At 41.5% G+C, this 144,179-nt stretch overlaps 3 protein-coding genes across 6 annotated transcripts in view; 2 read left to right on the top strand and 1 right to left on the bottom strand.

Annotated features, from left to right (window-relative positions):
• slc35a5 (solute carrier family 35 member A5) overlaps positions 1 to 13,474 on the bottom strand; it is a 32,397-nt gene extending 18,923 nt beyond the window's left edge. The window contains exons 1-6 of one of the 2 annotated variants that reach the window (XM_080203820.1): positions 13,344 to 13,474; positions 9,075 to 9,137; positions 7,952 to 8,067; positions 5,168 to 5,266; positions 4,646 to 4,792; positions 154 to 252 (exon numbers count right to left, since the gene is read on the bottom strand). In XM_080203820.1, the coding sequence (XP_080059946.1) occupies positions 154 to 252; positions 4,646 to 4,769 (223 nt within the window). In that variant the 5' untranslated portion in view covers positions 4,770 to 4,792; positions 5,168 to 5,266; positions 7,952 to 8,067; positions 9,075 to 9,137; positions 13,344 to 13,474. The remainder of the gene's footprint in view (positions 1 to 153; positions 253 to 4,645; positions 4,793 to 5,167; positions 5,267 to 7,951; positions 8,068 to 9,074; positions 9,138 to 13,343) is intronic. The other variant, XM_080203821.1, reaches the window with a different exon arrangement.
• A 109-nt stretch (positions 13,475 to 13,583) lies between these two features.
• On the top strand, positions 13,584 to 49,397 carry atg3 (autophagy related 3). Of its 3 annotated transcripts, none has more exons than XM_080203823.1 (11): positions 13,584 to 13,779; positions 24,785 to 24,826; positions 26,379 to 26,428; positions 32,994 to 33,064; positions 33,339 to 33,446; positions 34,172 to 34,309; positions 35,482 to 35,519; positions 37,658 to 37,810; positions 38,043 to 38,170; positions 39,804 to 39,914; positions 48,521 to 49,397. In XM_080203823.1, the coding sequence occupies exons 1-11, from the start codon at positions 13,708 to 13,710 to the stop codon at positions 48,525 to 48,527; spliced, it is 918 nt and encodes a 305-aa protein (XP_080059949.1). In that variant the 5' UTR covers positions 13,584 to 13,707; the 3' UTR covers positions 48,528 to 49,397. The 3 variants fall into 3 exon arrangements, with proteins under 3 accessions (XP_080059949.1, XP_080059950.1, XP_080059948.1); XM_080203822.1 differs by lacking the exon at positions 48,521 to 49,397 and adding an exon at positions 47,424 to 47,887 and having other exon boundaries at positions 13,586 to 13,779; positions 39,804 to 39,872; XM_080203824.1 differs by lacking the exons at positions 37,658 to 37,810; positions 48,521 to 49,397 and adding an exon at positions 47,424 to 47,887 and having other exon boundaries at positions 39,804 to 39,872.
• An 8,817-nt stretch (positions 49,398 to 58,214) lies between these two features.
• Positions 58,215 to 143,891, top strand: f5 (coagulation factor V). Its single transcript, XM_080203266.1, has 25 exons — positions 58,215 to 58,342; positions 58,547 to 58,641; positions 58,800 to 58,922; positions 69,567 to 69,776; positions 71,934 to 72,092; positions 72,672 to 72,893; positions 77,572 to 77,728; positions 79,580 to 79,769; positions 81,640 to 81,742; positions 91,641 to 91,843; positions 95,626 to 95,773; positions 97,425 to 97,637; positions 100,340 to 102,473; positions 108,261 to 108,426; positions 109,720 to 109,956; positions 110,065 to 110,293; positions 111,409 to 111,591; positions 111,868 to 111,984; positions 120,269 to 120,340; positions 127,520 to 127,614; positions 130,285 to 130,440; positions 138,102 to 138,246; positions 139,623 to 139,771; positions 141,874 to 142,056; positions 143,549 to 143,891. The coding sequence occupies exons 1-25, from the start codon at positions 58,215 to 58,217 to the stop codon at positions 143,693 to 143,695; spliced, it is 5,964 nt and encodes a 1,987-aa protein (XP_080059392.1). The 3' UTR covers positions 143,696 to 143,891.
• Positions 143,892 to 144,179: the final 288 nt, after the last annotated feature.

Here is a 144,179-nt window from a genome sequence, read left to right as displayed (position 1 = left end):
AATATGAAAATTGAGTTTATTTAATATACAATAACCATTGAGACATGAAAAAGTATTAATTTAGACGTTAATGCTCAAAATATGGGATATATAACAAACAATACGAAAATTACTCAGAAATCCTACAACATAAGATCAATATTTTAAACTCACCTTGGATCAGAACCCTTATTGCTAGAATACTACAAACCACCAGTTTTACTGCCTCTGCACATACATTCACTGTGGCTGGAATATAGTTATATTTATTCTCTGTGAAGTATAAAAAATATTTTAGTTAGCTATCACTGAGTAAGAAAACAGCTTTAAACAAGCAGAATTCAACAAGGAACTGTTCAACATAAAACTCTTTAGGCTCATAAAATAATACAGTATAGCTGTTAAAAGTAAACAGCAGGGCAGGTACTTGCATTGTTTCATGGTAAATTCAAACACAGAACCATGAGCTTAACAAGTCACAGATGAAACATGTGAAAAGGCTGGACAAGCCTGGTGGAGGGGTTTCATTTTAAGTCAGCATCAGCATGGATATGAGGAAATCACTACTAACTCTGTTCATTAAGCTATACCATATTTCAGAGGGTTTTTGTTGTGAAGGTACAGAAATACTTAGCTCCATTTGCATTCCTGTTTCACCCATACAATGCATCATTTGCTAAATTGAACCTGCAACAAACTTCCTGGCCTCTGCAAATATTGCTTGAAGCTGCCAATAGCAGATAACTTTAACCATCAAAACAGGTGTGTTTGAATTGAGTGGGAAGTTAAAAGGTGTTCAGTCATTTAACATTTCTGAAGAGACTGCATAACTTAATTTTAATGTGCTTCTATTTATGACTAATGTTGACCAAGTTTCTGCCAACTTTGAAAACAAAATTCTTGCTGCAATAACAAGCAGCCCCATTTATTTTTGAAATAAGATGTCTGGGCACATTAAACATAATTAGAGCAAAAACAGTCACCCCTTCTTCAAGCTATTAAAACTATCAGTAAAGGGCTATTCAGACGTAAGTATTTCCCTTGTGTTAAGAACATAAGAACATAAGAACATAAGAAATAGGAGCAGGAGCAGGAGTAGGCCACCTAGCCCTTTGAGCCTGCCCCGCCATTCAATAAGATCATGGCTGATCTGTCGTGGCTCAGTTCCACATTCCCGCCCTCTCCCCATAACCCTTAATCCCCTCTCTTATCAAAAACCCATCAACCCGCGTCTTAAAAATATTTAGCGAGGTAGCCTCCACCACTTCAACGGGCAGAGAATTCCAGAGATTCACCACCCTTTGAGCGAAGAAGTTCTTCCTCAACTCTGTTCTAAACCGCCCCCCCCCTTTATCTTGAGGCTGTGCCCCCTATTACATCATGTTTCTGCTGTAAAAATAAAATTTGCATGAGCAATGCATATCCTACTGAACAGCCCCAAAATTGACTAAATCTTATGCTCAGAGAGGCATATAGGAGTTAATTATCAAGAAGTACAGGCTTCCCGTACTTATTACAAGCTTTAATGGAATGGTAGGTACAAGGTAGGAAGCAGCATTAAACCATAAGTACTAACCAATAGCAATACATCACAGTACTACTGGATCAAAAGTAATAACAGCATTCTCTTCAGGCCAAACAAGTGGCCTTGTAAACAATTTCAACGATCTGTTCAACTTCCCATCTTCATGATCCTTCCCCCACCGACCGATCATGAGCTCCCAAATAATCTCATCCCGTGCCACCATACTCCACCCTACTGCAACCATCATTTTGACTCCAATCATGTTCTACCTTTCCACAATCACCACCCCTCTCTGATTATGTTCTACCCACCCATCACAGGCGGCACAGTGGTTAGCACTGCTGCCATAATGCCAGAGAACTAGGTTCCATTCCGGACTTGGGTGACTGTGTGGAGTTTACTCTTCTCCGCCTGTCTGTGTGGGTTTCCTCTGGGTGCTCCAGTTTCCTCCATTAATCCAAAAATGTGCAGTTTAGGTGGATTTGCTATGGTAAATGTGTGGGTTACGGTGATGGGACGGGGCAATGGGCCCTGGATAAGATGGTCTTTCAAAGAGTCAGTGCTGACTCAATGGGCAAAGTGGCCTCTTTCGGCACTGTAAGGATTCTATCACCGACATCTTAGGGACTTTCTCTACAATTAGTCTGCATTCCTGCAATCGCAACCTTATTTCCCCAACCCAACCATGCTCTAACTCCCACAACAATCTCAGCCTCCTGATCATTTCTACCCCACACCACTATCTTCGCACCCACCATCATGTCCTTCATTCTGCAACATCCCACATGACAACCATTTCTCCCCAAACATGTTCCACCCTCATCCCATAACCACTATCTCGCAATCCTCGAACCAATGTTCTACACATACTTCCTGCACTTACTGTCTTGCCCCAATCTCTCACACCACACGTCACCTTTCTTGAAGCACGCTCTAACCTTGCTTCCCCCCTCTCCATTCTGTACCCTCCTGACTACCATCTAACCCAAACATGCTCTATCCTCCACGACCATCATTTCAGCAACCACCCCACTCCCCTTCTCCCACCACCAAGCTCTACCACAACTCCATTATAAAACACCATTTCATTAAAGCTTGTAATAAGTACGGGAAGCCTGTACTTCTTGATTCCCCATAATTAACTCCTACATGCCTCTCTGAGCATATGATTTAGTCAATTGTGGGGCTGTTCAGTAGGATATGCATTGCTCATGCAAATTTTATTTTTACAGCAGAAACATGATGTAACACAAGGAAAGTATTTACACCTGAACAGACCTGTTCTGATAGTTTTAATGGCTTGAAGAAAGGATGACTGTTGTTTTTGCTCTAGTTATGTTTAACATGCCCAGACATCTTATTTCAAAAATAAATGAGACTGCTTGTTATTGCAACAAGAATTTTGTTTTCAATCAGTTTTTCCTAAAATCCTAGGCAAGTAACAAGCTAATTTAGTTGGAGGAATTTTATTTTTGAACACGTTTCCACCTGAATACATTGTGCTGTTCAAATCAATAAGACGACTTTAGTATCTGTCACTGTAGTTTAATTCAGCTTCACTGCCTGACTCTGCCCTTTCATTTACTTAACCATCTGGAACTTTCCATCGGTTCCAGTAAATGTGTGCGAGTGTTAATGCCTCAAGGACTCTTAGTTGAGTTTCACAAACTCAAGCATTGAGAGGCACCAAACTGATCATTTTACCAAAACAGAAAATTACGTTTGATCTGAATTAGGTAAACATCATAGTTAATTGCAAAATGTAGAAATTGAATTATGTTGAATGATGTTACATTACTTTGGCAAAAAAACAGCTAATAACAAAAAGATTGCTATCAATAACAGGGTCACATCTGAGATCTTGAGGCAGCTAATATGTGAAAGCAGTTCCTTTGATGGCGTCGATATCATTTAACCACTGATTCATAATATTACGCCAGCCGCCAACCTACATTAAGTTTCTCAAGCAAGCTTACAAGAAACAATATTTCTTCAATGGGGCTTTGTGTTAATGATCAACAAATGAAAAAGTCTATACAATCATTAGTGTACACGTATTAATAATGTCCCAAAAATATATTTTTGTCATTTTTTAGAACATTTATCCTATAAGGCTTATTCCATTGGTCAAATAGATTTATGTCTGAATAGTGTGGCAATTGTTTTTCTTTGTTATCTGCAAGAAAATATGTTTTTGGACGTAAGAATTTAAATTATCCCTTCAATGTAACCAATTGTTATAGTTAGGGGTCAAGAGCAAACATCAGATTTATAAACTAAAATTATGCTCACAATTACGTGAAGCCACTGTAGTTGGCAATTCTATTTTTTAAGACAATTTTGTATTTGAATACGGGCAATAGTAAATATATTTAATTTTTTATTTAGTAAAGTAGAACAACACCAGGGTGTAGCTGAAGGAAGCTACTAGGACTGGCATCTCACGTATTTGTCACTGGTATGAGAAATTAAGGATCACAATTGTAATAAGCTGTCAAAGAATAAATCAGTGTGTAAATCTCAGAGCCACAATTGCCAATGGAAAGTAATATTTTTGGAAACACAAGCTTTCTACTTTCCTCCCAATTACTGGTCTGATCCCGTCCATCTGTCCTGCAATATCTGCCTCTCTTCAGGCACCAATATCCTCCTCACATTGCCCTGTTTTCCCCTTCCTTACTCATTGCTCCAGGTGACTCCCACTGTTTATGCCCCAATCACATCCTCCCTCCAATTCCAATCACACACCTCCCACCCTTTATGCCACCCCCACCCCTTGCCAACATGTTCTGATGTTTTTGAATTGCCAGGAACTGTCTCTGTGATCCTTGTTTACATGATTTGATCACTGGCTTTCTCAATTAGCAGCCAGCCACCCTCTCAATCCGGCTATCAGGTGAAGAACAAGAGCCAAAATAAACAATTTTTTTTTATATACAGGATCTCTGTCTATCCAGTTGTTCCAAGTCTGCACTCCTGCAAACCCCTGTTCCTGATTCTTCCCCGTAAAATATCAGGGTTCATGACATTTAAATGAGTATGTTGTTATTTATTTATAAATAAAACTCCCAAGGGTAACTTGCAGAATTTCCCTTTCTTGTGATTAAATGTTGAGCAAAGTTAACAGAATAACCCTGGCACCTTCATTAGCAGAAAACTTCATTAGAAGAATCCGACTGCAGCCAAGTGCGATGAACAGAGTACCCAACACCACCGTATGCACCAATGAACGGGAACAAAAGGAAGCACAGGATTTGGATACCATTTCCAACTCCAGTATCTGAGTACCTAACAACAACAAAATACAGAAGGATATTTAGAAACCAGATTATTTAAAGTGGTTGCCTAAAATAGTCCAATGCAAAATACAATTTAAACATTTTTCAAGCAGGTTTTGAAAATCATTTAACATTTAGTGAGTTGTTCAATGCACATCAAGTTTATTCTTAGAGTTATTTAACTCTGTTCATTCCCCAGCCCATACTGAGCAAACAAGAGTCAGCCAGGGTGAAGGCAGGGATAGTATATTTATTTTTTGTCCTGGCTCATGTAGAAATAAGGAATTTAAATAAAAATCAGAGTTCCTGACTCTGCCTGCTAAGCCCTGGTGATTGACGAAGGAAGCACATATGTCAACATCATTCAAAGAAAGATTGAGATCACCTGAAATGTCTCCTGGAATGATTGACAGGCACTGTCAAGGATTTTATACAACTGCGTATTTAGCACCTATGGAATCATATTCCAGCAACCTTGTGAAGTCTGCAGAAGGGGGAGAAAAAAATTAGTCAATATATTTTAATTATTTTACATTAATTAGAATCTTACTAGAATGAACTGGAATTTAGTTAACTTTCTAACATAAAATTAACATCCATAATTTAACACTGAAATCCTGTATCCTGGAAATCTATCAATAATGCCAAACCCTCACCCTTTAATTAAAATGATCCAGGTTACATAAACTCCAGAAACAAGTGGCTCTTTGAACTTTTCCATCTTCAAATTAACATTGGCAGAGCCAGGCACATCAGCACTAAAGAGAAGGCTGGAGCATTTGCAGTCGCCTTCAACCAGAAGTGCCAAGTAGATGTTCTATCTTGGCCTCCCACGGTTTCCAGCATTACACATTCCAGTCTTCAGCCAATTTGATTCACTCCATATGCTATCAAGAAATGACTTGAGTTCATGAGATGCAGCCAGGGAAATGAGCCTTGACAACAGCCTAGGGCTTCAGAATTGTCCTCTAGTGCTAGCTTTGCCTCTAACCAAGCTGCTCCAGTCCAGCACTGGCATCAATTTTTGAACTTGTGTCCACAGTAAACCAGATAAATCCAATCTGATAAGTCACTCACCTCATACGCCTACTCTTAACTTCAGCTAAGTGATGGAAGGTATGATCAATAGTGCTACAAAGTAATTACTCAGCAATAACTTGCTCAATGATATTCAGTTTGGGTTTCACTACACCATTCCGATCTAGTGCTCATTTACAACCTTTGGGCACGGTAGCACAGTGGTTAGCACTGCTGCTTCACAGCTCCAGGGACTGGGTTCGATTCCCGGCTCAGGTCACTGTCCGTGTGGAGTCTGCACATTCTCCTCGTGTCTGTGTGGGTTTCCTCCAGGTGCTCCAGTTTCCTTCCACAGTCCAAACATGTGCGAGTTAGGTTCGTCGGCCATGCTAAAGTTGCCCCTTAGTGTCCTGAGGTGCGTAGATTAGAGGGAGTAGTGGGTAAATATGTATGGATATGGGAGTAGGGCCTGGGTGGGATTGTAGTTGGTGCAGAATTGATGGGCCAAATTGCCTCTTTCTGCACTGTAGGTTTCTATGATTATAAACATTAGGAGCAGGAGTAGGTGACTTGGCCCTATGGGCCAGGTCCGCCATTCAATAAGATCAATTTTTATGATTTATGATCTGATTGTAACCTAAGCTCCACATTTCTCTTATCCTGATAGGTTCTTGATAAACAAGAAGCTGAAAGGGTATCTACCTCTGTTTTTAAAATATTCAAAGACTCTGCTTCCACCACCTTTTGAGGAAGAGAGTAACAGAGACTTCTGACCCTGGAAGAAATAAATTCTTCCAATCTCCATCCTAATTGGACAACCCCTTAATTTAAACAGTGACCTCCAATTACTAGATTCTACCACAAGAAAAATTTTCTCCGCATCTACCCTGTCAAGACCCCTCCAGGATGTTATGTTTCAATCAAGTCCCCTCTTACTCTTCTACACTCCAGCGAATAAGCCTAGCCTGTCCAAACTTTCCTTATAAGACATCCCATCCATTCCAGGTAGTTTAGTGAATTAAACCTTCTTTGAACTGCTTCTAATGAAATTACACCTTTCCTTAAATAAGACGACCAATACTGCACATAATACCCAGATGTCCAACCATCTTCGGCAACTTCATGAATGACCTTCCTTCTACCGTAAGGTAGAGATGTTTACTGATGACTGCACAGCTTTTAGCTGCATTTGCAAATCCCCAGAGAATGAAGCAGTCCATATGTTCATGCACCTGGACAACATTCAGGTTTGGGCTGATAAGTGGCAAGTAACCTTCACATCATACAAGAGCCAGGCAATAACCATGTCCAACAAGAGGAAGACTAATCACCACCCCTTGACACTCATCAGCACTACATCATAATTTCCATGCTAGTGGTCACTTCAAACCAGAACCTTAACTGAATCAGCCAGATAAATATGGTGAGTACAACAGCAGGTCAAAGGCTGGATATTTCGCAGGGACTGACTCACCTCCTGATTTCACAGAGCCTGTCTTCCGTCTCTAATCTTCAAGTCAGGAGTGTAATGGAATATCTCCACTAACCTGTACTGCAGCTCGAGGAACTCAACAACATCAAGGAAAAAGCAAGAAGCTTGAGTGACACCACATTTTCTAGTTAAAATATTCTCTCCCTTCATCACCAGCGCACTGTACTTATTATGATTTGGACCAATACTTTCAAGGATGTTTAATTAAGACAATTAAAAGGTTCTGGCTTCTTTGACAATTTAAGTAATTATCATATCTTCCAAAAGATTGATGATATTTTGGTTGATGTGTTGTTTATCAGGACAGAAGTGTTACATATCACGTAACATACTATCCTGCTGACATAGTGATGTTTTATCTTTGTACAGCCATAAAGTCTACTTTTTAAAACTTAAAGCTTTTTTTTGATCTTGGAACTTGCAAATTGGAATATCCTTGATGATTTTAAGCTCCAGCGAAGAAACACAAGGAATTAAACTGACCTTCAGCAAAGGCATAAAACAGGCGTTACTGAATCTGCAGACTGTTTTACTCCATGCCTGTTTTTTCTCCATCAAATTCACATTTGTGTACACTGAAGGTTAATATATTTGTCAAAAATATTCAGATTAACTGTTCCAACAAAATTAAATAAAATATTTAATTGATGCAGCACTCACTGTACAGATTGATGGCCCTTTGTGCAAACTTAATGGATGTATGGTGGTTGGCACACCTTGGTCATGTCAGAATTTCATTACTTTTTTGATTCTCTTGCTCAAAAGACACAAGTTACCTATGAAACAGAATTTAAAAATTGTGTTGTATAGACAAGGTTATTAAGAAATCATGTTTCAAAATAATCAAGATTTTTGAAATTGCTAAAAATGGAGACTTTTTGTTGAAGCTTTTCAACTTGCACTTAGAACAATTCACAAGAATATCAAACCTAAAGGGAACAACAATTTATACAGACAGTGCTAATAGTTAGCTAGTGGTCTTTGATTTGGAGCGTTGTTGCCTTAGAGAAACCACCAGTTGATGGTAACTGACAGTTAACTGTCAAGCATCATTTGAAATTTAAACCAAGCAGCTCGACTCTAATTGGTCAAAGTCCTGAGGTTTGAAATAGTGAGTGGTTGTCACTTATTTGTTAAATGTGCGCACATGTTCCTTTTGCTTGCAACGAACAGAACTCTGTGTACTAATATACACACCACATTGTGAATAATAATCTTCATTGAAGTGTATTAAATTTTGTATACCAGGCTTCCTGCTTTGAGGAAGTCAAGGGTTATGGGAAGCAGACAGGAAAGTGGAGTTAAAACCACAATCATACTATGACCCTAATGAATGGCTGAGAAGGCTTAACGGGCCAAATGGCCTGTTCCTGTGCATGTGTTCTTTGAATATGGTCTTGAACAGAAACATTAGTTTGGCCCGTGTTAAATGCAAGATGCTGCCTTGGTAAGGAGTTAAAGCTTGCACTCTAAATGGACATCTAGAGGCACATTAACAGGTTGACTGCCACTTTAATGGTCCACTAGTGCTCATTAAAGAGATTGCACAGTATTTTTGTATCTAGCATTTATCCTCTCCCAACAATGACAAGCCAAGAGTAAATACAGCATTGATGTAGGTTTCAAGTGCTACTAAAGGCCTGCTCAACATTTCATTCTCACTTCCTGCGAGAGCAGTGGAGAGGATCTCTGAGACAATTTGTCAAGGCATCTTGAGAAATATTTATTCGACAAATTCTGAAGACAATCTAACAAAAACAAGTTCTACGCTACTCCATCTTACCGGAGTCACCCAGGGGAAAGGGAGTGCTTGGTCATGGGCATCTTGATAGAGGTCCACCTTGGTCTGAATGAGAAATAGGAGGAGGACAAGAGGTCAGGAAAAGCATGTCAGAAACAGAGAGAAACACGAGGGCAAGATACCGTCCTTTACCCCAAGAGTACAAAATACCTCTCTTTCCCCAGACCAATTCCATCAATGTGACATGCGAGAACATATCGACCTTTCAATTGATTTCTGAGTCATCCAGAAATGTGCCATTGTGTGTCAGTCAGAACACTCCACACCTAAGGAAGTGAACAAAGAAGCCTATATACACTGTTGTGCAAAAATTGCACACAGTTAACACCTGAATGCTAACACTGCAGGTTTCTGGTTTAATATCTGCAAGCAAGTTCAAATGATGGGAATCAGCAATTACTACAAAATTGGATGTTACGTCCAGTCTTTCAAACTGGTATGTCTTATTAGCACTGCACCCATTTAATGCCTGTTTTCACCTGAGGCCAAAATAACCTTCGATGTCTCTAAATAACAGTACAAAATTTGTAAAGCAAGTCAAGAAGAATATAATTTTTGAATTGAGATCCATTATTTATTATACCTTCTACACATGGAAAATTAGCACTGGGAAACAGTAAACCCTCTCATTTCTGGCATTCATACTATCCTTACAGTGCAGAAGGAGGCCATTCAGCCCTTCAAGTCAGCACTGACTCTTCAACAGAGCATCTTAAGCAGCACCCCGCCCCCTCCCCAATCCTGGACAATTTTAGCATGATCAATTCACCTAACCTGCACATCTTTGGACTATGGGAGGAAATTGGAGCACCGGGACGAAAACACCTTTCCTCCCCTGGACCAATTCCACCAATGTGATATGGGAAGAATGTGCAAATTCCACACAGTTATCCAAGGCTGGAATTGAACCATGTTCTTTGGCGCTGAGAGGCAGCAGTGCTAATCACTGTCCCAGTAACATGGCCAATTGTCAATCAATACTCCTTTAATTAAGCCCCAATATCATGGGGATTGGGGTAGGTGTAAAATAAATGGATTTTGTCCCCCCGATTATTTTCATTACTGGTTATTCCTATCTTTCCCTGAGTTCTAAATTCCAGAACTGCTTAATGTCTGATACAGATCTGTAGACATAAAGATATATTGCAGCTTAAATCTCAGAAGGATGCCAGAATAGAAATGAGGACCAGCATTAAGATTGGGGAATTGCATAGGATTTTGAAAAGATGCATGACTTCTGATCAGTGGGGGCACTGAGTATATTCTGGAATACTGGTCTCACCAACCAGCAATTCTTTGTCTCTTCTCCATAAAATGTAAATACAATGCTTCGCGAGAAGGGCATGCTCCTCACATCCTGGCTCTGTGCTGCAGTCATGAAGGAGTGGGGTTATCATTACATTGCACCACTATCCTTTACCTCGTCACTAATCATAATTTAAAATCACTAATGGAAAGTAAGACTAAATTTCTGCAAGTATGAAGAGTTAGTAGCGGTTACATTGCTGGGGAATGCCTCCCTGCTTCCCATGAAGATGGGCAGTACTCAGGCCCCATTAATTTAAGAACTCTTTCTCAAATTGAAAAGTGAAACATAAAGGTTAATTAGAACTCAATTTTGCAGCTAAACTAACAAATGTTGGAAGTTATGCAATAGCTCGAACAGTATTTGAAGAGGCAGCTTAATTTTTGGGTGGAGGTCATTCTAGAGGATTCTTGGCTGCTGTTAGATAATGTTTCGGATTTAATACCAGGTTAAGTTGGTAATATTTTAAAAAGCAGCTCACCACCATCATTTCATGGGCAATAAATACTTTTAAAATGGACCTCTGCAAGGCACACATTGCCCAAGAATGGGATGTTCTGATTGTCCACATGAACTATCCTAATAGTCTGAGGGAGACAGAGGACCTCTGCTAAGCATCTTCTACTGTTGTGATAACTCAGCAGAATTTGATTTCCATACTTTGAGAACACACTTGCATAGTGCACAGTGTCAAAGCATCTCAAAACACTCTAGACAATGATTTATTTTGTCAGTTAGGCAAACTCAAGTAAGTCACAGAAAGCAGGGCTAAACAACTAATCTTTAATTCAGCTGTTTGGAAAGATATGCCTGGTACGATTTGTGTTCTTTAAAACAAACGTCATGGAAAATGCTCATATCATGTCAGTATTACAGGCTAGATGCCAATGCAAGTCAGAATAAACTGAATAATCAATGGATGGGTCAGATGGGCAGAAAAGTGGCAAAAAGAATTTAATCTGGAGACATAAAATAATGCATTTGGGGAGAACAAACAAGGAATGAGAATCACAATAAATGGTTGGATTCTGAAAAGTATGGAGGAAAGAGGAATCTTGGTCCACAAATTCCTGAAGTTAACCAGACAGGTAGAAAAGGTGGTTAAGATAGTGGTTATGGGAAACCTTCTTTTATTAACCAAGACATACGATCTACATACAGGGGGATTACGCTCAAACTGTATTAAGTACTAGTTGGACAGCAACTAGAGTACGGTGTATAGGTCTGGTCACCACATTATAGGAAGGGCGTGATCACGTTAGTGCAGGTACAGAACACTTATGTGAATGTTGCCAGGAATGAAGAATTTTAGATATGAGGCATGATTTGATAGGCTGGAATTGTTTTCTATGAAACAGAGGAAGCTGACAGGAGATTCAATTAAGTTGTATAAAATTGAGGGGCCTAGTGTTTTCAGGCACATGACATATTTCAATTGCAGAGAGATCAATAATCAGGAGGCTTACATTTAAAGTAAATCATGGTCACATATTCATTTCTTACTAAGATTGCCTATTTTCATTTTTGTAACATCGCCCAAATTTACTTCACCTTCGGTCAAAATCTCAGTTGTGCCTGTTACCTCTAGACTTGACTATTTCAATGCACTCATGGCTGGTCTCCCAAATTCTACCCATAATTGTTAAGACTGTATATTTTCATTTCCATAACTTCACCTGACTTCACCTCTGTTTCAGCTCATCTGCAGTCAAAACCTAATTTGTGCCATTACCTCTAGACTTGACTATTTCAGCTCTCCTGCCTGGTCTCCCACAGCCTACCACCATCACCATCACCCCCCCCAACCCCCGACCCCTGATAAACTTCTTCCAAACCTCTACTGACTGTGTCTTATCTGACATCAAATTCCATTCAACTATCAACCTACACTCACTTCCAGCCAAACAATGACTTTGGTTTAAAATTCATAGTCTTATTTTCAAATTCTTCCATGAACTCGCCCCTGCCTCTCTGACCTCTCTCATCCCCACAGCCCTGAGACATCAGCATTCATCCGATCTCTTTCACATCCATGATTTTAATTGCTCTGCCATGTATTTAACTACTGAAGCTCTAGAATTCCCTCCTTACATCTTTCCATCTCGCCTTTCCCCTTTTAAGCCACTCCTTAAAACCTATTTTGTGTTATAAATCTCTTGTGAAGCATCTTATAACAATTGATTTTGGAAGAAGTAGATTTTTTTTGGGTGGAGATGAAATTTTTGTACCTGGGGACGATGGGAGTCTGGAACTCAAGAGACCGAAACCCGAATCACATTGAAAAAGTACATAGAGATACCGTAATATCCAAAACCACAGCGCGAGAACTGTAAAAGGGCATTAGATGGGATAACCCATTGCAGCCAGCACAGACATAATGAGCTGAATAGCCTCCATCTCCACAATAAATTTTCTCATGTTTCACAGATCATTACATCATCTACACTTCAACCCATTGTGTAGACAGGTTGGTGAGGGGTTGTGTAGACAGCCTGGTGCGGGCTTGTGTGCAGGTTGGAACTGATCAGTGGCACAGTATCAAGCTTAAGGTGAGCACGGGAAATTCTGGAACAATAATACTGCCACATCTCATCAGCAACTGTGATTTTATCCGGCAGAAGACCCAGCATCATTCTGCAACCTGTCCCATTCCTTTACCGGTGGGTGGATGGATAATGTTTCAACTCCCCTGCACTCTGGGGCCAAACAAACAATCCTGCACCAACCTGTCTATACAACCTCTCATCAATCTGTACTCAATCCCACACCAACCTGTCTGCACTGCCCCGCGCCGGCCCCGCACCAGTCTGTACACAGGCCCGCACCGGCCCATACACAGCCCCGCACCGGCCCGTACACAATCCCTCACCAGCCGGTCCACACAATCCCTGCACGGCTAACGATCACTTATCAGTTCAACTATTCGGCGGCAGGGCACGGTTCACCTGAAAGTTGCTGGGCATCTGTTACTGTTGTTTCCACGGCCGGTATCCCATCCTGACCCGGCCTCTCCGCTCCCTGAGCACCAACACCAAAGAGACACTCCCTCTGCCCCAGGCCAGCGGCTCCGTCAGGCGCTGCGCATGTGCATCGTCCCTCAGTGACGCCATCGCGCGCGGCACGCGCTGAGCTTCTCGGCCAACGTCACTGTCACGCGCGGCGGGCGGTGGGAGGGGACGCGCATGCGTGAGTGTGGCTGCGGAACTTGTTGAGGAGGGAGCGGGGAGAAGCGGGGAGAGCTGCTGGCCGCAAACACACTGACGGCCGCTGATTGCCGCATGCTGCAGGCCGACCGGGGGGGCTGGCGACATGCAGAACGTCATTAACACTGTCAAAGGGACGGCGCTGGGAGTGGCAGAGTTCCTGACGCCGGTGCTGAAGGTGAGTGCTGCTGTTTGCTCAGGCCTGGGCTTCCCCAAAAAAAAACACCCAACCCCGAGTGACAACATTGAGCCAACACTCGGGAGAGAGGCACGGAGCGGCTGGCCCACCGAGCAACTCCACCAGATAACTGACTGGCTTTGGCAGGCGAGGTTTGACTGGCCTCACTGAGCCTCTCACTGGATGACAGGAGCTGCTCGTCCATTCTGTTACTCATCAGGTTATGTCCCCTCATTTTTGTCATGTAAACTGGCATTGCCCACTCTCAAACTCTTCAGTCCAAGTCTGGCTGATTGTTGGTGAATGCCACTGTTTGTTGGTGAATGCCACTGTTTGTTGGTGAATGCCACTTGTTTGTACTTCCTTTCTAAGCCACTGAACCAGTTTGTAACTTTATACTGCTTTAAAATTGAAAGCACTACTTAAACAAATCGAATAAGACACCGAGGCTGATCATTGTACCCAGCTTGGTCATTTTGGGAGTGACATTTCTTTTGGAAGTTGGTTCAAGGTGAAATTCTACTTTTTATAATCTTGGGTTGAAATGGGAGTCTTGGTATGTAGAACCCATACTGCATTAGGAAAGTTATAAGTGGATGGTGCAGGATTTGAGCTGGAATTTGCAAACCCAGTTAAGATATTTACTTTTAATTTCACTTGCTATTATAATAACAGTAGTAAAAGTTTACTGTTGATTTGTCTTTACTTGTGATCTATGGAGCAGCTGTTAAGAAGGGAATTATTATTAGTGGCATTGAATCATAGGATAATGTAGCACAGAGGAGGCCATTTGTGCCTGTGTTGACTGAGCTACAAGTTAGTCTCAATTCTGTTCTTTGCCCAAATCCTTGCAATCTTCCCAAGGTTCCATTTCTATTTATTTCTCAATTTTTAATCTTTTGAAAAAAAATGTCTTTTACCAGAATTTGCACCTGGGTGGCACAGTGGTTAGCACTGCTGCCTTATGACGCCAGGGACCAGGTTCGATTCCTGATTTGGGTCACCATCTGTGTGGTGTTTGCATGTTCCCCCTGTGTCAGTGTGGGTTTCCTCCAGATGCCCGGGTTTCCTCCCACAGTCCAAAGACATGCGGATTAGGATATGCTAAATTGCCCCTTATGTCAAGAGGGAACTAGCTAGGGTTAATGCATGGAGTTATGGGGATGGGGACTGGGTGGGATTGTGGTTGATGCGGACTCAATGGGCCAAATGGCGGCCTCCTGCACTGTAGGATTCAGTGATTCTATGAACTTGAGGTGTAAAATTTTGTTGTTTTTTTGTAAAGTTTACAGATTGTTGAAATGTAGGGAGGCATCGCAGGTTAAATGTTTGCTATGAAATCCTTTTTTCAAATCTTGTCACTCATAATGCAGGGTTGTAAGGCATATCTTTTGCAAACATCAGAATGTCTGTCATAAAGATGTGGCCTCAAATGATTTGAATTAAAAACGATTAAAATTATTCTTTTTGGTGGCATCCCATGAATAATGTGTTTCAAAATTCCAGCTCTTTAACCAAAATATTTATGTTTGGTTGAAATATTTTATCAGTTGGAAGGTTTGAACTAGTCATGAATATATTTGCCAAAAATTTTCTGTTTAAAATATTTTAAATCAACTACTTGTGGAAATATTTTCCATTGTGTGGTACGGGGTCACGGATAGGGCATGGGAGTGGACCTGGGTATGGTGCTCTATTAGAGTGTTAGTTTGGACACAATGGGCTGAATGGCCTCCTGCACTGTAAAGGTGCTATGGTTATCAAGAGAAGTTGCACGAAAAAAATCTACAAATTTTCACAGGAAGATAGATGTGATCGTCAAGATAAGACTGGACTCTAAATATGTAATTTACTTCCATAACAAAGTGTATCAAGAAAAATACAAGAAATAAAGGAAAGTTTTTTTAAGTTTATTTATTAGTCACAAGTACGCTTATACTCACACTGCAATGAAATTACTGTGAAAATCCTCTAATCGCCACACTCCGGCACCTATTCGGGTACACTGAGGGAGAATTTAGCATGGCCAGTGCACCTAACCTGCACATCTTTAGACTGTGGGAGGAAACCAGAGAATCCGGAGGAAACCTACACAGACACAGGGAGAACGTGCAAACTCCACAGAGACAATGACCTAAGCTGGGAATCGAACCTGGGTCCCTAGCACTGTGAGGCAGCAATGCTGTGTCACCATGCCTGTAGAAATCTGCTAGGAAAGCCATCTCAAAATTAGCCTCTGTGACATGATCAGGCTTGTTTTGGCAGTGATACTTATCTTTAGTTCACTTGTTTGAGCGACATATTCAAGTCACTGTTGCAAGGTGCAATTCCATGGACTTAGAATGATCATGTTACAATTAAAAGGACACTAGAAAGAAATTCTATAGGAATTTCAGAATTCTGTTATTTTGGTCTTTATACATTTAACTCTTTATCATTTCTGTTTTGCACCATACAATAAATTGGCTGGTATTATTTAGTACATGCATTTACAGTTGTAAGTAGTGAGGGTCGGTTTAGCTAAGTTGCCTGGATGGCTGGTTAGAGATGCAAGCGACACCAACTGTGCAGGTTCAATTCTTCTACCAGCTGAGATTATCCATGAAGGTCCTGCCTTCTCAACCTTGCCCTTTGTCTGAGTGTGGTGACCCTCAGGTTAAATCACCACATGGGAGTGATTCTCCCATCCTGCTGCACTAATTTTCAAAGTAAAAAGTCTGACAACACCAGGTTTTAGTCCAACCTATTTATTTGATAATATACTCGCAAGCTTTCGAGGGGTTACCCTCTTCGTCAGGTGAATGGAGAGTTCTGGCCTCAGACAGAGCATATAAAGCACAGACAGTTTAGAGATTACTGATTAAAATGCGAATCCCCACACCCAACCTGCTGTTCAAGACCTGAAGTGGCTGATAATGTGAGTGGTAGGAGCACTGATCACAGTTTAAAGAGATCAGTGCTCCTACCACTCACATTATCAGCCACTTCAGGTCTTGAACAGCAGGTTGGGTGTGGGGATTCGCATTTTAATCAGTAATCTCTAAACTGTCTGTGCTTTATATGCTCTGTCTGAGGCCAGAACTCTCCATTCACCTGACGAAGAGGGTAACCCCTCGAAAGCTTGCGAGTATATTATCAAATAAATAGGTTGGACTAAAACCTGGTGTTGTCAGACTTTTTACTGTGTTTACGCCAGTCCAACGCCGGCATACCCGCATCATGACTAATTTTCAAACACAGCGAGCCAGAAGAATTGCACGGGGTGCAGTTCACGGGGTTCCCTTGAGCATTTGTGCCTTGCTAGCATCTCTCAGTTCTGGATTTTCGGCATCATCTGCTCCATGCCAGAAATTGGTGGCTGGGTGGGGCTAGCATTTAAATGATGATTTAAATATCATTTATATGCTATTAGAGGGCCCGGGACTAAATTCTCCAGGCCTGCTAGCTTCTCCCACCCTGCCAGAGTGTTTCACTCCATGATTTAGAGCTGCTCCTACTTTCAGGGAGCTAGTGGCCTGACCCTGCTGGAGTGAAGGGAGGGCAATCAGGGTCCTGCAACGTGGTGGTGTCCTCTGGGCACGGCACCTTAGCAGTGCCAGCTTGTGCCCCCAGCACTGTCTAAGGGGCAAAATGCCCATGCCCAGGATGCACCTTGGCACTGTCTACTTTGGCATTTTTCCACATTGTGAAGATCACAAATGTTGTCGTCTGGTCCACCATGATTTTTTGTAAAAGGATTGAAGTGAGGTCCTGAAATGATAGAGCCATTTGTATAATCTACAAAAGCATGAACATGGAATCAATGCTTTCCCGGAGTCAATTTAGTAATGCTTCCTTTTATAGTCACATATATGCTCAAAATAGATAGTCCTGATCAATTCACTGGTCCTCTTCAACATGCAGATAATTTATGTTGCATTCTTCTTGAGATTATAAATGCTATAATACAGTAAATCTGATGGACAGTGTATCTTAGCCATGAAAAATAAACATCATGCATTTGATATGATTGAGATGAATGCAGGTGATTTTCAACCCATTTCATCTCAGTTTTTACAGAAGTTAAGTTTTCTCATTATGACATTTAGCCAGTTGAATGTCATAAATAGAGGAAACAATCCCAAGCTTTGCTGATGACGACAGTTTACATTAATGTAGTGCCTTGTAATATAGAAAAACATTCAGCAACGTTTCAAAAGAAGAGCAGACGGGGAAGTTTGTGAAATCAAGGAGCAATTGTGAGGAGAGGTAAAGGTGGTAATCAAAAGCAAGAAGGAAGAAGTGGGTTTTCAATGAGGCTTTATAAGACAGTGTTGGTGGGTGAAAGAGAAGGGAATGAACTAAAACAACAGTTTTGAAAGAAAGTTCCAGAGAGAAGAGGAAGGAAGAAGGTTGCTCAATTATAGGATCAAGAGCATGGGAAAATTGAGCAAGAATATGAGGAACTCCAGAAGGACTTTGGCTAAAATATTTTGAACAATAGACAAAAGTTTTTGCAAATATATTCATGACTAGTTCAAATCTTCCAACTGAAATCATTTCAACCAAACAAATAAATATTTTGGTTAAAGTTTTGGAATTTTGAAACACATTATTCATGGGATGCCACTAAAAAGAATTTTAATCATTTTTAATTCAAATCATTTGAGGCCAATTATGTGGGGGGAAAAAAGTCTTTATTTGTGAGGTACATTCTAAATAAAAAGAAGGGATATAGAAATACATTGTAAACATGAAAAATTCAATGGAGTTAGAAAGATTGGAGGTTCTGTTAAATGTATTTTCAAAGTTAGGATTGCAGGTGAAAAACAAGTCAAATAGGCATTAGTTGGCTTTGAATATAGGAAGTAATTTATTTAAATATAAAATGTATATATAAAAGGTATGGTTTGGGTATCTGACTTAGAGAGTGACTTTTTTTAAAAAATTACGCCATTCTTAAAGTTACAAAGCCAATGCTTAGTGTACCAGGCAGGCCCGAACCCAACTCTTTGCTTGCTCCAAAAATCAAATTTAAATTCAATCCAATTCAGTCAGACAAACACGATCTCAAACTGACAAGGCATTGCACCCAATCTTGGGCTTGAGCTGATGCTTCATCTTAGCCAAAAGGACAAGAGGCTATTACCAAAGGAAAAATTTAATAGCTTAATTATGGCAATACTAAGCATGAAAAGGTAAGCTAAGTATGGCTGTCCTTACTGGAATCTGTCCCAACACTCCTTTGTCTTGTTTCATTTCTCTCCACTATTCATGCCTCCTAAATCTTCTCAATCTCATCTTTGGCAAGAAAAAAATGAGCTAGGACTGTGTTTATTAAAATAGGCAAGGTAGAGAGAGAGTTTGATGTTCAAAATTCTGAAATGGTTGACAACATAAATAGTGAAAAATAAATTATACAACAGGCAAATAGACTAAAAAGGCAGCATAGGCATGAGAATGATAGTTGAAAGAAATGGAGAAATTAGAAGAATTTTGTTGATGGAAAGCATTATAGAAGTGGCTATTGAAACACAGGTAATCAAAGTTTTAATAAACTAATTAAAAAACAGGTAATATTAAAGGATATGGTCCTACTTTTGGTAGTACCATAAGATCCCACTGAATATTGTGCAATTTTGATGCTAGTTTTAGACACTGACTCTCTCAATTTTCTTCATACAGTAGATAAAACATTTAATTTAAAGCAAACTTTTTGCAACATCTCTACAATCATAAGAAGTATTTCAGTTTTAGTGGGCAGTGCCAAAGAGACAAGGCCAGAAGAAGGGCCTAATGGCTGGGGGGGGGTGGGGGTCCCGTTGCCAATCTGCACTCATGCTTGATGATAAAGGGGGGAGGCCAGTGATCAAGGCTGGGCATTGGTGGATTGGGCGGGAGGAAGAGAAGGAGGGCTGCGAGGTGCGGGTGGTGGGGGAGGAAGGAGGGCTGCGAGGTGCGGGGTGGGGGGGCGCTGAGGTTGGCCCAGCAGTGCAGAGCTATTGCTATTGCTCTGCACTGAACGGGCCACTCCACCTGTCAGATTGGAGTGGCCCGTTCAGCACTAGGCTGCTGGTCTGTGCAATGGGAATAGGCCCCACCCCCAGATTTTTAGTGAGATTTACATTAGTGTACTCTGCAGTGCACAGTGTGGGAAATTCATTTTGAAAATCCCACTGGGGGAAAAAAAAGCGATTTACCCTAGTTTTTACGCAATTTCAGCACACAGAATGTTATTACTTGTGCTCCAAAATCCAGGCCAATAGAACTGACCTGCCACAAAACCGATGATTTAATTCTCCTACTTTAATTGAACCTCAAGTTCATTGTGAACCAGCCAATTCAATCTTTCTGACGTATGATTGTCTCTCTGGTTTCAGACAGATGGGAACAGACACAGCTGCAAAATACTTTTAAAGAAGTTGATCAATACCATGGATATATAGGCTGGAATTCTCTGGTGTAACTTGTCCCATCACTGCTGCCAGCGAGAATGGTGAATTTGGCGCTCAGCCAAATCTCCATGCATAGCAGCGGGACTAGAGAATTCCCATCATAAATTTAAATGTTAAATTCAATTAACCTTCCTTTCATTGGTCATAGCCTCCGTTGACTGAAATGTACTTCCTCATTTTTAATTTGGAGAAGATCAGCTATGGTAGACTTTCATCCTGACTGCCTGCATCCTGGTGGCATCTTATGGCTCCCTTTTTGCATATCATCTGTTCTAGATCTTACCTTTGTACACTACATCTTTGTGAAGTGGTTTTGTTGTAGCTCCATGCAAAACTATTGCATCAGTTCAGAATTAGGACCAGCGATGGAACAATTCAAAGTGAGGTTATTTGGAGCCGAGAATTTTGTCCATTTCGTTTCCAAACTATTTTGTGCCATAGCACATTATATATACATATTTACCCTAAACAGCCCTTATCAACTTCCAGAAAATGATCTTTTAATATCATCTCCCAAGTTACTTCAAAAGATTTCTCATTGTCTCCCCAGTTTTCTAACATCATTCATATCTAGAGGGCATAGGTTTAAGGTGAGAGAGGAAAGATTTTAAAGGGACTTGAGGGGAATTTCATCACGCAGAGCATGGTGCGTATAGGGAATGAGCTGCCAGAAAAAGTGGTTGAAGCAGGTACAACAGTAACATTTTAAAAAGCATTTCTATGAGTACATGGGTGAGAATGGATTGGAGGGATATGGGCCAAACACGGGCAGTTGGGACTAGCTGGGAGGTCACCATGGTGGGCTTGGGCTGAAGGGCCTATTTCCATGCTGTATTGCTGTATGACTCTACATCTGTTGCCAGCTACTTGTAACTGTGATCCTGAGTTTTTGTAGTATTTTCAGTTTATGCGCACACACTTATGGTTCAAGATTAGGAACACTTTAGGATTGTGTGCTTCACAATATTATAGTTCACATGTAACCTGATATTAATCTGAAGGAATGCACTTGAGTATTTCCAACAGTGATGGTAGTGTGTTCCTGCCAAATTCTAAATGTCCATTCAAATTGACCAGCTGACTATAAAGGAGTCTTCAAAGCTGTCTGCCATTCTCTTTAATATTTAAGTTTCATTGTTATTTTGTGCTGTTCATGATTTCCTTCCTCCCCGTGCCTGAACTAAACTTCCTATTTCCTGGCTTGCACTACATTCCTCATTTTTGATCTTGCTTAAGCGCTTCTGAAAAGAGTTCCATTTGCTGTTCCCTAACCACTGCTGTCAGACTAGCAAATTATACTGTACATCCATATCTTTCTGGGCTCTTGCAGTCTAGGTAATTGCTATTTACTATTAATGATTAATTTTAAACTGTCTGATTTGTGACTGCTGTTCATCACACTTCCTACCAATTCTTTGGTCAGGGCACTTTTTTAATTTATAATTCCAGTTTTGCCTTTTTTAAATTTAGTACTTTTAGTTTGTGCTTATAGCAAGACAGCTTAGATCAACAGAATTGTGTTACCAAACTTTCTCCCTTTTATTTGTCAGGAACAAGGAACACCTGACATGATGCAGCTAACCTGTAATTCTGTTGAATCACACTAGAGGTCAGAAAAATGGTCCTTATGGTTCACCCATTTAAATTACAAATGTATATGTAAACTTTCATAATTTTGAAACTTGCAATTGAAATCATGAGCGCGATCTTACCAGCTCGTCATGTTGGTTGACCACCTACTGTCAGGAAAACAACGACTGGAATGGAACACTCCCATTTTCAGACTTTTGGGAAGATTCTCCCTCATATCTTTGAAGGATGAACAAGGACTGGCATTTGAATATTAATTAACACAAGACTGTCAAGGGATGACCAAATTGTTTCTGGAACCAGGCTGCTTCTTGGCTGCTTTACATACAAGCAACTTGATCAGTGCTGTTTGTTTTTGAATTTAGGAAGGCAAGATAGCTTCCACTTTCTTTTGAAATGTAAAAACATTAAATACATTTTGCATTTGCAAGATGCAAAGTTTTTTGTCACATGATTTTTTTTGCTGAAAGTTTTTTTATGTTGTTGATATATATGTTATGAGCATATATGCACAACTTAAAGTTAGATTTTGTCATCTAACATATAAGGAAGTAACAGCACTTTAAGAAGACAGCACTACAGTGCTGCATCTCTGGCATACATTGGATTTTGTGTCCAATAAACCATAAATCATAGGGTTCAAGGTTACTTATTTGTAACCAGAGGATTTGTGCTTTTAATAAGAGTTTGTGTAGAGATTACATGTCAGGATTAATCCTTTAGTCAGTATTACTAGATAGTTAGCATTATATCTCAGTCAACAGGCTTTGTGTGTACTGTTTTCAGGAAAGCTATGTAGCATTAACAAGATTTGTTAAAAAAGTCTATAAATTGGTAAAGAACTCTAGGCCACAATAGTGTCCTATTGAATTATTTTATTAGAGAATTCTCTTTCCTTCATCAGTTGGGATATCTAGATCTCCTTTGACTGTTCTGACAGCTTCAGACCCCAAGTCTTTGAAATGAAATCAAACTTTGTTGGACTGAGAAGTCCAATGTGATTGTAATAAATTACCATGTGAGTACTTTCCCAACACTGTTATACAATAATGTGACAAAGAAGATCAAAATTTAAGTTCATTTAAACAAAGAAGAAAGAGCTTTATTTAATTATTCAACGTCCTCATATTAACACAAAACAGTAAAAATGTATTTTTCAATGGAGTGTTCACAAAAACTGCATTGTTACACCCTTGTGTAACATTCATTTCTTGGTGTCTTCCAGTGACCTTAAAAACTTTCAAGTGATCACATCTTATAAAAGCCCTCTATACTAATAGAATGCCCTTTGGAAGCCAACATAACTTGTATAATCAATCTTTCCTTGATATAATCTGACCATGTTAAATGAATACCTGAAAAAGATACCATGACACACCTTACTCCAGTATTTACCTATTTTGTGGTTACTAGGTGGGAATCATCTTCATCTTTTAAATAAAATGAGGAAAACTGCTTGAAAAGAGCAGCATCACTATTTCTTTAAATACCTCAAAATCCAAACATCAACTTATACATGTCACCCTCGTCATAGAAACATTTGTGATATGTAGGACTCCATGCAAAAAAAATGAAATGAATGCATTAACCATGTCCAGTTGTAATCATCTGAAGGCAAATACAATGGAAAGGATGACTTAGTACTTTAAAAGGGAAATAAACAGGAGCAGTCAGGAATTCACTTTCACTGATAGCTGAACCTGATGATGTTTGTTACACACTAGCACACCAGCCACAACAACTGTAACCATGGTTTTGCTCCTTTTTGATCTTGCCATTCCTTTGTGACACATCACTATATTTTCTCAGGGTTATTGGCTACAGTCCAATCACGTTGTTTTCCTTTCAGATTTTGTTTCAACTGCTTTCTAATGAATTATCTGAATTGCACCAAAGTTCATTTTTTAAACCATGTATGGGTGGCCACCAGAACTAAAGCGTAATTGAAGCAACACAGAGAATATTTCTTTGTGCAGTGTTAGCTCAGAGAATATATGACAGAACTATCAATGGTAAAACCATTATATTATTCTTTACTGCAACATTCACATCAGGTCAATTTTAAACTTAATCACTAAAATGTTTCCAGTATTGGAAAATATTCATATTAGTGTGTCCTTTTGGTCATAGTGGTTGCATTTCCACACTCTGTCAAACAGGGCTCTTGCTGATACAGATTGGAGCAGTGAAATGTTTTGGGAGGAATAAAGATTGATACAAGTGCAAACTTATCTGAATCTACAGCTACCTTACCTTTTTTTTGGTACTTTATTGCAGTAATTTCACCAGAATATGCTTGGTTATTGTATTAGCCTAACCATAAAGTCATTCATTTATACTTAAGATTTTTTATGTTATAGTAACATTTATGGTTTATTATTTATGAGGGCAATGCATGCAATACATAGGCTGGGATATAGTTAGATGGATTGAAAGGCCATATAGCATTTTAACATCCAGACTGTTAAGACCATGTTCTTCAAGTCCATCTTTAGCTACTCGAGCTGTATAACTAACAATTAAATGCTAACATGATTTGTTTCTTCAGTTCTTTAGACTTTAGATAATCCTGCTGTCAAGTAAATTGAGGCGATGAAACTTTTAGCCATGAATTAAGGAATAGAATCCCTACAATGCAGAAGGAGGCTGTTGGGCCCATCAAACCTGCACCGACAACATTCCCACCCAGGCTCTATCCCTTTAACCAATGTATTTACCCGGCTAGTCCCCCGACACAAAGGGCCAACTTAGCATGGCTAAACAATCTAACCTGCGCATCTTTGGACTGTGGGAGGAAACCAGAACACCTAGGGGAAACCTGTACAGACACAGGGAGAATGCACACAGACAGTGACCCAAGGCTGGAATCGAATCTGGTCCCTGGCGCTGAGAGACAGCAGTTCTAACCACCGGGCCAGCATAACATACAAGGACTGTTTTTCCCATTATTGATGCATATTTTCCTCTGTTTTTCAATGCAGGAGTCAAAGTTTAAAGAGACTGGAGTAATTACCCCAGAGGAGGTGAGTGTGAGGATTTTGTTTAAATAAGTTGTTCAGATGTTAAAGGAGAAAGTAGTCTTTCCATTTGATTGAAGTAGATTATCCTGTCTACAATAACAATATCAATCCAAGAACACGGTGAATCTTGGCTTTCTCTGTTTCCCAGCAGAAACTCATCAAATTTTTATTGTGCTCAAAATTCAATGCTGTGATATTTGATTAGGATATCAAGTTTGTTGCCAGGAATTGACATCAGGAAAATGGGTCCTTTTTTCAACTAAAATTAGTTGATGAAACCTAGGATTAAACAAATTAATCTTTTGGTATAGATTTAATTGTGAAACTACATCAGGAAAGTTTGTTGTAATGAATTACTGCATATGTATAAAAATGTATTAGAAAAGCAAATAATGCAGAAGACAGGAGGATAGCTAAAATTATTCCTATACTTAAAGGGAGATGGAAAAAAATCCAGGGAACTTTGGACCAGTTATCTTAATGCTGGTGGTAAGAAAGATAATAGAATTTTTACTCAGAGATGTAGTAAGAAAACACATAAGCCCAGAGTATCCAATCTCCGGGATTGTATTTTGAAGATACAATGGGATTCCCCCACCCCACGCACAATGGAGCAGAGGGAGCACAGACTGGCACTCCCCTCTGAGAGCTGCTGGGGCTGAGGACTGTCCAATGAGTGTCTTGCAGGTGGGGTCCAACTGGCGGCAGCAGACTTTTCATAGGTCATGTGGCTGTAGAGACAGCCTCATGTATGAATCCAGACCCAAGTCTCTGCCACCTGCTTCCACAGTCTGAAGGTCTTGCTAGCACTACCACTCCACCCTCACTGCCAAGGCATTGCCAGCATACCTACACACACTCTGTCCCTATTCCCTTCAACATATGTTATTAGAGGAATATTTTTATGCTGAAGCTAGCTTTGGTTAAACTGAATCTTTCTTTGATAGATTGTGATGGATTGCTAAATTCCCATTTCATTGTTGCAAATCTTAATGCATTCAGAAAATGAACACTAAAGTTGGGGGGGGGATTTTCCTGTCCTGCCTGCCACGGGAATCGTAACGGGTGGGGAGTGGGGTGGATCATGCAAAGGACCATTGACCTCTGGTAAGATTGTCTGGTTTTGGGATGAGTGTGGCCAGAAAATCTTGTTAGAGCTACACAAAAAAAAATTATTTTCTACTTCAATAAACTGATTAAATCACCTGGTATATTTGAATTGAACCTTGAATGTTTTGTGAAATAATATGTTTTATTCACTGAATATTTGTTACAGACTCATTCTAAAAAACAAATTTACCTTGTTCTCAAAGTAGAATATGTTTGTAACTATTTATGTAATGTAGAATACTGTTCTAAGATCAAATCTCTCTTTAGCCAATGGTTCCAGCATTTCAAAACAATTTTAAATGATTGTTTTCAATTGGGCATGTTGCTCTATATTTAACCTCAAAACAGAATGAAAAATAGATGCATTCTTAGAATGTGGTCGTACAAAACATGATTCCAGTTTAATATACTTTAATTTTTCTTCAAAATACTTCTTTTTTTGCAGTTTGTGGTAGCAGGAGATCACCTGGTCCATCACTGTCCTACATGGCAATGGTAAGGGAATAATGGATTGTGAAAAGTTAGATTGATAATTGAAAACTGAAATTTAGATCCAGTATAAATGGAATTTGTTTAGGGCAGAGTATTTTTACACAATATTATAAACTGTCTACTGCACAGAAGTATCCAACAGATCCATACATAAGTTAGTGCTCCACATAAACCTCTTCCCACCCTTCATCTAACCCCATAAATACATTCCATTCTTCCATGTGCTTGTCCAACTTTTCCTTAAATGCACTTAGTCACCTCAACTATTCCTTGTGGAATAATTCCACATTCTAAGTATCCTTGGGCAAAGAAGTTTCTCCTGAGTTCACAATTGGATTAATTGGTGACTGTCTTGTATCTATGGCCCCTAGTTCTTGTCTCCCTGCAAGTGGAAATGTCCCTCCCTACATCTACCCCAGCAAACCTTTTGATAATTTTTAAATTTGTCATCCCTCAATCTTCTCTTTTCAAGAGAAAAGAGCCTAGCCTGTTTAAAATATTTTTGTTTTACTTCTGAGTTCTGATTTTTTTTAAGAATATCTTGTTTGCCTGAGTCTAATATCTTGAAATTTTTTTGTAATATGGAGAGCAGGCGTGTTTCAGTCCTCTAACTGTGGCCTAACTATGGTTCTCTACAAGTTTAACATAGCTTTGCCTTTTTACATAAAGCTTTATTGGCTTACATTACTACGTACAATGATTGCACACCTGTACTTCCAGATTTTTCTTTTGTCTCACTTAGACACTTATTTTGCCAAGGGGTATGTCACCTCTTTTACCAGGATGGATTACCTCACCCTTGTTAATACCAGAATTCACCTGCCAATTACATTCCAATTCTGCAAGTTTATTGGTCTTCCTTCTTTTGTTGAGGCTTTTTCAGTATTAACTGCAATCCCCAATTTGGTGTTGTCTGCTGATGTTGAAATTGTACTTTTACTTCCTGAATCCAAATTGTTTCTGTAAATACTGAACAGCAATGATTCTGGTACTGATCCTTGTGAAACGCACTTTCCACCTTTAGCCAATCTGTGCAACTGGCGGGATTCTTCCAAAACAAAACAAAGTGCCCAATGGGCAGAAAAACGGGAGAATATCCCACCAGTTTTTGGGTGTACTTACCTGAATGAATCTCCAATGCCATGCAATGCAGAATACCTCAGAGAGATTCACATCGGTAAGGGGGTTGGGGTAGGGGGGCGCTTATCTTGCTCAAGAGGCTGGCAACATAGTGCTGAGTGGGCCACTGCGCATGCGCCAATCTGTCAGTGCGGAGATTGACGTATGCACGTTGATTTCCACCAATTTTTGGCATGGAGCTGATTATGCTTAAAAAAAAAAGGGGCCTCAGTGACTAGCAACTGGCTGAACACTGGTTGCAAATCTCGCAAAAGGTCCGCTGCTGATGTCTCCCAATAGGCTGTCTTTAACCCCCCAATCTGTTTTCTATTTTGTAACCAGTTAGTTAGTCATTCTGCAACTTGTTCCCTGACTACACATGTTCTGACCTTCATTGAGTCTTCTGTGCAGTACCTTTTAAAAATCCAGATACATTACATCCTTGCCTATTATCCTTTTCTAATCTTCTTTAAAGTGTCAATAAAAGTGGTCAAGGATGGCCTTCCATTTTGGAATCCATGCTGATTTGCTCTTTTAAATTATATTTTCAGTTTCTAGATGTCTTTCTATTACATCTTCAAGTAAAGATTCCATTATCTTTCCCTGGAATGTTGTATTTTCTTTTTAAAATAATCAGAGTAGCTGTCCACCAATCTTCTGGCACTATTCCCTTTTTAATGAATGTGTGCATGTATACACACATGCTAGTGACTTTGCTATCCCTTTCCTCACTTATTTTTCAAATATATGGATACATTCCCGCCAGACCAGGACTTTGATCGTCTCAAAGTTTAATTAGTTTATCAATTATCTTTCCCGCAGCTCCACCCTCTTTCACCCCCACTATATTGTTAAGAGTATTCATTTTAACCAGCCTTATAGCAGCAACTTGTTTTTGGGAGAGCCTGCTTTCTGCAGCTGGGTGTGACAATGATTGTTGCTGGCCTTCTGGTCATCATAATGTAAAGATGCCAGTGTTGGATTGGAGTAAACACAGTAAGAAGTCTCAACAGTGAGAACCTTCCACACACCTGATGAAGGAACACCTTTTCCGAAAGCTTGTGGGATTACTATCAAATAAACTGGTTGGACTTAAACCTGATGTTGTGAGACTTCCTTCTGGTCATCTCCAGGCCAGCCCAGATGCCCACCCTCCCAGCCTGCCTCAATCTTCCCCACCTCCATCCCCCCCACTCTAGCCAGCCTGATCACTATCCTCCCTCCCTCTGCCTACAATCTCAAATGCAGAGTGGCAGTGGAACCCCCATCCTGACCAATCACCCCAGAAGCCCTGCCCACTTGGCACTGCCGGCTGCCTGTTATGCTGTCCCAAGGTGCCCCTTGGGCAGTGTCAGGGGGCCAAGTTGGCAATGCTGAGGGGACACCCCCCCCCCCGCCCCACCTTACCCCTGACCACCTGGGGGGCTTCCATGGCTCCCCTACAATTCAGTGGGGCTGGGGTGCCATTTCCCCAGTAGTGGGGAGCTGTTGTAAATCCTGTTGGAGTGAAACACTCCTGGCAGGGGGGGTGGGGGAGGCTTGCAGGCCTGGAGACCTCAATCCCAGGCCCATTAATAAAATGTAAATGAAGAATTAAATAATGTACTCAGCTCAGTGCCAATTTCTGGTGCTGAGCTGACAATGCCAGAAATCCAGCAACCAGAGATGCACAGAGGCCATGGTGTTCAGTAGGAAACCCATTACACAGCCTCTGCTGACGTTGGGCTGGGAGTATTGACCCTATCATTCTTCCTTTTGATGTTACCAACCTCTTATAGGTTAAATCCAGCAAAGTTATAACAAGTACAGAAGGCAATTGACTTTCCAAAGTAACATTAATGAAATGAGTTCTCGTGATTGGAGTTCACCTATTGTAAATGTGCCAAAACCTGATGGAACACAAATACTTTGTGGGCTACATGAAAGTGAATGTCGTCACCAAGAGGGTTGAGTTTCCTAATAAGTTTTTACTTTTATAGGTGCAAACTATCCCCTTATATTTCCAATTTGAAGTTACGTCTTTTATACATCGTTTTCCCCTAGTCACCTAGGTTGATACTTGTTTTCTTACTGCTGCACTAATTCATATCTTAAAACCATCCCTTCAGACAGCTATACTTATCAGTTCCTCTTTTCTACCATTATTTTGCTTTACCCTAATTTCATTTTTCAATCTTGATTTTCCTCAATTCTAACACCTTCCTCCTTTATTGAAATGAAGCGTCATAGTTTGAAAGGCAATTTCATTTCTCAACTGTTTAACAGTTTACCTTATCTAACATTACAAAGATTTAAAGGCATGCATTAACATAAAATATCCCCAAAGTATTTACAAATAAGGTTCCCACACTCATGATACTGCACCAGCAATTATGTTCTCTCTCAGCCACATGAATGATTTTCAAATTAAACAGTTGCAATTAAAAACTCCATCTGAATACCTGGTCTTCCAAATTCAAGACTCTCCAGAAAGTTGAGGGGATTATGGTCTATATAACTGTTTCTGCTGAATTCCTCAAAACATAATTCCCACAAATGTTCTAATGCCAATACCAAACTTTTGTCACTTTTTCCATGGTAGAATACTTCTGTTGATGGAGATTCCTTGAGAAATGCCCCACAGGCTCCTCAATTCAAAATTCATTTTCCTGTAACAGCACAGCTCCCATGCCAGTGTCGCTAGCATCCACGGCTAGTTAAAGTCTTTGTTAGCTTTACCAAATTATGACACTGGCACTGTCGTCAACACAGTTTTTAAATATTGGAATGCAGTTTGGCAGTCCGTCCAGTTAAATTTCTTATTCTTCAGTTGTTCTGTTAGTGCTACTAAGCTGTTAAAGTTTGGCACAAACTTACAAAATCCATTTCAAAAGAGAAAATGCTGGAAAATCTCAGCAGGTATGGCAGCATTTGTAAGGAGAGAAAAGAGCTATGTTTCGAGTCCCAATGACCCTTTGTCAAAGATCCAAAGGTCACCTGGACTTGAAACGTCAGCTCTTTTCTCTCCTTACACTTGCTGTCAGGCCTGCTGAGATTTTCCAACGTTTCCTCCTTTGGTTTCAGATTCCAGCATCTGCGGTAATTTGTTTTTATAAAATCCAGTCATTCTCAGAAATCTTAAAATCTCTTTTCTTGTTGTAGGCTCTGGAAAATCCTAAAACGGTCTGAATTTTCACATCTCGGGAAGCCATTTGACCATGTTCCACAATATGTCTTAAAAATGAAATTTGAGCTTTATCAAATTCACTTTTTGCTGAATTCATGACTAGATTAGTCTCTTTTAAACTTTTAGGTGTTGCAGATGTTCTTCCCAACTTTGACTAAACATTTTGAATCCCTACAATGTAGGAGGAGGCCATTTGGCCTATCGAACCTGCACCAACGACAATCCCGCCCAGGTCCTATCCCCTTAATCCCACGTTTTTACCCTGCTAATTCCCCGGACGCTAAGTGGCAATTTTGCATGGCCAATCAAACCTAACCCACGCATCCAAAAAGATGTACGGGTTAGGTTAAATTGCCCCTTTGTCAGAGGGAGTTATGGCAATAGGCCTGATAGTTGGGATTTTTTTTTCTTTGCAGGCTCAATGTTCTGAATGGCTTCCTTCTGCACAGTAGGGATTCTGTGATTCTATCTATGGAGTGTGGGCGGAAAACAGGGCATCATAAGAACATAAGAACATAAGAAATAGGAGCAGGAGTAGGCCATCCAGCCCTTCGAGCCTGCCCCGCCATTCAATAAGATCATGGCTGATCTGTCGCTGCTCAGTTCCACTTTCCCGCCCTCTCCCCATAACCCTTAATCCCCTCTCCTATCAAAAACCCATCAACCCGCGTCTTAAAAATATTTAGCGAGGCAGCCTCCACCACTTCAACGGGCAGAGAATTCCAGAGATTCACCACCCTTTGAGTGAAGAAGTTCCTCCTCAACTCCGTTCTAAACCGCCCCCCTTTTATCTTGAGGCTGTGCCCCCTAGTCCTATTGTCTTTTTTGAGCGGGAAGAGTCTTTCCACCTCTATCCTATCCATCCCATTCATCATCTTATACGTCTCAATGAGATCTCCTCTCATTCTTCTAAACTCTAATGAGTACAAGCCCAGTTTATTCAGCCTCTCCTCATAGCTCAACCCCCTCAACTCCGGTATCAGCCTAGTAAACCTCCTCTGCACTCCCTCCAAGGCCAAAATATCTTTGCGCAGGTGCGGCGCCCAAAAATGCACACAGTACTCCAGTTGCGGCCTCACCAATGCCCTATACAGCTGCAGCAAGACCTCCCTACTGTTCATCATAAACACCCCTTCGCACAGCTGTACTCACCAGTTCCACTTTTCTCCCATTTCTTTATTTTATCCTAATTTATTGTTTTAATCTTGATTTTCCTCAATTCTTAATATTTTAAATGTCCTTCTTTTAAAATTTCTTCTAATGTCAAAGATCCCAAGTTAATCTCCTTGGTAAATAGCGAGGCAGTGTACTTATAGCAAAATGGCAGCAATATTAAATGATTACCTGAAATTATCATGTGTATCCCTTATTGCTTCTACCTGCCCTAATTTCTTTTGTTTGTGATAGAGGAGTCTAACTTTTTATATTGTTCATCAATTTTAACTTTGTAGTTTTTCTTTGATTTCAATCCCAACCTTTCTGTATTCTCTTTTGTCAGCCTGTCATTTGTTGTCTCTATACAATCTACGTTAATAACTTACATGAAGGGACCAAGTGGCATATATCCAAGTCCGCTGAAACAAAATCTAGGTGCAATAATAAGCTTTGAGGAAAACATAGAGTTAGTAAAGTGGGCTAAGTGAGTGTGACCTCTTTCCCCTTTCCTTCCCTATGTCACTGGTTCTGTACCTTTCCACTTGCTTCAAGACCTTGCTTACCTTTAATTTCTCTAAAATGTAGGCTTTCCCAGCTCTTGGCTGATGCTGTATACTGTACAAAGCACTATATTTGTCTTAATTATTGAATTTCCTGTACATACATTGGGTCACAAACCCTTTGAGCCAATATCTCATCTTTAAGTTTTGACTCTGCTATATTTAGCGTGAATATTTAGGATGAGGAGGTTCCCTGATTTAAAACATCTAGTGGATGAATCTAAGGAATTGGCAATGACTTGTCACTCGGGTTACAATGGCAATCCCAGGACTAACTCTGCAATTTATTTAATTCTTGTGGGAGGCAATCAGCAGTGAAGCTATTAGCCACACTCAAGTAATTTGAGGCCGGACCAGGCCTCGACCATGATTCTCTGGACCCCATTTCTGTCAACCAGAAAGCAATTTTTTGTTAGACGTAGAGCAGGAAAATGTATTTATAATTTTGATTTTTAAAATAATAAGACCCTAAGACAATGCTATTGCAAGCTGGCATTTTAATTGACAAATATAAGATGATAAATATGAACTATTATCATTGTAATCTGTATGCTACTCTTTGCTTCAGGGGTACAGGGGAGGATGCCAAAGTCAAACCATACTTGCCCAAGGAAAAGCAGTTTCTGGTGACAAGGAATGGTATGTGCTTGTTCATAATAAATCAATACTTCTTAAGATAGTCGCAATACATTATTACGACCTGATGTCTCCTTGCTATTTAAAATAATGCTAAGCATCAGATTATTTCACTGTTTACTTTTTCACTGATCAAATATTCTTACTCCTTTAATATTTGTTAAACACCTACATAATGAACATGGTGATACTTTTGTCTACTTTTGAGAAGTGGGAGAAACTAATAATGCCACTTGTACTGTTTCACCGAGACTCTTTTGCCCCTCTCCTCATGCAGTTCCTTGCTATAAGCGTTGCAAACAGATGGAGTATTCTGATGAATTTGAAGCAGTCATTGAAGAGGATGATGGTGATGGTGGATGGGTGGATACTTACCACAATTCAGGTATCATGATTGTAACTCAAAAAGGATAGTTTACATTTTGAGCATGTTAGCTGCACAATTTTAAAACTATCAAGAACTGTTGTACTTATAATTTGATGAACTGTTTTGAAAGCTGAACTATAGACTGAAAGCAGCCAAAGTAAAATCTAGCCTTTTTTTAACCTGTGCTGGGTTTTATTTATTTATATTCCATTAATTTATAATTTATAAATTGTGCAAAATATTATTTAGTTTTGCAGAAAATGCTAAAAGGTTGGTGCACTTAGCTTTTTGAGAAATTACTCTACAGTTACTGTCCAAGCCTTTAAACTGTGAGCAATAAACTTGTCTTGAAGTATTAAGATATTTATGCATTTATTTGCAAATGTGCTTGGGTTTCCTTTGCTGGTAGTGTTTACAGTACTGCAAATATGTACCAGGATTTCAATTAATTACTTAAGTATGAGGATTTGCTGTGCTTTAAAGATGAACAGATATATGCTGAAATGGTTGAGTAAGGATAATTAAAAGATCTAACTGAAAGAATCAAATGGCATCACAATCTCCTTTCTGAATCCCAGATGAGATTATTGTAATTGCTCTCGGCTGTCCATTTTAATAATGTATAAGCCTAACTGTTGAACGTTTCGAAAAATTTTTTTTTTTGTTTTTGCTCACATGAATTGCCATCTTTGCCATTACATGACACCTTCAGTTTCTTTACTGAATCTTCCTCTTGTTGGCAGGTGTTGCTGGATTGACAGAATCTGTCACAGAGATTACTTTAGAAAGCAAAGACAACTCAAAGTGTATAGGCAGCACCACAACGTGTTTGGATGATAATGAGGAAGATGATGATGAAGGAGAAGCAGCTGATATGGAAGGTGAGAGCACAGCTACACTCATAGTAGCTGTCTGTTTGTAATTCTCAATTATTGTGTTCTTGACTCTTGTTGATTCCCTTAGTATCAATCAGTCAATCTCTAACTTGAATATGCTCACCTACTGAGCATCCATGGCTCTGTGGGCAGAGGTCCAAAGATTCACAACATTTTAAATGAAGGAACTCCTTTCCATTTCAGTCCTAATTCTGAGGCTGTAACCCTTGTTCTGGACTCACCACCACTATCATAGTGATTGAAGTTTATAGTACGGTTGCATACGAGAGAGAAGGGAGTAAGTGGTTATGATGTTAGATCTCGATGAGAAAAGGTGAAGAAGGCATGAGTGGAGCTTAAGTGTCAACAAGGACTAGTTGGACCAAATAGCCTGGTTCTGTGTCATATATCCAATATAATTTTATGTAGCTTGATTTCTAAAATGAATCACCAACGTTCTGTGCATCACAGAGTACCCTAGCATGATTCATTGTGGAACTCGAGACGGGGCCTATTCCTGCCTGAGAGGCCGGCAGCATAATGCTGAGCAGGCCATTGCACACATGCGCAGTGGCCAGCCTCCTGATCACTGGCCAGCCCTGCTACCCCCTATCACTGGCCTTCTGACCCCTCTGACCGACTGATCGCTGGCTTCCCAAGCCTCCCCACATTTCTTTGGCCAAGCATTTCGTTACCTATCCTAATGAATCCTTTTTTGGCTTGATCTGGTTACACGTGTCCAAATGCCTTGGGACATTTTCTGATGTTTAAAGTTCTATATAACTGAAAGTTAAAGTCCGATTGGCAAGTTGATGTAAAGAGAAATAAAAAAGAATCGTCGCAAGGTATCCACAATTAGCCAATTTCATTGTAAACTATTGCCATGTATTAGAACTGTATTTGGCCTGACTACTTATCATTGAACTGCTGAGTTCTGTTTGTGGTCCTTGTGTTGCTATTTTAGTTTTGGCAACTGGTTGCCCCAATGTTGATTGAATTGTATTCAGAGTTGTAATAGGTAGAAGATAAAATAATGCATTCTGATCAGTGATCTGTTATTATTTCTACGCGTGTACAAATAATAACCTGGCAATCTATTAATATGGTTATATGGTCAAATTGATATATAGTTTGTGTTCTTGTTTGAACATCTTGGCGAATGTTTTGTTTTCTTGCAGCCTATGAAGAGAGTGGCTTGTTAGAAGATGCAGATGATGTAAGTTAGAAACTGCTGCAATATGAGGAAAAAAAATATAAAAATTTTAACTGTCCTTGTCACCTTGTTCAAGTATAGTGCAATAAATAAACTCAGCTTGTCATGAGGCCACTTTGGACAATGTGTCTTGAGAGGCACTGGCAGAGGAAAAATATCAGGCTAATTCTGGAAGAAAGCAGGAAATTCCTTTCTGATCCCCAAAGGCAAAGAATACAGCTGTTGAAATCACCAGTCCCAGTTTACCTGCCTATGTTATTGCGACTCGGGATGTCATCCACTTATGGAAGCTTATCCAGCTCATTTGAAAGCTTTCTGTAAATCACATTTGCAACACATGAAACCTATTCCAGAGAATAACAATTCTGCAAAAAAGTCACATAGACAATTTCAGTTTAATTAAAGAAAGCCCGTATGGATTTCTTCAGGGAAAATCATGTTTAATTAATTTGCTGAAGTATTTTTTTTTAAGAAGCAACAGAGGGTTGATGAAGACAATGCTGTTGATGTGTACATGGACTTCCAAAAGGCATTTGATACAGTGTCACATAGCGCAACTTGTGGGCACAGTTATAGCTCATGGAATAAAAGGGACATTAGCAAGATTGATATGAAATTGGCTGAGTGATAGAAAACAGAAAGTAATGGCTAATGGATGTTTTTCAGGCTGGAAGAAGGTCTGCAGTGGAGTTGTCTGGAACCCTTGCTCTTGCTGATAATGCACTAATGATCTAGACCTTGGTGTGCAGGGTACAACTTAAGAATGGTACAAAACTTGGAGGCATTGTGAGCTGTGAGGAGGCTAGTGTAAAACACCAAAGAGACACAGTTGGTAGAATGGGCAGACAGGTTGAAGATGGAGTTCAGTGCAGAGAAATGTGAGATGACTAATTTTGGTAGGAAGAACATTATCTCTCAGTGTAAGGTAATGTAAAATAAAAGGTACAATTCTAAAGTGGCGCAGGAGCAGAGGGACTTGGTGTACATATGCATAAACCATTGAAGGTGGCTGGTTTGAAGTGGTAAGTAAAGCGTATAGTATCATAGGCTTTATTAATAGAGGCATAGATTATAAAAACAAGGAGGTTATGTTGAACTTGTGTAAGACACTGGTCCTGCCTCAGCTGGAATATTGTATCCAGTTCTGGGTGTCATGCTTTAGGATAGAAGTGAAGACATTGGAGAGAATGCAGAAAAGATTTACGAGAATTGTTCCAAGGATGACAAACTTCAGTTATGAAGATAGATTGGAGAAGTTAGAACTGTTTTCCTTGAAGAGGCTAATAGAGGTATTCAAAGTCATGAGGAGCCTGGACAGAATAGTTACAGAAACTGTTCCCATTCATGTAAGAATTGAGAACGAGGCCTCAGATTTAAAGTAATTAGCGCAAGAAGCAAAAGCAACATGAGAAAGAGAATTTTTACAGTGATGGCCAGGGTGCAAAATGCATTGCCTGAAAGCGTGGTGGAAGCAGGTTCAGTTGTGATATTCAAAAGGGAATTTGACTGTTATTTGAAAAAGAACAAAATGTGCAGGGTTACAGGGAAAAGGCAGAAGAATAGCATCATGTGAATTACTAGTTTGGAGAATTGGTGCAAGCCCAGTGGGCTGAATGGCTGCTTCCTACACTGTTACATACTATAATTTTGAATACTTTTATCCCCATATGTGCATGTTTAAGTGACATGTATCAAAGATTTTTAAAGACTGCACAATTCAAGCATTATCCTTGCAAAAAATTCCTTTATAGTTACCTCAAGTAAGTTTCCAACAACAGACCAATTAGAAGGCAGGAAGTTGCCCACACTTCATAAATGAACCAGAATCCAGAAATAAACAAACAGGATCAGGTTACTAATAACTGCTAGACTAGCACGCAAACAGATAACCTGACTTCTGCTCTATGATACCCAGAAAATTCCTTCTAGTATTCAGATATTTTTTCTGTTCCAAAAAGAAAGCTAGAGAAGGGATTGACTTAGTTTATCCCTTGCTTTCTTCAGTAGGGGCTGACACATGGCTCTATAGGCTTGGATAATATTCAAATGGAGGGAGATTTCATTTAAATGCTATCACAAAAGTGATACATTTTGAATTAGAATTACTGAAACCTGATGTTGTTTACATTGTTTTGCACTAGGCAACCCTTGATACCAGTAAGATAGAAGCGAACAAGCCCAAGGCAGATGCTGCTGGAGAAGATGGTATTCTTCAAACGAGAACTTATGATCTATACATTACTTATGACAAGTATTATCAGACACCAAGACTTTGGTTGTTTGGTTATGATGAGGTAAATTGTTCTTTTTAAAGCATTGTTATGCAAGAAGCACAATATTTCACAAATTTTTTTGTGGGCTTTATTTCCTTGAATATTATTGATTATTTTATATGGGTATGACTGAAGTGTGGTGTGCACCAAATTCTTTTTTAATGCAATGCAAATTTTCTGTATATGAAGATTGAGGTATGCAAAACTATATTAAACCTTAGATATAGTATTTTTTTTATTCTGATGTCTTTAGCAACGACACCCACTGACTGTTGAAGAGATGTATGAAGACATTAGCCAGGACCATGTCAAGAAAACAGTGACAATTGAAAATCACCCCCATTTGCCTCCACCTTCAATGTGTTCTGTTCATCCATGCAGGTATTTTAAAAAAAAGTGTCAGTAGGCAAGCCTATTTCTAAATGTTCGCTAAAATTAAACAGTACAATGTTCCCTGGTAACATTTAAAACATCTGATTTCAATAATATATTTAACCTGGATTATTGAAACAAATATTTGTATTGGAATAATAGGTAATTTCTGTATGTAGTTATAGAAATTTGAATATTCGTTTATCTAAATCTAATATTGATTTAGCAATTGATAAGTAAAACATTTGGCTGCCCTAAAAATTCAACAAGGATAAAGTTGAGGCTATGTTTTCTGATATTTATGGTTCTCAATATCTTTAAATCGGTTAGGATTGTATTCACTGGAGTTCGGAAGAATAATGGAGGGTCTTATAGAAACCTATGAAATTCTAACAGGACTAGACAGTGTAGATGGAAGAAGGATGTTCCTGATGGTGGGAGTGTTCAGATCAGGGGTCACAGTCTGAGGATACAGGATAAACTGTTTAGGACAAAAATGAGAAGACGTTTTCTCACCCAAAGAGTGGTCAGCCTGTGGAATTTGGTACCACAGAAAATAGTTGAAGCCAAAACGTTGCATATTTCAAGAAGCAGTTAGATATAGCACTTGGGGCAAAGGGGATCAGAGGATATTGGGGGAAGACAGAATCAGGCTATTAAGTTGGATGATCAGCCATGATCATAATGAATGGCAGAGCAGGCTTGAAGGGCAGAATGGCCTCACCCTGCTCCTAATTTCTATGTTTCTCAGTCTAGGTGCATCAACTACTGAAAGCGGTCTACTTCTATCAGTGCTGTCCTTCCTTTAATGATTTTAAACATTGCTATCATAATGTCCCCCCCTTATCTGCTTTCTAACAATTAAGACTACGTTGTACCAGACTTAGTTATACCATTGTACATTGTACTAGCCTTAGTTATATTTTCTTATACCAAAGTGGTGGATCCATGCTACAAACTCTCTCATCCCTCAGTGAACTTGTCATTTTATGGAACTCTACACTGTAACTAAGGCCTTATTAATATGATGTTTGACAGTGACACTCGTATATCATTCTCCATTTGCAGGCGGGATCTGTACTTTTGCCTGCATGTTATCATAGAAGAAAGTGGTATTTCACAAATATACTTTATTTGGAAAGATAGCACATTTCTTTTTCTTCTTTAACCAATTCTGGATACTCTGCAGCAACAAGTGGCCGGAACAAAGACTGAGCATTGGGCCTACATACATTTGGAGTATAAATACTCTGAATTGATGATCTTTCTTAATACAACAGATCACCTCAATTATTTTTATGACTTCCATGTTTTAGTTCATTGCGTACCTTACCAATATCTGTTTTGCAGCTTACAAAGAATTCAAAAGAATTAACTGCATATTGAATTTGGGTATTGTCTGCACATTTGGCAGCCCTCTCAGCTTATATCCAAATCATCAATATACAAATAACAGAAATGTACGCATTCTTGTCCAGGTTCTGTAAATGCTTCTAAATCTTGATTTTCTTTCCTGTTTAAATGACAATGCAATACTGTAACCTGATCATTCTTGAGAGATCACTTTTATATTTGCTGTCTTTTTCAGTGCTCTTTGTGTATTTGTAAACAGTAATTAAAAAGTATTTAACTTATATTGCAGACATGCAGAAGTAATGAAAAAAATCATTGAAACAGTTGCAGAAGGTGGAGGTGAACTTGGTGTACACATGTATCCTTTGAAGTTAACAAATGCCCAAAATATTAATGAAAGGTTAGGTTTTTATAGTTTTTGTTTAGTAGCAAATTATATTTATCTAGTGTCTTTAACGCAATTTCTAGCCATTGTTTTTCTCACTCATATCAACTTCCCCATCTATCCTTGACAAAAAGCTGCTAAAACAATTGATTTCAGTCTTGCTGATGTTGTTTCGTGTTCCATCTTAATGTCTCAATACATCTGTAGAAGAAGTGGAGAAAGGGATTATAGAGTAATCTTAGCCAGTCAGTAATCATCTGTAACACGGTGAATATACAGAGTTTGATCCCACAGCAGCAGGTCATCTAAATATTTATTATTTACTGAAAGGAAGTAAACTTAGCAGAAAATATAATGGTCTAATTTCTAAATTCCCTTGACTGGCATCCTGCCCTATTGTGGAGGCATGGTCATCAAATATTTTTAAGGCTGAGTTGAATAGCTTTTTGATTGACCAGGTTTATACAGGGTAGACAGGAGAGTAGAGTTGTGGCTACAATCAGATCTGCCACGATCTTATCAAATGGCAGAGCAAGCTCAAAAAGCTGAATGGTCTGCTCCTCTTGATTTGTATGTACAAAGTGAACTGCAGCCTTGAATGTTATAGAAATGATTACCTGACCCATGGTTGACTACGTAGTCTGGTTGTCAAGGCTCCACACAATTTGGAGTTGGACTCTCTGCCCCCTGGGTGAATGGGGCAACATGGTGGTTAGCACTGCTGCCTCTCGATGCCAGGGACCCAGGTTTGATTTTTGGCTTGGGTCACTATCTGTGTGACTTTGCATGTTCTCCCTGTGTCTGCATGGGTTTCTTCCGGGCGCACCAGTTTCCCCTCAGTCCGAAAAACATGCTGGTTAGGTAAATTAGTCGTGCTAAATTCTCCTTCCGGACTATGGCAACCAGGAGATTTTCACAATAACTTCATTGCAGTGTGAATGTAAGTCTACTTGTGACTAATAAATAAACTTGAAGTTCGCAGCCAGCTTGTCCAGTACACTTAGATAGCTAATTCTCCTCTGTGGAAGGTGGAATCTCCATCAGCAGCAGGACCTGGATGTGAAGTTGCTGTCCAGATACATGCTTTCTGAATCATTATTATTAAGTTGCTCTTGCTTGTCCATTTCTCTTCTCTGAAACTTCTGCACCCTGCCCTTACAATGCAGGGTGCCAATTCTTGAGCTGACCTTTGCTTGTGTAAAGTTGCATTATGCTATATCTTTTGCAAGGAGACTATCCAGAAGCCGTGCTCCTGATGCCTGTTTCTCCACCACTGCCCAGCACCTTCTACCCTGCCAAATATTATGCCCTAATGACTGTCCTCTCTGCAAGAGGCTATGTGTATGTCTCCTGGTATGTTCCTTTGTGGCTGGGCACTCCTTAATACCGTGTGTCAGCTTTTCCTATAGGAAGGAACTCCTTAGTGTCAACCTCATGAAGATATTTGGAGGATGTGCATGTTGGGGTAAAATTGTGTTACAAGGTTGTCAAAAATGGCACAGTTGTGAGGAGGTGAGGGAATGAATAATGAGAATAATGGGTGCAGAAAAGTCCAGTAGCACCAGAAAGAAACAGATACTTCTGAGTCTCTGTTTTCCTAACTGATGGGGCAGCTATACCATAAGGAACTACAATCAGTCCATACTATGGTCAACATGACATTGGCTATATAGTCTCAATTCCTGTGAAAAGGAAGTACAAAAAAGGCAGGATTCAGGAACCATGGATGACCAGAGAAATTGCAAATGTGGTCAAAAAGAAAGGATGCGTACATAAGGTCTAGGCAACTAAAGGTAGATGAAGTACTTGAAGAATACAGGGAAAGTAGAAAAGAACTCAAACAGGGAGTTAGGAAGGCAAAAAGGGTCACGAAATGTCCATAGTAGGTAGTATTAAAAAGAATCCCCAGGCATTTTATACATGTATTAGGAACAGAGGGTAGCTAGAGAAAGACTTGGTCCACTCAAGGACAAAGGAGGGAAATTATGCATAGAACCAAAGGAAGTGGATGAGATTCTTAATGAGTATTTTACATTGGTATTCACAAAAGAGAGGGATACATTGATGGTGTTTCACAAGAGTATGTAAACCCTCAAGAGCAAAACACCATTAAGAGGTAGAAGTGTTAGGTTTATTAAAAAGTATTGAGGTAGACAAATGGCACCTATCCCAGATTACTGAGGGAGACGAGAGGAAATTGCTGGGCCTCTAATAAAAATCTATCTTACTTTCTTCTTTGGCCATAGGTGAAGTCACAGATGATTGGAGGATATCCAATGTTGTTTTCTTATTTAAGAAAGGTAGCAAGGATAATCCGGATAATTATAGGCCACTTTTTGACATTGCTGATAGAAAAATTATTGAAGATTCTTGGGGATAGGATCTACGTGCATTTGGAACTGAATGATTTGATTAGCAAAAGACAGCATGGTTTTGTATGAGAGAGATCATGTCTGTCTTTTTAGCTTTTGAGGAGATAGCAAAAGTGATTGACAAGGGAAGGGCTGTAGATGTTGTCTCATAGCTGGCTTGTGAAAAATGTTAAATTACACAGGATCAAGGGTGAATTAGCTAAATGGATTCAGAATTGGCTTGGCCAATTTTGCTACAACTTTATAAGATCCTTGTCAGACCCCACTTGGAGTACTGTGCGCAGTTCTGGTCGCCTCACTGCTGGAAGGATGTGGAAGCTATTGAGAGGGTGCAGAGGAGATTTACAAGGATGTGCCTGGATTGGGAGGCATGCCTTACGAAGATAAATTGAGGGAACTAGGTCTCATCTCCCTGGAGAGACGAAGGTTGAGAGGCGACCTGATAGAGGCTTATAAAATGTTGAGAGGTATAGATAGGGCGGATTCTCGGAGGCTATTTCCCAGGGCTGAAATGGTCGCTATGAGAGGACACCGGTTTAAGGTGCAGGGGAGCAGGTACAGAGAAAACGTTGGGTATGTTTTTTACTCAGAGGGTGGTGAGTGAGTGGAATCAGCTGCCGTCAGTGGTGGTAGAGGCGAACTCGCTGAAGTCTTTTAAAAGACTTCTGGATGAGTATGTGGGATTTAATGGGATTTGGAGTTATAGATAGTTCTATGGCCTGGTAGGTATGGATATGATCGGTGCAACTTGTGGGCCAAAGGGCCTGTTTGTGCTGTAGTGGTCTATGGATGACAGAGGGTAGCGGTGGAAGGGTGTTCTGAGTGGAGGTCTGTAACTAGTGGTGTTCTGCAGGGATGAGTGTTGGCACTTCTGTGTTTATAATATATATAAATGACTTGGAAGAAAAAGTGGCTGGTCTGATTAGCAAGTTTGATATGATACTAAGGCTCCTAGAGTTGCAGATAGTGATGAAGAATGTCAGAAAATACAGCAGGATACAGATAGGTTGGAAAGTTTGATGGAGAAATATCAGATGGAATTTAATCCAGACAAATGCGAGGTGATGCATTTTGGTAGATTCAATTCAGGTGATGATAGAACCATCAGGAGTATAGACACAGATCTGGGATTACAGATCTTTGAAAGTGGCAGCATAGGTGGAAAAGCTGAACAAAGAACAACAACACGGTACAGGAAACGGGCCCTTCGGCCCTACAAGCCCGCACCGCACATTTTAACACTCAGTGAGTGCCTCATTCCAATCCTCCTCCTACCTATGACTTTTGTCTACACCTCTTGGACTCCTCAATAAAGGGGTGCAAATTTAGAGAATTACATGTGCGCCAGATTAAGGGAGGTCCAATTTAGGGACAATTTATTAACACCAGTCAGCCTAAAAGCACGTTTTTGGGGTGTGGGAGGAAACTGGAGCACCCGGAGAAAACCCACGCAAGCACGGGGAGAATGTGCAAACTCCCACAGACACCGACCCAAGTCGGAGATCTGACCTGGCTCCCTGTATCTGCACAGCAAACAGTGATAGTCACTGAGCTGTCATGTTGCCCGTCAATTGGTCCAGTTTAAGCGTACACTAACGACGTGAAGCACTGGGCAACTCGCGAAGCAACATCCAAGAGCAACCCTTGCACGACCCACCGCGTTTATGCCCCTTGTTGGCCAACAAGATGGACCGAGTCACCTGTGGATGTAAAAAAAAAGTTATCAATAAACACACACAGCCTATACAGACATTCATGGAAGATCCCCAGTAGCTCCAACGTAAGAGGCAGGTGAGCCATAAAATATGTTGGATGGCCCATTAGGAATCTGTTGATTCCCAGGAACGTCCTGAGGCTCTTGATCCTTAACTAGAACATTCTTTTGTATCCCTCCATCTCTAGTCTGTTCATGTGCTTATCAAGGTAAGCCTTAAACAACTCTAGCGTGCCTGCCACCATCACCCTACTTGGCAGTCATTCCAGGCCCCCACAACCCTCTGTGTGAAAAACCTCCCTCTAACATCTGAATTATACCTTGCACCTCTCACCCTAAGCCCGTGACCCCTCGTGATTTTCGTATCCAACCTGGGAAAAAGCTTCCCACTGTTCACTCTACCTATACCCTTCATAATCTTATACACCTCTATTAGGTCTCCCCTCATTCTCTGTCTTTCCAGGGAGAACAACCCCAATTTGCCCAATCTCTCATAGCTAAGACCCTCCATACCAGTCAGCATCCTGGTAATCCTCCTCTGCACTCTCTCAGGTCTCCACGTCCTCCCGGTAGTGCAGCGACCAGAACTGGACGCAGTACTCCAAATGTGGTCTAACCAACAGCACATGGCATGCTTGCCTTCATTGGCCAGGGCATCGAGTATAAAAGTTGGCAAATTATGTTTGCTGTATAAAATGTTGGCTGGCCACGTTTGAAGTACTGTGGCCAATTCTGTCACCACACGACCAAAAGGCTTTGAAGGGAATATAGAAAAGGTTTACTGAGATGTCGCCTGGTATGGAGGGTATTAGATAGGAGGAAAGATTGAATAAACTGGGATTGTTCTTCCTGGAAAGATGAAGGATGGGGGCTGATCTGAAGGAAGTTTATAAAATTGAGAGGCATAGGTAAAGTGAACAGTTGGAAGCTTTTTCCCAGGGCAAAAATGACAGTTACAAGGGGGGAAAGGTTCAGTAGAGGTATGCAGAGGAAGACTTTTTTAGAGGGTGGGGGGGGCCTGGAATGCCAAGTGAGGTAGTTGAGGCAAACACATTAGTGACGTTTTAACTTATCTGGATCGACACATAGAGGTGGGGAACAGAGGGATACAGGTGGTTGGTCTAGATAGAACAACGTGATCAGCGCAGGCTTGGTGGGCCGAAGGGCCTATTCCTGTGCTAACCTGCTCTTTGTTCCAGTCTCCTCATAACACCACTCGTGTGGAATTCCTCACACCTATTTTCTAGTGAAGATTTATTGTCAGTTATCTAATGACCAACCTAGAAATATACGCTTGAGTGCTGGAAACTGAGAGATGGGCAGTGTGTATTTAGGATTCCAGATGGTACAACTGACTATGGAAGTTCTAAACTAAAACAGCTATCTTTGGCAGATACTGTAAACCAATATCAGAATCAGGTAGGTCTTTAAAACTTGGGCATTGACGATGGTTGATCCGTCAGCTGAGCCCACTAACGAAACCTATTATGTAAACGTGTGACTGTGAGCTGGACATTTTCCCCATTTAGCTTGAAATAACCTTGCAAGCAAGTGTTCCATACGTAGGGTATTCTCAACTGGGCATGCAGTGGAGAACGTAACAGTGTTTCATATACCAGGTTGTAGTATTTTGGTAGATTAACTCCAGCAATATAGTCATACAATTGATTTTCCTAAAACCTCAGATCTGCCAATGTGCAAAAGCTCTCTGGATTTGAGGGAGACCTGCCAGTGTAGGGTGAAAACGTAGGACAAGAAGAAATGCTAATGTGTAGATATCTCAATGGCTTGACTTAAGATACTTTTAAAAAACATAGCAATGAGTTTCACACTTATTAGATATCCAGTTATCGAAAAGTGTCATCTGTATGAATATTGCCACAAGGGCAATAACTTAATAGAATTGAAAATTGAAAGCTGCACTTGTGACAATAGTGTGCCTTGAAGAAATGTATTTGTGCCATGTTTCTTATGTAGGGATTATCAGTGCTGCTTTGTCTATACCTAGCAGCCCATGTTGGTACTGCAGCAGTATAATTGATCTTAATTGATAAAATGTTTGTTTTAACCTGGATTAATCCAGTGTAGTTATTTTCATGTTTTCCCCTGGGATTTTTCAGAGTGGAGCTTGATTCGGTTTTGACAGGAAAAATCATGAAATAGGATGGGGCTAGGTTTACAGAGAAACACAGCTCAATTGCTGTGTGGGATCTGCAGAGAGAAGAAAAGAGCTCTCTGTCTCTTTCCCTTTCTGGATTTGGAGACTGGAATCTGCCAGAAAATAGGTCTCTTTTTCTCTGAAGCTCTGCTGCTTGAAGATAGATCTTACACTGGAAGCTGCTGGGAGTCAGAAGACAGGTGTCTTTCTGTATGTGCCCAGAAGGGTTTAAAGGCTGGAAATCCAGTATCCATGTGAACATATCTGTTAGTGGTGTTAATTAGTTCTGAAGTAGCATTTGTCTACGGGGCTATTGCTTAAATTGGGACTATAGATATTGATAGCTGTTAGAATTATATTTTCATGTTTAAGTATTTTAATTGGTAAGAGTTATGCTAATTCTTTTTGTTCTATTCTAACTGCATTCTTAAATGAAGTTTGTTTTAATAAAAACTATTTAGTGACTCAGTAGAATCACATCTGGAAGTTAAATAACTTCTGCTCGCACTGATGCCAAAATCTAATAAACTTGGAGTCTAGGCTAACTTCATAATATACCTTGGAGCTTCTGATCTAGTCACTAACAGTACTACACATAATCACACTACCGTTGGAAGGCAGTAAAATCATGAAGAAATCTTTCTGTAAAACAAGCATTTCACATTAGTCCCAGTTCAGATTTGCCATGTCTGATTAAATACTTTGCCAAGTCAAGCTTGGTACTTTGGGAATCCAAGATCATGCATGAAGAAACTGAGAAATGTATCTAATGGCCTAAAAACCAGAAAGGAAGAAGACAAAGGTGGATGTAAGATCATTTCAATGAGATTTGGGATTGATCTTCACAATTCTCAAAACCTAACTGTGATGCTATTAGTGTAATGGCTCTGCAAAGTGTTTTCTAGGTTGCATATTAATATTTTATTAAATCTCACAATAAAAGTTGGCGTAGTCACCAAGTAAGCTTATCAGAATTTTTCCTTTGTTATATTTAGGCTAATGTGGCAACGCATGGTTCCCCTTTTAATCATATTTCTATTTTCAGTTCCCTCTACCCCTCTGACTGTAAGATAGCTTGAAGCAGCTACAATGAGAACACGTAATAACAATGTTTATCAATGTTAACCTCTTCAGTCATTAAGGACTTTCAGAGGACCCTGAAGAGGCACACAAGTAGTTAGATTTGTAATGTTTAAGTATTAATTTGTATCTTAAAAAAAGCATTGCGATGATAATTACATTGACTTTTAGTGATGTTTCCTTAACCTGTTGGTTTCCAGGTACCTTCTAATATTTTTGAAATTTGTTCAAGCAGTCATTCCAACAATTGAATATGATTACACAAGACACTTTACCATGTAGCTTCAAAGTTTACACAATCAGAATATTCTCGGAATATGTTCTGGGTTGACAACATGCTGCTGCCTTTCAACTGTGGCTAATAATTCGCTCAACATAATTTTGACCATTGCTTGTTCAGGTTCAGTTCCTTCAGGTTCTGTAATGAGATTGACAGGAGCTTGTCTGTTTATCCAAATGAGGGAGCTGAATTCAATTATGAAACTTATTTTCTTTTTTTCATGGATTTCTCATTTTGTGCTCCCCTGTTCTACTTTTGAGTAAACAACTGAAGCAAATACATACACTCTAATTCATGTTCCATTGCATTTTGAAAGTAAGATGTATTGACTTCTATTAAACCAATTTATATTTGCAGTATACAAATAAATGAAAGTCTGACAAAGGTTTTCTTAAGATGTTCTGTTTTTCTTGCAAATGGGATTGCAGCATATGTCAGGACATGTAAATGCTTGGATAAATGAAGTATTTAGCGTTTAAGTGGAAAATAATGAACATAATTAGCATTACACAAGAAAGAAGGAAAACTAAATTTAAAGCAAGATCACCAAGGGAGGCGATGATTGCTAGACTATTAATCCAGAAATGGACCAGGGTTTGAATCCAGCCATGGTAGGTGGTGAAATTTGAACTCAATATAAAAATATCTGGAATTAAGAACCTACTGAAACCATTGTTGGAAAAACCCATGTGGTTCACTAATGTTCTTTAAGGAAGGAAATCTGCTGTCCTTACCCAGCCTGGCCTACATGTGACACCAGAGCCACAACAACGTAGCTGATTCTCAACTGTCTTCTCAACAAGGGCAACTAGGGATGGGCACTAAATGCTGGCCAGCCAGCAACACCCAAATCCTACAAATGAATCGAAGGAAAACTGAGGGAGAACATAATTCTATTCCTCTATCATTATGAGCTGGTGCCTATCCTTAATATTAGTTGCTCCATTGGTTGTCAATATGTCATCATGCTTGACAATACTGCATCAGCAAAACATTAATTGCTTGATTTTTTTTAAGATTTTGAATGAACAATATTGTGGATTGTATGACATGGATTGAAAATTGTAAATTAGATACAAGACCAAAGAACTCTGCAAGATACCTTTTATTTTTTATTGCCATTAGAAATGTTGTATTGTTGAGTACCTTCTGCAATTCTGAACTATACAATTTCACAACATATTGTCATTACGTGAACTATTTTTTTTCCATGGTGTTTATTTCAATTTTCATCTTGCATTTATTTATATAGCTCCTTTTAACATGGTAAAATATCCCAAGGAGCAATACCAAACAAAATTTGACACTAAGTCTCTCAGATATTAGGACAAATGGAGACAGAGTTAACTTGCAACAATTCATTGCTCAGTAGAATAGTCTTCGTAAGCTTCAACTTGTTGCTTTGGTAAGCTTGTATGTTTATGAAGATAAGCACAAAATACTTTAATTTTCCAGTGTTAGTATTGGTTATTCCTTGATCAAACCAAATACTGATTAAAGTTTTATTTGCTGCCTTTAAAATGTATTTAGTAAATGGATCTCTGGAGAAAACTCCACTGCACCAATGTGGTATTTCTATCTCCTATATCAAACATTCTGCAGTCTTGCCTGAGCTTTCCAATTTAGTACCAACCTATGTCAAAACACACTATTGTGAAATAAAACATAGATTAATAAATTTTCAAAATCATGCACAAAACATACAACAGCATGATCGGATTTGAGTTATATAGTAATAAAATGGAGTGTGTTAATATAACAATATAAGTAAATCAAAAAGAAAGTGATTAGATGTGAATGTTGGACAAATCAAAATAGAGTGCAATGAAATAGTAAGAACTTAGCCATTTGAAATCTGTTTTAATTTTCATCTGCAGTACTTGTATTAAAATTTGAAAATGTAAAATGTGCACCTTTGTGTAATTTCTCTGCAATCTCCCCTCAAATCCTTTCCGAGCTTATCTTTTCTACGAAGACCATCTCTTGCTCCATTGACTAAATTGCCAGTAGAATATTGACCACCCAACTTTCCTTCCTGGCCAATATGGTTAACAGTACACTCTCCTCAGATACTTCCCCACCGCCCCCCAACCTTTTCAAATTTATCATCATTCTTCCCTTTCAAGAGGATCTCTCTGTTTGTGTTACCAAGCCACCTCATTAGTACCCTCAAAGTCCTTGAATGCACAGTCACTTCCTAAAACCTTGTCCATTTTCCCCCAGTCTTCATGTTTGAATCCCACCAATCAAGTTTCTGTCACCATCACAAGTCTTGAAATAGCACTTATCAAAGTCCATGATATTCTGTGTTATCATGTATGCCTCCTCATCCTCCTCGACCTATCTCTGCAATGTTTGACATGATTGACCACACTAACCATTTGCATTGTCTCTCCATTGTCCAGCTGCATGGGATTACACATGCCTGGGTCCATTTGTATCTATCTAGTCATAGCTAAGTTTCTCTTCCGACTCTCTCACCATTTGGTCTCCCACCAATCTGCCTTTGACCCCATCCTATGTTTCATTTACATGTTGGCCTTGGCAGTAGCATTTGAAAACATAGCATTGGTATCCCGTATGCTGAAAACAGTCAGCTCTGTATCACCATTACCTCTCCCCACTCAAATATTTCCAACTAAATATTGGTATGATCAACGCTAATGTGTTGGTTGCACCAGAAACAACGTTCTGTAGACCCCAAGTCTGCCTCCATATCTATCTCTTGTTGAACCAGACTGTTCACAAACTTGATCCAAAGTGAGATTTCAACCAAATAAAATACTAAAACACACCACCATAACATTAATCAATACCATTCTGTCTTAGCACATCTGCTGCTGAAAAAACTCATACATTTGTCACCTCTAGACTACCTACTATGCAATTGGATTCCTGGCCTATCTTCCACCTTCCATAAACTCTGCCCAAATCCTAACCATTGCAAGTCCTGTTCATCCATCATCCCATTCTCACTGACCTACATGACTCTAGAAATAACAATTTCTTGATTTTTAAAGTTCTCATTCTTGTTTTCAAGTCCATCCATACCTCCTCCAGCCCTATAATCCTCTGAAATATATGAACTCCTCCTGTGCATCCCAGATTTGAGCAGTTCCACCTTTGACAATTCTGCCAGAGCCAAACCTCTGGAATTGTCTCCCTGGCTCTTTACCCTCTGTCCTCCAATTGACACCCAAAGACAAATTTACTCCTGTGCTAAATGTGAACATACCATTTGCCTTCTCAATTGCTTGCTGCACCTGTATGCTAGCTTTTAGTGACTCATGAACAAGGACGCAGGTCCTTTTGGACACCAACATTTCCCAACCCCTCACAATTTAAAAAGAAAGCTGGCTTTTTATTTTCTAACGAAGTTGATAACTTCACACTATATTCCATCTGCCAGATTCTTGCCCATTCGTTTAGTCTGCATAATCCCCTGAAGGCCTCCTTGCATCCTCCTGCAACTTATGTTCCCACCTAGTTTTGTGCCATCAGCAAATTTGAAAATATTGTAAGTGGTCCCCAATTCCAAACCATTTATATGGATTGTGAACAGCTGTGGCCCCAGTAGTGATGCTTGTTGTACCCTACTAGTAATAGCTTACCATCCTGACTGACCCATTTATTCCTACTCTGTGTTTTCTGCCTATTAGCCAATCCTCAATCCATATTTGTATATTACTCCCAATCCCATATGCTGTAATTTTGTTTACGAACGTCTTGTGTGGGACCTTGTCAGAAGCCTTCTGAAAATTTAAATACACCATATCCATTAGTTTCCCTAATCTATGCTGCAAGTAATATATTCAAAAAAACTCCAGAAGGTTTGTTGAATGTGATTTCCCTTCCATGAATCCACGTTGACTGCCCAACCCTGTCATTATTGAGAAAGTAGAATATAAATAAAGGGCTAACTCAGAAAATATGGGTAGAAAGGATAGCATGACTTGAATAAAATGAAGGCATACAAAGAATAGAATGTTCTTGGCAGGGGGGGGGGGTGGAAACTACAGCAATATTAATTATGGGAGTAATTGTATTCTGGTTTAAAAAAAAAACCTATTGGGTAACAAGGTAGGAAATCCATTGAATTGAGGAATATGATTAGATCTGTACAAATTAAATATATTCCTCTGATTGGATCTGTGTAAAAGACAGCTGATGTGATTACATTTGCACAGACTTGACTATACTCATGATCTTTGATTTATTATTGTCACATGTATTAACATACAGTGAGAAGTATTGTTTCTTGTTTGCTATACAGATAAAACATCTCATTCATAGAGAAGGTAACGAGAGAGCGCAAAATGTAGTGTTACAGTCATAGCAAGGGTGTACAGAAAGATCAACTTAATGCGAGGTAAGTCCATTCAAAAATCTGACAGCAGCAGGGAAGAAGCTGTTCTTGAGTCGGTTGGTACGTGACCTCAGACTTTTGTATTTTTTTCCCAACAGAAGAAGGTGAAAGAGAGAATCTTTGGGGTGTGTGGGGTCCTTAATTATACTGGCTGCTTTGCTGAGGCAGTGGGAAGTATAGACAGAGTCAGTGGATGGGAGGCTGGTTTGTGTGATCTATTGGGCTTCATTCACAAGCTTTTGTAGTTCCTTGCAGTCTTGGGCAGAGCAGGGGCCATACCAAGCTGTGATACAACCAGAAATAATACATTTTAATGTGCATCTGTAAAAGTTGGTGAGAGTTGTAGCTGACATGCTAAATTTCCTTAGTCTTCTGAAAAAGTACAGGCGTTCGTGGTCTTTCATAACTAGCTCTCGACTCTTTCTACTTCTCCCCCATTGATGTAAACAGGGCATGTTCTCTTTTTTTACATTTCCTGAAGTCAATGCCAATCTCCTTCATTTTGTTGACATTGAGGGAGAGAGTATTGTTGCTGCACAGTTCACCAGATTATCTCGCTTCTGTACTCTGTCTCATCATCATGGATCGGATCTCAAACAACAGCGGTGTTATCAGCAAACTTGAAAATCAAATGGGAGGGAAATTTAGCTGCACAGTCATAGGTGTATTCGCAGTATAGTAGGGGGCTCAGAACACAGCCTTGTGTGCCACCAGTGTTGAGGATCGTGGAGAAGTATTGTTGCCTATCCTTACCAATTTTGTGGTCTGTGAGTTGGAAGTTCAGGATCCAGTCGCAGAGGGAGGTGCCGAGGCCCAGGCCGTGGAGATGAGTTTCATGGGAATAATTGTGTTGAAGGCTGAGCTGTAGTCAAAGACATAGGTGTCTTTGTCATCTAGGTGTTCCAGGGTTGAGTGCAGGGCCAGGGAAATGGCGTATGCTATGGACCTGTTGCTGAGGTAGACAAACTGTAGTGGATCCAGGTAATCTGTTGGGCTGGAATTGATTTGTGCCATGACTAATCTTTCAAAGCACTTCATAATGATGAATGTCAGAGACACCGCCCAATAGTCATTAAAGCATGTTGCTTGATTTTTCTTAGGTACCGGGATGATGGTCATCTTCTTGAAGTAGATCGGGACCTCAGATTGTTGTAAAGAGAAGTTGAAAATGTCTGCAAATATCCCCGCCAGCTGATCCCCACAGGATCTGAGTGCACGTCCGGGTACTGTATCATCCAATCTGTATAAAAGACAGCTGTAATAGGCAACTGTTAGCACTCCCAATGGCCATTGTAAGTGCAAAAGAAAGTAATATTGTGTGGATTTGCTGTGATGTAGGTTCTTTAAAATTTTTCTTGAATATATTGTCCAAGTCTCTAATTATATCTTTTATAATATTATGAACCCAGCTGACATTACTGGACAAGTCCTATTCCAGAGGGGAACCTGGCTTGATAGATCCTAATTTGTTTGAAACCATGAAGGAAAGTTGCTGAATAAATTCACAGGAGTCTCCTGATGAACTTCTAACACAAAAAATAGAACTTTTGTTAAACAAGAAAAATTGAATTATGCTACACCAGACAAATAGTTTGGAAAGATCTCAATAAAAATGCAAGAAAATGATTCAAATATTCACTTCCTTTATCCCCACTATATCTTTACAGACACCTACAAATTGGGAAAGATAAAACAATTTCACCATATCTATCTCATACCCTAATATTCAGGGTAAGTATGCAGTACATGTGAATTAACAGGCTAATTGTGGTCAATCACATCACACTCAAAAATAAATATGGATGCAACCAAAGCAGATTTTATGGATCTCTCAACAGTCCACCCAGGCACTTGTTATACTGTGAGCCAACTGGCCTCACTGAAACACACTTTCTCACAACAGTTTTTAATCACCACATTTGTGTTCCAAGAGCTCTTGGAATTCTCTCCAAAAGTTGGTCCTCCTCTTGGATGATAAGAACCAAAAGAGAAAATGCTGGAAAATCTCAGCAGGTCTGGCAGCATCTGTAAGGTGAGAAAAGAGCTGACGTTTCGAGTCCAGATGACCCTTTGTCAAAGCTGAAAGGCATAGAAAGTGGGAGATATTTATACTGTGGGGTGAAGGAATGAAAGACAAGTCATTGTCACAGAAACCAAGGGAAAAGACTGGAAATGGCTGCCCACAGGGGGAATAGTGTGTGAATGGCCAAATGGTAGAGAAGCTAAAATGAAGATGTGGGGGAGAAGTTTGTGTTTTTATTGAAATCTTTCCCATCCCCTCCCCTGGTTTTTGTGGCTATGATTCATCTTTCATTTTTTCACCCTGCAATATGAATATCTCCCACTTTCTATGCCTTTTACCTTTGACAAAGGGCTGGACTGGAAATGTTCTTTTCTCTCCTTCAGATGCTGCCAAATCTGCTGAGATTTTCCAGCATTTTCTCTTTTGGTTTCAGATTCCAGCATCCACAGTAATTTGCTTTTCTGGCTTAAACAAGGATTCACCTCCTGAAATACGAAGGGGAGGAAGTCATACATCAAACTCAACCAAGCCCAATGGAGTCATGTTTGAGTTTGAACGCTGTAATTTATAAAGGATATACTGGCCTTGGAGCATATTATCAGAGTGCTGTCAGCCTTAGAGATTTTAAATTACAAGGACAAGGTTTCGATCTTACCTTCTGAGTTTCTTTTCCACTGGATCTGAGTACTTGCAAACTTTACCTTCCAAGCACACTTTCAGATCTTCAGCCATGCCAAATAGAACACCACTGCTCTAAAAGGGTAACCACTCAGAGTGACCAAAGCACTTTCAGATTTCGCTCCTGAGTGACCAACATCTCAATTAGATCACCCTTCAAGTTCCTATATTCAAGACAATACAAGTCAGGGTTGTATACCTTGTCCTTGTAATTTAAATCTCTAAGGCTGAGAGCACCCTGATAATATGCTCCAAGGCCAGTATATCCTTTATAAATTAGTGCTCAAACTCAAACATGACTCCATTGGACTTGGTTGAGTTTGATGTATGACTTCCTCCCTTTCATATTTGTTTCTTTGAGGTAGAAGCAAGCTTTACAAAAGCTTTTTTAATGGCGATTGATCTAAAGTCCCATTATGTTTTCATAAGTTTCATAGAATCCCTACAGTACAAAAGGAGGTCATTCAGCCCATTGAGTCTGTATTGACCACAATCCCACCCAGGCCCTATTCCCATAACTCTCATTTATCCTGCTAATCCCCCTGATACTAGTGTCAATTTAGCTTGGTCAATCAACCTAACCTGCACATCTTTGGACTGTGGGAGGAAACACGCAGACACTGGGAGAAAGCTCAAACTCCACACAGTCAGTGACCCAAGGCTGGAATTGAACCTGGGACCCTGGCACTGACAGGCAGCAGTGCTAACTATTGTGCCACTTTGCTGCCCAATATTATTATTTGCTTATATTATAAATAATAGGTTAATAAATAATAGGTTAAAAAGATGTGCTGGTTAGATGCATTGGCCATGCATAATTCTCCCTCTGTGTCCCAAACAGAGGCAGAATGTAATGACTACAGGATTGTCACAGTAACTTCATTGCAGTGTTAATGTAAGCCAATTGTGACACTAATAAATAAACTTTAAACTCCAGCACTGGTGATGTTGCGGACGGGGTGGATTGTGGGTAGGTTTTCAACTAAATAACTTTTTAAGCATGCCAAGTGGAGAGAGAGAGACAACCTCAATTGAATTTGAGGTTCTGAATCAGAAGAATTCACAGCTAAAAATGTAACTTCCAAACTCCCCATGAAGCACATAGGTGAATCTGTGCTCTGCTACTTTGTGATATCCCAGCCAATCACATCAATAGATGGCTGATTATGGGCTGAGCTCTCACATTTGGATATTATGCTTCTGATGTGCATTGGCAACAAAAATGTTGACCCTTATTTGCACAGCTGCAGTGGGTGAGTTAAACATTAATTGTTGTTAAAGAGAAAGCTCAAGCATGTGATGTAACTTTATTTTATAATCTAATAGCATAAGCAATTTTGCTTAATCTGAAAAGATATGTTTTCCTCTGTTTTCTGCTTGGCTCGTCCATTTTTCCCGAAGGCAGGAGAAAGGAGGGGTCCTACAGTACATGCCAGGTGTTGGCACACTCTACATTGCTTTGGTTATCTCCAAGGCATGTTCTTCCTGAGGTTGCACTCGAGCCTGCAGCATGCTAATCCTGTGGAGGAATGAGTAGATCTGCTCTCCACTACATTTGCTTGGGTTGAGCACTTTGAAATGTACAATATTCCAACAGGAAACACTCAACATTTGTGGAGAGACACAGAGCAAGCATTTCAGGTCCATAATCTTCTATCAATTCTGGGGGGAAAAGGATAGTTAGCTAATTCAAAATTGCAATTGAACTTGTATTTTTATCCAACACCACAACAGCAGGAAATGCTCGAAAAAAAATCAGTAGGCCTGACAGCGTTTGTGGAGAGAGAATAGAGTCAACATTTGAGTTCAGTGTTTTTATATTTTTATCCAACATGTTTCTTCAGCCACAACCTGAAGTGCACCATTATATTTTTATGATTCCCAGTCCCTTTTTCATGGTTAGGTGCATTGACCATGCACAATTCTTCCTCAGTGTGTCTGAACAGGTGCTGAAGTGTGGTGACTATGGGATTTCACAGTAACTTCATTGCAGTGTTAATGTAAGCCAATTGTGACACTAATAAATAAACTTTAAACTTAATCCCCCCTCCCCAGTGCTAGAGTTTATGAGTAGGTTTTCAGCTAAATAATTTTTTAAACATGCCAAGTGGAGAGAGACAGACAACCTCAATTGAATTCACATTTAATTCAGAAGAATTTACAGCTAAAAATGTAACTTCCAAATTCTCCACGAGGCACATAGATGAAACTATGCGCCAATACTTCGTGATATCCCAGCCAATCACATCAATAGGTGGCTGATTTTGGGCTGAGTTCCCACATTTGGATATTATGCTTCCGATGTGCATTGGCAACAGAAATGTTGACCCTTATTTGCACAGCTGCAGTGGATGAGTTAAACATTAATTGTTGTTAAAGAAAAAACTCAAGCATGTGATATGTAACTTTATTTTCTAATCTAATAGCATCAGCAAGTTTGCATAATCTGAAAAGATATGTTTTCTTCTGTTTTCTGCTTGGCTAGTCCGTTCCTCCCAAAGGCAGGAGAAAGGAGGGGTCCCACAATACATGTCAGGTATTGGCACACTCCACATTGCTTTGGGTATCTTCAAGGCATGTTCTTCCTGAAGTGGCACTCAAGCCTGCAGCATGCTAATCCTGTGGAGGAATGAGTAGGTCTTCTCTTCACTACATTTTCCAAAGATGTCTATTTGCCTGGGTTGAGCACTTTGAAATGTACAATGTTCCAACAGGAAATGCTGGGAAACATTCTCAGCATTTGTGGAGAGCAAGTGAGCGTTTCAGGTCCATAATCTTCTATCAAATCTGGGGGGAAAAGGATAGTTAGCTAATTCAAAATTGCAATTGAACTTATATTTTTATCCAACACCACAACAGCAGAAAATGTTGGAAAAATATCAGTCGGTCTGACAGCATCTGTGGAGAGAGAATAGAATCAACGTTCAAGTCAGTGTTTTTATATTTTTATCCAACATGTTTCTCCAGCCGCAACCTGAAATATGTCGTTATGTTTTTACAATTCCCAGCCCCTTTCTCCTGGGTCTGTGCTGATGTTGCACCCAAAGTCCCGGCGAAGTGTCAGGAGATAGGTGGCAAGGTAGTTAGTACTGCTGCCTCACAGTGCCAAGGACCCAGGTTCAATTCCTGGCTTGGGTCACTGTGCGGAATGTGTACGCTCTCCCGTGTCTGCGTGGGTTTCCTCTGGGTGCTCCGGTTTCCTCCCACTGTCCAAAGATGTGCAGGTTAGAATGATTGGCAAAACTAAATTGACCCTTAATGTCAGGGGGACGAGCAAAATAAATATATGGGGATAGGGCATGGGTGGGATTGTAGTCGGTGCAGACTCGATGGGCCAAATGGCCTCCTACTGCACTGTAGGATTCTATGATCTATGATCTGAAGCCTTGCAGAAATTCTGCACGCAGTACGTGAGTCACCGAGTCAGTGTTGACCCAGAGGCTGTGACGGGTCTGTGCAGGTTAATAGCACGGTCTGTCCTTTCATGTTCTGTTGCGGATGTGCTGTGGGATGAGCAGATAGAAATCGCCCCCCACCCACCCGGGCCGCCGGGGCCGGACAGCGCACGTCAGAATCCAAATAAAACGGAGCAAGTTCGCGGACTTTGTAGAAAGACATTTTTTACAGGACACTGGATGGGAAGCATGGGGCGCCGCTGCACACTCCTGCTGTTCATTTCATCTGTAATTGGGGGTGGATTGGCGGCAGTCCGGCTGCACCATCTAGCCGCTGTTGAAATTGAATGGGTTTATTCCCAACATGGAGCAGAAAGGTACAAATCCGCTTTTTAAACAGCATTCAACTACTGGGGTTTCTTTTGTAATGTGTCTTTACAGTCCCTATTGAAATGGTTATGACTAAATTTTTAATATAATTAATCAGCAGTTTGAATCTCTTTCCCACAAAACCCTATTAAATTTGTACGTGGTGTTAATTAATTCACACTAATATTTCCGAAATGGTGTCTTTTTCCCAGTTCCTCTGCTGCAGCGGATTCCTATTATAAGATCGTTTACAAAGAGTATCATGACTCTAACTTTGCCATAGAAAAGGTTGGCCCGCCTTGGAGAGGTAACTCATTTTAATTTTAAATCAAAAACAATGCGGAATTTTTAAGCGATGCTCGACTCAAAGCTTCTGTGTGCTCGTACCATTTTCTCTGGTTGACAGTTTAATTAGGATTGGCTCCTTTGCAATCTTTCACTTTACCTGCTGGGGAATTGTTCCAGGTCTACTGGGTCCCACACTGCGAGCGGAAGTCGGAGATACCTTAAAGATCCATTTCAAGAATAAGGCTGCTTATCCCGTCAACATTCGCCCGCAGGGAATCATGAAGGGACAATCAGCCGATGGTAAGGTTGGATTGAATTGTTTGTCCAAATGTATGCCGAGTTTATTACCGAGGGCAAAGCATTAGTTTACTGCTCAAGAGTTTGAATTCAGTGGAGTTGATTTGCAAGTTTCATTGTGAGGAGTGCAAATATGCGTTGTTTCAAGATAGTGCCAGATTCTCCTCAACTATGAAATCACTGAAGTTAAAAACAAACTACTGCGGATGCTGGAATCTGAAACAAAAACTGAAAATGCTGGAAAATCTCAGCAGGTCTGACAGCACCTCTGGCGAGAGAACAGAGTTAACGTTTCGAGTCTGGACGACCCTGACGCTATTGTGTGAGGATCATTGATACTATATATTTTTATGGGTGCATCCAGCTCTTTTGGGACATGAAGTTGGTAGTGGTGAGATTATCTCTCCAAACGTTTTATGCCCTCAAATTTCCCTCTCCCATACTTCCTGTCAACATCTCCTGCCCCCGGAGTTCCTGATCTTCTGTGTGGTATTATTAACTGGAGATAGTGAACTGAGACCAGGCTTACGGACACGAGATATTTACACACTAGTCACGTAGTCAATCGTGTTATTTACGAGCTTTACTATTTGGAAATGTGTGAACACATTCCAAAGGTCACTGGATTAATCCCATGCTAGGAGAATGTTATCTGCCCTTTCAGGGAAGACTGCTGGAGTGGTTGCACTGACTAGTTAGGTTCCTGTCCTCTATCCACAGATGTCTAGGAGATCACAAAGACTGCTACTTACCTCACAGCACTTTGCATTTCATTTGTCTCTACTGGACATACTTACTAGAAGACACCTTTGTTAGGGTGGCACTGTGGCAAGCACTGCCTCACAGTGCCATGGACTCTGGCTCAATTCCCGTCTTGGGTGACTGCAGTGTAAACATTCTCCCCATGTCTGTGTGGTTTTTTCCAGGTGCTCTGGTTTCCTCCCACAGTCCAAAGATGTGTGGGTTAGATGGATTGGCCATGTTAAATTTCCCCTCAATGTCAGGGGGTCTAGCTAGGGTAAATGCAGAGAGGTAGGGCCTGGGTGGGACTATTGTTGGTGCAGCCTCAATGGGCTGAATGGCCTCCTTCTATACTGTAGGATACTATGTTCTCACAACTGTAGGACACAGCTAAATGTAACTTTGATTTTAGTCAGATGCATGGGTACTTGAAATCCTTTGCCTGGTTCTTGGAAAGACTGAGCATCAAGGGCTCCTTTTTGTGATCTAAATGATACATCTTTATAACCCCTTCCCATTTCACAGGTAACAGATAACAGGCAAAATAAAATAAATTTGTACATCTATGATTGAATAGCCAGAACTTCTGTCACTTCTTGTTTGGGTTGTGATGTAAAAAATGTCTCCTTGGATGAGGAGTCAAAGGCCATGTGACTTCTTATTTTGAGTCTTCAAGGAAAGGAACAGCAATTATGATGGAGAAAAAAATTAAAACCAGGATTTTAAAATTTCTCAGGCATGTTCAGATATAAATTCGTTCCCTTTCCTGTTTCACTGTTGGGTGGCCTGTCACAACTTGTGCTTAATTCAAACATTAATGTTTTTGGAATTTTTCAATTCAACACGATGTAAGTGCATTGACAAATCATTTATAAAGCTAAGAATACAAAAGTTCACACGGGGGTAATCTGTCTACCTCAGCCTTGAAATTAAATGCAATTAAAGCTGTCTTGAAAATTCCCGATATAAATCATTACAGGCACAAAAACAAAGATGGCAGAGAACTCTGTCACACAGGAAAGCTTTCAAATATACTATCTGTTATATGCTGCATTTGTTGGATAAAAAAATGTAAAGTGATAGCACTTGGAGCTGGGTGAAAGAAAAACACAGATGTATTGGTTAATTATTGACTCTACAGGGCCCTGATCTAGACTAGGCAAAAGTCTCTGAAGCAGCCAATGACACCACAAACTATGCACGTTGAGTATTCTCCACTTTAATTTTAGGCCGGCATGGTGGGCACAGTGGTTAACATCACTGTCTCACAGCACCATGGACCCAGGTTCAATTCCAGCCTCGGGTGACTGTGGAATTTGCACATTCTCTCCATGTCTGTTGGTTTCCTCTGGGTGCTCCAGTTTCCTCCCACAGTCAAAAGATGTGCAGATTAGGATGATTATCCATGATAAATTGTCTCTTAGTGTTAAGGAGGTTAGCAGGATAAATAATTGGGGTTACGGGGATAGGTCCTGGGTGGAATTGTTGTCTGTGTAGGCTTGATGGGCCGAATGACCTCCTGCACTGTACGGATTCTATGACTAAGCTCTTAAAGTGACAGTGCAACAATACAACAGCCCCAAAAATTTACACTATCACCTTTTTGCAGCACAGTATTTAATTTGCTTTGAATTGTCATTTGTGAAACTCGAAACAATGAAAGTGAACTTACTTTTCCCTTTGCAAAGTCTAGCCCAGCACTGATGGGGTGAACATCAGCAAAATTCTGGTGCACAGGAAAATAATTTGTGCTAATGAGTGTTCTGTTCGGCCCTCTGTGCTTTGGTGCAATTTCATTGGTGGCTTTGATAGGTGTATCAGCACAGCTTTTAACATTTTGGTCAGGAGTCTGTGGCAACATAGCGTATCACTACTGGGGGAAGAAATTTCAGCAGGAATTGGGCTACTGCCAGGAATTCTAGCCCAGGAAGTCTCACCGATTTCCTTGTGTAATCTTCTCTTCCCAATCCTCCCCATAATCAATGGTATCAACTTTTTGTTGAACTGCTTTTGTGTTTCATTTGAGGAACAAAATAGCTCCAATGCAGCTGACCACACCAGGCTGTTACTTGAAACATGCACAAGCAACTCTTCCATCTTCTTCTGTCGGGAAAAAGATACAAAAGCCTGAGGTCATGTACCAACTGACTCAAGAACAGCTCCTTCTCTGCTGCCATCAGACTTTTGAATGGACCTACCTTACACTAAGATGATTTTTCTCTACACGCTAGCTATGACTGTAAAACTACATTCTGCACTCTCTCCTTTCCTTCTCTATGAATGATATGCTTTGTCTGTATAGCACGCAAAAAACAATACTTTTCACTGTATGTTAATACATGTGACAATTATAAATCAAATCAAATCACTAGTAATTTCACTGAGGGTTGTCCTGACCTTCCATCGTAAGTTTGATGAAAATCCACAAGAAGCAGTTTAACAGGATATTTCCCCATATTTTTCACTGACCTAATCCAGAAAACACTGCTGAAAGTCTACCCAGTAAGTGTTTGCAAGTGTTCAGATCAATCGGAAGGCACCAGTTGTGTACAATTTGCCTTGACTCCCATTTCATTAATCATACTTTGATTTGGAGCACAACATTCTCTTAACATGTGTAATTTCAACAACATTACTTAATATAATTATTATGGGCTTTGACTGATGAGATTTTCATATCTGTTGCAGCAGTGAGATTACAACTTTGCATGAAATGCAACCATGGATTAATACTGGATTTAAAAATTTGGTTCAGTCATGTTTGGTCAAATTAGTTAATATGATTGTGTTAATCCAAGTTTAGAAGCAAATTGGTTAATGATGAAGTCTGAACTTCAGTATTGCTGACTTCTAAAGATTATTTATAGGAAAGGAGTGAATAAACAAATTCCATTCAAAGAAACAAAGCCTCCCCTCCTCCCCCATTGTGATTTTAACTGGGACTTTTACGTCTGGGTTTTAATCCATTGCACAGTGGGAAATACTGACCAATTTAATATAATACGAATGTTACTCATTTATTTGTATACATTCAATCATAAGATCTGTTGAACATTTCCATGTACTAAATACAACATAGGTGGTAGTAGCCTATCCAATGCTAAAATTACAATAGGTACATTAACCCATCATCCAAGCAATCTTCAACTACTTTGTCACCTATGAAGGCCATAGATAATGTTTTGCTCATGACAGCATATCGTCCAGTTCTTTGGTCAACTTACAATAACCGGCATCAGGTGACTGGTGGTGGCCATTTTTCACCAGTGCCTTTTCTTGTATCTTTTAACAAAAACAGGTTCTCTTTAAACAGTTCAGTATGTTTTTGGTTAGCTGGTGAAGTCATAGATAGATCTTACTCAATCACAATTTTCCATCACTGTGACAACTCTTTAGAAAAAGATGCACTGCAACAAATCACAACGGCTCTTTCTAAACCCACTGCATAGAAGGACAAGGTAGTGGATGCAAGGAAAGACCATTACCCACAAAGTTTCCCTTCAAGCCATACCCTGTCCTGATATGGAATTATATCACCATTTCATGTTACAGGATCAAAATCCTAGAACTCCATTCTTAACAATACTGTGGGTGTACCTGCACCAGAGGGACTGCAGTGGTTCAGTGAAGTGACGCATCGCCACCTTAGAATTTAGGGATTGGTAACAAATACTGACCATTGGAACCTTACAGTGCAGAATAATGCCCTTCAGCCCATTCAGTCTGCATCAACTATCCGAACGAGCACTCTAGCTAGGTCTGCTCCTCCCATCCTATCCTCGTAAACCCACATATTGATCATAGCCAGTCCACCTAACCTGCACATCTTTGGACTGTGGGAGGAAACCAGAGCTCATGGGAGAATGTGCAAACTCCGCACAGGCAGTGACCAAAGGCTGGAATCGAACTGGGTTGCTAGTGTTGTGAGGCAGCAGTGCTAATCACTGTGCCATCTACTTCCCATGAAAGAATAAAAACAAATGACTTGACGTGATCTGACCAATCCAATTATAATACTGAAAACCCTGTGCTGACACAATATAGAATAAGTTACTTATCTGCTGTGATGTTTTGTTAATTTCCTATCAGTATATTTATGCTAAACAGGCCCATAAGTATTTGAAATCGTATGGCTACTGGTATCATGTTGCCTGGTAAATGTACAGATTTTCAGTGCAGATTTTGACTCTGTGCACTACTGTAATGAATCTTTTGCTGGCTCTGTGTTTGCAGATATTCTGTAAATAAGTTGGAAGGGTAAATCATTTCTGTACTGACAGCCTGCTTAATGTTCAACACAACTGTGGGCATTCTAAAGGGGGCATGTCAGCAACAATCAATACATTTACCAAATTGTTAATTATTAATTACAAATTTGTTTTGAACTTCTATGACATGCTGCCCACATAGATCTTCTGCATAACTTTTGTTTAAAGTATAAAGGTGCAGATATTATGTGCAAATAATAGGTTTTGTTACAGGAAAGCTGGTAATTCTGGCAAATCTGACGGCCCACTCTCTGAGCAAATTGTATAAATGCCGTTGCCTTGTTAAGTAGACCACAGATGATGTGCCTTGCAGATTTCACACGTCAGTCTGGGAATACAGAGGAGTAAGTCGGCCTACCAAACTGAAAGGCTTGGCTCATTCTTGCCCTATGCTTGTGAGACTTAGACTGTATATCATCACCAGAGGTTTTACCACTTTCCCTTGAGATACTTTTGGAAGCTTCTGAAGATGTCAAGACACTGAGACACTCACCTGAGCTGATATACCAAATGTCAACACCATACTGAGAGTGTCACAATTAAGTCGGGTTGGTCATGTAGCCAGAATGCATACGCGAATCCCGTGAATCAGCGCACGTGCGATTCTCCTGGCCCGACGCACTAAAAAAAAAGTGCCCTGGGATGAGAAAATCGCCTCCACTTGAGTCCATGGTGCTCTGTCATGGTGGTCAAAGGAAGCGCTATTAGGATATACTGAAGGCTTTTACTTTGGAATTTTGATATTGACTTTGAGTCCTAGGAGAAGCTCATCCAGGATCATTGCATCTGGTGCAACAAAACAAACAATGCAGCAGCCTCCTTCGAAGCAGGCGCATATCAGAGGCAGAGAAAAAAATGCAAGGAGAGAAAATCTCAAGTCATCTTCTGAGGTATCCAATCCTGTTTGCAGCAGAACCTTCCAGGTGGAGATTGACCTCAGCAGCCTCCTTTTGGAAACCAAACAAACACCCAAGACAATGATCATGGTCATCTTCACTTTGAAGGATGAACAAGAAACCAAGGCTTTATAGAAAAATGGACTGTGAGCTGATTGACCTGGTAAAAAGGCCACTGTAATTTGCTGGAATCAGCCAATGGTTTAAAACATTTGAGCTGTGATTCCTTTCTCTGCAGCAGTGAGAGCTGTCCGTATTATAGACCTTGGTTCTAGAATGTGGCTACAACAGCAGAGCTCCTCCTAGCTTCATGTCTGAAGTGTAAGCCTGCGGTTTACAGTGTAGCCCCATCACCATCAGATGGGGGTGATGGTTAACCCCCATCACCAAGCAATACTACCCTTAACTGGACAGGAGAAGTGAGGGAGAGTTCAATTAAGGATGAGCAAGATGTTGAATGTCAGTGAGTCACTGATTTAACAACTTAAATCATGTTCTCACACTGCAGTGCTCCCTGGTAAATATCAGGGTCACAGCTTCTGTGAACAGCCCTGAAAATGCACGTTATGTAGAGATCCTCTCCTGGATCCTGCATGGGTACTATCACAATTCTTCAGCTCCTCTGAAAGTACTAGATCAGTCTGGCTTCCCTTGTTCATCTTTCTCTATGGTATATGTCTCCGACTCATACTGTACTGTGTATATCTGGAATATAACCATACAACACATGCATCCTGTTTCATTTCCAATATTGTTTAATTCAATCTTTTTCATCGGCTTACCACAAGAATAAAATCATATGAAAGGAATCTTTCTAACATTATTGTAAAATTTCAATCATTATAGGCTGCTGACTTTACAAACTATTGTGATACCTCCTTTGGAAATTGTTTGCAAACTAAACTAACCTTTGGAATGGTTGAGGATTGCCCTCCCACTAACTGTGTTTAATTTGAAATGCCCACAGAGCTTAATCCTCTCAGTTTCTGCCCTTTCTGTTTGATTAACACTGTGTAGTTTTAGTTTGACTTGAGTACTTTATTCAGCAATTCTAATTTGGGTTTTGGCCAACCAGGTACAATTTAAAATGTACTGTCTTGAATGTTCAACCAAGAAGAGCAGGAGTGGCCTCTCCTACCTCCATAAAAGCCGCCACTACGTGATGGACATCGCAGCCTAATCTTGAATCTTTCTTCGCCAGAGAGCTGTCTATTATTGTGTGCAGTTGCTATCTTGATGGAACTGAGCCCGTCGGTCCAATATCTGATGTGTCTTGGTGCTTATCCTTCAGGTGCTGGTGTGGATCCCTGCACCCTCCATGGGCTTAAAAGCGGGGGTGTCCAAATTCCCAGACGATGATGTCTTTTGCTAGACTGGCTTATCAACCACCAGAACTAACGTAGCTTGCATTGCTGTCATAATATTTCCAAGAAAATAGCAAGTTACTAGTAGCATCCTTGATAATATTGTGAGTGATTTCAGTAGGTGAATGATCCATACAAACCAGATCAGTGCTTGGTTTGTACTGAGTTATCCAGGTAGCAAGTGCACCAGTTGACATCAGTGTACTTGAGTTAATGAGAGGAAGGTCAACCAGGGTTCTGATTGGTGGTTACTATCCCACCCATCTGCTGGAAGTACTTGTGGGTGAGCAATATTGGGCAGTTACCAATCTGCTGACAGTCACTAGCAAGGAACTGAATGGACATTAAGGAGCCAGGGGGAGCAGGAGGGAGGGAGTGGGGAGAAAGTATTTGAAGGACACTATTCTAATTATAGCCCATCCCCAATTTTCACCCCCATCAATGGTGGTCACACCTTCATCTTCATAGCTCTAAGCTCTGGATTCTATTCCTAAACCTCTCCGCCTCGTACTTCTCCTTTAAGACGTCCCTTAAAGATTGCCTCTTTGTCCAAGTTTTTGGTCACCATTCCTATGTGGTTTATACTTTTTTTTTGATTATGTTCCTGTGAAGAGCACTTGAAAATGTGAATATATTAAAGGCACTATCTTTTGTTGTGGCATCATATCCTAGGGCAGTCAATATTTTTGGACGCAAAGGCTGAGGAAAACGTAGGTTAGCTATTCATGAAACTAATATTGTAATAAAATCATAAGCCAGCGATGCTTCCCAACCACTGCGGATTTAAAGTCAGCCATTAGAGACTGTCCTATCCACCATTGGAATTGTAGCAGGTGAGGGGCAGACCATGCAGAGGTCCTTGGCCTTTGGCAGGAATTTCTGGCTTTGGGGCAAGTGTGGCCAAAAGATCCTGCCCTCGATCGTTGTTTAAGAATGGAGTTTAAAAAATGTTCAAATAGATTAATACATCTTAATTTTTAAAAAAATAAAGATATGAGACACCAGCCTACATTTTCAAAGCAGGTGTAAGTTCAATTGGCACCCAAAATGGGAACAAAATCGGGCTCTGCTGCTGGATCTACTGTTTTCTATCTTTCTGATGTTCTCCCTCAAAAACAACATTACAAGGAGATTCCCATGGAAAACTCCCGGTGGTACTTTGTGATGAGGACAGTATAGTTACTTTCAGGGATAAACAAGAAGAAACGCAGTTGAAAAAGGTGTGACATCTCCTTTCAGTCTTCAGTCAGGGCTCACTAAAAGTACATCTTTCAATAACTCAATCCTTGTTAATCCGGAATGTCCAATTACATAACTGGGTGGATTATTCAGCAATAACCCAGCAGGGACACGGAAAAATGAATAGCAAATGTCACGTGCAGTTTATTTACATATTGAAGCTGTCCAACTGGTGACTGCTGCAGACAGCTGAAGTAAGTGCCACCGGAAAATTAGATGCAAAACACAACAAACAGAAAGCTGTTATAACAGAGGCTGAATTTAGTTTGCAGTCAGTCTTATCCAATTTACCCTTTCAGTGAACCTGAGTGCAAAAGCTAAATTGTTAAGTTTAAGCATGTAACTGAATTAGTTTGCAAATTATGGTGCAATACAAGCCAGGATGGTTGTGTATGTATGCAATATACATGCATGTGCATTTTGATTAGGAAAAACTGTTCATGGACCCAGCAGCAGAGATATACTCTGTAGTCAAATATTCATGACCATCCCTTCAACCTTGCTGTCTCACATAGTCTTCCTAGTCCCACTGTATCAATCACAGAGAAGGCCATCTCTGATCGCTTCCTTATTTCACTCTACATCCTTCTTCCATACCCCAATCTTCCTTCTGTTTCTGCTCCTAGATTCAGTTGCAGCAGCATTTTCAAAATCCTAACCGTCTAGCCATTGGCCCTCTGTTTGCCTTAACGTTCCTGTAGCAACTGATTTGCTCAACAGTACTGTTCCCTCGTCCTTTGATTCCCAATCCACAATAAAATCATTACTCTCTCTCTCTCTTTCTCTCTCTCTCTCTCTCTCTCTCTCACCCTAACCATGCCTTCTGCTATGGCCCTCATATTCACTCCCTTAAGGCCAAGAGGCATAGCCTTGAAAGGATCTGATGGGCAACTGGTTTGGCAATCTGCCATCAAATCTAACTGGACTAGGTAAAGCATTGTAAGGCCAATTACTAAAACCACTCACTACTCCAGGGTTATCTGGAATGAAAAGATAACCTTTGGCCTCTTTAATGCAAACTGAATCTTAAAACCCAGCCTCCGCCTTCACATCCTTGTGTGAGGAGAACACAAACTGCATTATGACTAACATTGAGACCATCCAATTAACTATCTCAACCATGACTCTCCGTTCCACTTGCATACTCTACCAAACTTCCTCTAAAGCTCTCCGTCTCCCTTGACCTAAACCTGAACTTGTATCTTTCTCTTGTTTTTCTCCTGCCTCCCCTCATGTTCTCTACCAGCTTGTGAGCTCACCCACTTCCAGGTCCCCATGTTAGCCATCATTGTTAAACCTGTTGTCATCATCTGCATCCTCCAAAAGCCAATCCATGAGCTCACTTCACCATCCTTGCAAATCACCACGCCATTTACAACCTCCCTTTCGTCTCCAAAAATCCTTGAATGTGTTGCCATCTCCCCAATCCATGCCAGAACTCTTACTCAGAACTCCATTTTTTAATACCACCACCCCCCTCCAATCAAATTTCTGCCCATGCCAAAGAACCAAAACAATTCTCATCAAGGGTGAAAGCGATATCCTCTGTGACTGTGACAAAGGTAAGTGTTCTCCCTGAGATATCTGCTGGCCTTTGGAGCATCCCCAATTTTAATCATTCCATCATTTGTGGATGTGTCTTCAGTTATCAGGGCCCTAAGTTCTGGAATTTTTTTTCCCTGAACACTCTACCTCAACTTCCTTTTTTTAAGACACTTTTTAAAACCTTTAAATCAACAGATCTAATGTCGCCTTACATGGCCCAGTGTTGTATTTTGCTTCATAATGCCCCTGTGAAGTGCTTGGGATGTCTTATTAAAAGTTAAAGATGCAATACAATATGTTGTTATAGGCATATCTCCATTAGCTGGAATTGGACCACTGACTAAATGTAATTGCTGTTAATAATTTGATTATCTATGAATTTCCCTTCATTCTGTGGCTGACAAACAAAACTGAAAAAGTGGAGGAATCGCACTCAGCGCCCTCTGCTCCATTAAGTATCAGTCAATTGTAGTGTAGATCTCGCAAAAAACCTACCATTGTCCAAAATCAATTTTCAAAATGCGAACATCATATTCAATTATAATCATTTCTACAATATAGGAGGCACTAATGCTGATTTTTGTGTTTGTTTAGGGCTCTTCTATGAAAACAGATTGTATTTTAAAGATAGAAAAGAAGCTATTGTACTTTCCCAAGAACATACTTATACGTGGAAGATCACAGAAGAAATGGGGCCAACAATATTTGATTCTCAATGCCTTACCTACATCTATTCTTCTGATATTGATGTCGTGAAAGATTTTCACACAGGATTGATTGGAACTCTACTCATCTGTAAACCTGGTAACATATTTGTTTCCCTCTTATTGAACTTGCTAGATCCTTGCAACATCCATGCTATCCTGTCAGTTTTATAGATAGGGCAGTCCCTAGGAACTATTTGCTTAGCCCTCTAATCACTTAACAGTCATTATTTCCAACACAGGTTACCTTCCAGGACAAGATCAGACAGCTCGAAGAGGAAATATTATAGTCTAATATGCCTTTGTGTCTTGTGCTTAAAAGTCTTTAACAACAACACTTTGCATTAGGATAGTGTCTGTAACATGGGAAATCAAACATTCTAACATTTACAGATGCATAAATGGATAACGAGGAAGACGAGGAGAGATTGTTTTTCACAATTTCTCCCAATCAGAGAGGTGAGGTTCCTTTTTATTCTTAAACAAGGTGAGGAAGAGGAAGGGGTGTGCATTATGTAGCATGATGCATTGGGGACTGAAGGAAGCCAATAGCTGGGGAGAGAAGATGAACAAGACACTAAAACCAAAGGAATGGAGGGCTTTTGATGGGGCAGTAGGTGGTGGGCAGGAGGTTGTAGTAGTGAAAGAGACTAGAAGTTAGTGTGGTCATGGAGTGGTTTCAACATGGAGATGTGAATTTTAAATTGTTTACGGGAAAAAGAGGGCATTAAAAAAGGCAGATTCTACAGTGAGAAACAAGCATACCCACGTTACTGATATCTAAGTAAATACCTGTTTTATTAAAGGCATCATTAAAACCTTTTTTTACTTGCAGCATTTTTGTATTATGACCATATGGCACTATAATTCAGATGTGGTTGCAGGGGGGAGAGGCAGGGGGTGGGATGGGGAAGGATGTTGGGTGGAGTCTTCAATTGCTAATACATTTTGAAAAGAGATCTTTCAACCAAACACATTTGGGAACCAATGGCTGAACCACTGTGCTATTGTTTCTGCCTTTAATGTAAGTAAGGTGTTTAGCTGATCGTGTCAATGACTGCAGAAAGTTCAGAGAAAACAATGAGGTCAAGGGACCACGGTCACTAATACAGATTGACACTGTTCTTCACTTTGGTTTGGATTGTTTTAGTGCTTTAGCAAGAATGATAAAATGAAGAAAAGAGAAGACATTTTGTCTTGTCAGAATCAGCACTTCAGAATGTTGGAAACTGGATGAGGAGTTTTCACGAGGGTTACAAGTCTTAAAGAGGCAGCCTGCACAAATACGCTTCACACCTCACCTTCCCTTTGCCTCCGCCACTAACTAATCTCAAATTAGGTGCACGTACAATGTTTTATACCCCTCAACAGAGCTTGACGCTCCCCTTCGCATTGTGCGCTGCTTTGTCCTGTAGAAAGAAGTTGAAAGTTAGGAAGATGCTGTTGAAAAGCTAAATGGAATTATGTAAGTCTTCTGAACATAGTGCATGTGGTGAGAGGTGGAGAAGAAGCAAGTTGGAAGGAAGATGCATAGTTGATTAATGTAGTTGATGAAGTGGAAGAAATGGAGATGTAATTGCGAGGATGAGAAAAGGGAATAGTATCAGTGTGTGATGCAAAGACATAAGAGGCAGAAGGCAATGTTTTTTGAATGAGAATTGTTAGTGTGTCTTTGTGATGGGCTGCTGAAGAGTGTGATAGAGGGAAGGGAATTGTTGAGATTGCCAAGGAGTAGGTGAATGGACTGTTATCAAGAGGTGTTGGAGAGAGGCAAAGACCTTCTTTCTCCTGTGCTGCTGTTATCAAGTCATTGAACCTCTTGCTACATTGAGGCCGAGCCCTGTCAGCCACCTCTCCCGAGGCTTGTTGGATAGTAGCCTTCAGGTTGCTTCTATTGCTGCTTGGGAATGGTTACTCCTTCCTTGCCCTGGCCTTCTCCATTGGAAATTATGTGAAGAAATTGGTTAAGCTGCCTGTTTTCTGATGTAGTCAGATAGGTAGCAGATTAATCATGTTGAGATTCACTTCAGAAGATTAAAGTGTCTGGGTCTGGTGTTGATGATATTAGGATAGATTGTTGTTCACCCAGCCTCCCTCCCATTTGCCTAATTCACGCTGAGTTAAAATTGATATGACATTATCGGAAGTGAGGACTACTTTAACTGGGAACAAAAGAACAAATCAGATGAAGTGTAAATAGTACCAAGAATTTAATCAATCCCAGTGACAATGTGATTTCTTTTTTCTTTCTGTGAAGGAAGCCTAAATGAGAATGGAAAGCAAAAATATTTTGTGGATGAATTTGTTTTGCTATTTTCCGTTTTTGATGAAAGTGAAAGCTGGAATTATGAGAATAAAAAAAAGAATCCAATCAAAATGTATTCTATCAATGGATTTACAAATGGCACTTTACCAGGTATGTACTACAAAAGGATTCAGGACTGAGAAAATACTGAAAGGCAGCTGCAACAGATTCTCTCAATACATGGCATCAACGTCAAAAGTAACATTAACTCTCGTCATGCTGCTCCAATATCTTTTTTAAGTTTATTTATTAGTCACAAGTAAGGCTTACATTAACACTGCAATGAAGTTACTGTGAAATTCCCCTAGTCGTCACAGTCCGGTGACAGTTCAGGTCAACGCATGTCTTTTGGACGTGGGAGGAAACCGGAGCACCCGGAGGAAACCCACGCAGACAAGGAGAGAAGAGAGAGTGCAAACTCCACACAGGCAGTGACCCAAGCCAGGAATCAAACCCGGGTTCCTGGTGCTGTGAGGCAGCAGTGCTGACCACTGTGCCACTGTGCTGCCCCTGGGCACTTGTGTAATTGTGGCCCAGCTGGCAGCCTGCCTTCATCTTTCTAGTGTTTCAGGAAGTGAACTTTGAAGTGGACTTCCAGGTGCTGTCGGGCAGCAGTGCTAACCACTGTGTCACCGTGTTGATGCTGTTGGCTGTCATAGGCATCTAATCTCCATATTGTTTTTGTTGCAGAACTTGGTGCATGTGCTCATGAAGACATTAGCTGGCATTTGATTGGAATGAGCTTGAGCCCTGAAATCTTCTCTGTCCATTTTAATGGCCAAGTCTTGTTGCAAAATAATCACAGAGTGTCGTCTATTGCACTGACTCCAGGCTCAGCTGTCACAGCTCAGATGACGCCCACACAAGTTGGAAAATGGCTGCTCTCTTCTCAAGTACAGCATCATCGCCAGGGTGAGAACAATGAGGTTGTCAATGTTTTAAACATTTAAGCATAATTTATTGAAAATAATACAATTTCTGGGATACCTATTTAATGTTCATTATAGTGAGATATGGAATGACAGGGAAATAATACATTTTCTAACTTTTGCACCTCTGGTTCAAATACAAGATAGGGAAGAAGCAGTTTGAGAGGGAGGCAGTAAGTACTTTAGGAAATTAATTAGTTCCATGATTAAAAGGGAGCGTGGCTATGCACTTTTCCCAATGATTCCACACAATTTCTTTCAACTGTTCTCACCACCCAGGATTCTCCTGTCACTATTCCCTCATCCAACAATCTCCTATCCCCATGCTTCTAAACCAAAACTACTGTCCCAGAGCCCCCAAATCTCCCAGGACCATCTTCCCACCACAGCTACTTGAGCAATTCCTTTCAATACTTCCACAGTCCAAAACGCCTGCTTGATCATTAAATGATTTGGATTATTTATTTAGTGCATTCAGCTTCCAACTGGCCTGAGAAAGACTTATGAAAGAAAGACTTTTAAAAAATGATGTATAAATGGGACATTTTCCGGCTGAGACTGAATTAGTATTTTATTTGGGTGCAGCATAACTTCTTGGTTTGTGCACTCTATGCAGCACGGTGGTACAGTGGTTAGCACTGCTGCCTCACAGGGACCCGGGTTCAATTCCAGCTGTGGGTCTGTGTGGAGTTTGCATGTTCTCCCCGTGTCTGCGTGGATTTCCTCCAGGTGCTCCAGTTTCTTCCTACAGTGCAAAGATGTGCAGGTTAGGTCAATTGGCCATGCTAAATTGACCATTGTGTTGGAGGTATTAGGAGGATAAATATGTGGGGTTACGGGGATAAGGGTTGGTGGGATTGTGCTTGGTGCAGATTCAATGGGCCGAATGACCTCCGTCTACACTATAGGGATTCTATGCCTTCTCAATAGAGTTAAGAATCCTGTCTGCTTTATTAACAACTTTGTGAAGCTGCACTGCCATCTTCAAAGCTTTGAACAAAAACATCCTTGGATCTCTCAATTCTTGCATTCCCATTAAAATAATATTGTTTAGCTTGTATTGCTTCTCGTCTTTCTCTCCACCAAAATGTATCACTTCATAACAATTGCATCAATGCCATTTCCTGCTCCCACTCTGATTTAAAAAGGTCATCAATGTTGCTTCCAAATTCCATCCTTCTCTCACCTTCACATGGTCCATTTCCAACTCTTTGCTATCTTTCCTTGATTCTCTGTCTCCATTTCTGGGGATAGAATATCCACAAACATTCATTATAAGCCCACTGACTCCCACAGCTACCTTGACTTCCCCGCACCCTACACCTGACAATGATTCCATTTCATTCTCCAGTTCCTTCATCACGTCTGTTTTGATTATATTACTTCCCATTCCTTTTCCCTCGACCAAGGACCCCTCCACTGCCACCACTGTGATTGACAGGGCCCTCAACCGTGTCCAATTCATTTCTTGCATGTCTAATCTCACCGTATCTCTTCCATGCCCGTACCAATGATAGGATTCCCTTGTCTTTACCTTCCGCATCACCAATGGATCGCCTTCCACCATTTGCACCACCACCACCAAACTTATCTTCCCCATTTCTCTCCCTTCAGCATTCCATAGAGACGGTTCCCGCCAGTCTACTCCTCTATCACTCCAAAGACAGCCTGCCCATTTTTTTGTATAAGTGCAGGTGTAACACCTGTGTTTTTGTCACTGCTTTCCTCACTATTCAAGGCCCCAAACAGCCTTTCCATGTGGACAGTGATTTGCATATATTTCTTTTCATTTATACGTTATATTTGTTGTGCACGGTGCAGCTTCGACACTGGGGAGACCAAATACAGATGTGCAGAACGCCTCTATTCAGTTCACAGACGTGACCCTGAACTTCTGGTGGTCTGCCATTTCAATTCTCCGTCTTGCTCTCAATCAGACATATCTCTTTTTGGAACTGCACTGTTCCAGTGAAGCTCAATTAAAACCCTGAGGAACAAAACCTCATTTTTCAATCAGCCAAGTTACTTCCTTCAGGACTCAACACTGAGTTTTATGCCATCTCAAAATGTCAAAATTGTGCCCAAGTCAAAGCCATTAATGTTTGTCAAAAAAGCAGTGGCCCCAATACTGAACTCTGGAAAACATTAGACACATCTCCTTCAAATCCAAAATAGAGCAATTCACCACATCTCTATGTTTTCTGTCCCTTAGTTATTTTTTGATCTATTCTGCTAAAGTCACTTTTATCCCATTAGGAGATTAATTCTGTCCTTCAAATTTTCTCCAGTAGTTTCCCTACGACTGCCATGAGACTCATCAGTCTGTAATTTCCTGATTTGTCTCTACCACTCTTCTTGAAAAGTGGAACCACATTCGCCATCCTCCAGTCCTCTGGCACCTCCCCTGTGGCCGGAGAGGAATTAAAATTTTGCACCAGAGCCCCTGCAATTTCCTACCTCACCTTCACAGTAGTTTAATCAGGTTCCTTTGTGCCATACTTGGTCAAATACTACTTGATGTCCAGTGGAGCTATTCTCTCCTCTTTTCTTTATCTAGTCATTCACAGGATGCCAGTGCTGCTGGCTTAGCCAGCATTTATTGCCCATCCCTAATTGCCCTTGATAATGTGGTGTTGAGCTGCCTTCCTGAACCTCTGTATCCATGTGGCATAGGTACATCTACTGTGCTGTTTGGAAGGGAGTTCCTGAATTTTGACCCAGCCACATGTGAGGGAACAGCAATATATTTGCAAGTCAGTACGGTTTGTGGTTTGGAGGGGAACTTGCAGTTGATAGTTTTCCCATTAATCTGCTACCTTTATTCTTCTAAAACAGCTTCTGTCAGCCTTCAGCTGATCAAAGCTTACAGATATCTTACAGTTCCTTCTCCCATGTCAGTGGCCCTGTTCACTGCAGTAGAAGGTAGGCCTTTCACTTAACACTGCTATCCCAAGACTATAGTAATTTCATTTCTATTCCTTTATCCTTTGCTGCTTCCTGACCCATCTAAGGCCTGTTTCAAGAATTTCCCTGGCTGCTAGTTGTTATGTACTCATTTTAAAGCATGAAATGTGATTTTACGTATTTGCCAATTGCGTATCAAATCACATGGCCCATTTGTCAGTACTTCTACAAACTTGCTAGCCACCTGGAATATTTTCCACATCATTTTGCTGGGTATTCTAGTCTTTTTTTAAGTAAGGACATAAGAGAAAAAGCATTAGGAGCAGGGGTGGACCATACTTGAGCTTACTCCATCATTCAGCATAATCGGGACTGTTCCTCGGCCTCAATTCCACTTCTATACTTGCTGTCCAGTGATATTGTGGTTTTTTCACTAGAATAGTAATTCAGAGACCCAGAATAATGCTCTGGGGATCGGGGTTCAAACCCCATCATTGCTAATGGTGACATTTGAATTAGATCAAAATCTGGAATTAAAAGCTTAATGATCACCATGTTGTAAAAATCCAGCTGGTTTAGTAATATCCTTTAGGAAAGGAAATCTGCCATCCTTACCTGGTCTGGCCTTCATGTAGTGCCTGAGCCACAACAATGTAGTTGATTGTTTAAATGCCCTCTGAAATGGCCTAGCAAACCGCCTCAGTTCTAGAGCAATCAAGGGTGGGAAATGAATGCTGCCCTAGGCAGTAATGCCCACACTCCGTGAATGAATAAAAACAAAAAAAATTTAATCCCCTAAGAGACACAAAAACCTGTCAATCAACAGATTGAGAAAGAGATTAATAAAGCATGCGGGATCCTGGGCTTTATAGACAGAGTACAGAGTATAAACGTGAAGAAGTCCTGATAAAGCTGTACAAAACACTGATTTAGCCTCAGCTGGAGTACTGTGTCCAGTTCTGGGCACTGCACTTTCGGAATGATGTGAAGGTATGAGAAGGGGTCAAAAAGGATTCCCAAGAATGTTTCCAAGGATGAGGAACTTCAGTCACTTGGAGGAGCTGGAGTTATGAGGAAGACTGACAGGGGAGCGGGACTAGGTGAATTGCTCTTTCAGAGAGCCAGCACAAATACGATGGGTCAAATGGCCTCCTGTGCCAGAACCATTCTTTCATTCTATAAATGTATTTAACAATGGAGCATCCGCAACCCTCTAGGGTGGACAATTCCAAAGATTTGCAACCATTTGAGTGAAGAAATTTCTTCTCATCTCAGTCCGAAATGATCAATCCCCTCATCCTGAGACTGTGTCCCTGTGCTTTAGATTCTCTAGCCAGGAAGAAAATAACTCCGTGCCCACCCTATCAAGTCCTATTCAGAATCTTGACTATTTCAGTGAGATCATTTCTCACTCTTTTAAAATCCAGAGATTTACTCAGCTGTGGTTGTTTATTTATGAATCTGCATGTGTCTATATTTACTGTTATGTGCAATGTGATTCTTGCTTAGGAGGACAAAATGCCTCTAGGATATTTGGTAATCTGAAAAAGTAATGCGTGGTCTTAATTTGGAACATGTCCTAGTACCTTCATCCCATTCAGTTGAGATGGAAAGATGAGTAAATGAACTTCAGTTTTTCTTGTGATATCTACACCAGCATCATTTTATATTCACCCGATATGAACAATTAATTTAGTTAGTTAACAATACACAATTGTATGAATACGCTTATCTCCTTTTATTCTGGCACGAAACAGCTGGATTTTATGGATACCTCGATGTGAAAAAATGCGACTCTAAGTCGCCGCCAAGCTACCAGTCAAGCAGACGGAGAGGAAAGTTCCGCCAATACTTTATTGCAGCTGAAGAAATTATTTGGGATTATGCTCCTGATATTCAAAACTACATAAACAGGTAGTCTAATTATACTGAAATGGATGGATGGTTTATAACTTCTTCTGAGAAATCTTTTCTAATATTTTACAAATTTCTGCTTCTTCTGTATGTCTGGCTAAAAGATTGCTAAAATATTGTCCCTGTCACTTGTAGCTTTTCAATTTAACTTCACCACTGAAAGGAAGGATGCACGTATTCTCTCTTTCCATTTCTGTAACTGGTCTTTCTCAATTCCTGCCTTAGCTCCTTGAAACCTTCAAACATGCCTTTGTATTCTCTGAATGGAAGGGAATGCTGAATTGAACATATTGGTTGGTCTCCCCTGGCATTGTATGTAGGAAATCAAACCCATGGGCACTTTTCAGGTCAGGGATTAGAAGGTGGGGTGGATAATGGAAAGGCAGATTGCAGAGAGTAGTCAACCGGGAGGAAACAAAGGAAAGAGTGGAAATTAGAGAGGGAGATTGTGGATGGGTGGAGGGAAAAGAGGAAGACTGGAGTGAGGGTAGAGGGAAAAGACCTGAGAGTGGAAGTACCAGAAAGAGAGAAGCGTGCAAAACAGAGAATGTTGGTGAGGAGAGGGAAGTGCAAAAGATGGAAGAAGTGAAACAGGGAGATGAAGTGGCATAGGAAAAAAGGAAGCACAGAAGAGGGAAAGGAAGGGGAGCTAGGGCAGGACAAAAAGCAGTGGGAAGATGCATTAGGCTGTATTGGGAGAGGACAGGATAAGAGAGGCAGTTGGTCTAGGGTCATCTGAATGCAAATACCTTGTGGAGAACCAGGATGATGTGGAGATGCTGGTGTTGGACTGGGATAAACACAATAAGAAGTCCAACAGGTTTATTTGGTAGTAAATGCCACTAGCTTTCGGAGAGCTGCTCCTTCATCAGATCTTGGGTTCATGTCACACTATTTCTAACCCCTACGACTTGCTTGGGCTTGCAACATCACTTATTGTCCCGTCTGGAGACAATACACATCTCTTTAACCTATACTAAATGCTATCTCCACTCACATTGTCTGCACCTTTGAGGTTTGATTAGCTGTAAAGACTCGCATTCTAATCTGAGTGTTGTATCTTTTATATGCTCTGTTTGTGACTGGAACACCCCACTCACCCGATGACGGAGCAGCACTTGGAAAGCTAGTAATGTTTGCTACCAAATAAACCTGTTGGACTTTAGTGTGGTGTTGTGAGACTTTTTACTGTGAGAACCAGGATGCTCAGTGCAGAAGGTGGAATATGTGGTCAGATGTTTTGTTTCAGTAAGAATGTGGAAACAAGAACAAATTCTTACCTTGACAAGGGTGCTGTGCAGTGGCCTACATGGGTCAGTGTCTCGATTTCTCGCTCCTGTGCAGTTATCCCTGGTTGGATATATTCAATTGCAGTGGAATCATTAGCAAGCTATTCCTCAATAAACAGGGTGGTCTCAGCAGATGAGTTCTTGCTCCAATTGGTGAGCAATTCAACTTCACTGTCAATGGGTGGGATTTCTGTTGGTTGGTGATTTCTACCTCTTGAGGTCTGTGTCTGCGTGAGAGTGAACCTATGCTTTAGTTGCCAATATTTGCTTTCAGTTTGATTAGTTGGTTATTAATTGATCTCTCCAAAATATGGAAGGTGGCAGTGTGAGCCCCTCTACAAAAATGCAATACAAATAATCCTTCTTGAAGAGATAGAAAGGCCTAAGATCAGACAATGGAGGAGAAGTGAATACTTGCTACATAGCAGAGCCTGAAAACATACAACTCCAACTGAACATAGGGAAAGCACTTGAGCTTAGGGCTGCCAGTTGACCAATCTGATCTAAAATCTTCTTTCCTAAGAATCATTTTTAACTTTAATCCCACTCTTATTGCCCTTAGTGACTTTAAAACCAAATATTTGGAGTCAGGACCAAATCGTATTGGCAAAAAATATAAAAAGGCAATATATGTGGAATACACAGATGGCACTTTCACTACACGTAAAGAACCTTCAGAAGAAGTGGTTTCTATTTTACAAGATGCAATTGGGGCTCCTGTTATAAGAGCTGAAGTCAGAGATACAATTAAGGTATGCAATTTAAATAAAGATGCTTGTGCTAAGTATTGCCTTGGATGTTAACGGAGAGCATCTTTTATGGTATGTTTTTGGGAAAGCAACCTTCAAAGTAAAGATACACATTTGGACACCATATGCACAGCAGGCAGACAGGAATGCCCCAATTAACCATAACATCATGAGAGAATTATGTAGAATTGAGAGAATCCATCTGCTGTTCTGTTCTTTTAGTTAAAAAGATACACAATTCTCACTTTCTATTGCTTTTCCTTTTTTCTTTTTGCCTCTTACACACACGCTCTTACGCACACTCCTTACTGGAACATTGGGCTCTGGTGTGCTGGTATTTTGACACTATGGATGGCAGTTTATGAAAAAGCTGACACCTGCAGCACTCCAATCCATTTCTGGCATGACCCACCCTGAACTGCACCTTTTGAGGATGTTAACATGGGTGTTACGTGCCTGCACATAAAGGCCAGAATTCTTCAGTCTCACCTACCCTGCTGCTGCTGCCACAAGAACAAAGAATTTGGCACTCAGCCAAATCTCCGTTCATAGCAGTGGAACCAGACAGTACCAGCCACAGGTGAGGTTGGAGAGTTCCAGCCAAAGTGTGCCATTGAGTTAGCCAGTGTTTAATGCTGATTTGATGCCTGGCCTGCCATTTGTGACCTCACTAGTTAGTGCCCGCTTTTGACATCGAGATCCTCATTATATCACTGGCAGGGAGAGGGGAAATCCTACTCGTGTAAAAGCTGTTTTGGTCTCCCACCTGATTCTCTGCCTCCTCCTCCATTCCCACCAAAAGATACATCATTCCCTAAAATGCTCTTTCTCACCAAAACATCAGGATTGTTGCAAGAGCTAAGAAGCAATATCACAAAGCTTTGAACCGCCATAACCAAAGTGTCCCCCCCGCCTTCCCCTTGTATTTATGTAGTGTGTCAGCCTAGATTATCAAGGGCTGAATTTCTGCAGAGATGTTGCTGATCATTTGCCATTTTTTAAAAAAATGACGAACCTAGGCTGATACCATGCTGACCATCTAGGACAAGGCTGCATCAGGTACATAGTTTTGAATACATATTTCAAAGTTTGATAGCTGACACTGTCAGGAAGGTTGGAACTAGAGGAAACAGGTTTCAGATATTTGGTACAAATAGGAAGAGTAAACCACTCAGTCCTTCAAACCTGCTCTGCCATTCAATAAGACCATGGCTGATCTGATTGAAGTCTCAACTCCCCTTTCCTATCTGCCCCATGACCCTTAACTTCCCTGTTGATCACAAATCTGTCCAGTACAGTCTTGAATAAATGAAGTGACCCAGCCTCCACTGCTTTCCAGGGAAATTGCAATCCATAGATTAGTTCCTCAGAAAGAAAACCAATTCTTTTCATCTCCGTCCTACAGGGGAGACCTCTTACTCTTAAACTATGACTCCTGCTTCTAGTCTCCCCCAGAAGAAGAATGATCCACCTGGTATCCACCCAGCATTTTGTATATTTCAATTAGACTACCTGTCATTCCCCCAAAAGAACCAAAAAAATTATTATAGTACTACAGTTTGGATTGCACCACCTGAACAGGTGGTGGAAGCAGATGCAGTGGAAAATGTATATGTAACCAGAAAAGAGTTGCAGGATTATGGAAAAAGAGCATAAGGATGGAACTAATGGAATGCTCATTCAAAGAGCTGATGGGCTAAATGGTGTCCTGTGCTATAAAATTCCAAGAAATGTGGTCAGCCATGATTAGCAATACAAAAGTGTACACAGTTGATAACACAGCATCTTCTTCTGTTTACAAGATGCTAAGGTATCTTGGAAGGCAGTGTAACAGATAACAATTTATTTTAATAATTGCCCTTTTGTTTTGCAGGTACATTTTAAGAATTTTGCTAGTCGTCCCTACAGTATCTACCCTCATGGTATAACAATTAATAAGCAGAATGAAGGTACTATTTACCCTGGGAATTCCACAGGTAAATTGACTTAATTTAAATCATTTACAACATAATCATCTGGAATTAAGAACACTTTAAGTCAATATATACTGTCATACTAGAGCATTTTGTTATAGCCGCATTCAAGGAGTAATGTTGTTTGAAGTCTGCTTGCTGCAGCTAATTCTGAAGGACCTTTAAATAGTCAATTTAAAGAAAAACATTTTCCCAATCATTTATTCCAAGCTTTAGCACAAAAAAAGGCAAAAATCAAGTGGGGCCAGGGAAGATATTCGACCAAAAAGAACTCGGATAAACTTAGAAAAATTAGATTCTTTTTTAAAAAGGTTTTATTTTGAACATTCTTTTACCTCGAGACAAAAAGCTTGAAATAAATTGCAGCCATGTAGGTAACAGCCCACAATTATTTTCACAGTTCACGGACACCATTTATGAAGTTCACCATCAGTTTCACAACCAGCCCTGAGATGTTTTTTAAATTGAAGGATGGTGCATAATGTCAGGCTTGACTCAGCGGTAGAGCAAATTAGGAAATTTGTTGTTTTCCCATTTGGAGTTGTCTTATTGGTGAGCTATATCAACCTATATGTACGACTCACTTTTTGGCTTCCAATGGATTTAACATCCAGTGGAGTGATTTCAATTAAGTATAAACATCAACCTCATCACACTTTTTCAACCCGATCAGCAGCAGTTACTTCTGTGCCTCACGACTCCCACATGATTGTCTCTGTGATTGTTCAATAGCAGCTCAATATAAGTTCCTAACATGGATTTGGAATTGGAGACAATGCAACAGGATAGATCCAGGCTGACGTTTAAGATCAGAGTAAATACGTGACTAAAATTAGAAGGGAAAGTTACAGGACTGGAATAACTTTTGATAAGTGTACATGGTTCAACATGATGGAATGAGGGGAAAAAATGTATTTGTGATTATCAGCTGGTGTGAACACAATTTATGGTGGATCAGAGCTCCATAATATTGACTCTTACCTTTGACGAGAATCATGATGTTTTGTTAGGAAAGAGCATTTTAGAAGATGATATCCAGAGATGTGCATGATAGCAGTATTGTGTAACAGCTCATGATTTACTATTTTTACGAAACAGAGGGAGATTTGTTAAAAGGAGCTAGAGGATTGAGAACTATATATAGAACAATGATGACCATTGTAAGGGATGTTAGCGTTGAGTGTGGAACATTTTTCCATTTCAGATATTCAGTGACAGAGATGGAACAGTTCTGCAGCTTCTCTACAGTGCACAACCACCCCCACCCCCACACACACGCACACACACAGCATGGTGGCAGTAATTAGTGCTGCTGCCTCACAGTACCAGGGACCCAAGTTCCATCTGTTCTTGGCAATCTTAATGAGAAGGGCCATAAGGATACTTGAAGTTAATAACTTACGCACACAGTGCTAGTGTGACTGTGTGTGTGTGTGTGTGCGCCTTAAAGTAAAGTTTATTTATTAATCACAAGTAGGCTTACATTCACATTGCAATGAAGTTACTATTGTTGTGGGAAATTTACCACTTCGGAGTCAGACTTAGAGATTTCAACAACATAGTTTTATTTCGGACATGAAGCTTCGGGAGAAAGCAGTGGTTCTCCGCAGTACTTGGCAGTTACCTTCTCAACTACACAATGATAGTTGATCATTTTTATACCTTTTAGACAATAAGCAGTACAGACATTAGCAGTTAACACATTATTACAAGTTGAATAGATAGATACGAACTCTGATAGTTAACACATCGTTACAAGCGGACAGGTATGGACATGGATAGTTGACATCTCATTGTTCATAGAATGGATACATTTATGCAGTTATGTCCTCTATCAATGACTGGTTTCGATCAATCCAGTGGTTGATCTTGTTACATTTATGTCCCCATCTGTGGCTGACCTCGGACTCGTTGTTCTGGGTCTGTCCTTATCTAAAGTGCCTCAAGCTCTGACCAGCTTCCTGTAGCATTTCGGATCCTGCATGTTTTAACTTCTAAGTAACTGTCTGTGCTAAAAGCCAGTCCCTTCCCACGTAACCATTTTGTGTGCCAAGCAACCATTTTGTGTCCATTGCTTTAATTCCCCCACTACATTCCCCCTTTTTGGTCAGGATTATGATTTAACAATCCCCAGACCAACAACTGCATCTTTACATGTAGAGGTCTATCTTCTTTCCTTTCTCGTCATCTTCAGGGGTTCCCATCATGTATTCTTCCTCGATGGTTACACTGGTTCCTGGCACAATTCGTGTCTCCATTGCTTTACAAGGACATTAAGGCATCCAACAATTAGGCAACAGACAATTACAATTGAAATGAGTATGATCAGTCCATGCATTAAATAGGATCCCCAGGATCCCCCCCATTAGCCATTCCAGCCAGCTACTTCCTTTGTTGGGTCCCTGTCTGAAGTTATCAAGTTGTTCTCTGATATTATTAATGACTTGGGTAATGTTATAGGATTCATCTGTGACATGAGTTATGCATTTGTTTCCTATGATTGTACACACTCCCCCTTGTTGTGCTAACTGGTAGTCCACTGCATATCATATTTGCTGAGCGTATAATCTCAGTTCAGTCATTTCTTGGTTGATAGCCTCCAGCTCATTTGTGGACAGTGTAATGGGACTCATGTTAGCTCAACCGAATGGACGTTTCCATTTGATAATTACCAGGTGGTGAGATGAAACGGGGAGTCAAGTAAACCGACAATTGCAGTATAAACAAACTAACAATTGGGACACTAAATGCTACCGGGCTAAGAAGGATTTGTATTCCTCTTCAATGGTACTCGCATGACAGAAACACCAACCCTCCTGATCCTTTTTGCAGTAGGATAATCTCAATTCAGCCATTTCTTGGTTGACAGCCTCCAGTGCTGCTGAATTGCTGTTTCCTAGGACTGTTAGTCCGCAAACAATATGATTTCTCTCAGGCATTTCTGTTCATCTCAGGTGCAAGTAAATTGACCCCTATTCACTTGACAGTGCTGATGGACACACTGTCTGTACACAGGAATCATTCTTGGGGACCAACGCATATGCACATCCCCATCCCTGCCCTGTAATCCAAAGTGGATAGCTTGCATTATCCGAACAAGCTCTTCCTCCCACCTGTTGGAGCCCCCTGCTCCCAGGATCTGTGGGGTTTACAAATTCCACACATCTTTCAAGTATACCTCTTTTATATTTGCCAATTAGTCCCTTACAGGGTGCCTCTGTTGTATCTACTGTGTATAAGTCATGAAGGGTCCACCCAGGGTGGCCACAAACAGGGCTTCTACCAATTGGGCTAACGGGTTACAGACAGTTCGATTCCCATGTAAGAGTATATGAGCCTTGTAGAATAGGATATTTTCCAAGCCAGTCAAGCTTACAGTCGCAACAATGCAAAGTAATAGTTACATACGCGATTTCACACATGTCCGCAATAAGCAAGTATCAGTCCTAATACTTCAAGTTATACAGTTTCAAAATTTATACTGTCAACCCAAATGCGCCAGTTACTCTTGCTTGCAGTCTTCACCTGTTTTAGGGAAAGCAATCTAGTCACTTTAATTCATTCATTCATTTCTTTGCGTAATTTCAGTTGGGCCTAATGTTTCCATATACCTTTCCCTCTTATGTCTAGGCAGGCACAGTGTCTCCACTAATTATAACTTAATATGGCCCATTCCATTTTGGTGCAAACCCTTGTTTGTCAGGTAATGTTTTTACTAGGACGCAACTTCCTGCTGTTGGGACATCAAGGAGCATTTCAAGCTTTCTCTGTGCGTCTTTTTTCTTTTGATAATCTTTTACCAATTTGTATATCTTTTTGAGTTGGGTGCTTAGTTCCAAAACATATCTCCAGATTTTATCTTCTCATGGACCTATATCAGTCCCACCTGTTATGATGCTTTCTAGTAATTGCATCGCCCGTCCTGTCATCAGTTCATAAGGGGTTAATCTGGTTGTCCGGTTTGTAGTAGTTCTGATTAGAACAGAAAATGAAGCCTCTTCTCTCTGCCCATTCCTCCTCTATCAAAGTACAAAGCCAGGACAGTAAAATATGAAAGGTTACAGATTCAGACGTAAGAAACGGCAAGTCACCTTAGAATACTGAACACTGAAATAAAATTTAATTATAAGGTGTTGCTTTTTGCGTAATAATTTGAAGAAATATTCTCTAGCTCTGTACAATTCTTGATTAAACCCCCAGTATTTAAATTTGAAGTGGATCACTTTTACCAGCATCAGGGAAAGGTATAGCATGTATTCAGCATTCGGAAGCCCCCCCACCCATAGAAAGCTTAGTGTGAATCAAATAACACTTTGCACTGGCCTTTTGGCTGCAGCTGGACATCCATTCATTTATATATAATCTTATCAAAAGACATCGCTTTCCCCATTAAAATCACATGCTGTACAGCTTCAACCTTTCTATGATGTCCTCTTGCATTATATCTAATTTGATCATTTGTTTGCGTGCAAGTGCCACATTACAGTACTTCACAAAATGCCACTACGCTACCTACAAAGAAGTGCAATCAAATGCTTAGCAGCAACAATTAGCAGCGTTATGCAAGTTTTTACAAACTATGGCAAAGAATGGTTATATGCTTGGAATAAATAGCCTTTTCATGGAGGAAAACAGGAATTATGTTTTTACCATTACACAATATATGATCTATGAATATATTATATAAAATTGGTTAAGGGTTTTCAGGATTTGATTTTATTCTTGGGTCTATATGGCAGTGCTATACTGTAATCAAGTTGTATCATACCACTTTTACACATCATAACCGTGATATCCAAACCCTTTTAATTTAAGTTGTTCCTATTCTTAAACTGAGTTCCAGATTAAAACCCCTGCGTTTTAGAAAAATAATAGGCACTGAATCAAAATCAAAGTAGGTACGATACATACTGGTTAATTGATTAAAACGTTTTGGTTTGATTTTACCTGGCTAGACTTTAAGCTTTGCAGTGTTTTTATATTTGGCAAACCTCGAACAATAGATGGCACATGAAATTCCAACGGCATAATTTTAACTAGTCACAGAATACTAAACTATGAGACATTCGTAAATCACTATATTCTGTGGACCCTAATATTGCATTTCACTGACATGATATACTTTAAACTGACTTACAGACAATATATTTACCTCATTCTTTTGTTCCTGCTTTTCTACCCTTCCACAAAATTACTTATTTTTCTTCTCCTAACTTCTCAACTAATTCTCTCATAATTTCTACTTCGAGACAAAAGAAAGAGCACATGGTTCCCTCCAAGGTTTAAATCCTTTCTTAAAGTTTCAATTTACTTTCCAATTTTTATTTAAACTCTGTATCAAAGCCACTGTTGTAAAATCACAATTAGTGGAGGAACATTAAAACATTAAAGCAAACAACAACAAAACATCCACGCAACCACTTTGTTAAACACACACAGACACACATGGAAGTTTCCAACATTCATTCCACAGCATTTCCTTTTTTATTCAAACTTAACATTTTGAACTGGGATGAAAATAAAACATTTAAAGAGAATACAGAAAGTTGATTAAGACAGTCACTTTTATTCTTCTTTCTTCCGAACTATAATTAAACTCAAAAATAGAAGTAAATTCAAGAAATCTTATACTTAAATCTTTAACAGTTTTAACACTTCCCCAGCAGCATCCCCCCACCCCACCCCTGAGGCTAAACAAAAGTGCAAAGCACCACATCCACTGCCTGCAACAAATACTCCACAGGAACAAACAGGCTTCAACAACTCCTGTTCTCATTCTAATGCAACAACAACCACCTACATTCGACAAGCAACCAGACCACATAAACACACTGAAATACAAAAACTAAGATTTCTGCTCTCCACCTTCAGGTATGCCATTAGCCCATTCTATCAATTCATCGTAATCTTGGGACATAATCACTCCCATTTTTAGGATGGTTTGGTGAGCATGAGAGAACCCATCCTTGAAAGCCTGGATGAATGGTCGATTCCCACGACCTGGGTTTACTTGCCCTGAGCATTCTTGATATACTTGGAACAACCGTTCCCCGTATTTGGAAGCTCCTTCCCCCCTTAGCTGCTTGGTTGTGGTAAATTCTGCTCTAGTTAGTAGGAGCATTCCCTGAAACTCTCTGAATTTCTGTCTTAAACTGGGTGAAGGGTGCCTGTTGGACATCTATTTCTGCTGTTAGGGCAACTACATGTGTCCATCGTCCCGCACTATAATCCTACGCTGGAGGAGTAGCGGGTCCACCTGCTACCTCCCTCCACTTGAACACTGAACAGGCTGCCTTAACTAGTTGGTGTATGTCTCTCAGGTGTAATTGATGTCCTACCCAAATTGTATCTAATTCTTCCCAGAATTTACTGTTTGCGCTTCTAGATTGGAATTTACCCAGGAAGCCATTATCTGCTGCCTCTCTCCTGGGGTGAATGGTTTATAATTTGCCTTTGGCATCTGTTCCCCCTTGGATTACTGGTGCTAAGTTGTGTTCTAGCGCTTCCCACTCCTCTGGAGGAGCGGTTGGTCCCTGTCGTGTGGACTCATAAGGAGGTAGAGGGACAGTTTCCCCTCTCAATTGATTCTCTTCTAGCACTTCTGTTTCTCCAGTTCCCTTACTCTAGATTCTAATTCTCTAATCTTTTTATCTTCACTCCACTTTTTAGAAGAGGCGACTACTTGTTCAATTAGTCCAGCTAACTGATGTACTAATAATACCCCTGTCTTAAGAACATAAGAAATAGGAGCAGGAGTAGGCCATCTAGCCCTTCGAGCCTGCCCCACCATTCAGTAAGATCATGGCTGATCTGTCGTGGCTCAGTTCCACATTCCCGCCCTCTCCCCATAACCCTTAATCCCCTCTCTTATCAAAAACCCATCAACCCGCTTCTTAAAAATATTTAGCGAGGTAGCCTCCACCACCTCAACGGGCAGAGAATTCCAGAGATTCACCACCCTTTGAGTGAAGAAGTTCCTCCTCAACTCCGTTCTAAACCGCCCCCCCCTTTATCTTGAGGCTGTGCCCCCTAGTCCTAGTCTTCTTTGTCTTGTTTCTCTTTTCCCCATCTATCCACTTTGTCTGCTATTCTAAGGTCTGAGAATCATCTCGGCCATCCCTTTGCATCCTCTTTATTAACGCTTGTCTGTCTGTCATGTGGACTTCAATGAGAGAACCTGCAGATTCCCTCTTACTATATCGCAGACTTCACTACCCCCGGTCACTGTTGCCTCCTTGGCAATGTGTTTTAGACACCATATGGCCATGATTACTTCCTTGTAAAGTGTGCTCTCTACCATAGGGACTTCACTACCTCCGGCCACTATTACTTCTCTAGCACCGTGTTTCACTACCATCTCAGGGTTTCAATTTATATTCACAGCTTCACTACTACCGCCTCAGCAATGTGCTTCTCCACCGGAGTCCTGCTGTAGGTCAGAGTTGATCATTTCTTTTCCGCACCACTTTTACAACATTGATGGTCCAGTACCCAACTATGCAAACTTTCATGCAAATAGGTGGCAACTCTGCGTTTGTTCGCTACTACAGAGTTTGATGTTAACCGACCTTTGTCACATGTGCTTCACAATCCTCAGTGCCCTTGGTGCCTCTATGCCCACTTCAGGATCCTGACCTTCACGTGGGGGATTTCCCCTCTTAATAACTGGTCTAAGGCTGCGCGTTTCAGACAGGGACTTCCTTGTCCTCTAGTCAGTCAGCACAAGTAACAGTTACTCATTACTATCAGCAGTTAGTACTTATCACTATACCATAAACAATCAATACTTATCACTATAAATACCCCTTAATTTTAACCCCTTTTAAACTATATTATTGACCTTGTCTGACTCCCACAGATTCAGTGATCTCTACCCGGCTTTCTGATTGTAGCCAATCAATCAAAACAAATCACCAGCAGTGAGATGCTGCCGACTACGCCAATTGTTGGGGAAATTTACCACTTTGGAGTCAGACTTGGAGGTTTCAACAACACAGTTTTATTTCGGACATGAAGCTTTGGGAGAAAGCACTGGTACTCCACAGTACTTGGCAGCTACCTTCTCAACTACACAATGGCAGTTGATCATTTTTATACCTTTTAGGCAATAGGTAGTCCAGACATTAGCAGTTAACACTTCATTACAAGTTGAGTAGGCAGATACGGACATCGATAGTTAACACATCATTACAAGCAGACAGGTACGGACATGGACAGTTAACATATCATTGTTCATAGAATGGATACATTTATGCAGTTATGTCCTCTATCAATGACAGGTTTCAATCAAGTCAGTGGCTGACCTTGGACTCATTGTTCTGGGTCTGTCCTTATCTAAAGTGCCTCAAGCTCTGACCAGCTTCCTGCAGCATTTTGCATCTTGCATGTTTTAACTTCTAAGTAACTGCCTGTGCTAAAAGCCAATGCCTGTTAATGTCCCTTCCCAGGTAACCATTTTGTGTGCCAAGCAACGATTTTGTGTCCATCACTTTAATTCCCCCACAACACTATGAAAATCCCTTTGTTGCCACATTTCACACCTGTTCAGGTATAGTGAGGGAGAATTTAGCATGGCCAATCCATCTAATCTACACATCTTTTGGACAGTGGGAGGAAACCAGACACCCAGAGGAAACCCACGCAGACACGGAGAGAATGTCCAGACCCCACACAGACAGTGATCCAAGCCAGGAATCAAACACACACGCAGTGCCAGGGACCCAAATTCAATTCCTGGCTTGGGTCACTATCTGTGTGGGGTCTGCACATTCTCCCCATGTCTGCCTGGATTTCCTCCGGGTGTTCCAGTTTCCTCCGACAGTCCAAAAAATGTGATTTGGCCATGCTAAATTCTCCCTCAGTGTACCCGAAAAGGCACCAGAGCTTGGTAACAAAGGGATTTTCACAGTAACTTCATTGCAATGTGAATGTAAGCCTACTTATGACTAATAGATAAACTTTACTTTAAGACAGAGAGACAGACACACACACACACACACACACACACACACACACACACACACACACACACACACACACACACACAATGCTAGTGTGATTAATTTATTAACATCAGGTATCCTTGTGGCCCTTCTCATTAAGATTGCCAAGGACAGATGTGTGCTGCAGGCATTGATCACTGGTAACTGGATCGAGACTTCCTTATTTAATTTTAGATAGTTCTCTTGTAGCTGGCAAAATTAAGAAACTTTCATTTTGGGTTGGAATCAAACTCCTGTCCCAGAGGCTGAAAGAATGTACACTACCTACTGAACTGTACAGATCCAGTCCAAATGAAGTTTATGAATTCCGTGAAACTCCTTCACTACATACTTCACTTGAGCTAACATAATTAGTTAACATCAGGTGCATATGTTTATTCTCTCTGTAGTTTGTAAGCACCTGCACAGTGAAAATATCGTTATTAAAAGGAGAACTATACATCCAATTGTAATGTAACTTGAAAAGCAATTAATACTGAGATTCTACCAAGAATAATCAAAGGCAAAAATGAACTTGACTTGTAAAGATTTTGAATATGTAAGCTGAGTAATATTCCTCTGTGTTTTTATGAGTGGAGGCTAGTTACATTTCCCTATCAATCTATTGTTTAGGCTCCATTTCTAAGGCAGCATAAGGCACAATAAAAATTTCAATAGATATAACATCATCAGATCCACAAGTTCAGCTCACTTGGAGACAGGCTGAGAGGAAATGGTCCTGGAAGAGAGCTATAAAAGGAGTAAAAACATTCTTTGAATTGATTATAAAATTAAGTATTTTGATTAAATTATCAAATCGTGCATGGGGGACCATTTATTCTGTGGTGGGAAACAGGAGTGTTATTGGTATCTGCCCTGGTCCAAGTGTTCAATAACATGGGTATGTTCTTGCCTTGCAGATTCAGTGAAGCCGGTTGAACCTAATGAAACCTACACTTACACTTGGAAGATTACTGAAGATGTTGGGCCAACAACCTTGGACCCCAGATGCCTAACAAAGCTGTATCATAGTGCTGTGGATATCACACGGGACATTGCTACAGGACTTTTTGCACCGCTTTTAATCTGCAAAGGTCAATCGTTGGATTTCAGGAACTTGCAAGTAAAGTAGCATTAATCTGATAACCCTTAGAAAGCTGTCATTTATTTTATGTATGTGAGCTCATTTGTTGTGGCATCATTCATTGTAAATGATAGCATTTGCTTTTTTTTAACAATGAGCAGTGCTCTACGGATATCAGGGCTACTGATTTACAATAGGTGAGAGTCTTTTGGGAGTCTGAGGAGGTGCTCTGGAATTTGGGAGGACTTTAGTTACAGTAAACAGCAGAGGGGCAACCTGAACTCCAGCAAGGGGACTCTTGGGTTTGGTAAGATGAACACTGAGGGAGTTCTCCTGTAGTTTGCCTGTATTTTAATAGCAGGAAATCGGCAATCCAAATTTTGCAACATTCATGGTGAGGCTCTTGGACTTTGGGACTACAAGCATGTGACTTGACAGATTGAGAAAACCATTCTGTTGGATTTCAACAGCCTCATTGGGTTCAAATCCCACCACAGCAGCTGGTGGAATTGAAATTCAGTGAATCAATCTGGAATTGAAAACTTGTCTCAGTAACGGTGACCATGGCAATGGTCTTCAATTGGCGTAAAAACTTATCTGATTCACTCATTCTTTAAGGGAATAAATCTTCCATCCCTACTTGGTCTGGCCTACGTGGGGGCTCCAGACTCATGGCATTGTGATTGACTCCGAAACACCCTCTGAAATGGCCTAGCAAATCACTCAGGTAAAGGATAATCAGGGATGGGCAACAAATGCCAGCCTTGCCAGCATTACCCTGTCCCATGAAAGAATAAAGGAAAAGAAATATAGTAAGCCACCTCTCCATCATCTGTGCCAGCTCCTGTGTTTCCTGCTGTCCACCAGTCTCTCAGTGCTTCACACTAGCAAGGAATAGCAGATGACTGATTCTGATTAGGAGTACCTTGCCACAGTTGAGAAAGTGGCTGCATCAGACTCAGAACCAAATATCTCTGGTTGTTGTCAGTTCCAAAGCATATAGCCACACATTATGTTTAAAAACAGAGAAGTGCTGATATAAAACAGCTGCTCAAACATGGGCATGATGGGCCGCAACTAGAATTGTGGGGTGCTGTTTAGGAAAATACATATTTATATTGTTGAGGAACAAAGCATTGCTCTTCAAATGCATTTGAATAAAGATTAGAAAAAAGAAGGTAACATTTTCTAAGACTATTTGACACATTCTAAAGTTTTAAAGTTTACTTATTAGTATCACAAGTAGGCTTACATTAACATTGCAATGAAGTTACTGTGACAACCCCCTTTCGCCTGTTTGGGTACATTGAGGGAGAATGTAGCATGGCCAATACATCTAAACAGCCATGTCTTTCAGAGCACCCAGAGAAACCTACGCAGGGAGAACGTGTAGACTACACACAGACAGTGACCCAAGCTGGGAATCGAACCCTGGACCCTGGTGTCATGAAGCAGCAGTGCTGATCACCATACCACCGTGCCTTCAGTTGATTGTTGTGTGTCAGATAAAAGCGAAGACATTATTAATGAGAGCCATCTTATGATTCTTGTAGAGAGTATTGATGACTAAATGTTATCATGATGTGTGCAGTTTATCTCCATTTGAAGAATAATGAGTAATAGTTATAAGTATTGACCAAAGTTAACCTCCTGTATGTTTTACACTTGCATCCTAAAAGGTCTTAAAGTTCATTTACACTTGCTGATCTTACTCTCCAGAAGATAGTAACTGAAGCTAGGGGACAATTCTGTATGTGTTAGCAGCTGTACATTAGCTCCTCCTAGCAAATATATGAACAAGGTCCATGGGGCTACACAACTATGAAAGATATCACAGCCAAGCCTGATCCTCTCACAGCCAACCTGCTTGTGTTTCTGTGTGCGTGCCACTTTCCACCATTGAGCTGTCATCTTCCTGATATGTATGTATCAGCATCACAACAGGCAATGAATTATACGTTCTGAGTCATTGCTTTCAAAATTGGATATATGTTCCTCTATTTTGTCCAATTTAGTAATGTCTAAAACAAAAGATTCATGGCATTCTTGAAGAAACTTAAAGAAAAGCACAGGTCCAAAATCCTGGCATTGCATTCCACATGTGCCCAGTGGTGATCTTTGGTGGTGACACTAGCAAAGTAAGGTCAGAGCAAGATCTCTCTTGAATATCAGTGATGGTTACCTGCATCAATTGGAGCCTATTCTGCCCTCTATACAAAGGGACTGAAAACTATTCACAAATTCCAAACTTCTTCAAAGCTACAGAACAAGTCTCAGTCCTACACCTCCTAGTGGACCCCAGATTCACTAACTGGCAAACTGCATCAAAATTGCATCAAAACTCCTTCAAAATTGCACAGGCCATGCACACAGGCACCTGTTAACATGCTCACATGCATGGCCACTTGACCATCTTAAAGGGACTGCATTGTGCAGTAAACAGATCATGCCAGCATTGGGGCAATATTAGACAACTTGCCTTCTTCAATTGGCATATAGTTCATCAATGTGATACTAGACTGGGAATGATCTGTACATTGGCTGGAAGTCTTGCTCCCCAAGCCATCTTGTGCCAAAATTTTTGTTTTGAGTTTGTAGAGGTTCTATGCTGGCCAAGTCATGGTGAGATTTTGGCATTACCAATCTTGGCCTAAGTTGTCACTAATCCATGACACTCCTGCTATGCTCCTGGGTGGATTACATTAGATGTGCCACCGATTTTTGGTCTCGTTTTTTGTCATGAGGATACAGCTACTGAAGTGATCAAATATTTGATTTTCCTCTGCTATGGAATCTGATTTTAGAAGATGAAGGAAATTTGGGCAGGGAAGCTGTGTCACATCTCAGCCCCTTACCATTAGTGACCATCATCCCTCCTTTCTCAATCAAAGGGAAATAGATTTCATGAGCACAGACCATGTCACTGCAAAAAAATGTAGAGATTTATTGATAGTGATAGAAAGGTGTTAAAAGAAGCATCGAGTGGTATGGTGGCACAGTGATTAACACTGCTGCCTCACAGCGCCAGGGACCCAGGTTCAATTCCAGCTTTGGGTGACTGGCCATGTGGAGTCTGCAAGTTCTCCCCGTGTGTGCGTGTGTTTCGTCCAGGTGCTCCGGTGTCCTCCCACAGTCCAAAGATATGCAAATTTCCTGGATTGGTCATGCTAAATTGCCCCTTGGTGGCCAAAGATGTGTATGTTAGGGAGATTAGCAGGGTAAATGCATGGGGTTATGGGAATGGGGTGGGGGAGTACCCCTGGGTAAGATGTTCTGTTGGACTCAATGGACCAAATGGCCTCCTTCTGCGCTGTAGGGATTCAATGGTTGGGGGAGGGAGGCTTGGCACGGGCAAGGTTTCCACCTAGATTTCCTCTCTACCACCATGTCTGCCACCAGGGGATTACTGAGAGCACGCACACCCTGAGACAGCAGCACCAACACGACTGAAGGGAAAATTAGAGGGTAAGGGATTAGTATGAGATCCATTCCCTTTTTTAATGCCCCTCTTTCTTTTTGTCATTCAGCTCTTGCAAAGTTTGACCAAAGTTTCTAAGGAAAAGTCTCTTCAAGCTCTTTCCTTCTGCATTGGTACCTCCTTCTCTTACTGAAGGAAAATTACACACTTTTTTTTGTCCCTGACTTTTGTGAAAACCCTCACTTTGGAAAACAAGTCAAAATCACAGTGAGGTCAGGTTGAAAGTTAGAAGTCTCCCTCTGACCTTCCTTCAGCATTGAGCTTACCCAAAAGAGAAATTCAGTTAAAATTGTCATATTAGAATCTCTGAAAGTCTTCTAGCATTTCATTCTATCTGATTTAGATAAGAGTGGATGAAGAACAACACATCATATTTGCAGCATTTGATGAGAACCAAAGCTGGTATATTGATGACAACATTCAGTCATGCCTGAATCCTTCCAGTGTTGACCCCAAAGATCCTGAATTTTATGAATCAAACATCATGTACAGTGAGTAGAGGTCTTCGGGTTTTTCTTGCTCTTTAAGATAAGAGGTTATTTAAGATGCATAAGTGATTAGATTTGTAACTGGTTTCTGGATCCAAGGAGTGTCGTGTGGTTTTAGTAAACTTCGATTCAACATCTGCAACCAAAGCAGAGCAATTATCAACAAAATTGGTAGCATGTTAAAATATACGGCAAAACTAGTCACTCTTAAAGGCAATGCCTAACATTTTCAATTCTCTTCATCACAGTACAGTATTCTCATTTTACACAGGAACTGCATTCAGCCAGCTTCAGGGGGCATGCAGTTGAACTGATTCTGGTTGTTGAGAGATTAAGTGGATCTATCTGATCCCATTGCTTTTCTCTATTCTGGATTCCCAAAGTTGTGCGATTCCAGAGCACCCTCCGGGTAATCCAAATCACTTTCGTGCCCTTTGATTTCAAACTCTTGGGGCACTCACTGTAGTTATGCAATTAGAGATTGTTAAAATCAGAAATTCCTAACAAGATCATTATCATGTTCTAAGATGAACAACCAAGTCTCTATCTTTTGTACAAAAACAGAAAATGCTGAAACATCTCAGCAGGTCTCGCAGTGTCTGTGGAGAGAGAATAGAGCCAATGTTTTGAGTCTAGACGACTCTTCGTCAGAGCATTTTGTTTTTGCCGCTGATTCCAGCATCCTCAGTAATTTGCTTCTATCTCCACATTTTTGTATCATTTATGCTTTCCTACTTTTAAAGTAGAAGCAACAAAAGCATTCATTTTGGGTCTTGGAGTTTATCGAAAAAATGACCAGAAGTTTACAGTGGCATACTTGTGTCCAGAAGTCAGTCTTTGATTATAAAGGGTTTTTTTTTGTTCTTATCAGCTAGTATCATAGTAACATCAAAAGTTCCCAGGTTGGAGTACAGACAGCATTGTCCAGATGAGCTATTTTTATCCAGGCTTCATCAATGTGACACAATCCCAATCTCCAAAGTCCATCTTTTCATGGACTGATTCAGTTTTGCTTCTTATTTGATCTTAAATGACCAACTTATTTCTCTCAGAATTCTGAGGGTTGAGAATTCAGGGAAATAAGACTCCACTGCCATCATTCAAATTTTAAGATCCAGGGAAAAAAAACAGTGTGGCAAGCCATGACCCAAGTGAGTCCCATAAGGACTGAGCATGTTACGCTATCGTGCTTTCTTAAATAATAATTTTGGCTACATTTTAACTTTTGCATTTACATTCTAGTGCAGGATTTTCCAAACTGTAGGTTGTGACTTCCAGTCGGGGGGGGGGATGGGAGGGTTGTCGCATCCTCCAATGCAGTAATGGTTGCCACGGAGCCCTGACTGATGTCTAAAAGCCATGAAGACTCTTTAAATTGTGGCCTAATGGACTGCTCCCTATGGCCTGGTTTCTGCAACAAGTTCAGATGTTTGTTGCTTTTGGAGTTTTGGTGTTTGCTGCCTTTACATCAGCTCCCTCGGTGTTTGATTCCTGTTTTCCCCCTTCCCCTTTTGCACTAGCTGAAATCTCCCCTTTCCCCTTTTCTCACCTCTTTGTGGGGCTCCTCTGAAGACTGAGGCATTAAAACGGGAGTCACACCAGGAAAATGTTTGAGAAGCACTAAATACAAATTAATGTTTAATTTTGTTTTCAGCCATAAATGGTCTTGTGTATGAAAGCAAAGAGTCTTTGCCGTTATGTGAAGGAATTGTCACATACTGGCATATTTCGAGCGTTGGTGCCCAGGATCACATGCTGCCAGCTTACTTCCATGGGCACACCTTCAAACACAGAAAAACAAATGAAGACGTGATCCACCTGTTCCCTTTAATGGGTGAAACTCTAACCATGCAGATGGACAATTTGGGTGAGTGTCTTCATTTCTAATAGATTCTTTATAGAGTGTATTTCACCAGGTCATTTATAATGAGAGAAACTTGCATCCAACCTATGGCCACAAGTATATTTATATTTCACATTGTATTTAACACACTCAGTTTAACTTTTTATGTTTCAAAATGGCAACAAAGGGATCCTTTCAAAAATTATGTATCTGAAAACTTATTTTGTGTTTTGAAATGTTTTGGAATGAGATAAAATACTGCTTTTGCGTTCCTGTCTTAAGAGAACACAGGAAATTGCAAATTAATGGACTGCCCTAATGGGAGGTAAGTAAATGACATTGGGAGAAGTGACTGCATGCATGGTCATAAAGTGGTTTAAGAAGGATCTTGAGTGCTGTTGGAGCAGTAGAGACACAGAAGTTTAGAGAGAACATTCCATAGTGAAAATCTAAGATAATTGCATCAAAACCGGGGTGAGAACAAGACTAGATTCAGAGGACCGAAACATGTAAGAGTAGATGTAAGGTTGAAGAAGGATTGGAGGAGTTTAAAGTTGTGGATGAGGGTTTTAAACTTTTTGAGATACGTGTGTCCAGCATAGATCAGCAAATATATTCGGGATAGGGAGGCAGGTCTTAGCGGAGGACAGAGTATAACTAACTGCAGCCTGCAAGGGTCCAGAAGAATTCAAGTTCAGAGCTAACGAAAGCATGGATGAGAATTTCAACCACTGGAAGAGTGACATAAGGCCAGCCAGTCCCCACCAAATTTATTGACACACTCTCTATAAGTGGTGGGTATTACAGCAAAAAAAGTCCTTACTGTCTTCCGTTTTAACACAATAGAATCTTTTAACTTCCACCAGGGGACACTTCAGGAGTCAGTTGTTTTGAAGCAGATGTTTGATGATTTATTTTAAAAATGGCAGTGAATATTTTTTATTCATTCATGGGACATGGGCGTTGCTGGCTGGCCAGCACTTATTACCCATGCCTAACATGGCATGCTGGCACTGTGGTTAGCACTGCTGCCTCATAGTGCCAGGGACCTGGTTTGATTCCCAGCTTGGGTCACTGTCTGTATGGACTCTGCATATTCTCCCCATGTCTATGTGGGTTTCTTCCGGGAGTTCCGGTTTCCTCCCACAGTCTGAAAAATGTGCTGGTTAGGTGCATTGGCCATGCTAAATTATCTCTCGAACAGGTACCGGAGCGTGGTGATTGGGGATTTTCGCAGTAACTTAATTGCAGTGTTAATGTTAGCCTACTTGTGATACTAATAAATAAACTTTAATTGCCTGAGGGCATTTGAGATTCATCCACATTGCTGTGGCTGTGGAGTCACATGTAGACCAGACCAGGTATGGTCGACACTTTCCTTCCCTAAAGGATCAGATGAGTTTTCCCAACAATCAACAATGGTTTCATGATCAGCAGCAGATTCTTAATTCCAGATTTTTTTTATTGAATTCATATTGGGATTTGAACCCAGGTCCCCAGAATATTAGTTGGGTTCCTGGATTAATAGTCCAGTGATAATACCACCGGAGCATTGCTTCTCCTAAAAAAAAATTTAAAAAGGTGTAATAGTAAAAAGCACTGATGGATAATTCATCCATGTTTAGTGCTGTTTTAATGATTCCCTCTGTTGAAACATTGATGCAGTTCAAATTAGAACATAAGAAATAAGAACATAAGAAATAGGAGCAGGAGTAGGCCATCTAGCCCTTCGAGCCTGCCCCGCCATTCAATAAGATCATGGCTGATCTGTCGCTGCTCAGTTCCACTTTCCCGCCCTCTCCCCATAACCCTTAATCCCCTCTCCTATCAAAAACCCATCAACCCGCGTCTTAAAAATATTTAGCGAGGCAGCCTCCACCACTTCAACGGGCAGAGAATTCCAGAGATTCACCACCCTTTGAGTGAAGAAGTTCCTCCTCAACTCCGTTCTAAACCGCCCCCCTTTTATCTTGAGGCTGTGCCCCCTAATCCTATTGTCTTTTTTGAGCGGGAAGAGTCTTTCCACCTCTATCCTATCCATCCCATTCATCATCTTATACGTCTCAATGAGATCTCCTCTCATTCTTCTAAACTCTAACGAGTACAAGCCCAGTTTATTCAGCCTCTCCTCATAGCTCAACCCCCTCAACTCCGGTATCAGCCTAGTAAACCTCCTCTGCACTCCCTCCAAGGCCAAAATATCTTTGCGCAGGTGCGGCGCCCAAAAATGCATACAGTACTCCAGTTGCGGCCTCACCAATGCCCTATACAGCTGCAGCAAGACCTCCCTACTTTTATATTCAATCCCCCTCGCTATGAAGGCCAGCATCCCATTCGCCTTCCTGACCACCTGTTGCACCTGCAAGCTGGGTTTTTGCGACTCATGCACAAGGACCCCGAGGTCCCTCTGCACCGTCACCTGCTGCAGTTTTTCGCCCCGTAAGTAATAGTCCTTCCTACCATTCTTCCTACCAAAGTGGACCACCTCACACTTGCCAACATTAAATTCCATTTGCCATTTCTTGGCCCATTCGCCCAGCCTATCTAGATCCTTCTGCAGACAATTGTATCACAGCTTGCCCTTTGTTCCTAACCACCATCCTTGTTTTTTTTTAATGCTGTTGTTGTGGTGCTATACATAGTTTTACTGCCGTTATTTTATAGCTACTGCAGTGAGGTACTTTTGATTTGCTGCTGCTCCTCTGATATTGCGCATTGTTCCATAGGTGAATGGCTTCTTGGAACTTTAAGTTCACGTCTGGTGACCTATGGTATGAGGATAAGAATTAAAGTTTATCGGTGTGGGGAGGAAGCTATTTCATACCCAATATTGTACTACAGGATTCAGTCAAAGTCAGACAAAGTGTTGGTTGAGGTACCCGAGGAAGCCAGTGAGGAAGTTATTGACGATGAGACACTTGCAATTCTGAAAGAACTTGGATTGCGATCATTCCAAAAACCACAAGAAGAAGGAGAGGCCGAAGATGTTTTGCAATTTATTGAAGGTAGTTCTGATGACTCAGTAGCACTCAATGCTAATACATCCACGGAGCAAGGCAGCCAGTTACATTCAAATGTCAGTGGAACTCAGGATAAAACATCCATTGATGCAAGCGAAGTGACTGGTTTACTGAAGAAAGAAATATCAGATGACTTGGAGCATAATGTGGATGAAGGTGAAGTGACACCACCTGAGAAATTAAACAAAAGTGTATCTGAAAAGCTACTAAAAGAAATAAACAGTGAAATATCAGAAATACCTGAAACATTATCTGATTCACATGTGCTGAATTTCACATCCACTGATGCTCATTTAAAACAAAATACACCAGATATGACAGAGGGCGATATTAACATGGAGATTTCTGGAGATGACAGTAGTGTTCTTCACAATGTTGTGCCAAGCTCTGCTGCCACAAATACCAACTTCTCATTTAATGCAAATGACATGAATACTTTAGTTAATCTCACTGTGAAGATCGGGTGGGATTTAGCTGAGATTCCTGTATCAGGATTAAAGCAAAGTAATTTTCAAATAATGGCAGAGAACATCAGCCACATCAATATCACAGATGGCAAAGATGAATCTGATTTAGCCCCGCGAGAAACAAGTGCAGAACCAAATAGTCAAGTTGACAAAGCTGAAGCTTTCATTATGCGAGAAGATGGCAAAGTTGGTGCAACAGATACCGGCAGTGAAATGGATGACAGACAGAAAATCCACCAAGAAAAAGGAACTGCATTCAAAATCGAAACAAGTGCGGTGTTAGGATTGATTGATGAATCACAGTTGTATGCAGAGAATCAGACAACTGAACCACATTACAGCTCGAACTTCACCCAACCGGCAAATGCCATCCAACATTGTTTGGGTGAAAACTGTCTCCTGTATGAGATGACAAGCCTCAATATTTCTAATGGAACAATCACAGTGGCAAATGGCACATGGAGCGAAACAAAATATCTAGCTAACTCGTCAAGAGAGAGTGTAGCAACCTCTTCACTAGCAACTAACTTTTCAGTCAGTAATGAGCAAAATCGAACCATCTCCAGTGAAAATAATAACAGCACAAGTAAAGTGACCACTGATAATGAGCAACTGTCTGGTGGGGTTGTGGAAAACTTTATATATACTTCGGAAGGACCAAGAATGGAGAGTGGCGAAGATTCTGAAAAGGTATTTGTTTACTTGAAGAAGCGCTTAACAGGTGACCATAGGGTTCGTTTTCAGGGAACTCCTCTCAAACCCAAAGGACATTATTTGACATATCAAGTGGAGGAAAAGGGTGTTAATGTTTCAAAGCTGAAACATTTGAGAAGATACATTAAGCTCACAACACACAACCGTTCTACAAAACAATTCAAAACTAAAGGAGATGTTGGAAGACAAGCTGCGGTTGAAACGATGCTGAAGCGCAAGAAATTAACGAGGGAACAAATGTCTCCTCGAGGGTTCAAACCTGGAGTTAAACGGAGAATAAATGTTCCTTTAGGTAAACAACATATGTCACCAAGAGGATTTCAACCAAAGCCTGAACATTCAGTAATTTATCAAGATGACAGCTCGGACAGTATTATAGTAGGAATTCCAAGACGTAATAATGGTGTCACTCTTGATTATGATGAATATATCGCAAATGTGGATGTAGATCGTCATGAAAATGATAGAAAACTAGATGATGACAAGGACACAAATTTTGATTCTATGAACCCTTACACTCATGACAAACGCACTCATTCAGATATGTCCCGGGATCCAGAAATGATCGCAGAGTATTACTTGCGTAGCAATGATGGGAATATAAGGTATTACTTTATTGCTGCAGAAGAGGTTTTTTGGGATTATTCCAGAAATGCCATGTAAGTATAGAGTTTTATGCGATTGGATTTTTGTTTAAAGCAACTTATCATTGAATGATTTCAGCACAGTTCGTTATGTCCCTGCCATTTCTCTGCAAGAGTAACTCACTTCATCCCAATCTTGTACACTTCCTGCACAGCCCCTGAAATGTCTTCTTTTGAAATGCTTATCCAATTCCCTATTACAAACCACAGTTGAATCTGCCCCTATCACATTTTCAAGCAGTGCTTTCCAGATCCTAACCATTCACTGCATCAAAAAGTTCCCCCATTCACTTAAATCACTGTCCTCTGAGTCTTAACCCCTATCTCACCAGGGACACTTTCACCCTATCTACTCTGTCAAGGCTGCTCATGATTTTGAATACCTTGACCAAGTTTCTTCTCAAAAGAAGAACAGTCCCAACTTCTCCAATCTATCTAATAACTGAAATCCCTCATTAATCTTTTCTGCATCCTTTGTAAAGCATTCACATCTTTCCTACAGCACAATGCCCAGAATGAGACACAATGCTACAATTGAAGTTTCACCAGGGTTTGTTATTAAGTATAAAATTAATCAGAGGAGAAATTTCTTCACCCAGAGAATGATAAGTCTCTGAAATTTGCTATCACAGAAAGCTGTTGAGGCCAAAACATGTATGTTTTCGAGAAGGAATTAGATGTAGAACCTGGTGCGAAGGGGATCGAAAGATATGTGGGGCAAAGGCGGGATCAGGCTATTGAGTTTGATGAGCAGCCAAGATCGTAATGAACGGTGGAGCAGGCTCGAAAGGCCAAAACTTTGGCTCTTATTTTCTATGCTTTTATAACTTCATATAATAGAATCATAGAATCCCTACAGGGCAGAATGAGGCCATTTGGCCCATTGAGCCTACACCGGCAACAATTCCACCCAGGCCCTTTCTCCGTAACCCCACATATTTACTCTGCTAATTCTCCTGACACTAAGAGGCAATTTAGCATGATCCCTCCAGTGTTCCCAGGAACTTTGGTTTGCAGTGCATGGCTGGCTTGTTGCACAGCACAGTAACTTTGCTGTCAGCATGTGGCTGAGCTTAAAGGAACATTGCCTGTGCATGTTTGTGAATAGCTATTGTTCCGTATCGAACCCCACAGCCCCGACCTCAAATCAGAAATTTCTGGGTTAGACTTTTATACAGAAAAATTAACATAAAGGAAAACTATTTTTCCAATGTCCTTGGCTGAAGATACGGCAACAAATATAGACTGTCACAGGCACTACTTTCCCTATGAATACACAGATGAGGTTGACTTTAGGGTTATAAGGGTTGGGTGGAAGGGCAGAGATTGGCTTGAGGCACATGGAGGACCTTTTGAACTTTGCTCTTTTAAGATCCCCTTATGCGGACTGGGGTTCACAACTCCTCTGAGGGGCCTTGAACCATGACTCTAAAAACCTGGCTTGACTCCAGGGGCACAATTCTCCCGACTGGGACTATGTCCTTTAGCGGGAATGTGGGGTGTTTCCCATTGTGGAGGCCTACAGGAAACCACACCATTTCACACCACTATGAAAATGATTTGTGGACCTCCCACCAAATTGCCCCCCCAAACCCGCCCACTATTTATCCAGCCAGTGGGGGCATGGAGAATTGAAAAGTGCAGAGGAATAGGACATGCCTATCTCCACAATGGAGGTGGCCAGGAAGGAGCGCTGGATGTGGGCTTTTGGCAAGAACCAGCCTGCACCCTTTAGATTCACTCCCAAAAATCGGATAGCTCCTAAATGGTTTAAAGGTTGCCACGACATCCTGGTTCAATGAAAATCAAGGCTGCAGAAATGTTACACTGGGGGGATTCTCCAGCCCAACAATTCGTAATGGCTCAGAAAATCGGGAGTCAGCAGGAACGTGGCGCTGGTCACCAAACCCACTGCAACCCACTGGGAATTGCTTGATAGGGCAGACGCAACACGGTTTCATTAAAGGGAAGTCGTGTCTGACAAATTTACTGGAGTTCTATGAGGATGTGTCTAGGGCAGTGGATAGAGGAGAGCCGGTGGATGTGGTCTTTCTGGATTTTCAAAAGGCGTTTGACAAGGTACCTCACAAGAGGTTATTGCAGAAGGTCAGGGGACATGGAGTTGGGGGTAGGGTGTTAGCGTGGATAGAGGATTGGTTGTCAAATAGGAGGCAGAGAGTGGGGGTCAATGGGTGCTATTCGGATTGGCGGTTGGTGACTAGTGGGGTGCCCCAGGGGTCGGTGCTGGGGCCTCAGCTATTTACCATTTATATAGATGATCTGGAGGAGGGAACCGAGTGCAGGGTGTCGAAATTTGCTGATGACACCAAGATTGGGGGAAAGGCAAATTGTGCGGAGGGTGTGGAGAGTCTGCAGAAGGATCTAGATAGGCTGGGCGAATGGGCCAGGAAATGGCAAATGGAATTTAATGTTGGCAAGTGTGAGGTGGTCCACTTTGGTAGGAAGAATGGTAGGAAGGACTATTACTTACGTGGCGAAAAACTGCAGCAGGCGACGGTGCAGAGGGACCTCGGGGTCCTTGTGCATGAGTCGCAAAAACCCAGCTTGCAGGTGCAGCAGGTGGTCAGGAAGGCGAATGGGATGCTGGCATTCATAGCGAGGGGGATTGAATATAAAAGTAGGGAACTCTTGCTGCAGCTGTATAGGGCATTGGTGAGGCCGCAACTGGAGTACTGTGTGCAGTTTTGGGCGCCGCACCTGCGCAAGGATATTTTGGCCCTGGAGGGAGTGCAGAAGAGGTTTACTAGGCTGATACCGGAGTTGAGGGGATTGAGCTATGAGGAGAGGCTGAATAAACTAGGCTTGTACTCGTTAGAGTTTAGAAGAATGAGGGGAGATCTCATTGAGACGTATAAGATGATGAATGGGATGGATAGGATAGAGGTGGAGAGACTTGTCCCGCTCAAAAAAGACAGTAGGACTAGGGGGCACAGCCTCAAGATAAAGGGGAGGCGGTTTAGAACGGAGTTGAGGAGGAACTTCTTCACTCAAAGGGTGGTGAATCTCTGGAATTCTCTGCCCGTTGAAGTGGTGGAGGCTGCCTCGCTAAATATTTTTAAGAAGCGGGTTGATGGGTTCTTGATAAGAGAGGGGATTAAGGGTTATGGGGAGAGGGCGGGAAAGTGGAACTGAGCCACGACAGATCAGCCATGATCTTATTGAATGGCGGGGCAGGCTCGAAGGGCTAGATGGCCTACTCCTGCTCCTATTTCTTATGTTCTTATGTTCTTATGTAACCCTCCCAGGCCATTCTGCCAGTGCCCATTAGGTTCTCGGCCAGAATGGGCAGAAAGCCTTTCGTATTCAAATACACACATTTAAATACAATTAACAGGTTAGCAGCCCAAGACAAATGGCCCTCACTGTTCAGCGGGATCTGCACCAGGTGGCCTTTGTACAGGTCCTCACAAACAAGGACCTGATATGTTGAACCCTGAGGGTCGAAGAAGCACCACCAACCCTTCAGCAATGTGAGATATTCTCCCCCACCACACCACATAGGCATGAGGCTTATCTAACCCAACCCCAAGTCAAGTCCCCTGTCCCCTCAGATCCCCCACAACCTGCCAACAGTGCACTTCCGCCTGGCACTGACACCCTGGCATGGCACCTGGGACCAGAGGGCGTTCTAGGAGATAGGTCCAGTGGCCATTTACCTCTCTGCTGCTGCCAGGCTGCAGAGGAAGAATCACTTAAGGGTCCTGGGGATAAAGTAGGCTCAGACTGGAAGCAAGAGGTTGATATTGCCACTCTCCAGAGAAATAGCAAGTTTTGACTGGCGTGAGCACTTAATAACAATTTGGGAGAATTGTGACCATTGTCTCATTATAGCACAGGCTAATCATACTTAAGGTGCTCCAGAAAATTAAAATCTTTTGGTATACAGGCCTTGATGCAATGATGATCACCTCAGAGACTGTGGTACTAATCTACATTGACATTTTTACATCAATTACAAAAGTTATGAATATAAATATGTAGCACTGATTTAAAAAATGGTTCACGTATTTAAAGATTTCTGTCCACCATACTATGCCCTGCAGCAAACCCTAAGCCCAAATTCCTTAAATTTGGACACTCATACCAGTGGGCTTAAGTTGTTTGTTCTCATATTCCTTATGCTTTTTACCTTTGGAATGACTTTTCTGATGTGAGCTGCAACCAAGATTGAAGTTCCATCAACCCATTCAATGTTGGAAAGGCCAGGGAGCAGTCTACATCCATCAGGCACAAGAATCCAATTGGTGTAAATCCAGTATTCCAAGCCAGAGCTCCAGTCTCTGCTCACTAGTGTGGCTTGGACTGGTACTTGTACCCAAAACTTATCATTGAGAGACTTCCACTGGTTGAGTGGTTGCACTTTCCAGACACAAATACCCTGCTGGATATCATTGTATGAAGAGATCTTATTGAAGTCTGCAGTCACTGTAGCTGTTTGGAGCAAGGCTTGAGATCTTCACCAGAGTCAGGAATATTTTAATGAAATCAAAGATCCACTCCATAAAAATGCATAACCAGATAACCCTAAAGTACCAAATCTTGCAATGCATCAACGTTTAGCAAAGTTTTATAATTAATGATCATTTAAATATTGTGTAAAATTTCATGCACATAACACATTTTATATCGTGAAAGAAGATATTGGGTGGAATTTTATCGGCTCACCCTGCCCATCAATAGACGGAGCAAGGTGGTAAAATCGTGGGAGAACCAAGAAATCAGGATCCCACCCGATTTCTCAGCTCTTGTGATTTTATGGGATCCAGATTTCTGGTGAGGTCAGCTTCTCACTGGAAATGGGTGAGAGGCTGAATGTTTATTTAAATATATTGTAAGGTTCATTTACAAGTGTTCAGTGAGCCCAGCGCTCAATCATCCAGGCTCACTTGCCATTATGGCCTCACCGGGAGAGTTTATCTCCAGCTAGGAAAACATCTGCTCCCCATGAACAGGAAGCAGTCATGTTGGCCTCGCCAGTAGAACCGAAGGCTCTTCAGCCCCCTCAGGAAGGCTGAGGGCAAGGTGCATTGTCCCTTGGGCAGTGCCAGCCTGGTACCTTGGCACTGCCGGCCTGACACCAGGGCAATGCCCAGTAGGCACTGGAGTGGGGCCTACAGGAGCAGAGCCTATAGGGATATGGCCTAAGGGGCGGAGGCTGATGGGGCAGGAAATGAAGGGGGCAGGGCATGAAGGGGTTGGGGAGGGAGGCCCGCTGCTACTCTGCCACGGGAGCAGATCAGGGAGGGATGGGTCACTCTGTCTGGGTGGTGGGGGATAGTGGGGGCTAGATGCCCATGCATTTTGGGGGTCACAATTGGCTGCTGGCCCCCACGACTGCAGTGGGTGGGAGGAGCAAGTTGAGGCTGCCTGCTATAGCAGGGGCCTGACAGCTTTCTGCCTGTCAGACTCCTGCTACTGCTATTGAGCATGTACAGAATCAGAAGTCTGCATATGCGCAGTAGCTCCCTCTGCAGATCAGTTGGCAAATTAAGCCCAGCCCATTGCCTGCAGCAGCTAGAAACAGTCTGCACCATTTTGCAATGACTAAGTGCATAAGATTGGCCATGAAAACTTGCCCAAAAAATGAATCAGGAACTCTCCCATTTTCACGCTCACAGGACATCAATCTTGTAAAATTGTGTCCAATGTTTATCATTGATATTTACAGATAATTGTTCATGACTATCTGTACAGCTTATATGTGATTTCATTGTATATCCTGGCATAGTAAACTTAATGGGAATCTCTTTCACACATAATATTTTCCTGGTTTGTTATCAGGGATACTAGAAGTTCAACAGAGCAAAGAAATACTCTGTATAAAAAAGTCATTTTTCGAAGATATACAAATGCACTATTTACACAACGCTATGAAAGTGGCGAACGATACAACCATTTGGGAATACTTGGACCTGTCATCCGAGCCGAGGTTAATGATGTCATCAAGGTATACTTTAATATTCAAATCATAGTTTACACCATCTCATTGCAAGTATCGCATATAACATCTGCAAATTAGTACAATTCTGTTTCTAAGTTAATTTTAAACAGTTATTTGCTCAAGCAACGGACAGGATTTTCTGGCCATGCTCACCCCAAGGCCGGGAATTCCCACCCGAGGCCAATGGTCCTTTGCATGGTCTGCCTCCACTCGTTACGATTCCCAAGGCGGGCGGGATGGAAAAATTCTACCTTCAGTGTCAAAGCCTCACTGCAAGATTTAGCATGCAGTCTAGCATGACAGCCTATGTATCACTGAGAAACTGGATGGGATTCATAGAATCCCTACAGTACAGAAGGAGGCTATTTGGCGCATTGAGTCTGCACCGACCTTAATCCCACCCAGGCCCTATTCCTGTAACTCCACCCATTTATCCTGCTCATCCCCCTGACACTAGGGTCAATTCAGCATGGCCAATCAACCTAACCCACACATCTTTTACACTGGGAGGAAACCAGAGCGCACGGAGAAAACCCACTCAGAGATGGGGAGAAATTGCACACTCCACATAGATAGTGACCCAAGGCTGGAATTGAACTTGGGTCCCCAGCACTGTGAGGCACATTGCTAACCACCATGTCACCTTGCTGCCCCTTCTGGATGTTAACCTGAAGTTCCATTTGCCCATTCAACTCACATGAAGCATTCCACGTCATTCAAAGAAGAGTGGGGAGTTTCATTCAGTATCAGGTCCAAAAATCCTTCCTCAACCAACTCAGCTCATTCCATGCTGTATGCACCTACAGATCCATCGCTAGTGCAAGTTCAATTAAGTCATGTATATCAAACAGCACTTTGAAATGTTCCTGAGAGATATGACAAACTATTGTTGCAACCAGATGAGGATGGTTGGCAGGACTTCTCCCCCATCCCTCAGTTGATTGTAACAGGTTTTTGAAATTTAAAAGGATGTATGTTGAATGAATGTGCTTAACTGTTTACATGCTCATTGCAATGTAGATGTACTAATTCTTATAATCCTGCACAATATATTCTCAGTGATAGACATTTGGATTGATCATCACTCCTAGCATCATCATGGAGGCCTATGTTCCACAGGGAAGAAATTTAAAGGTCACTCAACATGGATTGATATCTGATGTCTATTCACATGCGTTTTCGAAGTGGGGCTGTCTATGCCCTAGGATCAGGTGCACTGGATAAGGGGATGAAGTAAAAATATGTACAAAACTTATTTAGTACAGCATCAACTTTCTAAAGCCTATACTTATTTATCAGGTTATATTCAAAAACCTTGCTTCAAGACCATATTCCATTCATGCACATGGAGTGTCGTATGAAAAATCATCTGAAGGAGTGGGATATGAAGATTTCTCCACCGATTGGTTTAAATCAGATGATGCTGTTCTCCCAAAAAACACATACACATATGTGTGGAATGTGCCACCTCGCTCGGCACCAAGAACCACCAACTCAGTCTGCACGACCTGGGTCTATTATTCCAGCGTGGACTATGTGAGTGTTCCAGAGTTAAAATGACAGAGGAGAATCTAAGCATTTCAAACTACAAAATGAAATATCTTCACTTTGCAAATGTTTGAAGTATCGCTTTGTTCCTTATAGGTGAAGGATATTAACTCGGGCTTGATCGGGCCTTTGTTGATCTGTCAGAATGGAACACTAAACAATGTCAATGAAATTCCAAACGATGCTCGCGAGTTCATTTTGTTCTTCAATACTTTTGATGAAACTAAAAGTTGGTACCAGGATGATAACAAGGACCAACTTTGTAAGGGGTCCTGTGAGATGAGCAAGAACGATTCCGATCTTATACAGCGCAATACATTTCATGGTAATTACTCATTTCCCTGCATTAAAATGCATGGTGGCACAGTGGTTAGCACTGGTGCCTCACAGCTCCAGAGACCCAGGTTCGATTCCTGGCTTGGGTCACTGTCTGTGTGGAGTTAGCATATTCTCCCCGTGTCTGTGTGGGTTTCCTCTGGCTGCTCCAGTTTCCTTCCACAGTCCAAAAGATGTGCTGGTTAGGTGCATTGGTCATGCTAAATTCTCCCTCAGTGTTCTCGAACAGGTGCCAGAGTGTGGCAACTACAGAATTTTCACAGTAACTTTGTTGCAGGGTTAATGTAAGCCTATTCATGACAAAGAAATTAACTTTAACTTTTTGAATGCCTTGAACTTTAAAAACCCTTACAATAACCTAAGTGGTACAACCACCACATTTTCCAGAAAATCAGAAGTAATAATAAACTTTGTAATTGAATCCCGAGGTAGGTTTTTATTAAATGCATTTCTTCCAGATATTCCCTTTTTTTTTCTGTTAAACTATCCTCCTGTAAACGAACAAAGTGAATAAGTGGACTCCACAGCACCCAGCAATACTTGTTAATACACACCCCTGCAACCATCATTGTCTTCATAAGGTGAGAATTTCCTCAGCTACTTTAGTCCTATATGCAGATTATTAATTTGTGTGGGTGTAATACTGGCACTGGAATTTCTGCCCACAATAGATTTCCAACTCAAGTTAGACATATTCCTGGAAGTTTCATCATGTGGGCTCTCACCTCTTACCACTTCATTCAGTCAAACAACCTTTTAACCTATCTCCAGCATTTTAAAGAAAATAATAAACTAAAGTGTTCAAAGGAATGAAAAAAAGCACCATTTATTTAATGCCCCTATGATTTTTTTCCCATGTTCTGTTTGCAGCAGCATCTAATTAAAGATTATTCTTTCCTTCCTGGTGATTGCAGGATAGTCCTAGAAGCTTGACAATCTGCACCAATAATCAGCAGCCATTTTAATGTAGATAACATACCGTGAAATTAATTATTTCCCACTTAAATAGTAGACAATTTTGTGAATGGATCATTGCTTTCAAAATACCCAGTAATATTTCCACGTAATTGTTTTCTTAGTTAAGCAACCAATTTGTTTTTCCAGCTATAAATGGATTTGTCAATGCCTCTTTACGGGGTCTAGTGATGTATGAAAAAGAACTGGTGCGATGGTATTTGATTAACATGGGAAAATCAGAGGATGTGTATTCTGTACGTTTCCATGGCCAGACGTTCGTTGAAAGAAGGGAGAGTGAACATCGCTTGGGCATTTACAATTTATATCCAGGTAAGGGGAAAAAGTGTATGTGCTACTTCATTCTATTACCTAATAACTCAATTAAAAAACTAAGAGAATCGAATTGTTTCTGTGTTGCAATCAAATACAATCCTTTTAGATTTCTACTATTTTGCCTTTACCAATTCATATTACAGTAAACTGATAATAAAAATGAGAACAGAATTTTTCCACTGTACAGAACTCAAGGAATTATGTATTTCTAAACTTATCTGATATCCCATTTCTTCTGACGAAATGCTTGTACACTTCTACTGAAATACATAGGTGCCTTTAGAACCATTGAGATGCGTTCATCAAAACCTGGCATATGGCTGATAGATTGTGAAAATGGAGAACATTACAAAGCAGAGATGCAAGCGTATTTGCTGGTTCTCTCACAAGGTACGTTCATATATATAATTATTAAAGTGTCATAATATATGCCCCATGGTTTTCTGTGAAACAAAATGCATCAGATAACATTGTGAAAAATAAAATTAACACTTCAAAAATATGTTTCAACCAAATGTTTCTGCAATTCCTAATGCCAGGACAGTTGCCAAATGCAAAAGTTGAAAATACAGGACATGGAATAAACTGTAGCTACAAATTAGTTCAAGGACGTGACATGTTCTTACAATTCAGACCTTGCCTGAATTCCTCAATGGTATTGTCCAAAATCAAAATAAAAACACAACTTAGGCTATCACTTTGCATGTCTCCCACTTGTTAATTCTCCCACTCTGATGATTTATATTATTCTTTTCTGTCTCCTTCCTGTTCTCTTCATTTATCTAGCCTTCATGTACTTTCTTTCTCTATGTCTATTTTGTTTCTCACATTTCTTGTGATTTTGAGTAGATCCATGCAATTAGCAATATAAATGAAAGAACAAAATAGCCACTAAGGAGAAAAATACTAAAATTTCCCCACTTACAAAACAAACAAAAATAATAGACACGGGCACCAGGCACTGAATGCCTATTTCTGAAACCATTCCATGATTCTTTGAAATATTGCTGGATATTTTTAACAGACACAACGACACAAAAATATATCATATCAACAGATTGGTCAAATATTTTTATGATGCCCATCAAGTAAAGTAACAGCCCTTAAATCTTTTGTCAATTTTAATTGCTGCTTAAAGTAAACAAATAAGTTTCACATTTAATCATTTGATAGTACAGGACTTGAGAATTGGTGGAGAAAAGAGACTTACTGTCAAATCTTTTCACTTTATACTCATCAGGACAGACACAAAAATATCAAAGTTCACTTTCCTATAGCATCTTCATAGCACCAAAAATCAGGAGACAAAGAAGCTGGAAATATGCCCATATTCAGTAGTTAACACACCTCCAAATTTCCTATATATGTGGGGTAAACCTGTCCACTGTCCTCTGAAGCATAATTTCTGCCAGAGTATATGTAATAGAAACTCAGCAGATCTTCCCTCCAATCCCCCTCAAATCATAGTCTTCTGCCAAGAGGATGCTGACATTCTGTTGTCTCTCACCTTCCCTTTATTCTTCATTGAATCAATTACTATTAGTCACCAATGTTTCTTGGATTAATTAATTCTGGACCGTGGTGAAATAGCTGCTATAAAATAATTGCCATGGCAAGTGGAATCAATTTTTAGCAAACTCTGTATACAGTAATTAGGTGGATTTAATGCTAAAATCACAACTTTCAAAAATTGATTACATTTGGGGTTTTACTTTTAAATAGAACTGGGGTCCACCTCCCTTTTTATGCCATATTCCCATTGATTCTGCTTCTCTATTCAAAACATTTACTGGTTTTATTTCAACTTGCAGCATCTAGCCTTTGGATTTATTTTTCTTACCTTTATGTACATTTTGTACTGACTGGTGCAAATCAGTGTACTGCTTATTTTTCACTGAGATTCTCACTGTTTTGAGCATAAGAAGGGAATATATTTTATAATTTGGTACACTCATGTAGAACTTACAAATAGAAGTAGGCCATTTAGCCTCTTGAGCCTGCTCCATCATTCAATGACAGCAGGGTTGATTTTCAACCTAGTTCCATGTGCCCTCCTTTGCTTCATAATCCCTTCATATCTTTGGTTAACAAAAATATAGCAACCTCCAATTCAAAGATTAACAACTGGTCTAGTTGCTTTTTACAGAAGGGAATTCCAAACTTCTACCTCTCTGTCACCAGGATTTTCTCCAACATTAGCAGACGCTGATGTTGGGCAGGAAAAGTGATGTTGAAGCTGCTGGTGGCAATGGCTACTGTGTCCATATAGTGTGTAAATTTGAAAAAAAGAACTTCAAGTCACAGATCCCATGATGTGTTGCTGGCAGGGCAGCCTCAGATTTGCCCAGTCCACCAGCAACTTAAGACACTAGGTGATCTGGGATGCCATTTTTAAAGGGTGCCCCAGCACACAACGAGGCAACCAGTTCACCCAGATGCATACTTGACACACCCTGGAACTCCCTTTGTACCCTTTCGACATTACCTTGGCATTAAATTGGCACAACACTGCACTACTCTGGCATCATGTTGGCATTACACAAGCACCACCTGAACACCAAACTGGCAATACCTGGGCACTAACCAGGAAGTAAGCTGACCCACCCAGGCACTAGCCTCAGGATGAATTATCCTGACACCACTCTGGCACTGCTTAGACACTACCCAGGCAGTGCCCAGACATGACCCCTGGCATCAAGCTGATACTACCGTGCAATATCTTGGCATCAAGTTGGCACTGCCCAGACACTAGCCAGCCCCTATCTGAGCAGCAACCAGGCATGACCTTCTCCCCACTCTGTGCTGCACTCACCTGAGCTCTCCTGGGAGTACTGTTCCCCAGGTTCATGCCTTCGGAGACCAGTCGTGCTTCACCCCATTCTGCCATCATATGATGCGGATGAATCTTTTCACTTGGATGGGGGGGGCGTGATTCTGGAGTGTGAGCCTGATAATGATATGTAAATTTATTATAATGATGTTCCTGACATTCAAAGTTTGGAAAAGGCTCTCATCACTCTAAAGGAGACAATTGCATTGTGTTTTTCGTGAAACGCGACTTTGGATTTCCTGTGATATTTCTCGCAGCTGAACCCATCCAACTCGGACAGAGTGGAAAATCCCAGCCTGTAAAATTGTTTCTTAATTTCACTTCCTAGATTTTAGTAAATATCTCAAATTCTGGACTTCCCAATCTGCAAAAATGGTTTCTACCTACCTGTACTATATAAAGGTTTGGTACTTAGAGAGTTAATTAGGGGCTGAGTACAGTGCCATCCACACAGTGATATAAGAAGCCACTTGTCCCAGAGTTAGGGTCAGTGTGGTGTTGCCCAGTGATGTAGATCTACAAATGAAGATATCTCCTAGCCTGTACCCTTTGCTGTAGATATGCAAACACTTACAAGTAATTAATAAATACTTGCTGTTGATATACAGAATATTATGAAGGCCTCCTTAACAGACACATTCTGCAACCAACACCCTTACAATACAATCCTGTTTATTCCCCTTAATATCTTGAAATTGTTGATCGAACTGTCCCTTAACATTATAAATTCCGAGGAATGCAACCATAGTTTGGGCAATCCCTCCTTGTAATTTAACCCTGGGATTCCAGGTATCATTCTGGTAAATCTACCCTGCACTCTTTTCAAAGGCCAATTTATAAGGCTCGGAAGTGCTCACAGTGATCCAGTTGTGGTCTAACCATGACTTTGCATATCTGAAGCATGACTTCATAAAGCTTTGTGCGATTAAAAATGCAGATAAAAAATTTACGGGTGAAACTATTTCACAAATGATTATCTGCTATTTCCTCCATTAAATGGAGCTGCAAATTTCTAAGCATCTGGATGAGAATATGGCCAGGATTTTCCAGCCCTTCTAGCCCGCTGAGTCCTCCAGTCAAAGAGCATAGAATCCTACAGTGCAGAAGGAGGCCATTCGGCCCATCGATTCTGCACCCACCACAATCCCACCCAGGCCCCATCCCCAAAACCCCATGCGTTCACCCTAGCTAGTCCCCCTGACACTAAAGGCAAATTTAGCATGGGTAATCCACCTAACCTGCATACCTTTGAGCTGTGGGAGGAAACCAGGGCATCTGGAGGAAACCCATGCAGACAGGGGGAGAATATGCCAACTCCACACAGATAGTGACCCAAGCTGGGAATCGAACCCGGGTCCCTGGCACTGTGATGCATCAGTGCTAACCACTGTGCCACCATGCTGCCCCAAACCACTGCCAAAGGCGATCTCTGTGGCAGTTTCTCCAGCCGCACGGCTAGTGAGCAACGGCTATTGGCTTCAGTTGGGCCAGACTTGCGGCCAATGGTGATCTGCCTCTGTCACTGGAAAACCCAGTGTGGGACAGAGGACTGGAAGATACAAACTAATATATATTTTGCTCACCTAGCAAGCATGTGAGAGCATTTTAAAAAGTCTGACAGGCTTGTAATGCAGTTAAGTTGATGTTGTATCAAATGCTATAATGTATGGGAAAATCTTACACATTTCATATTATTTTTCTGTCCTTGCTAGCATTTAATCAATGAATGATTTAAGTTTAAGTAACCTGAGGTCATGGTAAATAAACTTGCATTCTGGTGAGAGTATTTTAATGAGGTGTTTTGAAATAGTTTCTCTATTGATGAGGAACGATAAATAAATAAACGTGTAATGCGTTTACAGTCTATCAAAAGGGATTTTTTACCCTACTATTTTCATCCATAATTTACCTTGTACCAATCCTTAACCAACAGTGCAGGTATTCCGCATGGTAATATTAGCTATCCAATCCCTTACGGTGACTATCTTGTCAAATTCTCAAGAGTTTAGCCCTCTCCCCCTGCAGACACTGCCTCATTCAATTTCACTTCCCTTTATGAAGTGGAGATGCTGGGGATGGGCATCTATGTCAACCATTCAGATGAAGGGACCAAGTGTAATGCTTCCAAGTTTGCTAATGATGCAAAGCTAGATGGGGAACTATGTTCCAAAGAACAAAGAACAACCCAGCATGGGAAACAGGCCCTTTGGCCCAACGAGCCCGCGCTGTCATTTCAACAAAGCATTTTCCTACACCTACCCTGCCCCGTGTGTATGTGAATGGTACCCCTAATGTAGCCAGATCCAGGGGAGAATAGTGTAGGGTCAATTTGGTACACCAATCAGCCTAAGAGCACATCTTTGGGGTGTGGGAGGAAACCGGAGCACCCGGAGGAAACCCACGCAACCACAGGGAGAATGCGCAAACTCCCACAGACACAGGCCAAAATCCATGTATCTGCACAGCTAGCAGTGATAGTCACTGAGCTGTTGTGGTGCCCATCTGCTTGTTCTGAGGAGAGCACAAAGCGTCTGCAAATAAAATGCAGGTTAAGTGAATGTCAAAAAAAGGTGTCAGATGGACTATAATGTGGGAAAGTGTGAGGTTTATGTAGTAGGAAGAATAGTGAAGGAGAATATATTTTAAACAATAAAAAGCTGCTAAATGCATGATGTTCAAAGCAATTTGGGTGTCCGTGTACAAATAACACAGAAAATTAACATACAGACACAGCAAACAATTAGGAGACAAATGAAATGTTGACCTTTTATTGCAGGGGATTGTAGAGGGCCATGGTGAACACACATACAATTTTGGTATCCTGACCTAATGAAGAATATCTTGAAGGGAGTGCAGTAAACGTTCACTAGACTCTTGCTGCAGTGAGAGGCGTGTCCTTTCAGGAGAGGAAGGCACAGTATTTATTCCCGAGTTTAAAGGAATGAGATCTAATCTCACTAAAACATAAAATTTTTAAGGGGCTTGATGGGGTAGATGCTGGGAAGTTATCTCCGTGGCGATATCTCAGGGCTAGACGCCCAGCACGGATTGCACTAATCTGGCCTGGCTGATGCTGGGAAGATATTTCTGTGGAAGCAGAATCTTGAACTGGAGATCACAGTCTCAGAATAGAGGGTTAGCCATTTAGGATTGAGAGAGGGGGAATGTCTTCACTCAGTGCATTGTTTGGCATTCTCTGTCCCATTGAGTTGTGGATGTTCCCTCATTGGACATATTCAAGTTAGAAATTGATAGGTTTTTGAATACACAGTATGTAGATAGGTCAACAAGAGGTGAGGCTACATTGGATTTGGTACTGGGTAATGGACCAGACCAGGTGTTAGACTTGGATGTAGGTGAGCACTTTGGTGATAGTGACCACAATTCGGTTACATTTACCTTAGTGATGGAAAGGGATAGGTATATACCAAAGGGCAAAAGTTATAGCTGGGGGCAAGGTAATTATGAGGCTATTAGGCGAGATTTAGGATACATAGGTTGGAGTAGGAAACCGCAGGGGCTGGGAACAACTGAAATGTGGAGCTTGTTCAAGGAGCAGCTACTGCGAGTCCTTGATAAATATGTACCTGTCAGGCAGGGAGGAAGTGGTCGAGCGAGGGAACCATGGTGTACTAAGGAAGTTGAATCTTGGGTGAAGAGGAAGAAGGAGGCTTATGTAAAGACGATACGTGAAGGCTCAGTTAGGGCACTGGAGAGTTACAAATTAGCCAGGAAGGAGCTAAAGAGAGAGTTAAGAAGAGCTAGAAGAGGACATGAGAAGACTTTGGCGGGTAGGATCAAGGAGAACCCTAAAGCTTTCTATAGGTATGTCAAGAATAAAAGATTGGTTAGGGCAAGATTAGGGCCAGTCAGGGATAGTAGTGGGTAGTTGTGCATGTAGTCTGAAGAAATAGGAGAGGCACTAAATGAATATTTTTCATCAGTATTCACGCAGGAAAAAGTCAAGGTAGTTGAGGAGAATACTGAGATACAGGCTTTTAGACTAAACGGGACTGAGGTACATAAGGAGGAGGTGTAAGCAATTCTTGAGAGTATGAAAATAGATAAGTCCCGTGGGCTGGATGGGATTTATCCTGGGATTCTCTGGGAGGCTAGGGAGGAGATTGCAGAGCCTTAGGCTGTGATCTTCATGTTGTCATTGGCTACAGGTATAGTGCTGGAAGACTGGAGGATAGCAAATGTTGTCCCCTTGTTCGAGAAGGGGAGTAGTGACCGTCCTGGGAATTATAGACCGGTGAGCCTTACTTCTGTTGTGGGCAAAGTTTTGGAAAGAATTCTAAGAGATAGGATTTATAATCATCTAGAGAGAAATAATTTGATTAGGGATAGTCAACACGGTTTTGTGAAGGGTAGGTCGTGCCTCAAAAACCTTACCGAGTTCTTTGAAAAGGTGACCAAAGAGGTGGATAAGGGTAAGGCAGTTGACGTGGTGTATATGGATTTTTGCAAAGTGTTTGATAAGGTTCCCCATGGTAGGCTACTGCAGAAAATGCAGATGCATGGGATTGAGGGTGATTTAGCAGTTTGGGTAAGGAATTGACTAGCTGATAGAAGACAGAGGGTGGTGGTTGATGGGAAATATTCAACCTGGAGTTCAGTTACTAGTGGTGTGCCTCAGGGATCTGTTTTGGGGCCACTGCTGTTTGTCATTTTCATAAGTGACCTAGATGAGGGTGTAGAAGGATGGGTTAATGAATTTGCTGACAACACCAAAGTTGGAGGAGTTGTAGACAGTGAGGATGGATGTTTCAGTTTGCAGAGGGACATAGATAAGCTGCAGAGCTGGGCTGAGAGGTGGCAAATGGAGTTTAATGCGGGAAAGTGTGAGGTGATTCACTTTGGTAAGAATAACAGGAGTACAGAATACAGAGCTAATGGAAGGACTCTTGGTAGTGTCAACAAGCAGAGAGATCTTGGTGTACATGTGCATAGATCCCTGAAGGTTGGCACCCAGGTTGATAAGGTTGTTAAGAAGGCGTATTAGCTTTTATTGGTAGAGGGATTGAATTTCGGAGATTTGAGATCATGTTGCAACTGTACAAAACTCTGGTGCGGCTGCACTTGGAGTACTGCGTACAGTTCTGGTCGCCACATTATAAGAAAGATGTGGAAGCATTGGAAAGGGTGTAGAGGAGGTTTACCAGGATGTTGCCTCGTATGATGGGAAGGTCTTATGAGGAAAGGCTGAGGACTTGAGGTTATTTTCGTTAGAGAGAAGGTTAAGAGGTGACTTAATTGAGGCATACAAGATGATGAGAGGATTAGATAGGGTGGACAGTGAGAGCCTTTTTCCTCAGATGGTGATGGCTAACACGAGGGGACACAGCTTTAAATTGAAGGGTGGTAATTATAGGATGGATGTCAGAAGTAGGTTCTTTACTCAGGGTAGTAAGGGCCTGGAATGCCCTGCCTGCAGCAGTTGTGGACACGCCAACTTTAAGGGTATTCAAATGGTCAGTGGATAGGCATGTGGATAACATTGGAATAGTTTAGGTTAGAGGGTCATTAGATTCGTTCCACTGGTTGGCGCAATATCAAGGGCCGAAGGGCCTGTACTGTGCTGTAATGTTCTATGTTCTACTAAGAGCAACACGGGATGTGGGGATAGCATGCAAAGCTGGAATTAAGGTAAAAGTTCAACCATGAATAAGAAGCTGAATGACTTACTCCTGTTCCTATTTTTTATGTTACATTTTACACTGTCCTTGATTATTAGAGCAGTGCATGAATCAACATCAACAACATAGACTAAACAAAATGTTTCAGAAAGGGCAATGATTTGATATTATATCTAATACAATACATTCTTTGCTTTTTGTACAGATTGTGATTATCCCTTGGGTATGGCATCTGGAAGTATAACTGATCCACAGGTCACTGCATCAAGCCATGTAGGTAAGTGCATTGCTATTGCTACTTTCAATAATCCAAATTGACTCTAAAACATTGGTGAATGGGAGAACTTGGTAATGCCATGGATCAACCCAGTGTTCTTTGGATTACAGGTTTGACCTTGGGTCTGGTTCAAACTAAGATGAAAACCTTTTCCCTCCAATGTGTGTCGTAAATAAAGACTATTTAGGTAATTTCAGGGCTGAATCTAGACAATGTGACTAGGTAGGAATAATGGTAGGAAGGATTATTACTTACATGGAGAAAAACTGCAGCAGGCGACGGTGCAGAGGGACCTCGGGGTCCTTGTGCATGAGTCGCAAAAACCCAGCTTGCAGGTACAGCAGGTGGTCAGGAAGGCAAATGGGATGCTGGCCTTCATAGTGAGGGGGATTGAATATAAAAGTAGGGAGGTCTTGCTGCGACTGTATAGGGCATTGGTGAGACCGCAGCTGGAGTACTGTGTGCAGTTTTGGGCGCCGTACTTACGCAAGGATATTTTGGCCTTGGAGGGAGTGCAGAGGAGGTTTACTAGGCTGATGCCGGAGTTGAGGGGGTTGAGCTATGAGGAGAGGCTGAATAAACTAGGCTTGTACTCGTTAGAGTTTAGAAGAATGAGGGGAGATCTCATTGAGACGTACAAGATGATGAATGGGATGGATAGGATAGAGGTGGAGAGGCTCTTCCTGCTCAGAAAGGACAGTAGGACTAGGGGGCACAGCCTCAAGATAAAGGGGAGGCGGTTTAGAATGGAGTTGAGGAGGCACTTCTTCACTCAAAGGGTGGTGAATCTCTGGAATTCTCTGCCCGTTGAAGTGGTGGAGGCTGCCTCGCTAAATATTTTTAAGACGCAGGTTGATGGGTTTTTGATGAGAGAGGGGATTAAGGGTTATGGGGAGAGGGCGGGAATGTGGAACTGAGCCACGACAGATCAGCCATGATCTTATTGAATGGCGGGGCAGGCTCGAAGGGCTAGATGGCCTACTCCTGCTCCTATTTCTTATGTTCTTATGTTCTTATGTGACTGCTCAACATAGAACATGCACAGGGCAGACTCTTACCATATGTATTCAAAGTGTCAGGTTCAGACTGAAAACTGGATTGTTACTGTCCGGATAAGAGCGATCCGCACTGGGTGTCTGGCCTCGAACACCTCGCCTAGCGCCGTCAGCTCCGCGTCGGAAATAGGCGCAATGCTGCATTAGGTAGGTGGGGGGAGGGAGGTTAATATAATTCAAATATGATTTGTGAGCCCAGGACTGAAGTCTCCAGGCCCACTAGCATCTTATCCCACCACCACCCCCACCTCCGCCAGAGTGATTCATTCCAGTCGGGTTTAAAGTAGCTCCCTAGTTTCAGGGAGCTAGCAGCCCAACCTCTCAGGAGTGAAGGGGGGGGGGGGGGTGGGGAAATCAGGGCCCCCCCAGAGGGTTGGGCAGCGGGGGGCTGTCCCCTGACCATTGGCACCTTGGCAGTGCCAGCCTGTGCCCTCCAGCACTGCCCAAGTGGCAAGGTGCCAATGCCCAAGATGCTAATTCCAGAGCTGTAACATACATACATCCCTTTATATTCTAGCCCTCTTGATCAGCATTCCATAAGTCTTTTAGATTTTTTTAATGCCTATCCAGTTATTTTTCCACATCGGTTTCTTAATCACTCTGCTCCTAACTAGTCTCTTCTCCCCATTTCGAAAATGCTCTGATCTCTACTTCATGCTCCACAGAGGATGATCTCTCATTTCTCCACACTAAACTCCATCTGCCAAGTTTTATCCACTCATTTAATGGGGATGTAGTGGCATAGTGGTAGCACTTTGGCAGTGTCCACTGGGCATGAGGCAGTGTCAAGGGACTGAGGTTTATGGGGGTGGGCTAAGTGTGGGGCCTGATAGGGCAGCGCCTGGGACAATTGTGGGGGGTAGGGGTACTGCCACTTTGCATAGGGATCAGTGGAGGAAGGACGGAGGGCGAAGATTGGGACGAGCATGGAGGGGTGGGGGGTCAGGACTGTGGGGGGAACAGCACTGAAGGGGAGGGTTAGGACTACGGGATGTGGGTCACTGTTGGGGGATATTGGTGGGGGGGTGGGCTGGAGATCACAGCGGACTAGGGGAGGAGGCCCAGGAATGGTCAGGGGTCCAGTGGTCAAGCCATGGTGGGGGGGAAGGGCAGAGAGTGGGCGTTATGGGAGTCGGGTGACTGGCTAGTGATCGAGCTGGACAGCAATCGGGAGGCTGGCAGTGCAGGGCCACTGCACATGCACTGATCTTGCTACTGATTAAGGCAGCACAAAGTTGGCACAGTGGTTAGCACTGCTGCCTCACAGCGCCAGGGACCTGGGTTGCATTCCCGGCTTGGGTGACTGCCTGTGTGGAGTCTGAGTGTTCTCCCGTGTCTGTGTGGGTAGCCTCCAGGTGCTCCGGTTTCCTCCCACAGTCTGAAAGATGTGCTGGTTAGGTGCATTGGCCATGCTAAATTCTCCCTCAGCTTACCCGAACAGGTGCTGGAGTATGCAAATAGGGGATTTTCACAGTAACTTTATTGCAGTGTTAATGTAAGCTTACTTGTGACTAATAAATAAACTTTAACTTTTAACTTTACTCTGACAGATCGGTGCATTTGCAGTATCCCGCTCAGCACACTGATTTCAGCCTCTCGGGCGGGAATATGCCCTGTCCCCTGAAATGTAATGATATTCATGCTTGTGGCCTCTGGAGTGCACAGAGTGTGGGAGATTCTACTCTGAACTCCCACTGTAAAAACAAACAGCGAAAATTACTCCAGTTTCCTGCAAATTCAACACTTAGAATTTTTTGGAGAGAATTCTGGTCTAGAGCTTGAGGCTTTCTGAATGAAAAAAATGAGTGGACAGGGTTATGCCGTCACTCCGGCAGGATGGGACCTGATAGGGATGGCAAGGTCTGTTCCAAATAATCTGTCAACTAACTTCAACATATTTACATATTTCAGAAGTTGGGGCGCCACGTATGAAGGGTGCCCCTATCAGCACTGAATTGGATTCCCAATTCATCAAACCAAGAAATATAGAACTGTAATCTTTAAATATGTTCAGAAACACCAGGGTGTATTCAATGCATTTCACACTGTGGGCACTTGACCTGATATTCAGACCACTCCATTTCCACCCTCTAATCTCAGCTACTTTATTTTTGCTAGAAGCAAGGGTAACTGGTCATTGCTCAAGGTATGAATGCATGAGCTCAAATAAACTCTAAATCAGTGGGTATTGAGAAGATAATATCAGCTTTTTTTAGGTTCTTTTCATCATTATGCAATGGCTCAGGCAAGGAAAATGTTGATGGTTCTTTCCATGCCTTTGCAATATCTTGAGCACCAGGATCCCTGGCCATGCCAGGCTACTTCTGGGCTAGATACTGTCATTGGGTACTAAACTGGAAAAATAATCCCTTTCCCCAGTATTGGTAAAAAGGAAATAAAAATGATGGGTGAGATTCTCCGGCCTCCCAGTCATGTGTTTCCCACCGGTGGGAGGTGGCACCTTGTTTGCTAGTGGTGGGATTCTCTGGTCCCACCACTATCAATGGGAATTCCAATTGACTGTGCAGTTTTGGGCGCCGCACCTGCGCAAAGATATTTTGGCCCTGGAGGGAGTGCAGAGGAGGTTTACTAGGCTGATACCGGAGTTGAGGGGGTTGAGCTATGAGGAGAGGCTGAATAAACTGGGCTTGTACTCGTTAGAATTTAGAAGAATGAGGGGAGATCTCATTGAGACGTATAAGATGATGAATGGGATGGACAGGATAGAGGTGGAGAGACTCTTCCTGCTCAAAAAAGACAGTAGGACTAGGGGGCACAGCCTCAAGATAAAAGGGGGGCGGTTTAGAACGGAGTTGAGGAGGAACTTCTTCACTCAAAGGGTGGTGAATCTCTGGAATTCTCTGCCCGTTGAAGTGGTGGAGGCTGCCTCGCTAAATATTTTTAAGACGCGGGTTGATGGGTTTTTGATAAGAGAGGGGATTAAGGGTTATGGGGAGAAAGCGGGAAAGTGGAACTGAGCCACGACAGATCAGCCATGATCTTATCGAATGGCGGGGCAGGCTCGAGGGGCTGGATGGCCTACTCCTGCTCCTATTTCTTATGTTCTTATGTTATGTTCTTATGTCACCGCACACCGGCAGGAAACTTGCTGGCAGAAGTGCGCTGCCAGCAGACCAGAGAAGCCCCCCAGCAGCATTAATGGCCAGAGAATTCCAGCCAACTTATGCTGAAAATTGACAGATTTGGACAGTCTGGTGTGAATGTTTCAGATGTGACCCTTCACCTGAATTAATAACAAATTATATTTTCCCTTTTCAGATGGTGATTGATCTAATGTGTCCCTGCAGAATTTCTGTTTTGGCTTCCAGTTTGTGTCTCTTAGAAAAGCTAAATGTTCATATTTCTCTCTCTCATTATCACTCGTGTGTACCCACAGCGTGAAAGGTGTGGCATCAGGCAAATATCATTTCAAAAATTAGTGTTGTTTTACCAAAGTAGATTTTTAACCTACCAAGGTTAGCAGCTGCGATATAAAATGTGTGCCATTGTATGATGTTCCTATTGCCGAGGGCATAGCTGCTGAGGATTTTGGTGAAGACTTTAATCTGATTTAACTCGCTCACCTGACAGAAATCATGCATTGGGTTGGCAGTTAAACTTGCCCACTTTGTCCTTACCTTGGTCTGACAGAAAGGGTACCCACCCCAAACTGATGGCATCCTCTTCAAATATGCAGATTGGGTTACAGCAATGTAATTTGTGTGGCCTGATTTGCCATCCTACTCTGATAATCTTGTGGCAAGGGTCTATGGTGGCCTCATGCTAAGTGAAACTTGTCACAGCAAACCTAGCATAAAAATACTTCCATTTTTCTTTGAGTTTCCCAGTGGGCCAGGAGTAGCAGTAGTGTTTTAACTTTGGGTCTCCCCCTTCCCTGGGCTTTCTCCCCTTCTTCCAACCCAGATTTTCACTCCCTTGGATTGTCAGTGGCAGCCTCCTGCTGAGCAACCTTTGCAGCCACATAATCTGTCCCTAGTCATTTTGGCAGGCAGTACTTCAATGGGGCCCAGCTCTTAAAGTAGGCAGAGCCTGGCGGCTGCCATTTCGAACAGTTCACTTTGCTGTTCTCCATTCCAGAGTTAAACTGAGGCCCAAACATATATCATTATTAAGTTTTTTTTTCTAATGAGGCCAACATGACCCCAACCAGTCACTTCAGGGACAGTGATGACTGGAGAGGGTTGGGCTCCATACAATAAAGAGGCTCATGCTTCCAATGTTACCCTAAGTTTTATTTTTCATTGAATCTGGCAACTGAAGTCAAGCATGAGCAGTTGGATCTGTCAGCTAAGTATCTTTACAGCACTGCTTATGGACCAAAAGGAACAGGATTGATTCCCCAACCCAACAAGCCTCCCTGTTAAATCACTCACTATCTGTCTGACCCCTTTTTTACACTGTGATTTGTCAGCAAAACCTCTGATCCTTCCCTCAATCCCTCACAATCTTTCTGATCACCAACCCATTCCCATTATCCCCTGCCTTCTGTCCTAACTTCCCCCTTGTGATCTTCCCAAGCCTCCCGATGACTGTGCACTTGCCAATGGCAGGCCCCCAGCTACATCTGGTGCCACAAACTACCCGTCCAAAACAGCTTGAAATTGAAAACAAAGATCAGGTCCTGTACCCCTGGACTTAATGACCACTAATATTCCCCGTCCCCATTTCCCACCTCTACACCTTAGCAGGTTTCATGGTGTTAGTACTGCAGAGTACCTAAATATCAGAAGGAAATTCATGCACGTAATTCTGCCATTATTATACAGATCAACAACAACTGACAAAAATCATTATTTCTAGCTTTGATTTCCTGTTGTGAAACACAACAAATACATAAAATGGAGGCTACACTTTTCACTAAGATTAAATTGACACACCAGAGATATTCCAGTGACATCAAGCAAGGTAGCTCTGCACAAATTAAGTGACAAATGATTTGCTTTTTATTGGAGTATCATAATCCAAATGCAAATAGATTTATCATCTTATAAGAAGAAAGTGCAATTTGTGTGAACACAGCCTGGTGGAAAATTCCAGAAGGAAATGTAATTTGGTGCAGAGGATTATATCATCAAGGAGTAGATATTCTTACAACTCAAACTCCTTTGTGCATTTTTTAAGTCTACTTTTACATAGTCTCCACTTGTCACGTTAAGCTTTCACCGAAAATGGAGTAAACAAACAAGGCCCAATTTGTGTTGTCTAGCTTCTGGTGATGCTGCATTACACAGAATTGTTACAGTGAAGGAGGCTATTTGGTCCATTGTGTCTGCACCAGCCCTCCAAATGAGCATCATTACTTACAGCCATTCCCCAGCTTTTTCCACTTACCATTGCACATTGTTTCTACTCAAGTAATCATCTAATACCCTTCTGAATGCCTTGATTGAACCTATCTTCACCATATTTCCAGGCATTTCAGACCTGAACCACTTGCTGTGTGAAGTTTTTTTTCCCCTCACATCATATTTGCTTCTCTTGCAAACCATTTTAAACCTGTGCCCTCTTGTCCATGATCCTTTTACCAGTGGGAACAGTTTTTCCCTATCTACTCCGTCCAGCCCCCATATGATTTTGAACACCTTGAAGTATCCTCTGGTATCTTGCTTTTTCTGTGTTTATGGACCGCTACATTTGTATAATAAGTATGGGGCAGGAGTTTAGCCTGTAAAAAGTGGCTCAACTGTGTGATGTTTCTTATATCAGAAAATATAAGCAAGGAACAAGCAATGAGCTGTAATTTAGATTAATTCGATTCAACAGGGTAGTGCTAACTTGTTACAGCAGATTTAGTGACCAAAGGAACTTCCTCATCTTGGATTTATTGGACAATCTAGTTGTAGCAAACAAAGATTAACTTGGGCAGGGAGGAGCATGTGCCTCTAAAGGAGCTGATTGCCCATCCAGTGATTTAAATGAATGAAAAGTTTAGCAGACTTCTTTGGTTGCATCATTGTGATCAAGAACACACAGCTAAAACATCATTACACCTTCTCACTTTACAGATGTTGACAGATCTCCTGTGCATTTTTTGTCGCTTCATTTCAAAGGCGGTTACAGTTTTTACTTTTCATTTTGTTCTCCTATTTTCCTTCTTTATTAGATAACTGGGAGCCAAAGCTAGCACGATTACACAACAGGGACATGGTCAATGCCTGGAGTGCTGTAAAGCACAGAGAAGATGATCTTTGGATTCAAGTATGTAGGATTTGCTACAAGTAACAATATAATCTTTTTCTGAAAGAATTGCTCACTAAGTAATAGAATCCCTCGAGTACATAAGAGACTATTTGGCCCACCAAGTCTGCACCAACCCTACAAAAAAGCACCCTATCTAGGCCCAATTCTCCTCCCTTACCCTCTTAAGTCCATGCATTGATCATGGACAATCCACGTAACTTGCACATCTTTGGACTATGGGAGGAAACTGGAGCACCTGAAGGAAACCCATGCAGACACTGGGAGAACATGCAAACTCCACACAGACAGTCATCCAAGGCCAGAACTGAACCTGGATCCCTGCTACTGTGAGGCAGCAGGGTTGCCACGATGCCGTCCCTTTATCAGGCCACCAGAACCACCACACTCCCCTCTTTGGCCTGTCGACCTTTGGACCTTTGAGGTGGCTGCATGAATGTCAAAACATAGTGCTGTCCAGGTAGACACTGGTGTGTGCACCTGAGGGCAAGAAATCGTCTGTACTCCCCAAACCAGGTGTCATACTGGACTGAGACAGTGGCACAGAAGAATCCATGAATCCAGCAGCACGGTGCTGCCCATGAAGACCTGTTCAGTGTGGAGATCCAGGGCAAGGATCTCCACACCGTGTGGAGTGGTGAACAGTGCACCAGGAGTAGTACAGCACTATGGCAGAAAGGATTTGTTGTGCGCCCTTCGAAGTCTCTGACAAACTGAGGACCACCTTGTGCATTTCACTCTTTAGCAATCAGGTTTGATGCCGACGTGATTTCCCACGAACGTGATACAAGATTGAAAGCCTAGTGGGACTTGGGCAGACGGTTGTTTTAATGAGCATTGCGTAAAGATGTTTATTCACCTGTCTAGGGAAGCACAGCTCATTTACCTAAAAATTAAAATTATATAGAGGCTTGTGGCCTCATGGCTGCAACCAGCACCCAGGATGAACATAAGAACATAAGAAATAGGAGCAGGAGTAGGCCATCCAGCCCTTCGAGCCTGCCCCACCATTCAATAAGATCATGGCTGATCTGTCGTGGCTCAGTTCCACATTCCCGCCCTCTCCCCATAACCCTTAATCCCCTCGCTTATCAAAAACCCATCAACCCGCGTCTTAAAAATATTTAGCGAGGCAGCCTCCACCACTGCAACGTACTCACCACCCTTTGAGTGAAGAAGTTCCTCCTCAACTCTGTTCTAAACCGCCCCCCCCCTTTATCTTGAGGCTGTGCCCCCTAGTCCTACTGTCCTTTCTGAGCGGGAATTCATGGGACATGGGCACACTTACCAGGGTGACATCGCTCCCCGATTGGTTCCCCAGGTGATGTGACCCTTATTCTGCCGATTGATCCTTGAAGGGACAGTCACCACACATTCATGAAATGCAAACTGTGTTCACACCACCTGCCGGTGGGATGACCAACCTGCCATTAACCCCCTGCCATTTCATTGGGAGAATTGCAATGGGATTTTATGCCTGTGCGTTTCCTGCTATTTGTTCTCGGCCAATTCACCACACCTATCTGTCACCAAACCCACCACGGGCGATTGGGAGAATTCTGCTTGGTGATGTGAAATACTGTTCTAAGCCACAAATACACACAAGTAAATCTTTTTTTAAACCATCTGCGCTATTTAGCTTGACCTCTCTCAACAGATACAATCACTAAGATTCCATTTGTGGCCTATATTCAAGTTGTGGATGTTGCCTGAGCTACAATTTAACACGGTTCCTTCTTTCCTTGCTCTTGAGCAACAAGCTGCCAGACTACTGACCATCCAGAAAGTGAAGTGGTCCTTTTCTAAAATAAACCTCTCAGTCTCCAGTAACATAGCAACCATCATATTCCGTAGAATATTTTAACATGTCAGCCAATAGCTATCACAGTTAACTCCATTCTCATTAATTAGTCACAACCATCTCTTTCACAAGCAGCTTTACAATGTCGCACTCCTTAGTGTACTGCCAGTCAGGAAATCTTGTTTTACCAAACATGTGGAGAAATATATGTAACCCTCTTTACTGAAACTCTACTTCCAGGTATGGGGATAAATTTAACATTCCAGATTTCCAAGCTTTAAACAGTGTATGCAGATATTGAGAATTGTGATGACAGGATCATCTGGAACAGATCTGAATTCTCAATATGTGCTTTTATCATTGGAAAGCTCTGCACTCAGTGCACTAATTAGTAAAAATGTTTCTTCGAATGTTACATTTTATTATAATTTTAAAATTCCGCATACTTATTATTGAAACCAAAAGAGAAAATGCTAGAAAGTCTCAGCAGGTCTGGCAGCATTTGTAATGAGAGAAAAGAGCTGAAATTTTGAATCCAGATGACCATTTGTCAAAGCATCGTCTGGACTCAAACTGAACCTGTTCATTTGCTTGTAGCTTTCTGAATCATACATGCGAAGTGACTTAATGGCTGACTGTTTACAGATGAGTGAGTAAACCTCATATTTATGATTTTTGAGCAGCTAGATTCTTTTGCCAATCGTCAGCAATTTGTGGAATTCCCTGATAGTTTTGTTTATGACTATCTGATATCAAAGAGCGAAAGATATTAGAGTCTGATCCATTTGGGGTCAGCAATTTATTGATAAATTAGTGTCATTTTGCCTGTGTTGTTTTGCTAATGCCTGTACATTGTTTCTGTGTCACAGATTGACCTAGAAAGGCCAATGGTGATCAGTAAGATTGCCACCCAAGGAGCCAGTGTGTTTTTTGTACAAAATTATATTACAGCCTTTTTCATTGAATACAGTGGGGATGGTAAAAATTGGACATTATACAATGGAAACAGCAGAAGCAACAAACAAGTGAGTCTCTGAATTTATCACACCAGCTGTAGCTATGTACCAACTTTTACTCTTTCGGTCTCCTGATTGAATGTATCAATAGCTGCAACCTGCAACTTCTCTGCCAATATATTTTTAGCTAAGCTGCTCAGATTGAAAATTGCTTTCCACATATTTTGCACTAAAAATGTACATTTTTTTTCATTGAAATCTGTACACTTTCTTGCCTTTGTCTGGCATGCCATCTTGTGACCCTGCCATTTGCCAACAGTTGCAATAATTGAAGATTGACAGAATGAGCATGAAATAGAAAAGGTTAATTATTCAAAGCCAATCTGCCTAAAAGCCAATTACGTGACACTGTAGGCAGGGTTTAGCAAATACAGAGTAAGTTGCATGCATTTTCATGGTTGGATGGCAAGCATGGAGCAAAAACAGGCTGGATTATGCAGGGTTCAAGATTGCAAAGAAATTTGACAGAATAAATACAGGCAAATTGTTCATCATGATGGTAGGGAACATAAGTTTAATGGTTTGGCAGAAGAACAGAAATCTGGCTCAACTTCTTATTTCAAGGAATAATAGACCAACAGCCTAAATTATCAAGAAAATGACTGAAGTGGGATTGAGGCAATGGGATGTGCTGCCTTATATATCAGCCTGCAAACTACCAAAAGCTGACAATAGGTCAAATAGTAAGCCTGTGACATGTGGTCACATTGTCATTAAAGTAAGGGCTTGACTTAAGCTACAGCTTTACTCAGTGTTCCATCACCTATATAGCAGATAATTGTTGCTGAATTTTCAGAGATTTTTCCTAATTTCTCAGAGAAACTGTAGCACATTATTGGTAGTTTCAGCTTGTATTAGTCACCACAAAGGACAAGGATGTCATCAATAGATATTCCCATGAGCTTCATGGTACTCCAGTCTCTGGAGTAATACTTGAACCCACTATCTTCTATGCCAGCTAAAAGAACTATCAATGATTCATGGCTAACACTGCAAGATTAAGTTATAGGAAAGCTGGTTTGATCTATGAAAAATGTCATTTAAGCCAATTGTTTTATTCGTTATTCTTAAAACTTGTCGGGAGAAACCTTCCAAGGCCATAACTGTCAGATTGCCACTCCTCATTTCTTACCTTGAATCAGAACTCCATTTTTCATGCCCTTGAAAATTGAAGAGACCTGGTTCTGAGGTATAGGCAGGAAAGGTGTATCAGTTCTGGGAGTCCTCCTTTATAGAATAGGTTTGTTGAGGGAAGCCAAGCTATTCCTTTTTATGGCACTTGCTGCTATATTCCGGTTAAGTAGAGAGTTCAAATGTTCCAAGGCCACTTTGAGAAGCTACAGAGAGAAGGTAAATGTATAATGTAAATGGTGAAGAGGGAGGGTAGCATGTTAGTGGCTGAGGGGATAGGGCGGCATGTTAGTGGCTGAGGGGATAGGGCGGCATGTTAGTGGCTGAGGGGATAGGGCAGAAGGTTTATGGTTGAGGGGATAGGGCAGCAGGTTAGTAGCTGAGGGGGGGTAGAGTGCAGGTCAGTGGCTGAGGGGCTAAGGTGGCAGCTCAGTGGCTCTTTGCCTATGTCCTGCGTCTGCATCACTGTACTGTGTGCAGTTTGCTCACCAACCTCACCTCCCTCGTTCTCGTCCAGACTGGAAGCAAGAACCTCAAACCTGATTGAGAGGCTGAGGCATCCGGTCCCCACCCTCCTTCCTCTGCTCCCCACCCTCCTTCCTCCGCTCAGCAGCCCCCTCTTGTTCCTGACCCTTAGAGTTAGCCAGTCCAGGGGGGGTGGATGTCACTTGCACCCCATTGACAATGGCACCCTCTCTCCCCCTGATGAGCCTCAGTGTCTGAAGCTCAGAGGCCAGCTCATCTACCTTGAGCTGGAGCTCCTCCAGCAACCTGCACTTACTGCAGACATGGTCACTGGGAAGGACCCTGGGGTCCACCAACTCCCACATCATACAGAAACAACACATCACATGCCCCTCCATTATTCACTGTAGTAGTATTGAAAATTTCCACACGAACTTACCTGGCCCTTTTTCTCCCAAGCCCTTTGCTCCTAAGCCCTAATAGCTCACTCTGCTTCCCTCTCACTCCGCAGCCCACTCCGACGCTGCCCGCTGTCTACACCAGGCCTCCTTTTAAACCTGGCACTGTTTTAAAGCCTGCTCCCCCACAACTCCCTGCTATCCACTCCCTTAGAATTCTTAAAGCGGTAAACACAAAAAGCCCGCAAAAATGCTTTTAAATGATTTAAACAGTTCTACAAGGTAAGTTCTTACTACAAAAGTGCTTTAAACTTATTTAAACAGGTTTTTAACAGGTAATTTCTTATCTGTCTCTCTGCTTCTTCACTTGTCTGCTCCAGCAAACAATGCCTGGTGCTCGGGTCTGGGATGTCACATCTGGGCTGCAGAGGAACCTGGAGTGGGAGGGTGAGAATCCGGTCGTTGTAGTACATGTGGGTGCCGACGACGTAGGCAAAATGCAAACTGAGGATCTGGGGAGGGAGTATGAAAAGCTGGGAATGGAATTAAAAAGTAGAACCGACAAGGTGGTTATCTCTGGGCTACTGCCTGAACCGAGTGCAGACGGGCGTAAGGTTGATAAGATTAAGGAAGTGAATGGGTGGCTCAGGGATTGGTGTGGGAGGAATGGGTTTGAATTTATGGGGCATTGGCATCAGGATTGGGGTAGGTGGGACCTTTTCGGGTGGGATGGGGTTGGTCTGAACTGTGCTGGGACCAGAGTCCTGGCGAATCGTGTAAATAGGACTGTAGGTAGGGCTTTAAACTAATCGGGGGGGGGGGGAGGGGGGGGAGGGTAGGTGACATTACGCGGGCTAAAGTTAAGGAGAGGGTACAGGTAAGGGAAGAGGCCGAGGATGTCCCAATAATAAAGGGAGTAGGGGGCGTGAGTATGGTTGGTGGCGTTCTGGCAAATAGGGTCCAGGTGAAGGCTGGGATGAAGGCACTTTATCTGAATGCACGAAGCATTCGGAATAAAGTGGATGAGCTGGTGGCGCAGATCAGCACAAATGGATATGATCTGGTGGCCATTACAGAGACGTGGCTGCAAGGTGACAGGGACTGGGAGCTGAATGTCCAGGGGTATCAAGTGTTTAGGAAGGATAGGCAGGAGGAAAAACGGGGTGGCGTAGCTCTGCTGATTAAGGATAGCATCAGGGTGGTAGCAAGGGATGATATAGGAACCAATGAGCAGAAAGTGGAATCGTTGTGGGTAGAGATTAGGAACAGCAAAGGGAGGAAGACGCTGGTGGGTGTTGTCTATAGGCCCCCAAATAATGATCTGGAGGTGGGGCGGGCTGTTAACGCGCAAATAAGTGCGGCGTGCAGGAATGGGACGGCCGTAATTATGGGAGATTTCAATCTACATATTGATTGGTCGACCCATGTTGGACACGGTGGGCTAGAGGAGGAGTTCTTGGAATGCTGCCAGGATAGTTTCCTTGAACAGTGTGTGCTGGAGCCGACGAGGGAGTGAGCTATCTTGGATCTGGTGCTATGTAACGAGGCGGGAAGAATTAGGGACCTTGTGGTGAAGGATCCTCTTGGGGAGAGTGATCATTGTATGGTGGAGTTTCTGGTGCAGACGGAGGAGGAGAAAGTGGGTTCCCGGACACGCGTCCTTTGTTTGAACAGAGGGGAGTACAGTAGGATGAGAGAAGAATTGGCGGACGTTGACTGGGGGAGTGCGTTGGAAGGTAGGTCTGCTGAGGAGCAGTGGAGGATCTTTAAGGAGATCTTCCTTGGTGCTCAGCAGAAATTTATTCCGATGGTTAAAAAGGACCGTAGGAGGAGAGGTAATAAGCCGTGGATAACGAAGGAGGTGAAGGAAAGTGTTAAATTAAAAGCGGAGGCGTTCAGAGTAGCTAAGAGTAGTGGGCGAGAAGAGGATTGGGAGAGGTTTAAATGTCAACAAAGATTGACAAAGAAGTTGATAAAGAAGGGTAGGAGAAACTATGAAGCTGGGCTAGCGCTTAATATAAAAAAGGATAGCAAGAGTTTTTATAAATATATAAAAAGGAAGAGGCTGGCTAGGGTGAATGTTGGACCCTTAGAGGATGAGAAGGGGGACTTAGTGGTAGGGGATGGGGAAATGGCTGAGGTCTTGAATAACTTTTTTGTTTCGGTCTTCACGGAGGAGGATGTGAATAATTTGCCGGGTGTTAGCGATGGAAAGATGGTAGGACTGGAGGGCCTGAATGACATTATTGTTACTAGAGAGGCGGTGCTCAACAGACTGGAGGGACTGATTGTGGACAAGTCCCCATGACTGGATGGAATGCATCCAAGGGTTCTGAAAGAAATGGCAGAGGTGATAGTGGATGCCTTGGTGGTTATTTTCCAGACGTCGCTGGATTCCAGGGAAGTGCCGGAAGGTTGGAAAACGGCTAATGTTACGCCATTGTTTAAGAAGGGTGGCAGGCAAAAGGCGGGGAATTATAGGCCGGTTAGTTTAACGTCTGTTGTAGGAAAAATGTTAGAATCCGTCATCAAGGAGGAAATAGCGAGGCATCTTGAGGGGAATTGTTTGATAGAGCAGACGCAGCACGGTTTCGTTAAGGGGAAGTCGTGTCTGACAAATTTATTGGAGTTCTATGAGGATGTGTCTAGGGCGGTGGACAGAGGAGAGCCGGTGGATGTGGTGTTTCTTGATTTTCAGAAGGCGTTTGACAAGGTGCCTCACAAGAGGTTATTGCAGAAGGTAAGGGGGCATGGAGTTGGGGGTAGGGTGTTAGCGTGGATAGAGGATTGGCTGTCAAATAGGAGGCAGAGAGTGGGGGTTAATGGGTGCTATTCGGATTGGCGGTTGGTGACTAGTGGAGTGCCCCAGGGGTCGGTGCTGGGGCCTCAGCTATTTACCATTTATATAGATGATCTGGAGGAGGGGACCCGAGTGTATGGTGTCAAAATTTGCTGATGACACCAAGATTGGTGGAACGGCAAATTGCGCGGAGGGCGTGGAGAGTCTACAGAAGGATCTAGATAGGCTGTGCGATTGGGCCAGGAAATGGCAAATGGAATTTAATGTTGGCAAGTGCGAGGTGGTCCACTTTGCTAGGAATAATGGTAGGAAGGCCTATTACTTATGTGGCAAAAAACTGCAGCAGGCGACGGTGCAGAGGGACCTCGGGGTCCTTGTGCATGAGTCGCAAAAACCCAGCCTGCAGGTGCAGCAGGTGGTCAGGAAGGCAAATGGGATGCTGGCCTTCATAGCGAGGGGGATTGAATATAAAAGTAGGGAGGTCTTGCTGTGGCTGTATAGGGCATTGGTGAGGCCGCAGCTGGAGTACTGTGTGCAGTTTTGGGCGCCGTACTTACGCAAGGATATTTTGGCCTTGGAGGGAGTGCAGAGGAGGTTTACTAGGCTGATGCCAGAGTTGAGGGGGTTGAGCTATGAGGAGAGGCTGAATAAACTAGGCTTGTACTCGTTAGAGTTTAGAAGAATGAGGGGAGATCTCATTGAGACGTATAAGATGATGAATGGGATGGATAGGATAGAGGTGGAGAGACTCTTCCCGCTCAGAAAGGACAGTAGGACTCGGGGGCACAGCCTCAAGATAAAGGGGGGGTGGTTTAGAACGGAGTTGAGGAGGAACTTCTTCACTCAAAGGGTGGTGAATCTCTGGAATTCTCTGCCCGTTGAAGTGGTGGAGGCTGCCTCGCTAAATATTTTTAAGACACGGGTTGATGGGTTTTTGATAAGTGAGGGGATTAAGGGTAATGGGGAGAGGGCGGGAATGTGGAACTGAGCCACGACAGATCAGCCATGATCTTATTGAATGGCAGGGCAGGCTCGAAGGGCTAGATGGCCTACTCCTGCTCCTATTTCTTATGTTCTTATGTATGAGTATTTTGAGAGTCCAATGGGCAGCTAGTGCTCAGTAATACACTTACCCAGGAGTTAAAACTGGTTTTAATCCTTCTTCTAATGTTTCCAGAGTAACTATCTGTGTAAGTGAGTCAGAAGCATCCAAAGTCTCCAGCTCTAACTCTGAGTTTCTGAGGGTTCTGAGTGCAGAGGAATTGCCCATCAGAAGTTGAATTTCCCAAGGATATCCCTCATAGTCGGTATATTGGGTCTCCCAAGCTTTCTCCAACCCGAAAGACCACCCCCCCCCCCCCCGCCCCCCGCCACACCCAAGCTTTCTCCAGGATATGACCATCTGAAGATCTGAAGTTCTGGGTCATTGAAGAGATTTTTCCGGTCACTTCTGCCCTGAGGCTGAAAATTCCTGCCTGAGGCTCGTGGACCGTTAAATGGTCCACCAGATTTTCTGTTCCACTCACAATGATTCCTGAGGCAGGTGGGACTGGAAATTTCTTCTCCATTGTATTATTCTAAAATAATCTTATATAGTGCAGCAACTGTGCTGGGAAAACTCGTACCAGGTATTGTACATAGGTTGAGCCTTGGGCAGACATCATGCAAAAGTGAGCTGTTTTCCTTGAAGGAAAAAAGAAAATTGAGAGAACCCAACAGCAGTGTCCAAGCACAGTAAGACTTCGACATATCCAGGCTTGGCAAATTACATTAATAGAAAATACGTGCATGAGTAGGCCATCCAGCTCTTCAAACCTTCATATCACACAAGTGCCAGGCAATGGCCATCTCCAAGAGAGAATCTAACCATTGACATTTAGTGACATTACCATTGTTGAATCCCTAACTATCAACATCCTGCAGGTTACCATTAATTAGAAACTGAACTGGACCCAGCCATATAAATACTGTGGCTACAAGAGCAGGTCAGAAGTTAGAAATCCTGTGGTGAATAACTCACCTCCAGGCTTCCTAAAACCTGTCCACCATCTACAAAATTCAAGTCAGGAGTGTGAGCAAGACACTCCACTTGCCTGGATGGTTGCAGCTCCAACAACACTCAAAAAGCTTGACACCATCCAGGACAAAGTAGCCTGTTTGATTGACCATCCACAAACCTTCAATCCTTACACCACCGATGCATAGTGGCAGAAACGTGTATCATCTACAAGTTACACTGCAGAACCTCACTAAGGCTCCTTAGACAATACCTTTCAAACTCATGACCATCAAGAAGGACAAGGACAGTAGGAAGTTGGGAATTCTACCACCAGGAAGTTCCCCTCCAAGTCACTCATTCTCCTAATTTGGAAATATAATGCTATTTCTTTACAATCACTGGGTCAAAATCCTGAATCCCACCACCCCCCCCACTCCCCCCACAGCGCTGTAGGTATATCAACGCCACATCAACTATAACAGTTCAAGAATACGGCTCATCACACCACCTTCTCATGGTTAGTTAGGGAAGGGCAATAAATGCTGGCCTCCCCAGTGATGCCCACATTCCATGATGTTTGTAATGAGATTTTGGCTGACTGCTTAAACTCTCATCGCCTCAGTAGACTAAACATCTTATTACCCAATGGTTATGGAGGGCCTTGGGATCAGATGAGAGAAGTGTTGAAGGGGTGAACTCAACATAGGTAAAGCTGGATAAACAGAAATATGGTATTCATACTTTTTAAAAGTGGGTTTTGTAAAATAGTTTGCCTGCAATTTGTTGAATTTAATATCAAAAGCTTATCTAATTAATGTGTGTCTTGATCATGGTGAAAATCTTTATCATTTCTATTTTTCTCTTTATCCATTTGAAGATTTTTGAAGGAAATTCTGATGGATCAGGAATAAATTTTAAAAGATTCAACCCTCCCATTATCACAAGGTATATAAAATTATATCCAGTATCCTTCAAAGTCAGACCTACTCTTCGCATGGAGTTATATGGTTGTGAAATAGACTGTGAGTATAATTGCAGGTAACATTTTATCATTTTTCTCAGTATTCACCCTTCATATTCCAGCTGGGAAATAACTGGTGTCAGGGAAATGCAAAAAGAGCCTAAATTAAAAAGGTGTTACTCCCCCCTAATGATTTTGTTAGTAAGTGGCCCAGAATGGAAATAAACACATTGATTTGAAAGCTTGGTGGCGGCATTACAATTGGAATGAGGCCCACCGTGCCTCTCTGCAAGACCCAAAAATGGTCCCAACTATCCCAGTCATTGACCACTAGCCTGTGTGATCTCCTGTAATGTCATTGATGTGATGATCCAAGGCCCATATTCATGGTTCCTCCAACCCTACCATGCATGAATGGGGGTGAGCACAGGGAGCACTTAAAATGACCAATCCTGAATTACTGGCTATAACCTCTGTCTTTGTACCTACTGAATACTTGACTTAATTGTGATTTCTCCAATGGTTAAATATTTTGACATTATTCAGACATTTATATGAAAAATAACCACACAGTGAAACCACTAGAAGGTTCCTCATATCTGTGGAACAGTGCAGTTATTAATAACTCCCTTCTGGACAGAAATATAAAGGAGACAAATCAGACGTCAAATGAGAAATACAGTATATTGGATCTGGATCTCAGAATTCTACAATCTTGTGCGTGGAAGAAGTGTTTTCTAACATCTCTCTAAAATGAGCTGACTCAAGTTTTAAGGCTGTTTCCTTTTTCTAGACTCCCCACCAAATTTGTATCTGTTTACCCCATCAATCCCTTTCAAAGTCCTAAAATTCTAACTTTCTGTCCTCATAATCTAACCTTGGAGCCCAGATAATACTTTGGTACATTTTCACTGCTTTCTTTCAAAGGCCAATATATCTTTTCTAAGATGCAATGCCCAGAACCATACAATGTACTCCAGATATGTTCTGACCAGTGACTTGTACCAATGTAGCTACCTTTTATGTTTCAGCTCTCTCATTACAAAGGCTAATATTCCAGTTGTCTTTTTGATGATTGCTACTAAATTTTAGTCATCTGTGTACAGGACCACTTTAGACCTCATTATTGCTAGCTTTTCACCAACCAGTGCTGGGGGCATTGCCATTTATGCTCACAGTGAACACTGTCACAAAATTACCTCCATCATTTCAGATCTAAATGATCTTTCTACAGAATTGAAGAAGGATAGAAATATACAGAATTATATAGTTGGAAAGGAGTGGGGGGGTTGGCCACCTTCAGTGGAACTGGAAGATCGGCCCTGAATCTAAAGAATTGCAATGTACATTTTTGCTAAAATTAGTGAAAGAAAAGACTGCAGGGTTTGAAGTTTTATTTATTTACACATACACAAACAATTCCTTTCTGTTTTTCAGTCTGTTCACAGCCTCTGGGAATGGAAAATGGGACTATTACAGATGATCAGATAACTGCTTCATCCTTCATAAGTTCGTGGTGGGGTACTTGGAAACCATCCCTTGCACGTCTGGATCGAGAAGGCCGAATCAATGCATGGAGAGCAAATGTATGCGGGAGGAAAGCTTAAATTACCTAGCTGCCTGATGACTGAATGATTCATTTGTATTAATGTAATCCCATTGAAGTAATAAGTTAACATCAGTCTTAGATTTTTTTGCCTTTCATGGCCATCAGACATCTCGAAGAGCTTTTTGGCCAAAGAAGTAGAAATGCTGTTGTAAATGTGGCAGCCAATTTGCACAAAGCAAACTCCAAGCAACAGTATAATAATATCAAATTACATTTTTTGTGATGTTGATGGAGGGATAAATATTGGCCAGGACACCAGGGATAAACTCCCCTGTTCTTCGAAATAGTGCCATGGGATCTCTCTCACCTATCTGAAAAGGCAGACGGTTCCTGAGTTTAGTGCCTCATTAGAAACAGTGCAACATTCCTTCTGTGATACACTGGAATGTTAATTGTTTCAGCAATACTTAAGTTGATCTTTTGTGCTCTGGTCCTGGGGTAGCATTCTCCCATTTTGAGACTAAGTCCCGTGGCAGGGAGTGTACCCTACTGCCTTTGGTGGTAATACACACCAAATCACAGAATCCTTACAGTTCAGAAGGAAGCCATTCACCCATCAAGCCTTCACTGACAACAATACCACCCAGACCCTATCTCTGTAACCCCAGGTATTTACGCTGCTAATCCCCTTAACCTACACATTTTGGGGAATTTTAAGTGGCAATTTAGCAAGGCCAATCAACCTAACCCACACATCTTTGGACAGTGGAAGGAAACATACACAGACACAGGGAGAATGTGCAAACTCCACACAGTCACCCGAGGCCAGAGTTGGACTCAGGTCCCTGGTGCTGTGAGGCAGCAATGCTAACCACTGTGCCACTATACAACTTCTTCAATTATGCATGAAGGTTTTTTTATGCCGTCTTCAGTGGCTCGGTATGCCCTGATGGTGCGTAGTCTGTTTTCATGTCATTTTGAAAGGGTGCCCAACATCACTGACCTGCTATTGAAGAAAGAAGGTGGACCTCCTGAAAATGAAGATAGGTCTCCGGGAGCACTCTGAGGCTGGAAGATGGACCCTTTCCAAGACACCTAATCTGCAAGATCCACTGCAGGCGCTCCCCAAACCCACTGCTGTGGTGTTCTAGGGTCTAGGGTTGCGGGTGGCCTCCATCTTCAGTTCTGGAGGCACCCCAGGTATATGCCATGTTGTTCCGAATATGTTTCACGCCAGCATCACAGGGAATCTGGCATGAGGGAGAGATCAGGGTCGGACCTTCACTCTGGTCTCTGGGGTGTTTTCTGACCTGCCATGGTAGGCTGTAAATTCACATTGGCATGAAACTGATCTGGGCCTCTTGACATATTCTCCCACCTAGCCTGCAACTGAACACTGGCGGGGGCTTGGGAGAGTTCCACCCCTGGTGTGGATTTAAACCCTTAACCTTCTGACTCAAAGGTAAGAGTACTTCCAACTGTGCCACATAATATGATAATCCTTAGGCCTCAGTTTTGGAATTGTATTCATTAACAAGTATTATTTTATGAATCATCAGTATCGCAAGTCATTTATGTTACTGTGTACAGTGTGTTGAAAATATTTCATCCACAAAGTTCTAACAGTAACTTTCTCTCTGGACCCAAGCAGATTCCCAATGACTTCTCCCAGTACAGCTTTCTCCCAGTGTGGTGAAAATTGGTGTATCTTTTGCAAGATTTTAAAATTAATCTAAAATGGGCACTGCAGAGTCAGATTTTGCAGTGTAATGGATTTGTGAAGACCAATATAGTATAAATCTTTTGCACAACATATCCTTCCAAGCTATCCTTGGTACTGTGACACAGCAGTCAATCTTTATTCGGCGGTGCATAAAACACTGCGTTTGTCAGTTTAAACACTTGGATAGCACAATTTATTGGAGTGAGATAGAAGAAAACAATGATATAGGAGAGAATCAAACTCAAGGCCATGGTATCAATTTTAGTATAAAGTATAAAACAACTACTTAAATTCTAGTTTCCTGCAACCTGGTAACTTCATTACATTGTGAATGTAAGCCTACTTGTGATGAATAAATAAACATAAACATAAATCTCATTAAACCAGCCTTAACAAAAACCTTCTTATTGAACCAGAAACAAGACACGGATCCATGGCTACAGGTTAGCTTTCAGAAGGAAAAGAAGATAAGTGGCATTATTACACAGGGGGCCAAGTCCGTGACCACCACAATGTTTGTGCAAAGCTATGCAGTGCATTTTAGCTCTGATGGCAAAATATGGCTACCATACACCAATCAGCCAGATGTGGATGAAAAGGTAAGAGCTTAATTTGCTGAAGGTTATAAGGAAAACTGTGGGGAGGAGCATCACCACTGGCATAACCGGAAGATCCCGCCAGCGGGAAGTGATGGAAAATCTAGTCCATGGGCTCGAAGCGTTAACTGTTTCTTTCTCCACAGATCCTGCGGACCAGCTGAGGTTTTCCAGCATTTTTGGTTATATTTCAGACCTCTAGCATCCACAGTATTTTGCTTTCAGTTTGATTTTCACTTTTGCTTAATATTCAACCAGTATTGAGTGAGAAACAGAATGGCAGCACCACAACTTCCTCCTGATGACACCAAAGTTGGAGGTGTGGTAGATTGTGAGGAAGGGTGTCATAGTCTGCAGGGAGACTTAGATAGGTTGCAGAGCTGGGCCGAGAGGTGGCGGATGGAATTTAATGCGGAGAAGTGTGAGGTAATTCACTTTGGTAGGAGCAACAGATGTGTCGAGTATAGGGCTAACGGGAGGACTTTGAATAGTGTGGATGAACAGAGGGATCTAGGTGTGTGTGTACATAGATCCCTGAAAGTTGGGAATCAAGTAGATAAGGTTGTTAAGAAGGCGTACGGTGTCTTGGCGTTTATTGGTAGGGGGATTGAATTTAGGAGTCGCAGTGTAATGTTGCAACTGTACACTACTCTAGTGCGGCCGCACTTGGAGTACTGTGTGCAGTTCTGGTCCCCGCATTACAAGAAGGATGTGGAGGCATTGGAGAGGGTGCAGAGGAGGTTTACTAGGATGTTGCCTGGTATGGTGGGGAGGTCCTATGAGGAGAGACTGAGGGATCTAGGGTTGTTTTCGTTGGAAAGAAGGCGGCTAAGAGGGGATCTTATTGAAACATATAAGATGATTAGAGGTTTAGATAGGGTGGATAGTGAAAGCCTTTTTCCTCGGATGGAGAAAGCTAGCACGAGGGGGCATGGCTTTAAATTAAGGGGGGGTAGCTACAGGATGGATGTCAGGGGTAGGTTCTTTACCCAGCGGGTGGTGAGGGATTGGAATGCCCTGCCTGCTGCAGTTGTAAATGCGTCTAGTTTGGGGGCGTTTAAGAGATCTCTGGATAGGTTTATGGACGAAAAGGGATTGGTATAGGCTAGTGGGTCATTGTTTTTGTAACTGGTCGGCGCAACATCGTGGGCCGAAGGGCCTGTTCTGCGCTGTAATGTTCTATGTTCTATGTTCTATGTTCTATGATATGAGAAAGATGATGATCACCAGAGTGCTGGCACTGGCTGAGCCCATGGGCTATTAACAATTGAGAACATCTTAAGATACTCAACTGATCTGAAAGGCCATAAGCGTCCAAGGAAAAGACAATGCACCCAGTGGAACATTGCTTGTATCCAGTTGAATATTTCTCCCAAAGCTGGGAGTGCGATGTGGAAAGGGAAGATGAAGCAAAGGCTCGAGTATTGGAGTTGTTAAACATGCTTATGTACACATAAGACTACTTGATTTTTAATTGATATTCTTTAATTCACAGATATTCATAGGAAACACCGATTATTATCGACACAAAAAAAGCTACATCAATCCACCTATATCTGCCAAATATATCAGGATTATTCCCAAAAAGTGGTATAATTACATTGCACTTCGACTAGAATTAATTGGATGCGATTTTGATTGAAGATATTTTCCCAAGGAGAAAGTAGAACTTTTTATTAAAAAAAACTTCTCTAATTAAAAATCGTGCCTTTTAAAGGACTCAACATGCACAGAGAATGATAAATGCTGATGTGAAAAACAGGATGAATTTTAGTTACTAGATATTGTGGTTACAATTAATTTGTAAAACAGCTAAATATAATTCAGTATCAAGTTGGTTAACTGGATCTAAATCATATATTGCATAGTATGTTGGTTTTGCCAGAGGTTTTTTAAAACAAAATTCTATAAAATTTATGGTACTTGAGATATGTTTAAAAAAACAATATTGTTTCAACAATTTATTGGAGTTTAGTTATATTAATCGTGTGTTAAAAGGGAAGGGAAGTGGGGTGAGGGAAAGAGGAATGAGTGTGGAGAGAAAAGGAGGAGGACAATGGATGGATGGTTGACAAATTATTTCAGCCAGGGTCAGGGAGTATTATATCTTGATTACTTTTGTATTG

This window comes from Carcharhinus amblyrhynchos, chromosome 15, assembly GCF_965287045.1.
Source record: "Carcharhinus amblyrhynchos chromosome 15, sCarAmb.v2.hapA, whole genome shotgun sequence".
Classification (NCBI taxonomy): domain Eukaryota; kingdom Metazoa; phylum Chordata; class Chondrichthyes; order Carcharhiniformes; family Carcharhinidae; genus Carcharhinus; species Carcharhinus amblyrhynchos.
The sequence above is the reverse complement of the archived record's forward strand: the minus strand, read 5'-3'. Positions and strand labels throughout refer to the sequence as shown.

Excerpts from the sequence above, each read along its gene's own strand:
- atg3 (XM_080203822.1), top strand. The coding sequence starts at position 13,708 with ATGCAGAACGTCATTAACACTGTCAAAGGGACGGCGCTGGGAGTGGCA. Across the intron at positions 37,811-38,042 it reads GGTTGTTTGGTTATGATGAG|CAACGACACCCACTGACTGT; the intron begins GTAAATTGTTCT and ends TGATGTCTTTAG. Across the intron at positions 38,171-39,803 it reads TGTTCTGTTCATCCATGCAG|ACATGCAGAAGTAATGAAAA; the intron begins GTATTTTAAAAA and ends CTTATATTGCAG.
- f5 (XM_080203266.1), top strand. The coding sequence starts at position 58,215 with ATGGGGCGCCGCTGCACACTCCTGCTGTTCATTTCATCTGTAATTGGG. Across the intron at positions 58,642-58,799 it reads GGTTGGCCCGCCTTGGAGAG|GTCTACTGGGTCCCACACTG; the intron begins GTAACTCATTTT and ends GAATTGTTCCAG. Across the intron at positions 69,777-71,933 it reads TCTACTCATCTGTAAACCTG|GAAGCCTAAATGAGAATGGA; the intron begins GTAACATATTTG and ends CTTTCTGTGAAG.